This window comes from Pongo pygmaeus, chromosome 5, assembly GCF_028885625.2.
Source record: "Pongo pygmaeus isolate AG05252 chromosome 5, NHGRI_mPonPyg2-v2.0_pri, whole genome shotgun sequence".
Lineage (NCBI taxonomy): Eukaryota > Metazoa > Chordata > Mammalia > Primates > Hominidae > Pongo > Pongo pygmaeus.
In genome coordinates, this window is record NC_072378.2 from 86,685,486 (window position 1) to 86,829,664 (window position 144,179).

A 144,179-nucleotide genomic window follows, 5' to 3' on the forward strand; every position below is an offset into this window, starting at 1 on the left:
AAACAGACTTTAAACCAACAAAGATCAAAAGAGACAAAAAAGGCCATTATATAATGATAAAGGGATCAATTCAACAAGAAGAGCTAACTATCCTAAATATATATGCACCCAATACAGGAGCACCTAGATTCATAAAGCAAGTCCTTAGAGACCTACAAACAGACTTAGACTCCCACACAATAATAATGGGAGACTTTAACACCCCACTGTCAATATTAGACAGATCAACGAGACAGAAGGTTAACAAGGATATCCAGGAATTTAACTCAGCTCTGCACCAAGTGGACCTAACAGACATCTACAGACCTTTTCACCCCAAATCAACAGAATATACATTCTTCTCAGCACTACATCGCACTTATTCCAAAATTGACCACTTAGTTGGAAGTAAAGCACTCTTCAGCAAATGTAAAAGAAAGATATTATAACAAACTGTCTCTCAGACTACAGTGCAATCAAACCAGAACTCAGGATTAAGAAACTCACTCAAAACCGCTCAACTACATGGAACCTGAACAACCTGCTCCTGAATGACTACTGGGTACATAACAAAATGAAGGCAGAAATAAAGATGTTCTTTGAAACCAATGAGAACAAAGACACAACATACGAGAATCTCTGGGACACATTTAAAGCAGTGTGTAGAGGGAAATTTATAGCACTAAATGCTCACAAGAGAAAGCAGGAAAGCTCGAAAATCGACACACTAACATCACAATTAAAAGAACTAGAGAAGCAAGAGAAAACACATTGAAAAGCTAGCAGAAGGCAAGAAATAATGAAGATCAGAGCAGAACTGAAGGAGATAGAGCCACAAAACACCCTTCAAAAAGAATCAATGAATTCAGGAGCTGGTTTTTTGAAAAGATCAACAAAATTGATAGACCGCTAGCAAGACTAATAAAGAAGAAAAGAGGAAGAATCAAATAGACACAATAAAAAATGGTAAAGGGGATATCACCACTGATCCTATAGAAATACAAACTACCATCAGAGAATACTATAAACACCTCTACACAAAAATACTAGAAAATCTAGAGGAAATGGATAAATTCCTGGACACATACACCCTCCCAAGACTAAACCAGGAAGAAGTTGAATCCCTGAATAGACCAATAACAGGCTCTGAAATTGAGGCAATGATTAATAGCCTACCAACCAAAAAAAGTCCAGGACCAGATGGATTCACAGCCAAATTCTACCAGAGGTACAAAGAGGAGCTGGTACCATTCCTTCTGAAACTATTCCCATCAATAGAAAAAGAATGAGGCCAGCATCATCCTGATAGAAATACCCGGCAGAGACATAACAAAAAAAGAGAATTTTAGATGGATATTCCTGATGAATATCAGTGCAAAAATCCTCAATAAAATACTGGCAAACCGAATCCAGCAGCACATCAAAAAGCTTATCCACCACGATCAAGTTGGCTTCATCCCTGGGATGCAGGGCTGATTCAACATACGCAAATCAATAAACATAATCTGTCACATAAACAGAACCAACGACAAAAACAACATGATTATTTCAATAGATGCAGAAAAGGCCTTTGACAAAATTCAACAGCCTTCATGCTAAAAACTCTCAATAAACTAGGTATTGATGGAATGTATCTCAACATAATAAGAGCTATTTATTACAAACCCACTGCCAGTATCATACTGAATGGACAAAAACTGGAAGCATTCCCTTTGAAAACTGGCACAAGACAGGGATGCCCTCTCTCACCACTCCTAGTCAACATAGTGTTGGAAGTTCTCGCTGAGGCAATGAGGCAAGAGAAAGAAATAAAGGGTATTCAATTAGGAAAAGAGGAAATCAGATTGTGTCTGTTTGCAGATGACATGATTGTATATCTAGAAAACCCCATCATCTCAGCCCAAAATCTCCTTCAGCAAAGTCTCAGGATACAAAATTAATCTGCAAAAATCACAAGCATTCTTATACACCAATAACAGACAAACAGAGAGCCAAATCATGATTGAACTCCCATTCACAATTGCTACAAAGAGAATAAAATACCTAGGAATACAACTTACAAGGGATGTGGAGGACCTCTTCAAGGAGAACTACAAACCACTGCTCAATGAAATAAAAGAGGACACAAACAAATGGAAGAACATCCCATGCTCATGGATAGGAAGAATCAATATTGTGAAAATGGCCATACTGCCCAAGGTAATTTATAGATTCAGTGCCATCCCCATCAAGCTACCAATGACTTTCTTCACAGAATTGGAAAAAACTACTTTAAAGTTCATATGGAACCAAAAAAGAGCCTGCATTGCCAAGACAATCCTAAGCAAAAAGAACAAAGCTGGAGGCATCGTGCTACCTGACTTCAAACTATACTACAAAGCTACAGTAACCAAAACAGCATGGTACTTGTACCAAAACAGAGATGTAGACCAATGGAACAGAACAGAGGCCTCAGAAATAACACCACACATCTACAACTATCTGATCTTTGACAAACCTGACAAAAGCAAGAAATGGGGAAATGATTCCCTCTTTAATAAATGGTGCTGGGAAAACTGGCTAGCCATATGTAGAAAGCTGAAACTGGATCCCTTCCTTACACCTTATACAAAAATTAATTCAAGATGGATTAAAGACTTAAATGTTAGACCTAAAACCATAAAAACCCTAGAAGAAAACCTAGGCAAAACCATTCAGGCCATAGGCATGGGCAAGGACTTCATGTCTAAAACACCAAAAGCAATGGCAACAAAAGTCAAAATAGACAAATGGGATCTAATTAAACTAAAGAGCTTCTGCACAGCAAAAGAAACTACCATCAGAGTGAACAGGCAACCTACAGAATGGGAGAAAATTTTTGCAATCTACTCATCTGACAAAGGGCTAATATCCAGCATCTACAAAGAACTTAAACAAGTTTACAAGAAAAAACAAACAACCCCATCAAAAAGTGGGCAAAGGATATGAACAGACACTTCTCAAAAGAAGGCATTTATGCAGCCAACAGACACATGAAAACGTGCTCATCATCACTGGCCATCAGAGAAATGCAAATCAAAACCACAATGAGATACCATCTCACACCAGTCAGAATGGCGATCATTAAAAAGTCAGGAAACAACAGGTGCTGGAGAGGATGTGGAGAAATAGGAACACTTTTACACTGTTGGTGGGACTGTAAACTAGTTCAACCATTGTGGAAGTCAATGTGGTGATTCCTCAGGGACCTAGAACTAGAAATACCATTTGACCCAGCCATCCCATTACTGGGTATATACCCAAAGGATTATAAATCATGGTACTATAAAGACACATGCACATGTATGTTTATTGCACCATTATTCACAATAGGAAAAACTTGGAACCAACCCAAATGTCCTTCAATGATAGACTGGATTAAGAAAATGTGGCACATATACACCATGGAATACTATGCAGCCATATAAAAAGGATGAGTTCATGTCTGTTGCAGGGACATGGATGAAGTTGGTAACCATCATTCTGAGCAAACTATCTCAAGCACAGAAAGCCAAACACCACATGTTCTCACTCATAGGTGGGAATTGAGCAATGAGAACACCTGGACACAGGGCAGGAACATCACACCGGGGCCTGTTGTGGGGTGGAGGGCAGGGGGAGGGATAGCTTTAGGAGAAATACCTAATGTAAATGACAAGTTAATGGGTGCAGCAAACCAACATGGCACATGTATACCTATGTAACAAATCTGCACGTTGTGCACATGCACCCTAGAACTTAAAGTATAATAAAAAAAGAACCATATTATATTACTATAGGCAAAAACAAGGAAAAAATTAATCACTCAATATCTTGAGCAACCAAGACACAAATTCAGGTCTTAAGGGTCTTTGAAGATATACCCCCAAAATAGAAACTTAACAGTTGTACAACACAGTAGTAAATGTTTCACCAGGAAGTTATTTTCCAAAGTAATTGTATAGAAAATGGTCTTATGAAATCAGAGGTAGAAATGATGAGCTTGGGCTTCAATTCATGAAGGCGCTCACTGCAAACTTTCTAGGTATCCTGCGTGGCATATTGCAAAGCCAGATGTATTAACATATAGACCTCTTTAACAGAATGATGTGCTTTGTTTTTATTATGCTTTGCAGGGAGCGTATTTGGAGTAATTGTGAAAGTTCTCAGTGCAAAAAACTTATACACGAAAGTAATGGTGGTCAGTTACCCTTTAAAAAATAGTCTTTTGCTTCCCATATAAATAGCTTAATTATATGAAAGATGCAAAATTCTCCAAAAGGCTGAGTTTGTCATAAAGCTAGTTTTCATAGTTATAGCCTTACAACTTCAAATAAATATGTTCAGAGCAGTTTCTAATAATTCTGTGAGGAGCAACATATACCGATCTTTGGAAGTTAGAAAAAGTTTTGATTTTAATCTTGAAAATTCATTTGAAGCACATTTGGTTCATTTTGAAGTCCTAGTTTTATGCATTTCACAGAAAAGGGAAACACAAATTTCTCATGGCTTCTCTGTTCAGCTTTATACCCCTGCTGTGTGGTGCCAGTCAGTGCTTGGCGAGAAATGATTCTTGCTTTCTAAATGACATACAAATGCTCCAGACAGTTGAGTGCTTATAAGTGTTCTGTTCCTTTCTACACTTGAAATAGTGCAGAGCACCAAAGAAAGAAATCTTACAGTAGAATGAAAATGACAGCAAGATATGGGCATCCTAAAGCAAAAGTAAAAGAAATTGCCTCCTTGCTTCACTACGTATTTTCTGTATAAAATAAGTACCCCATTTTACCTTTTGTCACTAATTTATATGGAGTAAAATACACCCAAAGGCTATTTTATTGGCAGAAATATTTAAAAAGGAAAGAAACATTAGCCCTATCTTCATATTCCTCTATTGACTTAAGTAAATAAGTTATCTAGGCCGGGCATGGTGTCTCATGCCTGTAATCCCAGCACTTTGGGAGGCTAAGGCGGGAGGATCACCTGAGGTCAGGAATTTGAGACCAGCCTGGCCAACATGGCAAAACCCTGTGTCTACTTAAAAAAAAAAAAAAAATACAGAAATTAGCCAGGCGTGGTGGTACATGTCTGTAACCCCAGCTACTCGGGAAGCTGAGGCACAAGAATCGCTTGGACCCAGAAGGTGGAGGTTGCAGTGAGCTGAGATCGTGCCACTGCACTCCAGCCTGGGCAACAGAGTGAAACTGTCTTTCAAAAAAGAAGAAGAAGAAGGAGGAGGAGGAGGAGGAGGAGGAGAAGTAGTTATGCTTTTAAAGATACATTTTAACATCGAAGTTAATAAACAATTTCAAGCACAATATATTTGTGTAATTTTATATTAATGTTAACAGTTGCTTAAAATAGTATCTGATTTTAATTGTGTATACCTTTCAAAAATTAGTAGTAGCAGTGAACAAGTCAAAAGATGCTCAATTTGGTCCAAAATTTGGGAAACATTCATCAAAATGAGATATTATTTTAAAACTATGAAATTATTTTTAAGGTAGATAAATCACAGTTTTATTAAGGATTTCTGGAAAATCAGCTCTCTTAATATAGGTTGGTGCAACATTTTGGAAGGGCAATTTGGCCATCTAACAATTAAAATCACACCTTGCAACTGGGAGAGGTGGCTCACACCTATAAACCCAGCACATTGGGAGGCCAAGGAGGGAAGATCACTCGAGCACAGTTCAGACCAGTCTGTGCAACATAGTGAGATCCTGCATCTACAAAAACATAAACAAAATTAGCCAGTCATGGCGACACACACCTGTAGTCCTAGCTACTCAGGAGGCTGAGGTGGAGGATTGCTTGAGCCTGGCAGATCCAGGCTGTAGTGAGCTATGATCATGACACTGCACTCCAGCCTGGGTGACAGAGCAGGACCTTGTCTCAAAAAAAAAAAAAATTACACACTGCTTTTGATCTAACAACTCCTCTTTAGGGTATTTATTCCATGGATATAATCACATATGTGCACAAGGAAGGTCACTGCATCTGCATCCTTTTTAATAGTTAAAAAAATGGAATTAACCTAATTGCTCATCAATGAAATAATTAAATTATCTTGTGTTATACTGTCGAATACCACACAGCCATTAGAAAGAATACTGACATGAAAAGATTTCTAAATGAACTATTAAGGGAAAAAAGGAAGGCAAAGAACTGCCCAAATAGGAGGTATGAGCTGATTTGTTTCAGAAAGTGAGAAGCTGATGTAACCATAAATGTTTGTATATGAAGAAAAAAATTCTTAAAGGACAAGCAAGAAACTGTTAATATTCCTGAGTGTAGTGAATGGGATAGAACTAGAGGTCAGAAATGGAGGAAAAAAACTTTACTTTTTATTTTATGTCTTCCTTTGCTGCTTGAAATTTTTACCACAAACAGAGACTATGTTTATAATTTAAAAATTAATAGCACCTAATTCTCAATTATAGGGACTATTGAAACCATGGACATTTGAAATTCATAGATGAAAATTTTAACTGGCTCTCTTCCCTCTCCATTTACCCTTACATGTATACAATGAAAAATGCCTTTTGTCATAGCAGATAAATAAAGGAAAAGTGTTGAACTGTCTTCCTTCTATCCCTGCATACCTCTTCTGATACAGCTGTTAATAAGTAATAAAGTTATTATCCTCAGCAAGTAACCTTGCTAGAGAATGCACAAGGAAGGGATTGGAAAATGCACATTTATTGAAAACATACCCACTATGTGCCAGGCATTGAACTAGGGCTTAGGGTCCAAATGATTCACAAAACAAACACTTGGGATAATCAGGATGATCTGAAGAAATTATGACAAGTTACCTCTAATTGTTTTAACGTTCTTTATGCCCATTGCTGGATGGAGCCAGAAGGAAGGTATTCAGGCATTTTTTATAAAATTGGTGAAAGGGACATAAGTTGAAGAAAAGAAAGAGAAGACAGAATTAGACAACCACAGGTCTAGAACTGTATAATCTGAAAGGCCCTGGAGTGTTAGTTAGAAATGCAGGTTTCCAGTGCCCAACCTCAATCTACTGAATAAGACTTTCTAGAGGTGTGACCTGAGAATCTGCATTTAAGTCAAATTGTCTAAGTACTCTTTATAAGACTAAGTTTGAGAAACTCTGCTCTAAGGTTATTTCCACTCTGAAGAATAAGTCCTACCTGGAGATACTCTCCTTATGTTTATTTTCTCCTTAGATTTCTAGGAAGGTCTTAGAGCCCATATTAGGGAGTGAACTAGATGTTAAGGGAAAAACTCAATCTGTGCTTTTTAAAATTTTGCCATCTCTCTTACATTTTGTCACAATACAGATTTTTAAAATCATCTCAAGAGATTCTAAATTTCCAATCCAATTGTTTCCTTAACATAATTATTTTCTCAATAGCTTCATCATGAGTTTTTCCCTTAAGTTTGTGAAAGAGAAAGCTAGAGACCATGTATTTGCAGTTCATCTGTTATACTGTAATAACTGAGCATACATCTTGTCTCTTTTGATTTTACTTGTGTTATAACTTTGATTATAGATAATTTTGTTGATAAATCATAGTCTCCTAAAATATTTGAAAGACTATTATAAATAAGGTCCTAAAGTTCACAAGGCATCTGATCTCTCTGTAGAGTCTAGAATATTTTAGATAATAATGACGATAAGTATAAATCAATATATGACTGCCAAGTATAAACAGAATTGAATCTAGTTCAACGTGCATTTATTGATTACTTATTATACTGCAATTTGCCAAAGAGTATTAGAGGAGGTAAGCTGGTTATAAGATACAGTTCTACCCTCAAAGGGCTTACAGGATGGTGAACAAGGCTCATCTATAGACTAACTTTAATAAAAGGCAAAATGACAGATTTCAAATAAAAATGCAGTAAGCAGTAAATCAAAACAATAGGAGTTTTGGAGAGTGACTATTTGTGAGGCAGGTAACCTAAGGAAAAGCAGAACAAATAAGTCAAACCTACTCTGTTTACAGATGTTGCACCCAGATTTTACTCCACCAGAGCACACCAAGCACAACAGAGAAGGCTTCACAGAGGAGCCTGGTTACAGAGAAATTCATGAGGATGAGGATTTGAGGAGAGGAGCAATGAGTAAGATAATATTTTTGTAAGGCCGTGCGCAGCGGCTCAAGCCTGTAATCCCAGCACTTTGGGAGGCCAAGTCTGGTGGATCGCCTGAGTTCAGGAGTTTGAGGCCAGCCTGGTCAACATGGTGAAACCCCGTCTATACTAAAAATTCAAAAATTAGCCCAGTGTGGTGGCGGGCGCCTGTAGCCCCAGCTACTTGGGAGGCTGAGGCAGTAGAATCGCTTGAACCCGGGAGGCAGAGGTTGCAGTGAGCCGAAATGGAGCCACTGCACTCCAGCCTGGGAGACACAGCGAGATTCCATCTCAAAAAAAAAAAAAAACAATAAAAAAAAGAGAGAATATTTTTGTAAAGATGTGATAATGTGATAGAGGGTAAACACTTGGTGGGAACAACAATTCTGGCCTGATACATGAGTAGAATACTACTCAATACGATATTATTTACATTATTATTGTTGTTGTTATACTGAAGAACATATCTATACGAATTACAGAAACCAGCAAAACTAAGAAGTTGATGTCCTAAAATGGGAAGAGACCTGGGAATTTCCAAGTTTGTCACATCTGCACAGTATTATTTCTTTAAAAAGCCAACTGCCACAAAAGTCGTATTCTCTAATTTTTTTTAATAACCTTGAATTTCTGATGAGGCAAATGAGGCACAGTGATTAAAATTTAGAAATATAGGAAAATAAAGGCACTTTAAAATATTTCTCTCTGATTTTTCGGAGAAATGCTGTGAACCAACTCCAGGATTCGCTATAGAAACAGGCTGGGTGTGGGGGCTCACGCCTGTAATCCCAACACTTTGGGAGGCCGAGGCGGGCTGATCATTTGAGGTCAGTAGTTCGAAACCAGCCTGGTCAACATGGTGAAACCCTATCTCTACTAAAAATACAAAAATTTGCCTGGTGTGGTGGCGGGTGCCTGTAATCCCAGCTACTTGGGAGGCTGAGGCAGAAGAATCGCTTGAGCCCGGGAGACAGAAGTTGCAGTGAGCAGAGATCGCGCCACTGCACTCCAGCCTAGGGAGACAGAGTGAGACTCCGTCTCAAATAAACAAACAAAAAGAACAATGCATACCACATTTATGCTTCCAAGATTTTATTTTGCCTTATTTCACAATTATTTTCATCTTGGTTAAATTAGAAGTTAGGATAATTGAGGCTCTATTAAAAGCATTTTCTTTAAATACTATTCTCCTTATTTGCATTTGGCTTTTCCTCAAATGGAAAGGAAAACGATATCCAAATAGACAATTTTTTAAAATCCCTCCTTATTTAATTAACTGTTCATATAAATATATGAAAATATATATGCTAGCCTTTTTTTTTCTGGGAAAAACTCAAGGGCTACAATTAATCCTCTTAAATGTGAGTCCCATGTTTTCTCTGCTTTTGGCATCACTTCAACATGTGGCACAGCACCTGCCTTAATATTTTTAACATTATTTTGACTCTTTTTGCTGTTCCTCTCGAAGAAAATGTCTTCCTTAGAAAAGTGTGGTGTCTAACCGATCCCAATAGCGCTTTAACCCATGCTCTTTCTCTTTGAATCTGTGGGCACAGCACTGGTTCCCAGACTCTGGGGGTGGGGGTGGGGGGTTTCTACTGGACCAAACCCAGGATAGACTCCGTCCCTCATTTCTGAGATCCAGAGGCTGGCTGACTGTGGCTGGGCTGCCCAGCCCTTTGGAAGAGAGTAGGTTGATGGAGCCTCTTCGAAATCAGGCAGCAGTGCCCGCGCCACGGCCTCTGCAGGACAGACTCCAGCATCCCCGGGGTGGGTTTCCAGAGGCCCCGCGCCCCGCCGCGCCCTGGAAAGGCTCCAGAATCTCTCGGCCTGGAGGCCCCTGGCGGCCTCTGCTCCCAAGCGGGGAGTCGCAGCCAGGCTACAGCTGGCTTGATCCTCAGTGCTGGGTGGAAAAACCGCGGCGGCAAACGCCGGGCCTGCAGCTGCTGGGTGTCGGCGTTGCTGGCTCGCGGGCGGCGGCGGCGGCTCCGCGACAACAGAGGACGCGAGCAACCGGCGCAGCGCCCAGCAGGGCCTTGGCGGGGTGGAGGGGCGCAGGCTGGGTTAGCGGAGCAGAGCGGACCGATCTGGTGCCCTCCGTGGCCCCAGGCCTGCGGACCTTCTCCGTTCTCCGGCCCACGGCGAGAGCAGGGGAAGAGACAGCGCCCCGATAGTGGCGCGCGCTCTCCGCCATCCCCGGGCCTCACGCTTTCACCTCGCGTGCTGGGGCGAGGGCGGGGCTGCGGGGTGTACTGGGTCGGGGGTAGGAAGGACCTGCCAGGCCTTAGCCCTGAGCTATCTGTCATCCGCTAACGCCGCGCTCCCTGCATCCCTGGCTTGGCCCCCAGGCTCTGCGCCGCTTGTCTGTAGCAGACACAACCCAGCTCCCTTACTGTCCTCAGGCCCGGCTATTTCAAGAATTCCAGAAAAAGAGTGCACCGGCGTGTGCGGGCCGGTGCTGCCCGGAAAATCCGTGAAGCAGGCACGCACGGCCCGGATGCAAGCACATCTGTCCCCTCCCCCAAAGGTCTCCCCAGCTTTATTGATCGCGTGGGTGGGGGTAGGGATCTAAATTTGTCTCCCAGATTTTCTCTGAAATAGAGTCTCTTGGGAGTGAAGGTCCATATGATTACACCACGTCCATAGCAGTCGCGTTGTATTCAAAATGGGCATGGGTGCTCGCGGCGCGGATACTGAGTTCCCCAGAGACGCGGAGTCTTTTGCCCCAGGGGCTTATTCTTGTTTTCTCAATGGAACAGGTCTTCGAATTTCCCCAGGAACATCTCAGTAAGTAGGGGTGTGCGTGTTTGTGTGTGTGTCAGTGTGTGTGTAAATGGTTCCTATGAGCTGACAGTTTGGTATTTAAAGAACAAATGGACATAAGCACAGAAGTCATGACATTTCTATGGATAAGATTGAGATTTCTGAGATTTCCAAGACAAGGTTGACCTGTCACGGGATAGTATTTTCAATCCTTCTCATTTAATTAAAAAAAAAAAAAGCCTGCACTTCTGTAGAGATTCGTTGGACATTCTTGTTAGTATCTGAGATTACTTTGATGTTCTAAGTTGAATACAGGCATGCATTTTCATAATAGAACATTTCTCATATCGTATGTATTCCCATTGCAGATCATTTTCCCACAAAACTGTAAGCTTCTTCAAGGCAGGAAGAGCTTTTATTCGCCTCTGACTTGTCCCAAACCAAGTAGTGCCTGCGAATATCAAGTACACAATAAATGAGTGTTAATTACACCACTCACCCCCAATCCTTACATTTCCTGTAGGCTCTAAATATTTCTATGTGTGTGCAAAGGAGAAGAAATGGAGGAATGTGGAGATAGGGTTCACAGATACCAAATAAATGCAAAGACATGGCTATCCATGCTGATGGACATTTACCAGATAGTAATGGTGCTCAGAATCAATTTGCTAATCAAGTCTCCATAGTTTTAGGGTTATGTGCAAGAGGTAGGAATGACCTACATTATCAGGCAATTCTCTTAAAAATCAATATCTGGATATATATGTCTCCCACCCCTCAACCCCCATTTTTTCTTCCTATCTATAGATTAGGTGTGATGTAAACCATTATACTTGAAATGGAAATGAGCTTGCTAACCTGTGATACCTTACCAGTCCTTGGATTTACGGGTACATTTGGCTAATCTCCTATCTCCCTTTTTGCATTTTTTCACTGGAATCCTAAGATAACATAAACTGGTGAAACTTGGTTTGGGTATCTAAAATACTTAACTTGGGAAAGTGAACTGCAAATATTAAAAATCATTAGCTGCCTTAATTGTTGCTTTTTCAACTCAGTGATACTATTATATCCTCTCTTCTCAGCCTTTGAATGTACTTCCCAGTCTCTTCCATGAGTAAACATTTGAAGATTAAACATGTGAAGATTCTACCTTGTTAATATGTAGTATTAACTGATACTGTTTTTCATAAAGGGTTTAACTGTGCCTGGTCACCTTATATAATGCCACTTTAAAAACATCACCATCACTGATGCGTTATAAAACATTTATTCTGGACAACATAGTATGTAGAACACTTTCCATTAATTACTAGAAATCTCTTGAAGAGGACACTGCCCACAATGGGAATTATTTTTATTTTAGATGCTTGTACTAGAAAAATATACTTCACTCAGAGTAAATGAAAAGACTGGGTGCCTCATCAATATCATTGTTTCTAAATTTCTGTAACTATTCAGTTGCAAGAGAGATAGGTCTTTTGTCTAATGCTCTAACGGTAAAAAAAAAAATTAGTTTTATTAAGAACTTTAGGGTTAAGCTCTTGGATTTTTGTAGCACCTCTTCTACTCTTTTGTTCAAGTGCCAAGTATTAATCCCTTTCACCTTGTAAGTAAAATGTGGTTCAGAATGCTACCTCTATTTGTAGCATTAGGGAAAAAAAATGCTGTAGATATTTATAATAATTCTCGACAATATTGTTTTATTTTAGCATCAATTTCCTCTCCTCCGTTATGATTTTTAATGGAGTCCTTATTGGTGGGTTTTTTTTTCCTTGACCTACTTTCTTTTCAATAGCTTTCATATATAGCCTGTTTTCATTGTTGGTGATTTCTGTAGAGTGTAGTAGAGTCTAAATCACGGTGAAACAGAGTAGTTAGTTATCACTTATTCTAGAAATGTTTTCGTGGTTTAAAAGTCATCTGGTCTGTTCATATTCTGACTTCTTTTAAACTATGCTTTTCATGAATTTGCTCCGTTCTCCAGACTGAGGATTGAACCTCATTCTGCTCTGACCCAATTGTTCTTTTCCTTTGTTGCCTCCACCCCCTAGAGAATGTGTTTCCAGGGGACAGGCGTTCTTGGTGCTGAAGAGGAGGAGAGTCAAGTGAGACGAGATCTGGTACCTCACGCACTAGATCCCTCCTCTCCGGCCTGGTGAGAAGTCAGAGACAATTTTGACAGTTCATAGTCCTGCCTTGGCTCTCACGCTTGCGGTCCATGGGCGGGTTTTACCTTCTCTCTCTTCCTCTGCTTCTGGCCTGCTTACAGGCCAACAGCAAATGCAGCCATTGCCCGAGACCACTCAGAACTCTCCCTGTGCCATCCTCTTGGGGAACAGGAGGATATGTCCGTAGAAGACATCGTGGACTGGGGAAAGCAACGCCGGGATCGGGACGCCGGAGAGGGTCGCCCCTCCCTAGGCTTTTTCCCGTCGCGGCGCCCACGTGACCGAAAGCAGGCCTTCACCAGCCCGCCCCTTTCGGCCGCTGCTGCCCACTTCCCGCTCGGGGTAAGTAAACCGCGGTTTTCCGCACCGCCCCAACCCCGCCCTTCTCCTTTCCCCTTGCCTTCACCTCCCTCGGGCTCTCTCGCGGCACTCTCCCCACCCCCATAGCTTCCCCATCGGGCCCTTTGTACGTGCTAGGCGCCGTGCAAGCGCGCCCGGCACGTGACCCCGCCGAACGTGGCATTGTGTTATCACGTGACCCAGGTGCGTACGCGACGGAGCGGGGTGTGAAGATGGCGGACGAAGAGGCCGAGCAGGAGAGGTTGAGTCGCGGCGAAGGCGGCTGCGTTGCGGAGCTGCAGCGCCTGGGCGAGCGGCTCCAGGAGCTGGAGCGACAGCTGCGGGAGAGCCGGGTACCGGCCGTGGAAGCGGCCACCGACTACTGTCAGCAGCTGTGCCAGGTGAGGGCGCCCGGTGGTCCCCTCCCCCTTTCCCCAGCTAGAGGGGGAAGAGGGCGAGCGAGCGCCAGGCGGCCGAGAGGTGGTCGCCGCTTCCTTGGCATCATCGGCGCCTCCGCCCGGGTGGGAGCGGGAGTAGAAGGAAGGCGCCTTTGTGTGGCTGCAGTTGTGGCGGTTGTTGTCGTCTGCAGCTCCTGGCTGGGGGAAGGGAGTTGTGGTCAAGGCGGAAAATCCCCCCTCCCCTTTCCTTCCCTGAACTCGGGACTGCGCGGTCCCCGCGGCTGAGGAAATGTACACGGTGCGGATTGGAGAGAGTAGGAGGAGAATGGAGGCCAGGTTCTCTTCCTCCTCCTCCTCCTCTTATTGTGCACTGGGGATTACCGCGCCTCCCGCCTCTGCGCCTCTGCGCCTCTGCTTCCCACTCCGACGGGCCTCCGCCCCCACTGGTTTGATTCCTTTGCCTTCCCCTGCTTTCATCCGTCCCGCCCCCAGCCCCGGCCCTGTCCTGGCTGTCTCCGGGCCTTTGTTGTTCGAGTTTCGCCTTAGGACTGAAGGGGCCTTTGTTGATGTTCGGAGGAGCAGTCCCCGCCGACCCCTTCTAGTTGAGCTAGACGTTCGGGAGGGGGTGCTTGGCGGAGGTTGTCCCCTCCTGCCCATACTTGCTTGCTTGGTGCACCACTTCTGTGGTAAAGCTTTATCTGCTTAGTGTAGAGGAGCTGTCCCTGTACATCTGTCTCAGGTTGAATGTCCTTTTGGGGCGGCTTTTCCAGAGTCCGTTTCTCATTTGCTTTCCCCCTTCGAGGAGTATGATTTCCACTATCCTTTCTCTCCCGATCACCCCCTAACCCCTGTTTCTTGGAGTCCTTCCTATTTGGCTTCCTGATGAAGTGGGAGAGGACTGAGGTTCATGTGGATCTGTGCTTTGGGTAGTTTCAAATCTTTTCTTTGCTTGCCCAAGGACACTGCTCACCAGTGACTGCATTCTAACCAGAATTTGGAATGTTAATAACACTGTTTGCTAATGATGAAAATCATTTCATCCATGATGAAAATCGGAGAGTTTGGGACTACATTTGGACTTCATTACGAGCCTTACACTTAGGTTTAAAATTTCAAGATAGTGTTGCTGGCTCTGGTGAAGACTTTGATTTGATTGTCTTGAGGACGAAAAAGAAGACAATTTACACAGGTCATATTTAGAGTTAACTTGTGAGTGTATCATTACAGAGAATTCGTTTTGGAAAAATATTGATCTTAACGTAGAACAATGGTTGACCATTTTAGCTGAGTAGATTACATTTTCACTTATTTTTTAGCTTCCAAATATTGAAATATTTCCTTTATTATGTCGGGGATACGTGATCACATACAAAAGAATCTCCGTTGCTGTATGCACTTTATTGTCACAGATTATTTGATGGCTGTTCATAATCTTAAAAACAAAAACTGTGAGATCAAGTGGTGACGTCTAGGAGGGTGTGCAATGTGAAAGCTCCCTACTTAGGTAAATAGGTCTGGTGAGTACCTGTGGCGAAATTAAAGTCTCATTCCTTTGAATTCTAATATTAAAAAATTGTTGAAATTTCTCAGTTTCTCTACCTTGCAGTACCCACTCATTCTTAATTGGTCTTTAAAGATTTATTTTAGAGATAAAAAAATTTCTCTAAGATACCCATAATAGAAAGTATTTCATTTGTAAGTGGAATCAGTTTTTATATAATAATCAGTGAAAACTATTAAAGTCTAGCTTTGCTGAAAGACATTTTCCCCTAATAGTGTCCACTGATAGTTTTAAGGCTAATTACTGTAAATTCTTTTTTGTCAGCAGTATTTATAAGCAGGATTAATAATTCTGGGAAAATAGAATCTCATGCAAGCTGGACTCCCCCCCACCTTTTTTGTCAGTGTGTGACGTAAAGTTATCACTTAAAGATTTTTTTAATTTATTTATTTTTGAGAGACGGAGTCTTGCTCTGTCACCCGGGCTGGAGTGCAGTGGTGCGATTCAGCTCACTGCAACCTGCATCTCCGGGGTTCAAGCGATTTTCCTGCCTCAGCTTCCCAAGTAGCTGGGACTACAGGCGTGCGCCACCAAGCCCAGCTAATTTTTGTGTTTTTAGTAGAGATGAGGTTTGGGGTTTCACTGTATATTGGCCAGGGTGCTCTCGAACTGCTGACCTCAAGTGATCCACCCACCTCTGTTTCCCAAAGTGCTGGGATTACAGGTGTGAGCCACCGCGCCCCGCCAGACTTGAGTTTTATAATGAGTGAAACAGCATTTTAAAAATCAGAATGAAAGTAATTTCCTATATCAGTTTCATTAAGTGATTAGTCTTACCACATAAATTGTTATTGATGCTACTGACAAAAAAACATCAAACACTAATGAAACAAATGCTGGATTTGTGGATTTCAAAAATTATAAAATATTTCATACACGTAAGCTCAGAATAATTTAAATACACTTAAAACTAATCTCCATTTGAAAGGATACGGAGTGTGTCTGATTTCCTCTGGAACATTTTCTGGGGTGGGGTTTTTTGTTTTGTTTCTCAGGTAAACTATTTATGTTAGTGATCTTGTCAAGTGGAGGTAACTTGAAAACAATTGTTTATTTATGTTAATTTACAGGGGTGGAGGTGGCTCACACCTGTAATCCCAGCAGTTTGGAAGGCCGAGTTGGGTGGATCGCTTGAGCCTGGGCAACATGGCGTGGCCCCTTCTCTACAAAAAATACAAAAAACAAAACAAAACAAAAAAATTAGCCAGGCGCTGTGGCGAGTGCCTGTAGTCCCAGCTACTTAGGAGGCTGAGGTGGGAGGATCATTTGAATCCGGGAGGCAGAGGTTGCAGTGAGCAGAGATGGTGCACTGTGCACACTCCAGCCCGGGTGACAGAGAAAGATCCTGTCTCAAAAAAAATAAAGAATAAAAATAAAATTGTATCTTAGCAATTATTACCTAGCATTTTGATACGAAGTTGAGTGAAGCAATGGTTAACAATTATAGAATTTATTGGCGCAATCTAAATATAGTACCAGAGATACTAGGAGCTAGAAATTATGTTTTAGTTTATAACCTTGAGATTATTATTTAACTTTTTCTATTTAAGCTTTTCCTGTAAAACTGGGATAGTCATACCCTTCAAGAAGGCAAAGATGAATAGACGTTTGTCAAAGTTAATGGGCTTCAGAATTCATATTCTGTCAGTGTTGATGCTCAGTGCTTGTGTAACCCTTAGTTTTGCATTTACTTTAAAAAATGAATTAGTTTACATTCTATGTAATTTTTATGAGCAAAAGTTCAGTTTCTGGAGAATGTGGTGAAACCCACAGAAATAGGAGTTGCTTATGATCCCTAGTTTATAGATTTTTATTTTTGAGTGAGGTAGAAGATTAATAGATTTTTTTAATTCTGAGTAGCAGAATAGAAACGAAAGGCATTAAGTGTTTTTCTTATTAACAGTGTTGTTTTGCTCATTCTGGAAATAAGCCACCCGCGCCCCCTTTGCTTATTTAAATGAGAATTTGCTTAAAGCTTAAGTGGGAGGAGGGAAGAGTAAGTAGAGGATGGGCATAGTAGAGCGCCTGTCATAAATTTTAAATTTTTTAATATATTTTATTTTATTTTTGAGAGATGGGGTCTTGCTACATTGCCCAGGTATGATCATAGCACACTACAACCTCAAAAACTCTTAGGCTCAAGTGATCCTCCTGTCTCAGCTTTCTTTTTTTTTTTTAAGATGGAGTTTAACTCTGTCACCCAGGCTGGTGTGCAATGGCGCAATCTGGGCTCACCACAACCTCTGCCTCTCGGGTTCAAGCAATTCTCCTGCCTCAGCCTCCCGAGTAGCTGGGATTACAGGCATGTGCCACCATGCCCGGCTAATTCTGTATTTTTACTAGAGACAGGGTTTTTCCTTGTTGGTCAGGCTGGTTCCGCCCCCTTCGGCCTCCCAAAGTGCTGGGATTACAGGCGTGAGCCACCACGCCCGGCCCTGTCTCAGCCTTCTAAGTAGCTGAGACCTCAGGCATACACCACCATGCCCAGCTCTTAAATTTCCTTGTATCTTTTCAAAGTTAGCTTTAATATGGGCAATATAACCAACTCATTTTCTTAAAATTGACTTAGAATAAGTATATAGAATAACCAGAAGTAATTTCTTGCATTTACTTGTTTTAGGATTATTACCGTATTTATTATACAAAAATTGGTTATAATTGGAACCTTTTAGACTAGTTAATTTTATTAGACTGGGCCAGTAGTCACTCATTCAACATTTCTATTGAACATCTACTGTATACAGGCTAGGCAAGGATGATCATGGTCCGTGGCTTCAAAGAGTTTATAGTCTCTGGAGGAAGGTAGACAGATAATCGTAGTAAACTGTGATTTATATATTTTATCACTGAGATGAGTACAGTAAAGAGGGAGGTTATTTGGGAGTTTTAAAAGAAGCATTCCAACAGAGGAGTTGTTCTAAAGAGATTTTAAAATAATAGGTCGTTGGAAAAATTGGCCATTGTAATAGTTGATTTGTTGGAGTATGATATTTGCTGACAGCACTATATACTGGACTGGCTGACTGGTTGATTGTAACTGTTATTGACCATTGATCAGTAGTGATCTGGTGGCTGACAGTTGTTTTAAAGGGTTGAATTACAGTCGTGTGTGTATGTGTATACATACGTACATGTGTTTGTATATATATGTATGTATATATATGTGTGTGTGTGTGTGTATATATATATGCAAGGACCTAGGTTTAGATGTTACAGAGGATATAAGATACAGGAGACGCTAATAAAAAAAAAAATACGTGTTTGTGTGTGTATATACATATATACGATGTGTGTGTATATACATACATGTATACGGTGTGTGTGTGTATATATACATATATATGATGTGTGTGTGTATATATATATAATTTTCTTAGTTCATATAAGCAGTGCTTCTCAACTGGGCATAGTACTTTCCCTACCTCCAGTTCTCTCTTCAAGGGTACTTAGAAATATGTGGGATCAGGTTTTTGGATGTTACTATGAGTAGGGATGTGGTACTGGCATTTAGTGCCCATGACCTTGAATGCTAAATTTTCTGAAGTGATCAGGACCGTCCCAACAAATGAAAGCGTGATTCCTCTAAGTACCCTTTTCAGAAACATTGAACAGAAAGAAAAATAGTATATTTAGAAGATTTTTTTTTTTTTTAGTCTTTATACTCTTTTCATATTGAGATAGTTAAGCTCCAGAAATATACTTTATTTGGAACAGGTCCAGGTAAATGATATCCAACAATATTTAAGTATAATTTATACTGACCATGAGAGGTCAAGAAACTTTCTACTTTCTTAGCAGAAATTACAAGCAATTACGTAAACAGTTAGTAAAACAACTTTTACTAGGTTAAAGAGGGTAGCAAATTCAGCATAATTCTCCTGATTAAAGAAAAAATTTGCCATTTTGATATAATAAATTCTGTACTTTTAAGAAAGCATTTATATGCAAGGACCTAGGTTTAGATGTTATAGGAGATAAAAGATACGGGCAACTAGTGGGATATAAATTAGTAAGATAATATTTAAATATCACTTCAAAATGACAGCTGAAAAGATGTCAAAAGGCAGTGTATTAACTAACAAATTTGTTTTGCTTTATTTTTATTTTTTTGAGACAGGGTCTCCACTCTGTCACCCAGGCGGAAGTGCAGTGACACAGTCACAGCTCACTGCATCCTTGACCAGCTGGGCTTAAGCGATCCTCTTGCCCCAGCCTACTGAGTAGCTGGGACCACAGGTGCACATCAACATGCCTAACTTTAAAATTTTTTGTGGAGACAAGATCTCCCTACATTGCCCAGGTTGGTCTCAAACTCCTGCGCTAAAGCAGTCCTCCCACCTTGGTCTCCCAAAGTGTTGGGACTATAGGCGTGAGCCACTGCACCCAGCCTGGTTTTGCTTTTTTGTTGTTTGTTTTGTTTTGTTTTAAATTGAAAATGTACTAATTGAAATGATTTTTTAAAATTCACCCTCAGAAAGGGCATACAATGAAAACTTGATCTTTTTCCCATTCTAGAGTTCCAGTCTCATTTCCACAAAGACAGATCCCCTAATGGTTTCCAGAACTAGTTTGCTCTTTTTAAGAAAATAAAGATAACTACACTGCATCTTGCTTTCCCTCCCCCCCAAAAGCATCTCCTAGCTCATTCCATAGCTGCTCATGTAAGTTTTTGGCTTTCCGTTTTATGGTATGTAGTAATTCTAGTCTATGGCTGGGTCTAATAAATCAGTTCATTATCAGTGGATATTTAGGAGAGTAAGTTAATTTTATGTATAGCAACTTAAAGAGTTCAAAGTAGGTAGTAAGCACTTCAGGCTGGGGTAGCAGGGAAGGCTTTACTGAGGAGGTACTATTTGAGCTAGTCTTCATTATGTTTATTAGCCATTATTGGTGCCTGATTGGTATAAGAAATAAAAACCAAATTAAAACTGTTAGAGCTACAGAATGTTTAGATTACATATTTAGGACATTTCTTTGTATATTTTATGTCTCATCAGTTTGATACAAGTTGATTCTTTTGTTTATATACATGTTACATTATAACTGCAAGATCTTTGAAACTAAGCGTTTTCCTTAAAAATTAGACTTTCTTTTTGACTATTAGAGGCTATCTTAATTTGTAGGACACTTCAAATTAGAAGAAAAGATAGCTTGCTTGTTAATTAGTGATAATTACTTTAGGTATTGAGGGAGCAATAAGTCATTTAAACTTTTAGAAGTTTAGATAGTGCTCATGGGAAATAATTTTTTAAATGTTCATAATTAGTATGATTGCATGTTAGAGATAATAAATTCTACTTTGCAGAGTATGCGTATATCAATTTTAGCAAAACTAAGCTTTGCTTGCTCCCTTCTTATCCTTTTTGGTCCTAAATTAAAATGAGGGAAGAGAAGATTTATTCTGCAGCTGTACTTCATAACATTTACTAACCTGCCAAACAGGATTTTCATAGGTTTTTAACTATAAAACTGCTGCTATACTTATTTTCTTGAGATTCTGTCAAAGATGAGAGGTTACATTATTTTTCCCAACTCCTACAGATAAATTCAGTTTATAAAATTAACCGGGCAATGTGAGTATCCTCTTCTAGTTGGAAAATGGAAAGTTTGCTTTCATTAACATGTTTGTCAGCATACATACACTGCAACTTTTAACAATGTATTATTTTGCAGGAGAGCCTCCTGATTCATTGTTTTTCTTTTGGCATTGGCAGTTGCACAATGTATCTCAAAAGAAAAATGTTCCTTTTCCCTCTTGACTTACATTAAAAAAAGAAAGACTAAAGGTCTCTAAATATATATGTTCAGCTAAGAAGATTTGTTAAAATTCGGTTACATACATAGGGCTGGGCGTGGTGGCTCATTCCTGTAATCCTAGCACTTTGGGAGGCCGAGGCGGGCGGATCATGAAGTCAGGAGAGCAAGACCATCCTGGCTAACATGGTGAAACTCCATCTCTACTAAAAATACAAAAAATTAGCCGGATGTGGTGGCGGGCGCCTGTTGTCCCAGCTACTCAGGAGGCTGAGGCAGGAGAATGGTGTGAACCCGGGAGGCGGAGCTTGCAGTGAGCCAAGATGGCGCCACTGCACTCCAGCCTGGGTGACAGATCGAGACTCCACCTCAAAAAAAAACCCCCCCAAAAAACATATACATTTTAGTTACATATATCTTTTGATTTATTCTAATCAGGTGTTTAAATTGTTCTTACGTGGGAACACTAAGGTAGCTATGGAGAATTATGGAGTGGACCTCTACCCGTAAAGAGCTTACAAAATCTATAGCATGTATCAATTGTTAAGTGACAGTATTAGATAGTAAGGCATCTAGCGGTGTAGTAAGTGTGGATTAAGAGAAGTAGAGCATCTTGAAATTATTTTAGCTGAAAATTGAGCAGGAAAGGAAAAGAGTATTTACATTGGATCTTGAAGGATTTTGGATAACCAAAGAGAAGTGGGAGGGATGAGAATAAAAGCTCAGATAAATGGGCCAACTATTCAAACTGGCATTTTTGGAGAAAAATGCCAAGTGATAGGATTGAAAGGATAGATTAAAACCAGACTAAGACTTTAGGTTGCCAAGCCAAGAAGTTTTGATTAATCTTGTAAGCGTAGATTTATGGTTACATGGCCTAAAGACTCATCCTTCTGAGTTTGAGGCATTGAAATAAAAGTTAAATTCAGAATGTTAACAACCCTTGTTTCCCCCACTTTGCCCCCCCAAGTATCCTGTATCAGTTATTGTCATGTTACAAACTATCCAAAAACTTAGTGCCTTTAAAAGAACAGCCATTTTTATTACTGTTCACAAGTCAGTGGGTCTGCTGAGTGGTTCTGCAGTCAGCTCTCAGGTTTTCTGGGGCTGAATAATCCCAGATGGTTTCGTTCATATGTCTGGTGGTTGTCAGACAGGCTGGTCTAAAGGCTTCACTTGGGCTGGCCCATTTCTCTATTCTTAGCCTTCTCTAGTAAGGTAGCCTGGATTTCTTTACGTGGCATCAAGAGAGTAAGTTCTTTTCCACACATGCTTTACTTTGTATGCCCCTCCTGGTGTCATATTTATAATGATGTCCCGTTAGCTACTGCCAATTAAGTGGTCAAACTCAGCCGCCTTGTGGGAAGGGGACCACACATGATATGGGTACAGGGAGATGTGATTCTTTAGGGACCATTTCTATAACACTCTACCACATGTCCCTTTTCCCTTTATTCCCTACTGTAGTGTGAGGCACTTTTATAGGACACATTTAATTTTTTTCCTTTCAATAGCACTGCCTCTGCTTTCTTTTTTGTCACTCATCTTCTCTAACCACATCTGACTGTCCCTTCGATTGGCAAAAGTCATTCCCATTCCTGCTTTCTGATCTCAATCTCTAAATAGAAGAGAGGCATCCCCGCCCCATCACTGAGACTTTAGAAGATTTGTGGAATGACCTCTTTTTTTTTTTTGATAATGGAGTCTCGCTCTGTCGCCCAGGCTGGAGTGCAGTGGGGTGAATCTCGACTCACTGCAACCTCTGCCTCCCAGTTCAAGCGATTCTTCTGTCTCCGCCTCCTAAGTAGGTGGGACTACAGGCATGTGCCACCACGCCCGTCTAATTTTTTTTTTTTTTTTTTTTTGTAAGAGATGGGGTTTCACCATGTTGGCCAGGCTGGTCTCGAACTCCTGACCTCTTGATCTGTCCGCCTCGGCCTCCCAAAGTGCTGGGATTACAGGCGTGAACCACCTCACCTGGCCAGAATGACCTCTTTATTTACCGTGGTTCTTTACCTTGATATTAAACCTGGTCTGAATTTGTTGTGTTACATTATCTCTACCTTGTATAGTCTAATAATGGCATCCTAGTTCTTGTCCCAATGAACTTGCTTTTAACATTCCTTTCAGTTTTTGAAATTCCCCAAAGTCCTGCTTTTGTCTTTCTCAGTGGCAGTCTACCTCTTGTAACAGTGTTTCTCAAATTTCAGTTTGCGGAAATCAAAGAGAGTAAGTCTATAGATCTCAATTAGAGTTACAAGTTATTAACCTCAGCTTATCCAGGTGGAGCATTCCAAATCTGAAATGGTAAACACTTCTGGTCCCAAGCATTTTCAGATAAGGGATACTCAACCTGGAGTAAGATATAACTTTATTTTACTTCACCGTTTAGTTGTCACTGAAACAAAATGACCACAAAACAATACTTATCTTTACTATGTGTGACACATTCAGTTTTTCACTTATTTTAAAATGTTGCTCTTGATTTTATAATCCACCAATAGGTCGTAACCCACAGTTTGAAAAATACTATTTTAGAGGGTCACGGGGATTCAATTCAGTAGTAAGTAAAAAAGTAGGCAGTTCCTATGTTTAAGCTAGTCTTTTAGTCTAGTTGGTCCAGAACATTCCTTTATTTAGGAGAAGCATCAAAATTAAAATACAGTTTCACATTTCTTTTTTTTTTTTTTTGACATAGAGTTTCACTCTTGTCTCCCAGGCTGGAGTGCAATGGCGTGATCACAGCTCACTACAACCTCCGCCTCCAGGTTTAAGCGATTCTCCCGCCTCAGCTTCTCGAGTAGCTGCGACTACAGGCAGGCACCACCATGCCCGGCTAGTTTTTGTATTTTTAGTAGAGACTAGGTTTCACCATGTTGGCCAGGCTGGTCTCAAACTCCTGACCTCAGGTAATCTGCCTGCCTTGGCCTCCCAAACTGTTGGGATTACAGGCAGGAGCCCTGTCACCTGGACTGTTTTACATTTCTTAAAGTGAATGCTAGAAACCCAACATATTATGTTCACAGAACCCGATTTGAGAAATACTGATGCATAGGAAAAAGTCTACATTTAAGCGTGAACCCAGTGCTCTCCCTCCTTCATTGTTTACTTTTTTCAGCATTACTTTTTATTATTCTACAGGAACTTCTGCTCCATTTAAATTTATTAATTTTCTCACAAGCATATCTGTTCATTTTACTGCCTTTGTGACTGCCTAAATAACTTTGCAATGTTACAATAGTGGAAAGCCAGATGGCTTTGAGTTCAACTATGAGCTCCCCCACAATCTGGGAGAAATATCTTAGCTCTGTAAGTCATGCTTTCTTTGAAAAAATAAGGCTGAGGTAAGGGATGATAAACACCTACCCATAGAGGGTAGTAAGAGACACTGGTGAAGGCTCCCAGCACAGTGTCTGGCACAAGGAAGACATCATAAACAAGTAGTTTTTAAGTCATTCTCAACTCTACTTGTACCTTAAGGCCCAGCATGATCACGTATTTTCCAAGTATACCCTTCGCTGGTCTGCACTTGCTGTGAGAGTTACTTTTGACTTCTGTCATTGACTATGTTATGTTGCTTGTATAGCATGGATTTTTCAGTATAATTTAACTTTATTTTCAATGTTTGAAAATTTTTTCAAGCTTTGTCAATTTTGGTTAGGAAAGTATACATGAGTCATAAATATGTATGCATTTGTTGCCTTTTGTTTCTATATTGCATGCTCTATGTCCTCAGATTTTGGATTCCTTCATGATACATATAATGCTTTGATATAGTAAGTTCTCCATAAGTATTTCTTTGAGATTTTTTCTCAGAGCTTTACTTGTCCTCAAATATTAACACTTTTGAGTTTTGATTTGCCCAAGGTCCCAGAGTTAGGATATGGTTAGAATCCAGGGTCAAATTAAGTATATTTTGCTGCCTGTGTCTTCCGTGTTCTATTGTTAAAGAGTTACTTGACTCTTTTCCTGAAATAGGTTATACTGTTTTATTGTAGTAGTGTTGGAAAACTATTTTAATGGTAAAAATACTACCATTTATTTCCTTAAACTAGGAAATGAACTGCAGGAAAAATCATTTATTCCATTAGCAGTTACTTGGTGCTTGATTTGTGGCAGACACTGTACTATTGGTATAGGAAAAATTTGCTGTCACTTCAGCGAAAAACTTGCAAAAGTTAAACTTCTAAAGGCAATCCTGAAATCTTTTTTCCCTCAGTACATTTTGTTTTCAGTTAAAGTAAAGCTGACTCTTGAATCTTCTGTTTTAGGCCAGGCGCAGTGGCTCATGCCTGTAATCTCACCACTTTGGGAGGATGAGATAGGTGGATCACCTGATGTCAGGAGTTTGAGACCCGCCTGACCAACACGGTGAAACCCCATCTGTACTAAAAATACAAAAATTAGCTGGGCTTGGTGGCACATGCCTGTAATCCCAGCTACTTGGGAGGCTGAGCCAGGAGAATCACTTGAACTAGGGAGGCGGAGGTTGCGGTGAGCCAAGATCATGCCATTGCATTCCTGCCTGGTCAACAAGAATGAAACGAAACGCTGTCTTAAAAACAAAAAACAAAACTTCTGTTTTAATGACAACCTTGCTGTTTGTACATTTAGTTTTCCTGTAATACTTTTGAAATTATGAGATTGAGGAGAGCTATGTTTGTCAGATATATTTTGCTGCTCTTTATGTGGTTGAGAAAGTAATTTGAACTAAGATTGTGTAGGAATTCTTGGCTGATTCAGAAAATGCCACCTAACTGGCATTCAAAATTAAAGCAAATATGATTATCCAGAGTGTAGTCCTTTCTTTACCTATAAAGGCAGAACCAAAAAGACTCTTAGTGAATCTTCTGCATTGTCTTTGGCTGAAGGCACCCATCCTCACTCAGACTGTCATTTTCCAAAATCAGTAATGTTGTTTTACTTACAAGTTAGGAAATTCAGTTACCTAATTTCCATAATTTGCAAATGGGCGGAACCTTGGAGTTAGAGGCAAGACCAACCAGATTGAAGAGAAAGGGAATCAGTGTTCAGAACAGGCACTGTTAAATGCTTTACTAACGATGAATTGTTTAATCTGAAGACCTATGAGATCATAGGATTCAAGAACCATTTAGTTTGTTTTAGAGTCCAAGTTAATTCAAATTGCCTTGTAGGACCTCATCATTACTACTATGTAATACTTGCTCCGTATGACCCAGTGTCATCAAAAAATGTTAAATTTTATTAAGTGATTTTTTAGGAAGACTGAGGCATATGGTTAAATGGCTAAAACTAAGCAGTGCTTTAAAAAATAAAATTTCAAATACCTGGAAAATGTCTTCATGTGGAACATTTGGCATCCTTATTGATGCCTGATATATAGGAGGTGATGTTATATATTAGCTTCATAATAGTTTTTTTTGAGGTCGAATTTTGCTCTTGTCAGGCTGGAGTGCAGTGACATGATCTTAGCTCACTCTGACAACCTCTGCCTCCTGGGTTCAAGTGATTCTCCTGCCTCAGTCTCCTGAGTAACTGGGATTACAGGCACGCACCACCGTGCCTGGCTAATTTTTCTATTTTTAGTGGAGACGGGGTTTCACCATGTTCGCCAGGCCGATCCTGAACTCCTAACCTCAGGTGATCCGCCCACCTCAGCCTCCCAAATTGCTGGGATTACAAGTGTGAGCCACCGTGCCTGGCCAATAACAGGTTTTATATTTAGAAAGAGGTAATTAAATTTAAAAATAGTATGAGCATCCCTCGGTATTTGTAGAGAATTGGCTCCAGGACCCCCCTTAGATTCCAAAATCCCCAGATGTTCAAGTCCCTTAAATGAAATGACATAGTATTTGCATATAACCTAACACATCCTCCCAAATACTTTCTCTGTAGATGCTATGTAAATAGTTGTTAAATGGTTTTGGTTTTTTATTTGTATTTTTATTGTTGTGTTGTTACTTTTTTGTTGCTTTTTTTTTTTTAATTTTTATTTTTTTGAGACAGAGTCTTGCTCTGTTGCCCAGGCTGCAGTGCAGTGGCACTATCTCGGCTCACTGCAGCCTCCGCCTCCCGGGTTCAAGCGATTCTCATGACTCAGCCTTCCGAGCAGCTGCAATTACAGGTGCGCCACCATGCCCAGCTAATTTTTGTATTTTTAGTGAAGACGGGGTTTCACCACGTTGGCCAGGCTAGTATCGAACTCCTGACCTGAAGTGATCTGCTCGCCTCAGCCTCCAAAAGTGCTGGGATTACAGGTGTGAGGCACTGCGCCCAGCCTGCTTTTTTTTTTTCAATGTATTTTCCATCGAGGTTTGTTGAATCTATGGGTATGGAACCCATGGATACTGAAGGCCCCCTGTAATTAACAATTGGCTTGGTTCCTCATTGCAGACAGTGTTATACAGATAATCAGAAAGCTATTATATCAACTATTTGATATAAATAATCTAAATTAAGTCTAGCACTAATTTTGAGTTACCAAAGTTAATTGAAGTAGTTATTTGTGATATTGAGAAAATTATTTCCAGTAAATAGGAATGATTATGCTACTTTTAAAAGATGAGCCATTAGCATTTAGTTGTTTTTTTTGTTTTGTTTTGTTTTGAGACAGGGTCTCACTGTCACCCAGGCTGGAATGCAGTGACGCCGTCAGAGCTCACTTCAGCGCCCACCTCCCGGGCTCAAGCGATCCTCCCACCTCAGCCTCTTGGATAGCTGGGACTACAGATGTGCGCTACTATGCCCAGCTAATTTTTGGTAATTTTGGTGGAGACAGGGTTTTGCCATGTTGCCCAGACTGGTCTTGATCTCCTGGGTTCAAGCAATTCGCCCATCTCAGACTTCCAGAGTGCTGGGATTACAGGCGTGAGCCACCGTGCCCAGCCTAGAATTTGTATATACTCAAAATAGTTTACATTTTGCATTTTTCTATATGAACATATGCATGTATTGCTGATCTTTCCCTACTTTTTGCAAATATGATAGATTTCACTATATATAAAACTTAAAACATTATACGTTAACTCAAAAGCATTGTCAATTTATGTTCTGAAATAATGCAAATTTTTATTTTTTTAAAAACAAAACTTCTACAAGATTATTAGGAGACTAAAACATAAAAGCCTGATAAGTAGTTTGAATCTGGTGATTTATTCCATGACTTAACCTATTCATATTTGTATAATCTTATTTTAAACCTTGGCTTGGGATTTTTTTTAATTGCCTCCCTAAAGTAGGATAGTGCACATTGCATAAAATGACATTGTCAATAAAATTTATATCCTCAAATTGACCATGAAGTTCATCAGCATGAAGATATTTTGTAGAAAGCATTTCTGAATGCATGTATCATAAAACTGCTTCTTTAGTAATTAAGATTTAACCCTAGTAAGTGAAGTTGAATATGTTGACAATAAATTGATCAGTACATCCAGTATTGTGACTTGCTTATGAAATATTTTTGAAAAGATTACCTGATACTGCAAATTCTGCCTAAGGAGAAATTATTTTCAACACCAAAAGACCTTTGAGGATTTACCTATAATTGAATGAAAATATTTGTGGTGTGGGTTTTTTACTCCATGAAAACCATCCTTTATAGATCTTGTTTTATTTGACCAAAGAAACTAACATCCTAGATTTTGTCTTTCATATATAGTTTGCTTGACACAGCCCATTAGATACTGTGAATTAAAATCTTGGGATTCTAAGGATGTTGGTTTTTTCACATATTGTTTATTGTGACCTTGGCATGCCACTTGTAGCTTTTCTTTGTTTCTTTATCCTTGAAATGGGGACCTTTTGTGGTGGTTATTAGAATTGATGAAAGCCATAATTATTTTAAATGATCGTTGTAATATAAAGTAACATTTTCATTTATACTTAGACTACTTTGGAAATACTTTGGATGTTTTATGTATGATATGACCTAGCATAATTTTAAAACATTAATAATTCCACTGTTTTCAAGTTACCCATGATTATCACTTTTAAAAATAACATTAAATTACTGATTAATTTGTTTGAAGCCTACCTTTTAAAGAAAGTAGGATTAGATTTTATAATAATTTATAAAAGATCCTTTTGCATGTGTGTGGTGGAGGGTTTGGAGTTAGTTGATGGGAGTGAATGTGCCAGGAGATTAGTGGCTTTATAGTTGAAACCTTTCCTTTGTCAGAAATTTTAAACTAGAATTTGAGAGGCTGGGGATGAGAGAGAAGCTGGGATTATATAGTAACTAAAAGAACAGATTTTGAACTATGATTTGAATTCCAACTCTGGCACTTCCTGAAGGACTTCAGGGTTGTGGTTTTTTGGTTTTTTTGTTTGTTTTTTTAATCTCTGTTCTTACATATAGACTAGAGGTAATAATATCTGCTTAAAGCTGTTGTGATTAAGGCATAATGTTTGCTGAGTACTTTGCTTATTATGGTGCTAGAATTAGAGTAATTGTTAGCTATTAATACATATAAGAGGAGTAGATCCTAAATGTTCCCTCATAAAATAACATTAGTTTTAAAAAATTCTTTAACCCACTATACCAAAAATGTTGTAATTTCACCAACATAAAAATTGACATAGTTTACAGTCTTTTTTTGTACATCTTCAAAGTCTGGTATGTATTTTATACTGATGGCATATGTCAGCTTGGACTAGTTAACATTTCAAGGGCTGTATACTCCACATGAATCTCAATTGTAATGAAATATACTGGTTTGCACCCTTTCATTGTCTGGCACATCTACTTGTAAACCAGTGTGAATGTCTGCCACTCTCCAACCTCTATATCCTATCATCTAGATTTAAATCAAGATATACCACTAGCGGAACATGCTTATTATTGAACATTAAACTATGAGATTAGCACTATGTCTGATACTAGTTAAATGGCAACAAAAATGCCTGACATGGAGAGTTCAATTCAACCATTTATCTGTTTGCAAATACTAACAAAGGTAACTGTGAATGGGCAATCTCTTTTTCTTCATAGCACTTAGCACAATTACTAATTTTCTATAGTCTCTTATACTGTGTACTCTTTCCCCTATGATACCCTATAAGGGAAGGAACTGCATCCACCTTGTTTGCTACATTTTCTCAGTGAAAGCAGTGAACAGCTGTTTTTCTCTTTAGAACAATTTATGATAGCCTACCCCAATCATTAAAAAGTAATCAGGAAATTTCCCAGTAGTCAGAATCACATTTATCTTGCTTTCATCCGACTACTCCTCCAAGACACACCAGAATCAGAATGGTTGAGGCACAAATGGACAAGTAACAAGAGAACAGCTCTTTTCATCAACCTCTTAGACTTAAAGAAAAAAGAAAACAATACATATGCACCTAGTGGGAAAGAATAGTGAGTGTTGTTCCCCGGGAGTCAGTGAGTGGCATGGTTCATTAGCACCCTGGAGACTAATTAAGCATTCTTTAGAATGTTTAACCATTCTAAGTTAAACAATAGAAGTACTATAGTAGTCATGATAAAGGAAAACCTAATACCAATAAATGCCCTGAGTTTTTCAAAATGCAAAATAAAATAGGACCAGACATGGTGGCTCATACCTGTAATCCCAGCACTTTGGGAGGCCAAGGCAGGTGGCTTACTTGAGCCCAGGTGTTTGAGAACAGCCTGGGCAACATGGCAAAACTTCATCTCTATAAAAAATACAAAATATTAGCTGGGCGTGGTGGTGCACACCTGTAGTCCCAGCTACTCAGGAGGCTGAAATGAGAGGATCACCTGAGCCTGGGAAGTCGAGGTTGCAGTGATCCAAGATTGCACCACTGCAATCTGGGCGACAGAATGAGACTCTGACTCAAAAAAAAAATTTTTTTTTTTAAATTAAAAAATAAAATGGCATGTAATGATTAAAGGTGAAATCTGTTTCAAATAAAAAACCTATACTTAACTCATTTTTTAATGATATAATATTGTATTATAATGTCTTTTTGATAGTCTTAAGATTACAGGAATAACTTTATGTAGTATAAAACCTGGAAAGATGGAAGAGTTGAGAGTGACAGCAGCTCTTACTTTTTTATTCTGTATACAGTAAAATGGCACTTTAATAATATTGGAATTCTCCAGATTAATTTATTGTCAGTTTTGTAATTTTGGCACAAAAAAAATCCAACTCCTTATCAAGCGTTCCCTGTTTTGTAAACTGCTGATGTACACTAGCATTCCATATCGTTCAAAACATTTATTCATCCATTGTGTATAAGTCAATCTTTTAAAAACTGAATCATATTTAAAACTCCCTAAGGAAGATTACTTTTTTATTTTCTGTTTAGGCGAGCATTCCAAAAGTGGGGTAAATTTAGCTTCTTCACTGTGTTTCTTCCTTTTCTTTCTTCTTTTTATGGTCACTTTGATAACCGCTGGAGTCACTGCTTTGGAAAACAAGGTCCTACTCCTGATGCTTTTTCTTTTTCTCCTCCTTTGGCTCATCTTCCCAGAGGCTATTCACATTAGTAATAATCTTTTAGTCTAACTCTTCCTTTGGGGTGACATCTGCAAAATTTGCTAGCTTGTGGTACCATCATCCACTTCATTCATCTCTGGGTCTTTCTGGTTTCTCTTTTTCTTCTTTGGAAGTTTTTCAAAAGCTTCTTCAGTGCTGGTTTATCAGAAACTTCAGAGCTCTTGGATTGTAAACTAGTGATTGTTTTCCCTAAATGCAGAATATTTCAGTAGCATCTTAATCTAGATGAAACACTTCATATTCTGGTTCATCACCCACATTTATCTCCACAGCCTGCCACTGCTCAGCTGACATCTCAGGTTTGGGGGTGGAGGTATTAAAATATTTTTGTACAAAATAGCCAGTCTGACTAGAAGACACTTTGTTAACTGTACTATAACCTTTTACCCTGGTTCAGGGCAGAAAATAACAAAATCTGCTTCAATGTTAAGATTAATGTGTTCTTGATCATCATAAATATCTCCCAGTTCACCACAACTTTCATGTTATATGCGATGGGAACACCTAAAAGGCTCTCAGAATAGTGCAGGAGCTTCACATTGAGCTTCTCTGCAATGCCAGTGTATTTCCTGTTAAGGTAGCAGAGTGATGTGCTTTTGGCTGGGCCACCAGGCAAGAATTCACCAACACCCAAGCAGCAGGATAGGTTGGCAGCTCTAGGAAAGGAAGGACATGTTCAGCCTGCGGCACCTCTGAACAACCTGCAGCCGTGTGGCTTGTCCGAGAACATTAATCTTAGTGTTAATAAAATACTGTTCAGTTTCTTGTCATCTAGATAGTGGTTTTACAGTTAAAAAAATAGAATAGGGAAATTCCCTTTTCTCCCCAGTCTTACCTGATACCTTGATGTACAAAATAAAAATAAAATAAAAAAGTTACTGCTGCAGAACAGTTTGACAAGTAGTGCTCTAGAATATAACAGCACTGTTGGCAGGGGTCGTGAGGGGAGTTAAAGTGTAGTTCTCTTCTGACAGTGTTTTCTTCCTAAACTGGTGTTTTTTCCTCATATTTCCTCTTTCTACTGCTTGCTTCTCTGTACTAAGATAGTGAATGTTCTTGTCCTAGAGACATAATAAAGCCGTTCCTGAAGAGTTTCATACCTTTGATTTAATTTTTAAAGACTTATGCTGTTTATTCTTGTCTTACGTACTAAGGCACATTAAACTCATTTTTTTGGTACCTAAGATTTTAAATATATTTCTCTGGAATCATGGCACTGATGTGTATATAGTATGAATAGGGGAATTATACTTTATCAGAGGAACAATAATATCAAACAGTGAAATTTATACAAATATACTCAGTGCTAATGTTTCTAAAAATTTATTGAGAAGACCGAGGTTATCTTACACATTTCCCCAAGTCATCTTCTCAGATTTTCTCCGGACTTTTCATTTCCTTCCTGGGAAACCTAAGGAAGAAGTGGCTGTTCCCTTTCCAAAGTGCATCTTTTCGTATGTGTACTTGATCCCCACCACTTCAGAGCACCATCCCACTTTTTTGAGTCTTCATCACTTTTCATCACTTCTGTCTTTTAGCCTATAGACGTATACATGTCTTTCTCATCTTTTTGCTTCACTGGTCATCTCTCTTCAGATTTTGCCCCTTCCTCTGACTTCTTCTCTCCTTATGTGAAACTTCTCCTTCCTAAAAAAGGTTTTCCTTAATTCTTTTTTTTCCCCTCATCGTTTTGCCAGACTTCTTGGAAAGGTATTGTTTTTATTGCCTTCATTACTTTTTCATTGCAGTTTGGATTCAACTCCTCACCATACAAAAGAAAATGTTCTCTTTTTGTGAGGTGGGGTCTCACTCTTACCCAGGAGTGCAGTGGTGCAGTCATGGCTACCTGCAGCCTTGAATTCCTGGGCTCAAGTGATTCTCCTGCCTCAGCCCCCTGAGTAGCTAGGATTACAGGCCCACACCACCATGCCTGGCTAATTTTTAAGAACTTTTTTGTAGAGACAGTGTCTCACTATGTTGCCCAGGCTGGTCTTGAACTCCTGGCCTCAGGCAATCCTCCTGCCTTGGCTTCCCAGAGTGCTAGGAGTACAGATGTGAACCACCACCCTTGACCAAGAAAATGTTATTTTAATGGTCACCTGGCTTGGCATATCTGTAGTACTTGTAGACCTGCATAGCAACCCAGCAGTTCAAAGACTGTTTCATGTGCCTATACGTTGTTTTAAAGAAAATTTGTTAGCATTTAAAAAATCATAAACTTCCATATTGAAATGAGAGTTTGGGGCTTTTGGAAAATCAGAAGATCTGGCAATATTGAACTAATGCCTGGCTCTGGACTGAAATGGCTTCCTGGCCAACCCCTCTTGGCTGTTTAAAATGTTTGTGACCCCACCTAGACTTACCTTCAATTTATTTACACTAGGCTTCTGGTTCTACGTTTGTGACTGTTTATTGTCTTTACTCCTTTCACCTTCTGGAAGGTAAATGGTAGATATTATTAATATATTAAAGAGGACTAGATCCAAAAGTTTATAGTATATGTGTGGTGGGGGGGCTTTCCCTCATAGGGAAGAAAAAGTATTAGCTTTTTCCCACCTGTCACTAGGTTCGTGGCTGAGTCACCTTTAACAGAATACAGATTAACAAGAGAAAATAACACAAATTTATTTAGTAAAAGTTTTACATGACATGGAAGTTTTCAGAAATGAATCCCCAAAGATACAGGGAAACCTGTGTATTTCAGTGCTTAGATTTGATGAAGAATAGACAGTGGTGGGGAAATATGATTGGACAAAGCAGGTAGGATCTAATGGTAATAAACTGGAGGGGAGCTTAACAAGGCCTGTTTGTGCAGATTCTTAATATTCCTGTGTTTTCAGAGATAAGGACATTTCCTTTCCTCAGGGAATAGCAAGGGCACCTCTGGAATGAGGGTCTTATGACCTACTTTAGAGGAAGGTCAGAAAATTGTTTTATGGCCTGTTTCAGGGGAGAAGGGTGGGAGGAGGTCAGAAACCTTCCTGCTTCTGCTACTTTCTCAAATACCAGGGTACCATATTTTGGGGTAGCGTTTACTGAACCCTATCACCCTGAATGTTTTCTTCCTTTCATTCTTCACTAGCAACACTCAAGCATTTTTCCCAACTCATCATTATGTCTGAGGCAGGACTTTCTCCTCAGAAAGTGGTTCCTGATGACCTGGTTGATAATCCATGCTTTACATACTCATCTTCAGCAGTCATCCACTCTGACATTATCTCCCGTCACTCACTCTGGATAGGATTTCCAGGTGTCCATTATTTTTATAGACTTTTAGCCCTTGGCTTCCATTTTCAGTCACCTGTGGAACTCTTCCTCGTGGATGTTCAGTAAGTACTTCTAATTACATATGTCTAAAATGGAACTCATCCACTTTTCCCTCCATCCTCCCACCAATAAGAAAGCCTGTTGCTATTCTAATGCACTGCCTCCCCCCGCCCACACCCCCCCCACACACACTTAAGTTTTTAATCCTTGGCCAGGCAAGGTGGCTCACGCCTGTAATCCCAGCACTTTGGGAGGCCGAGGCAGGCAGATCATCTGAGGTCAGGAGTTCAAAACCAGCCTGGCCAACATGGTGAAACCCCGTCTTTACCAAAAATACAGAATTAGCTGGGGGTGGTGGCACATGCCTGTAATCCCAGCTACTCAGGATGCTGAGGTGGGAGAATCGCTTGAACCTGGGAGGCGGAGTTTGCAGTGAGCCGAGATCACACCACTGTACTCCAGCCTGGGTGACAAGTGAAACTCCATCTCAAAAAAAAAAAAAAGTATTTTGAATCCTTCAGTCATTTTTAGCTCCTCCTCTCATTTCCACAGACCAGTTACCAAGTTTTGTCAGTTTTATTCCTCTACTATTTCCTGTATCCTTTGCTGCGTAAATTTGATATGTCATTGCTGGCTACATAGTTTTCTTGCCATAGGAAAATTTAACAAATATTTGTTTTTTCACGAAGGTACTTTTCTGTCCTCCATTCACTTCTTTTTAAATCTGTCTTGTATACTGTCACTAAGATTATTAGTTATCCTTCCAAAGCACAGATACTATATTTGTTCCTTAAAGACTTGAAAAGACTATGTGATGTTGAAGAATTCAAATTCTGGATTGGACACCGTGAGTTAAAATCCCAACTTCACCACCTACTAGTTGTGGGCTCATTTTCTTAATTTCTTTAATGAGGATAATAGTCATATCTACTTCATAGGTTTGTAAGGATTAAATGAGGCATCAGTACAGTGCACATCACATTAACAAGCACCATGTAAAATACTATTGTTCCATGAAAACTAAAATTCAAGCTCATTAACCTTACATTCAGGAATCTTTCACGCTTCCAGTGTCCCATCCTGACTGATTGGCACCATATCTCTTATTTTTTTGTAGTCTTAGGGCTTTGTAGTCTGTTCTTATACTACAGCTTATGTAACCTCCCTCACTTCTGTGCATTTGCCTTAGCTTTCTCCTTTAGTGTTCTCTTTTTTTTATTGACTTGGTTTCACCACATCTCTTTGCTTTAGTCTATGGTAAGGCTATTCAAATTCTACATTCTTCATTAGGCCTTCCTATGCTACTAAAGGGATTTAATTATGTATTCCTCATTCTTTTTATTGAACTGTGTATGTTTTTCGTAGTTTCTTTGTATTATGATTGTGTTTCTTTCTTCTACCTCCCAAGTTGGTGTTCTTAAAAAGAGGGACCATGCCTAGTTTGCTGAATTGTAAGTAATTAAATCTTGTTGAATGGTTTTCTCCTTGAATAGGTGATTTCAGTTTTTGGAAGAAAGGTGAATTTTGTGCCTTTAAGAAGCTGTTCTTTACTGAAATTATGTTACTTTTGACTATTCTTATTTCATCTCATTTCTGAATTGGATGTCTATGTTCAGGGCAAGGATTCAGTTTGATCAAACAGTTCTTATAAAGCAAATGTGAGTGTATAATAAGTAGTAGTACTCTTAATAGCTTACATTTATTAAAGTTGTGTGCCAGGAACTGTTACGTTTGTGTGTTGTGTATGTCTGCCTGTGTGTATAAGAGAGAGGGAAATAATTTATTTAGTCCTCAGCACCTCTCTGAAATAGGTGGTTACTATCCCTGTTTATTTATGAGACCACTAAGGCACAGAGATGTAAAATAACGACCTAGTCAAGTAACTAGGAATTTTTAACAACACAAGAAAAGCAGAACCCAAACTAAGTAAAACATTTTATTTCTTTTTTTAGGGACAGTGTGTAGGTGTGATTGTTGAAGTTTGCTTTAGGGTACTAAAGGAGTTTGTGAAAGAAAACTTTAATCTTTTGAAACTAAGTTTCAGGAAAGCAGAATGTAAGCATTTTACCCTTGTGGAGTCTGAGTAATACCTTTATTTAAGAATGTGCTAATTAGGATTCTTTGTTCTATAGTAGTGGGAATTTCATTAGTTTTGAATTTAAGTGATGTATAGGCCCTTTAAAGGTGAACAATACATATTTATGAACTATAGTGATAGCAATTTGTTGAAGACATTGTTTCCCAATCTTTAAATATTAATACAAGATTAATTATTTGTTTTATTGGATTAAACAAAAACAAGTCTGTATTTGTGATATATGTGGCTTCTTTTTTTTTTTTGGGAGATGGAGTGTCTCACTCTGTTGCCCGGGCTGGAGTGCACCGGCATGATCTCGGCTCACTGCAACCTCCACCTCCCAGGTTCAAGATATTTTCCTGCCACAGCTTCCTGAGTAGCTGGGATTACAGGTGTGCGCCATCATGCCCAGCTAATTTTTGTATTTTTAGTGGAGACAGGGTTTCACCATGTTGGCCAGGAGGGTCTCGAACTGCCAGCCTCAGGTGATCCGCCCACATCAGCCTCCCAAAGTGCTGGGATTACAGGAATGAGCCACTGTGCCTGGCCAATGTGGACTCTATATGGTATAAAGGAGTATGTAAAATCTGTGGAGAGAAGTAGGGCTATTTTCTACAGCAGTGGTCTTTAAATTTTTTAATTAGGTACCTTACCAGCAAACATTTGAATAGGAAACCTCAATATAAGTATGTCTAATTATAAATCATACATATAAATATATATACAATTTTGGCTTATATAGTTTTTCAAGTCTGTTTATGATATAATTTTATGTTTTAGAACAATTTAATAGAATTTTTTTCCTGCTGTACTTCAGTGTACATCCTCTGTTTGGAAACCACTAGTTTATAGTGCTATGAGTAATGAAGTTTTCTAAGAATACATGATTAAATAACTGCCTGATTTATTTGCCCTATTTCCTCCATGTACAGAGACATTACAGCAACAGCCCAGTCAGATTTTTTTCATGCTATCTTTTAGTCATATTTAATTTACTGTGTATTTCTAGTTTATTGCTTCTGCCATGTTTTATTCTTTATGAAGATCCCCGAGTATTGAGTGTGCCAGTTATCAGATTCTCTCCCAGCTCTAAATTACCTCTTCATTACTTGATCTGCAGTATTGAAGCCTAACCCTTTAGGCCAGGGGTGTCCAATGTCTTGGCTTCCCTGGGCCACATTGAAAGAATTGTCTTGGGCCACACATAACATACACTAACAATAGCTGATGAGCTGAATCGCAAAACAAAACAAAAAAAACAGAACAAAACAAAAACCTCATAATGTTTTAAGAAAGTTTTACGAATTTGCATTGGCCCGCATTCAAAGCCATCCTGGGCCACATGTTGAACAAGCTTGCCTTCGGCATTTCTTCTTTGTATGATGTTAGTTTTGTTGAGTAGAGAGTGGTGGAAGGACAGTGCACAAGGGCAGGCTTATGGTTTTGTTTCTTCTTACTGTGAATGCACGGCTGCCAGTAGTGTGGCTGTGGATATCGGGGGGTCCTCTGCCCCAGGTATGTGCCAAGAGCAGACAGACCCTTGTCTAGCTCACAGCCCCAGTCTCAGCTTAGTGACCTCCTCTCTGTAGTTTTCCCAGCATGAGGCTGCACACCCCAGACCTCATGCCTGCCTTCTGGAGAGCCAGCTGCCAATATTCCAACTTCCCCTGCATGTCTACTTACACTCAGGAGGGCTTTCCTTGTGCAGGCCCTGCTGGTAATCAGATTCTCAATGTCCCAACTGACTGTGTGTGCTCAACCTCGAGCCCCTTAAGCCCCAGCAACCACACAGGGAGAACTACTTTGCCATCCAGTGGGCTGCAGCCATACTTCCAATAAGGCCTGAACCCTAGTTCTGGGGAGGGGACCCTCTTCTAAGTTTGTTCCTTCCTTGGATACCCTCACTCAGCCCTTGAGTACTTGAGTATTCTTCAGAGTTTTCATTACACATTGATAGTTATTTTCCTATTATAATTAATAATTGTAATTGAGAGTTCCCTGATTCCCCTTGCAGGACGTGTGTGACAGAGGTGTGGCTCACCTGCTTGGTCGCCCCGCAGCTCAAACCCCTAGGGCGAGCATGCAGACAGGTAGGTGCAGAGACCAGGATGAAAACTTTGGGCTCTTGGCCCCATGATAGTGTCTAGGGGTGAGTGCCTGCAACCCCACTGTTACAAAGCTCTTTCTTTCAGCTTTGCCGTCTGCAGATGGCTTTGAGTGTTAATCAGCTCGATGGACCCTCTGCCTTATTGCAAGGAAGAGGGCCAGTGTGACAGCCTTCCGTATCCCAAGCTGTTCCCCAGCATCCCGGATCACACGCAGGCTCGAAGGATGAGTGGAAGATTTTACTGAATGGTGGAGGTGGCTCTCAGTGAGATAGATGGGGAGCCAGAAGGTGGAGGGGTGGGGGATATAATCTTCCCCTGGAGTTCAGCTGTTCTCAGTCAAACTCCTCTCAATATTCAGGTGCCTCTTTCCTCCTCTGCCATGCCACCCTGCTGCTCTCTGCCGCTCTCCACCGCTCCTCTTGACATTCAGCAGTTTGTGTGTGTGCCCACTAAGGTCTTGGGTTAAATGGGGGCAAGATGGGGGAAGTGGTGGGCCAAAGGCAACTTTTTGGGTGCAAAAACAGGAATGGCTGTCCTCTTTTAGGGCCACTGGTCTTCAGACTTGAGGGTGGGGCATTTGCCGGGGACCCGCCCTCTTCTACCCAGTATTTTCTGTCTCCTGTTCATATGTATATGAAACTTTGCCTGTTCAAGTTAGGGTGTGGTTCTTTTTGTTTTTTTGTTTTGTTTTTTTTTTTTGTTTTGTTTTTTTTGAGATGAAATCCCACTCTGTAGCCTAGGCTGGAGTGCAGTGGCACTGTCTCGACTCACTGCAACCTCCACCTCCTGGGTTCAAGTGATTCTCCTGCCTCAGCCTCCTAAGTGGCTGGGATTACAGGCACGCACCACCACACCCAGCTAATTTTTTTTTATTTTTAGTAGAGACGGGGTTTCGCCATGTTGGCCCGGCTGGTCTCAAACTCCTGACCTCAGGTGATCCGCCCATCTCGGCCTCCCAAAGTGCTGAGATTACAGGCACCCGGCGGTTCTCATTTTTTTGATTGGATCCTATCAGATGCAATGGGCTGAAGTGAGTTAAATTACATATTATCCTTGTGCTTGAAAACTGAAGATTAGTACCAGTGCTTCCTCCTCACCCACTCATATACAGGGCATATTTGGGTCACTGCTAGTCCATGGTAACTAGCTTTGTTATTAAAAAATATCATGGTTGTAAATGCAGTTATTCACTCTAGTGGAATATTACTGTGCAGGAGTAGCCCTTCAAAGTCATTGATCCCAAAAATGGTTGAGCTGAGAGAATGGAATAATTGTGTAAGTGTGTTTCCATAGTTAAAAGTCTATTATATTTTAATTTAAACAAGAAACATCAAATGAGAACTTTTCAATTCTATTACTTTATTATCATGCTTGGTAGCTTAAAAAATTTCCACCTGGTTATTTCCTTTTGAGTAAATTAGCAAATGGCAGTCATGTAAATTATCTTTTAAAAATTTCCACAAGTAGGAGGCTGGGGTAAAAGAAAAGCACTCCTACACTTTCAGAGGATGTGGGGTTGGTGAGGCAGAGAGACGGAAGATGAGCTATTGTGACTAATTTATTAGTGCTAACTTGTTACTAATAGATGGTTTATTTGTAGACATCTAAATATGATTGTGTTCATTTTCACATTTGACTTTTCCTTTGAAGTTATATGTGTAAAATAGTTGGTGATGATATGTTTCTAGAAATTGAAGGAGGAAAGAATAAAAGCAAATTAACAATCATATTATTGATTCCATAGCAACGTGTTAAATTTGCTATATCCAGTAGCCTTTACATTAGTATAGAAGTAATGAGCCTGCATTTTGTATTAACTAAATTATATTATTTTTAATAAATTAGTAAAACAGCAGGACACCAGAATCTTTTTGAGAGATTTTCTACTTCCTGGTCCTACTGCTTTAACTTCACTGTTTGTGACAACTTTGTGTAGAGAGAGATTATTGAAGATAAAACTGATGGCCCTGGCTCTGTAGGTGATCTTCCCAATGAAACACTCATGGAGATAGTATTTTACATAAATTTTTAAAAGCAGTGATGACTTCTGTGTAGGAGTCAGTTTTTTTAAACTTAGATTATAAATGACTGTGTATACAGTGAGAGTTGCTGAAAAAGAAAAAATGCTTGCAATAAAGTTACAAATAGTCATTTTCCCCCTGCAATTGAAAGAATGATGCTTCATTCAAGTCTTTGACGCCTTAGATTCAGTAAGGGTGTTAAGTACTAGAGGAAGTTTATAATTACAAAGAGCTGCATCTAATAATCTTAAAGGCAAATAGAATGCTTTGCAACAGACAGTAACAGGTAATAAAATAATTTAAAATATATATTGCTATCAAATACTTTTTTTTTCTTACAGGCTGGCCCCTGCAGGAAAATATAACATGAAATTCAAGCATATTGTATCTAAGAAGTTACTGTTTAAAAAAATAAAATGGTCCCTTCAGTTGGGGTTGAATCATAATTCTAAAAGACACAATCCTGAACACCATAATCCCAAATGTTGAAATCCTGAAAGATCAAAATCCCTAATGTCTAAAATCCCGAAGGATTGAAATTCCATTAATTCTGGAAAAAATAATTTTTACAAACTTTTTAAAAGATGTTTATTTACATTTTTAAAAGGAGATTTGAGAATCATAAAATACCACAGAACATAAACCACTTTACACCATAAAATAGGCAGTAATAACATACATATTTTTGCAAGCATAAATAGATATACTAAGGATAGTCACATGGGTATAACAGTGATGAGCAGGTAAGCCATATTCATAAAGAAATAGGTCACAAAGTGAAATGTGTAAATACATATCACTATGGTTGGTAATTGTATACACGCAGTATTATAACTGTAGTCATCTAAAATACCATGATGAACAACTAAGTCTTTTGATGAGGTCAGCCAAAAACTGTAATGATTCACCACCACATATGCAGTTGCCCAAAGAGCCAAGATCTCAAGAGATTTTGTCTTTCACAAATACAGATGTAAAAAAAGGACATCTCTATTTATTGAGGAAATTTCAACGTTTTCACATATACACACAGTGCTTACACACAAAGTCAGTGTTGTGATAATACACTTTTGTAGAGTCACATTTACTAAAATGCATATAACGAATTAGAACTCTCTAAACCTTTATACAATTTATACCTCCAGAATTGGAAATGATGTGAAGATGAAAGATAGCATAGCTAATTGGCACAATGTGTGAAGGGGCAGAAGTAATACATGATTGAATAATTTGGCATGGGAGATTTTGCCTACTTTTTGCCTGCATTTTCACTTCTGTGAAATTTTGGAGAGTGGTGTACTCTACACATTTTGTAAGTATATGTTGTCTATTTGGAAGTCTGGTTATTGTTTGGCCATTGCAATTAAGTATTTTTCTGCTTTCACATCACCAGTAATAATTAGCTTTTAAACTTCTGTCTTTCACCATTAAGGAGCTTAGTGCGCTCAACTTACCATAGACTTTTTTTTTTTTTTGAAGGGACAATTCCATAGATGTCTTCCATTGTGTTGTAAGGAATACAATAAGAAGGAATGATTGGCTTCTCCAAAACTAGGTCTGTATTAGGGTTCTCCAGAGAGAGAACCAATAGGATATGTATATAGATAGAAGAGATTTATTAGGAGAATTCACGTAAGAGATTCTAGTGGTTGAGGAATTCCACAACAGGCCACCTGCAAGCCAGAGACTCTGGGGTTGCAGTAGCAAAGCTCAGTCTAGTTCCTAAGGCCTCAGCCAAGGAAGCTGGTGGTGTAACTCTCAGTGGGAGATTGAAAGCTTCAAGGACCCTGAGGGGCTGCTTAGTTTAAGTCCTGGAGTACAAAGGCCGGTGAGCCTGAAGTTCTCATATCCAAGGAAGGAGAAGAAAAGTCTTGTCCTAACTCTCAGAGACCAATCCATTTTCTGTATTTGCTCTCTTGGCTTCTGGCCAATTGATGGTGCTCACCCACAGTGAGGTAAGATCTTCCCTACCTAGTCCACTCAGACTCACACACTAATGTCCTCTGAAAACATCCTCCCAGACACACCCAAAATAGTGCTTTAACAGGTTTTTAGGTATTCCTTAATCCAGTCGACACCTAAAATTAAGTCCATAAGTCTACCGTTTGACCACGTACCCATACGCATTTCCTTAAACTATACTTAAGTTTCCAAATAAAGACATTAACAAAGGAATAGTTCCACCTAACACGATGCAACTCATATGATGCAAATATCATGTATACAACCCAAAAATGCGCTAAACCTTTCCCCAGAATTCGACTTTCAGGATTTTGACATTTCAAGATTTTAATCTTTCAGAATTGTGATTTTCAGGATTTTAGACTTCTGGGATTTTGATATTTTGGATTTCAACATTTAGGATTGTGTGTTTTGGGATTATGATGAGCACTGCTTTCGTTACCGGTGTCACAATTTAATTAATACAGTAATTTAATTCTGTTGGTGTACCATTTATATTCTAGAATATTCTAGAACTTGAAGCATACTTTCTTTGAGAGGAGGTCTTGCCCTGTAACCCAGGTTGGAGTGCAGTGGCACAATCTCACTCACTGCAACCTCCGCCTCCCAGGCTCAAGTGATTCCTCCCACCTCAGCTGGGACTACAGGTGCTTGCCATCACATCCAACTAATTTCTTGTATTTTTGGTAGAGACGGGGTTTCACCATGTTGCCCAGGCTAGTCTTGAACACCTGAGCTCAAGCGATCTACCCACTTCAGCTTCCCAAGGTGCTGGGATTACAGGCATGAGCCACCATGCCCAGCCCTCTGTATTTTTCTTAACTTTTTATTTTTTATTTTTTTAAACATTTGCTAATTTATTATAAAGGATTTTACAAAGTATTGACAGGAAGAGATGTATAGGACAAGATATGGGGGAAAGGAGCTCAGGGACCTTCCACGCCCTGCCTGGGTACACCTCCCTCCAGAAACCTCATGCACGTTCGGCTATCCAGAAATTCTTGAACCCAGTCCTTTTGGATTTTTATGGAAGTTTCATTACCTAGGCATGATTGATTACATAATTGGCCATTGGTGATCAACTTAGTCTTCAGCCCCTCTCCGCTCTCCAAAGGTTGGGGGGGGCGGGTGGGGATAAAATTCTCAACCCTGTAGTCATGCTTTGGCCTTTCTGACGTCCAGCCCCTGTCCTGAAGTTATTTATGGGCTGCCAGCCATCAGTCAACTCATTAATATACAAGGAAGCCTTCAGGCATATTTTTCTAGGTTATTAATGGAGGTTAAATTCCCAGACTAGTTACAAAAAGTATTTTTTAAATTCACAGTAAAACTGTAATGTTACTTTATATTCTAGGAACAGGATACTGTGCAGGAAAGACCACTGTCAAATTCAGAGTTTTGTTTTGGGAATGCCTTACCACTTCATTTTCATTCCCTCTTCCTTCTCCAGTCCTCTTTCTCAGGTAGCTGATGTTCTCATATTTCTGTGAGTACACTTTGCATCTTCACTCAGACCTATTCCTTCAATATAGGAGAGCTCAGTTAGCTGCTAAAGAAAATAGTATGAACTAACTTATGATACTGTATGGATGTGCCTTAAGTAAATAAGATTTCAGGTAGATAATAAATATGGGGAAATGGCCAGGTGCAGTGGCTCATGCCTGCAATCCCAGCATTTTGGAAGACTGAGGTGAGAGGATCACTTGAGCCCAGGAGATTGAGGCTGCAGTGAGCCGTGATCATGCCACAGCACTACAGCCTGGGCGATAGAACAAGACCTGGTCTCAAAAAACAGGCAGGGAAGTACAGGTGATTTGGAGGAAGGATAATTTGGAGTGGAAGGATCTCCAAAGAGGCAAGCCTCCCAGTTGCTGCTGTGTCCAGTCTTTTGTTATAGGTGTTCCTGTATTCCAGAACTTAAAGTTTCTGTGAACGCGTGAACTGAAAATTTTTCCTCCAACTACTCACATTACATTAGCAGCAAGCGTTCACGGGATAAATGAGGAGGGTAAGACTAGAGCCTTTGGTGTGTATGATTTTCTCAGTTCAAGACTATAGTTGTATATCATTCTAGTCTTTTTTAGTTATTAATATTATATGAGCTAGTAAATTAATTTTTTCCTCACTTCAGTGACATTGCGTTTAATTTCTAATCTTAAGACAAATAGTAATCCAAAGTTTTAGAAAAAAGAAATTCCTGCAGTAACTAGAAAAAGTTGTCAGTCTCTGATTTAAATATATATTAAGTACTATTAATTATGGGTCCAGGTCAATCATGATAAATATCAGTAAAGTTTAAAAGATAATCTTGTTCAGTAACTCACTTCACTAAATCTCTGTACTCAGGATAAATATCAGTAAAGTTTAAAAGAAAATCTTGTTCAGTACCTCACTTTACTAAATCTTAATGCTTGAAAACGTACATATTTACAGCCAGATCTTAAACTGGAGAGTGGTTGAATGAACCCACTCTGTGGTCAAATGTTTGATATTTGGCCAGGTACAGTGGCTCACACCTACAATCCTAGCACTTTGGGAGGCCGAGGTGGGCGGATCACCTGAGGTCAGGAGTTCGAGACCAGCCTGGCCAACATGGTGAAACCCATCTCTACTAAAAATACAAAAATTAGCCAGGTATGGTGGTGCATGCCTGTAGTCCCAGTTACTCAGGAGGCTGAGGTGGGAGGATCACTTGAACCCAGGTGGCGGAGGTTGCAGTGAGCCAAGATTGCACCATTGCACTCTACCCTGGGCAACAGAGTGGGACTCTGCCTTAAAAAAAAAAAAAAAAAGTTTGGTATTTGCTGTTGACTTAATGTAGTTTGATGCTCCTAGATTAAAAGCTGTGTTTACTACTTAGCTGTTTCCCTATATGAGTAGTTGCAACATTAAATGCCTGTAGACCCCAGACATGTAAATTAATGACTTGGATAGAGAAAGGACAGTGGGGAACGAGAGAGCTCTTACCCTAATTCACCAGCTGCTACCTATCTGCTTATTACTGCCATATGGGAATGCTGGCCGGTGTTTGCTGAGTCTTTTGATTTTTCAGTGAGAGCTAGGTCCAGTTGCTTGTGTATAGTGTCTCAATTTTGAAATATTGGCAATTAATTCAAAATATCTGTGGGAAAAGACCCCAAAAGACTGTATGAGCCAAACAAAATATGCCTGGGGAATTTATTCTTAGGTATTTTGCGCATTCTGTAGTTTGCCAGGTGTACATGAAAAACAACTCTCTGGTAGTGAGTTTTGATTCTTTAATTCTACGGTGGTCTCTGTGCTTTCATCATTATTCACGTACCTGGAAATTGTACAGTTCTGAATGCATTTGGAAACGGGTGTACAAATGGTCGGCATGGCTAGGGAAGGGAAACAACTCAGGCTGTTTTGATACCTTGAGCAAAGAGAAATCGCTAAGGTAAAGATACCCAACTGACAGATAATGTAGAAATCCCTTACTGTCTTTCTGGCCTTATATTTCTATTATAGGCCTGTATGCTTTGTTTAATTTATCCTGAGATCTCAGATTTTTAACCAGTATTCTAAGCTTCCAGAACTATATAAACATGGTATATATTCAAGAGTGATTTTATGAGTATTTCAGTGGAAGGATAGAGGAGAGCAAATCAGATAACACTAACTTGTAACCATGTTAACTTGAAAATTACATGATTATTTAAAGTTCTTACAAAATGCTTATGTTAAAATTAGTTTTTAGAATGTCAGTTTTCTTGTTTAATTTTCTGCATTGTATTAATATATAGCCAGCCGTAGTAATTTTTTTTATTAAACAGTTAAATTCACTGTTGTTTTGACTATTTTTACTTGAAAAACAACAGTGGATTAAACTGTTTAATACAAAATTACTATGGCTGGCTATATATTAATCTAAACAAGACTTTTTTAATACAATGCAGATAAATTATTATAGGTTTGAAAATGAACATAATAATGAAGGCTTTTAAAAAGTCTTTTTCAGGCCGGGCACTGTAGCTCTTGCCTGTAATCCCAGCACTTTGGGAGGCCGAAGCAGGCCGATCACCTAAGGTCAGGAATTAGGGACCAGCCTGGACAACATGGCAAAACCCTGTCTCTACTAAAAATACAAAAATTAGCTGGGTATGGTGGCGGGCGCCTGTAATTGCAGCTACTGGAGAGGCTGAGGCATGAGAATCGTTTGAACCTGAGGTTGCAGTGAGTTGAGATCGCACCACTGCACTTCAGCCTGGGCGACGGAGTGAAACTCCAACTCAAAAATAAATAAATAAAAATAAATAAATAAATAAAATAAAAAATAAGTCTTTTTCAAAATAAATTTTTATTAGTTTTAAATTTGTAGAAGCATAGGGAAGATAGTATAGTGAGTTCACATATAGCCACAGTTTCCCATTAGTCAGATCTTATATTCACATAGTATGTGTCACAATTAATGATCCAAAATTCATATATTATTATTATTATTATTATTAACTAAGTCCATACTTGATTCAGATCTCCTTAGGTTTTTCTTAATTAATTTTTTTCTGTTCCAGAATCCCATCTAGGATACACATTACATTTGTAATACCTCCTTAGGCTCCTCTGAGCATGATTATTTTCCAAACTTTTCTTTTAGGAGTAATGGCCATGTAATGTAGTATGTAGAATATATGAATTTGTCTAATATTTTTCTCATTATTAGACTGGGATTATGTTTTTTTTACAGGGTGGGGGGAAGAAGACCACAGAGATAAAGTGCCATCATCAAAGATGTATATTCTCAACATGACTTAGCACAGTTGATGTTAACTTACCTGGCTGGTTTAATACTGTTTGTCAGATTCTACACTGTAAAGTTATTCTTCACCCTTCCATACTGTACTTGGAAGGAAGGAAGCCACTATTTGTAGCCCACACTTAAGAGGTTAGGCTGTCTCCTTGAGGGCAGAATCTAGATAAACTATTTGGGATTCTTCTACATGGGAAATTTTTCTTCTCCCACATTATATTTATTCAGTGATTTATTTATGTCAGTATAGACTCATGGATATTTATTTTATACTTTGGTTAATAATCCACCACCACTTTATTTTGTTGCTCAAATTATTCCAACTTTGCCCACAGGAACTCTTTCACTTGTATGTCCCTTTGATATATTCCCTAACTTTTGTGTGTGTATGCGTGTATGCATATGTGTGTATTAGAGGGATATTCTAGTCTTTGGATTGAGAAGAAAATTTGTAAGATGTAAGTTTCATATACAACCTTCCATTTTTATATCCTTGCTAACCATAATACCACATAATAACTAACAAAATTTATTATGTTTATGCTTTACTGCTAGCTTTCTTCATTCAGGTACTTTCAGAAGCATTAATGAACATTGTCTTAGAAGTGAACATTGTTAAGAAAGATCCTAGGAGATTTTTAAGTTATTAGAGCAGTGAAGATTATGTATGCTTGCTTACAGGGAAATTTATCAGGAAATGGAGTTGTTAGGCCAGTGAATATGTATTTTCATTTTTTATTTTATATTTTTTTTTATTTATTTATTTTTGAGACGGAGTCTTGCTCTGTCGCCCAGGCTGGAGTGCAGTGGCACAATCTTGGCTCACTGCAACCTCTGCCTTCTGGGTTCAAGTGATTCTCCTGCCTCAGCCTCTTGAGTAGCTGGAACTATAGGTGCGTGCCACCACACCCAGCTAATTTTTGTATTTTTAGTAGAGATGAGATTTCATCATGTTGGCCAGGCTGGTCTGGAACTCCTGACCTCATGTGATTTGCCCACCTCAGCCTCCCAGGATATGTATTTTCAAGAAGACGGGAGAAAAATTTCTTCAAAGGAACATTTAAATAGTTAATAAACATCTTTGAAGCTATCTCTCTGGTACATAGTATTAATAGTCTTTTTGCATTTTTTCTTTACTGTTTCTTCTTAAGTTATAAAAGTAACATTCTTCTTTAAAAATAAAGCAATACAAATATCTTCCTTAAATTGTTCCACTCTTCAGAGGTAGCTGTTTACAAAACTGAGTGTACTAGACATTTTCCTATGCATTCATACAAATATAATTCATTTGTACTTGTATGTTTATATTTAAATAGTGAGATCATATAATACATAATATTCTGTACCATACTTTTTTTTTTAACCTAATGATAAATCTTGGTCATGATTCCATATCAGTGTATTCAAAGCTACTACATCCTTAAATATAATGTTTCATAGTATGGACATTCCATAATGTGTTAAACCAGAAGTGTTCAATGTTTTGGCTTCCCAGTCCCACACTAGAAGAAGAATTGTCTTGGGCCTCACATAAAATCCTCTAACCCTAATGATAGCTGATGAGCTTAAAAAGAAAAAATCACAAAAAACTCATAATTTTAAGAAAGTTTACAAATTTCTGTTGGGCCACATTCAGAGTCATCCTAGGCCACGGGTTGGACAAGCTTTTATTAAACAGTCTTCTATTAGTGACACTTAGATTGTTAACAATGTTTTGGTTAGAGTTTGTGTCAAGATACCCTTATATTAATATCGTGTCTTTACATGTATGTGGCAATACTTGGTTAGAATTGTTTTCTGGAACCAGAATTTTTGGTTCAGAGAGTATGCCTATGTAAAATTTTGCATTCCAAAATTGACCTCCAAAAGTGCAGTGATAAACATTCTACAACACTTGTTTTTGAAGCTTTATAATTTATAATTACAATCATGTCTCCTTGTTGCTTTCATTTTATTTATTTATTTTGAGACAGAGTCTTGCTCTGTCGCCCAGGCTGGAGTGCAGTGGCGCAATCTCGACTCACTGCAACATCCACTTCCCGGGTTCAAGCGATTCTGGCTCAGCCTCCCAAGTAGCTGGGGTTGCAGGAGTGCCCACCACACCCAGCTAATTTTTTTATTTTAGTAGAGACAGAGTTTCACCGTGTTGGCCAGGCTGGTCTCGACCTCCTGACCTCAGATGATCCACCCCCCTTGGCCTCCCAAAGTGCTGGGATTACAGGTGGGAGCCACCATGCCTGGCACTTTTAATCTTTATGTGCCAGATACTGGGGAGGTTTGAGAATTTGTTTCTCATAAACATTTGCTTTGTGATGGGGAAGCCTTTCTAAGGGTAACACAAACTTAGAAATGATTAAAGATTCACTGACAGATTTGACTACAAAAACATTTATAACGTCTTTATAGTGGGAACCACAAAAGGCAAACAACAGACCAGGGAAGAAAATGCTTTTAACATAGAACTTTGTTTTTATGGTTTACAGATTAATTTATCAGAGAATGAGTTGCAGTTTCTCACTGGAACTTTTGCTGTATGTAAGAAGGTCCAATAAAATATCTCAACAGTCTTTCTGGAGCTACTGTAACAATTCTGTTATTTTAAAAAGTGAATATAAATCTAGATGCACTTTTTAGGGTGAGGGTGGTTTTTTTTTTTAACCCTAGTGAAAATAACTTTTTTGGTAAGTTTCTTAGAATTCCATCATTGATAAGTCAGTTATTGTGCTTCCATGCATGTTGTACATTCCAATATACTCTGTAATTTTTCACAAAAAGGACGATTTTACGTTTTTTATCATGGACACTTCCACATACCCAGACCCCTCTAGGAAACCCTTATTCACTTAGGTTTGTGCCCTTCCATAATTTTTGAAAGCTCCTGTAATTCTGTACACACACGTAGATACATCCACACATATAGACAATGCCTTTGTCAGTTCTGATTTTTCAAAAATGGAATTATATACTTCATTGCATTTAATTATTAAATAAAGACTCGTGAATGTTTCCATGAGAATCTTAGAGTAACTGTATCACAGTTTATTCATTAATTCTCTACTGATGAACGTTTACTTTTTTGTGAGATCTTGACCATCAGGAACAGTATTGCATTGCACGTCCCTTTATTTTAAGTTCACATATACTGGTACTTTTATTTCAGTGGGCTGGATTTCCAGGGATCTTAATGGATAAGGAATAGATTTGACCAGGAATGAGTTCAATTACTGTTATATGAAGACTCTTGAAGCAAAAAACATTAAATATGAGGAAGTTATTTTCTAAAGACAGGGTTTTTCATTCCTGTTGCCCCAGCTGGAGTGCAATGGCAACTCGGCTCACTGCAGCCTCCACCTTTGGGCTCAAGCAGTTCTCCTGCCCTAGCCTCCAAGTATCTGGGATGAGGGTAATTTTAAGCACAGGTTGAGCTTCCCTAATCTAAGAACCCTAAATTAGAAATGCTCCAAAATCTTAAAGTTTTTGAACACCGACATCGTGCCACAAGGGGAAAACGTACCTGAGCTTATGTAACAGGTCACACAGCTGGGTATGGTGGTATTCCTGCAATCCTAGTACTTTGGGAGGCGGAGGCAGACAGATCGCTTGAGCTCAGGAGTTTGAGACCAGCCTGGGGAATATGACGAAAAACATTTCTATCAAAAATTCAAAAATTAGCCAGGCGGTGGCACACCTGTAGTTCCAGCTACTCGGGAGGCTGAGATGGGAGGATTGCTTGAGCCTGAGAGGTTGAGGCTGGAGTGAGCCAAGATCGCACCACTGCACTCCAGCCTGGGTGACAAAGTGAGAGACCTTCCAAAAAACAAAAGAAAAATGCAGGCGCAACACAGTTTATTCAGTGTCCCCAAGGGAAAAAACAACCTGCGCCCTTCAAATGTGATGTATCTTTTCTGCACGTGCATACTCAGATTCCCACACAAGCACGCCCTCCGAGGGTAATAAGACAGCTCAGTGTGCACAACCTTTGTTTCATGCACAAAGTTATTTAAAAACATACGTAAAATTACCTTCGGGCTAAGTGTAGAGTTTACATGAAACATAAATGAATTTCATGTTTAGACTTGGGTCTCATACCAAAGATATCTCATTAATGTGTATGCAGATATTCCAGAATTTGAAAAAATCTGAAACACTTCTGATCCCAGGCATTTTGGATAAAGGATACTCAGCCTGTACTAATTTATCTTAACGAAATCTAGGAACTAAGATGAGGAGAGATAGAGGAGGGAGATAAAACATCTTAAAGGTCTAATAGAGGAAGAGGAAAAACAAGAACAGAGGAAATAAACTAAACCTAGAACCTAAAGGTCTCATCCTTTAGGTGGATAACTAGGGAGAATTGGAGCACGGGAAATTCAGTGTGGAAACTTTTTCATGTCGTATGTCTAGAAAAGGCACAGCTATCAGAATGAATTTAGAACTTCTAAATAAGTGTGGAAAACAGAATAAAAACAAACTTGGTAGCACAAATAGGGAAAAGGAAGGGGGAGATTAAATGATAAATATGGAAGGAATAAAATTAAATGTGAATAATTTGAGTTCACTCTTAGACATAAAAATGCTCTTTACAAGGACTTTTTAATTTAAAGAGTGAAAAATGAAATTTAATATTTATATAAAATTAGAAAAAAGAAAAAAGTTCAAATTAATGAAGCAGAAATAAATAGAATTAAAAATAAATGAATTCTTTGAAAAAGAGTAAATTTATAAGTAAGTTTAACTGTTGCACATCTGACCAAGTGAAAAAAGAGAGAGCAGAAGTAGGCAAAATCAGGAATAAGGAGACAACCATGGATCTAGGGGGGAGGAAGTAAGTTTTCTGCTCTGTAGCACCAAATTTGAAAACAAGAAGAAATGGTGGCTTTCCATTTAAAATACAAACTACTGAAATTGAATCAAGAAAAGTCAATGGATACAAGTTCTATTGTTAAAACTATTATAGGCCATAAATAAAAGCTTCCAAATTTATTTTACAAAGTACTTTAATATCAAAACCTAACAAATAATGTTTAAAAAGAAAACTGTAGGCCAGTTTCACATATGACAGAATATATATGCAAAAGTTTAAATAAAATATTAGGAAATAGAATCCAGCAATATATGCGAAAAATCCTTATAACAAAACAGATGGTATTGCAGGAATTCAGTGCTGGTTCTGTACCTCAAAATGTCTATATACTATATTAAATTGAAAAGCTCATTTGAAAAAAAAAAAACCTGTATTCAGTAGATGCTACAAATGGCCTTCGATAAAATCACCATTCCCAATAAAAACTCTGTAAAATGGGAATAGAGGGAAATTATCTAAATGTAATAGGGACTACGTTTTAGAAAGTAATAGGACATAATTTTAAATGATAAAATCACGAAAATCTCCATTGTAAACAGGTTACAGATAGGCATCCCTGTTAGTACTATTTTTATTTAACATAGTGTTAATAGTTTAAGACAAAGTAAAATGTTGAAGAATAGATTAAAATAACTGTGCAAAAGATAGTAAAAGGAGGACTTGCCTTTTCGCATTTTAGATTATAGCAATATGTAAACATTTAAGGAATAGAAAAGTATATTAGTAGAACAAGTAGAAAGTGAAAAAATTCTGGTACAAATTGGGAAGTTGGTATATAACAACATAGTGTTCAGTTCAATGGGAAAAGTTTAATAAGAGGATTTGGTATCAACTGGCTGTCCAAAGATAAAAATGGACCGTCACATCACATACAAAATTATTTTTTAGATAAAGAATTAAATACAGGCACTCCTTAATTTGCGTGGTGCACCTTGAGGTGTTGCAGAAATGATGAGAGCTGAAACTGCAAAGCACTTTTAATACTTTATCAGTTGGAAATTTTATAGTTTTCCTGTGACCGTTAAAGTTTTCATTAAACTATTAAAAACACCCATGACTGGTCATGAATGATTGGGAAATGGAAAAGAATTAATACACTACAAATACAAAAAATAGAAAATATTTAAAATTATCTGAAAATCTGAAACATTAGAAAAATTGAGAACTAGGCGGGGCGTGGTGGCTCATGCCTGTAATTTCAGCCTTTTGGGAGGCTGAGGCAGGTGGATCACCTGAGGTCAGGAGTTCGAGACCAGCCTGGCAAACATGGGGAAACCCCGTCTCTACTAAAAATACAAAAATTACCGGGCATGGTGGCACATGCCTGTAATCCTTGCTAACCAGGAGGCTGAGGCAGGAGAATCGCTTGAACCCGGGAGGCGGAGGTTGCAGTGAGCCGAGATAGTACCACTGCACTCCAGCCTGGGCAGCAGAGTGAGACTCCATCTCAAAAAAAAAAAAAAAGAAAAAAAAATTGAGAATTAGGATGTTCTATTTGTAAAAAGCTTATCAAGAATACTTTCAATGATGCTTGCCTTCTAATTGTATAACTTAAGATATGGAACAAGCATCTCTTCTGTGCCTTGCCAAATTGTCATTTTCTTTTCTAAATTTGTATTAGTTTTCAACATTTTATATAGTACTTTGCATTTCCAAAGTCACGAAATATTTCAGAGACTTCCTTTAATGTGATGTTTTTTTCCTCTGGGATATCTTCATCTTTTGGTCATAACCAGTTTCCAATTCCACTTTCAGCATTGCCACTTTTTGTTTCCTTGCTGCACTTTCACTTTTGTTGGTCAGTCCCCTCTTTTGACTGTTTACTTTTGTAAAATGTCAAGTCAGTGTATCACTGGGAGACGGGAAGGCAACACAGTTACACACTTTGCTGTTCATGCATATACTGAGTAACAAACAGGTGCCCAGTAACCAGTTGCTGTCAAATTTTGGGAAAAGTTATGTGATTGCTTACTGATCATGATGCACATCTCTTATTTACTTAGTGATTTGTGGACCAAACATCCAGAAGCTATGCACTTACTCAAAGTTGATATACTGTGGTAACTAAGAGTTGAACCAGGTTGTTGGGGACTGTTATTTATACTGTGATGACTGGTACCTGTGTATTTCAGAACTGTGCAAAAGCAAAGACTGCTTGTGTGTTCATGACACACACACAAAATCTTGAAAAATAATCTGAGAGACTGCGTATTTAGTCCTTCCTAATGAAGACTTTCTAGTCTTTATATTATTCCCAGAAAGTATAAAAAGATGGACATATTTCATAATATAAAAATGAATTTTTATGGTAAAAATAACAAAGCCAACAGGGAAAACAATAGATCCAGAAAATTATTTCTAAAACTGGTGATGAACAAAAGGTGAATTTCTGTAATATATTAAATTCTTGCAGTGTGACAAAAAAAGAGACCATCAGTGTGATAGAGCAACAGACAAAACAAATCCAAATGTCCAACAAATGAGAAAGGAGGTCAGATTCATTATTAGTTAAATAAGTGCAAATTAGAGAAACTGTAGAATTTAATAGGCTGTATGTGACTTCTCGCTAGAGGTAATATAGAGAAAGGCACTCTCAAACTTTGGTGGACATGAGAAAACAACCTTTTGGGAAAGCAATGTGGCCAGTAAAATAAACCTGGCCAGTAAATGTGTTAGTAAAACAGCATATCTGTTTCCTTTATTCTAGCAGTTGCTCTTCTGGAAATCCATCCCATAGCAGAAAATTTAGTATTTCATTTAATTGCAGTAGGTTAGGTAGTACCATAAATGTTTTTGAAACCTGAGTACAGTTTGAGAATATCAGATTTTTAACTTTTTTTTTTTTTTTTTTTTAAAGCATTAAGTAAGGCTGGGCACAGTGGCTCACACCTGTAATCCCAGCACTTTGGGAGGCCAAGGCGGGTGGATTACCTGAGGTCAGGAGTTTGAGACCAGCCTGGCCAACAGGGTGAAACTCCGTCTCTACTAAAAATAAAAAAAAATTAGCTGAGCCTGGTGGCGGATGCCTGTAATCCTAGCTACTCCGGAGGCTGAGGCAGGAAAATTGCTTGAACCCCAGAGGCAGAGGTCATGCCACTGCACTCCAGCCTGAGCAACAGAGTGAGACTCTGTTTCAGAAAAAAAAAAAAAAAAAAAAAAGCATTCATTAGAGCCTGAGTTAGTTTCAGTTTTTTATCTAAGAAGTATCTATTTTAGTTGAAAGAAGTACATTCATTTCTAGCTTTCAACAGTAGGTGTTTTCAGTCTTTGATTCTGGGTTATGAGGTTGCTACAGTTAAAGGGATTTTCAGATCATTTCTATTTTAAGAATATTTATGTATCATAAGAACAGGTCTCTCTGAAATGTAGTTAATTTTTCCTGAAAATAAAAGTAATATGATTTGAATCATTGCTGTTTTAAGCAATGTTTAATAGATATTGATTGGTATTTTCTTTCTCATCAGTTTCGAATTGATTCTATAAATTTGATAAGTTGGAAAGAAAATTCAGATAGCTAGAGATCTGTGTAACAAATGACACCAATTAGCTTAAAATTTAAATCCTGACATAACCAAGTCACCATTGCATGTTTATTTTTATTATTTATTTATTTACTTTTTGAGATGGAGTCTCGATCTGTCACCCAGGCTGGAGTGCAGTGGCGCGATCTCGGCTCACTGCAACCTCCGCCTCCCGGGTTCACACCATTCTCCTGTGTTAGTCTCCCTAGTAGCTGGAGCTACAGGCGTCTGCCACGACACCTGGCTAATATTTTGCTTTTTTAGTAGAGACGGGGTTTCACTGTGTTAGCCAGGATGGTCTTGATCTCCCGACCTCGTGATCCGCCTGCCTCGGCCTCCCAAAGTGCTGGAATTACAGGCGTGAGGAACCACACCCGGCCCATTGTATGTTTATGTGTTCCATGTTAGTCATTTTAGAAAATATTAACATTAGAACTACTTTGTAGTTGGGAAATGGATGGGACTTAAAATAGGTTTTATAAGATACGAAGTACTTAAATATATTAGACTTGGGGAAGTTATTCTCTGTGAACTTTGCAATCTTTATCTGAAACTGTTTGAGCCAGATGTGAATCAGAATTCAGAAATGTTGTTCGTTCAAAAAAGAATATGGTGCATATATCGTATTACACAATAACTTCAAAGGGTCCTTTGGTTGCGGCTCATAAACACAGCAAAATACATGAATATTCTCACTAATGGAATAAAAGCTATCAAATATTTCATTCCTTTGTATTGTTGAAAAATATTCAGCCATATGGATTTATTACATTTTGCTTATCCATTCAAACCATTGATGGACATTTGGCTTGTTCCTAGTTTTAGGCTGTTATAAATAGTGTTGCTGTGAACAGTCACATATTTTTCTTTTGGCCAACAAGCTTATCTTCGTTTTGGGTGGATTGCTAGGAGTTGAATTGCTGGTTTGAATAGTAAATTTATGTTTAACTTTTTAAGAAACTGACTATCCAAAGTGACTGTGCCATTTTACATTCTCCTTAGCAGTGCATGAGAGTTACAGTTTCTCTGTATACTCACAACACTTGGTATTGTCTTTTTAAAATTATAGCCATTCTGGTGGATGTGGTTTCTCATAGTTAAATTCATATTTCCCTAATGGCTAATAATATTGAACATCTTTTCATGTGCATTTTCAGCCATTTATCTTCTTCGGTGAACTGTCCATTTAAATCTTTTGCCCATTTAAAAAAACCAGGTTGTCTTTTTATTAGAGTTGTAGTAGTTCTTTATGTATGCTGGATATGAGCCCTTTGTTAGATATATCATTTATAAACATTTTTTTCTCAGCCTATGGCTTGGCTTTTCATTTTTTAATGGAGTCGAAGTGCAGAAGTTTTTTATTTTGATGAATTGAAGTCCAGTTTATGAACTTTATAAAAATAGATCATGTTTGGTGTTCTAAGAACTCTTCAAGAAGTTTCATAGGTTTAGCTCTTCATTTAAGTATGGTCCATTTTGGGTTTTGTGTATGATGTAAGGTAACCATTTCATTTCATTTTTATGCATGTAGGTATTCAGTTGTCTCAGTACCATTTCCTGCACTGAGAATGGATCACATGCCCTCTGGTTCAGCCTATATTAACATTTGTTTCTAGGAAAATGTTTTTAATTTCTTTTTCATCAAAAAGTCACTTATACAATGAGTATAAATGACTAAGGGAAAACCTATTTCTGTTGAATTTTATTTCTATTCAGAGCAGTTACTAGAGAATATAGAAATTAAAGGAATCAATCACCTTTAAAGCTGGGTTTCCTACCATTGTATTTCATGTTCTGAAGTAAGGATGTGTTGTGTGTGCCAATTGGCCCATGATAGACGTACACAGTAGACTGTGGCACCCTTTCTGCCTTATCCCCAGCAAGTTGAGATTGAGGCTCATGCTATAATTATTTATGGCAGCTAGACTCTGCTTCTTTGAATCTAATTATGTACATCCTGGGCTTGTAGGTCTCTGAAGTTACTAGGGGTTACATTCTGTATAAGGGGGTTTACTCTTAAGGATTTTGGACCTCCCACATGATATTTAGCTATATGTTGGGCTAAAGTCTTCACTTCAGATTTGAGCCATGTATTTACCTTCATTATGACTGCTTGACTATGGGAGTCACAATGTAAAGGTACAGATCAACCAGACATACTATGTTAGTGTTTTTGGAAAGTAAGTTCAAAGCCAGAAATACTGTGGAGACTAAGCTGAAGTCGGAATTGTCCTTTTCAGAGTGTTTTATACGGAGAAACAGTTACATAGCATTATGAGAACTAATTCAGTGGATGAAACCTAAAAACATTCCCTTTCTATGTTATGTACTAGACGTTTAAAAAAAAATCTCTACTCCCATTAAAGTCAGGTTTCTTAGGAATTAGGTTAGCATCAAACATGCTCGTGTTTTTCCAAGATTGAAACCCTTTGTGCCAAGGCATCAATGTGGTTGCTTCTGTAAGCCTAGTTTATAGCAAAGAATATACAAGAATAGAGAAATTATGGGCCACACCATGTCAGGCTAGGGAATAGGGAAGTTTTGGGGTTATGATTGGTTCGTGCCATCAGAATGCTACAAAGAGAGTAAGCCCTGGAGCCAGAAGTTTTAGAATTCTCAGAAAGTCTGGAGATTGTGTTATAGCATCCTTATTGGAGATTATTTAGGGATTCAAAGCTACCAGAAACTTAGTTTTGTGAATGGTTATTTTCACATCCTAGCATTGAGTATATATGGGAATGTGAATCATGTTAAATTCATAATTTATTTTCTTTGAAAATGCTAAACTGCTACTGAAATAACTACTGCACTGGGCCGTTTGCCAGGGATGGTAGACTGAGATATGGGGAAACAAGTGTCTCAACCAGAACAATGTGGAAGTAAGATTATTGGATTTCATCACAAGTAAGAGATTCTCCTGAATTCTCACAATTTGGGAGAGAGATGATATAAAGGCAACATACTCAGAAGTAAAAATGGTGGTGGACAAGCTCAACCCTGAGATTCCGAGGTAGACTTATATTTATATTATGAATTTTGTATTATGCATATGGCACTATGTATTATTTGTGAATATGAGATACAAAATGTCTTCCCAGTTTGTAGCCTTTTATTTGATTTTCTATGGGGTTTTGTTGAACAGAAGTTTTTAATTCTATTGTATCTGCAGTTATTATTATCTTCCATTATGGTGTGTATTTTCTGTCTTAAGAAAACCTTCTTTGCCCTAAGGTCTTAAGATGTTCTCCTATGTTTTCATCCTAAAGTTTGTTGTTGTTGTTTTATTTTTTTCCTTGTAACGGAGTTTCGCTCTTGTTGCCCAGGCTGGAGTGCAATGGCATGATCTCAGCTCACTGCAACCTCCGCCTCCCGGGTTCAAGTGATTCTCCTGCCTCAGCTTCCTGAGTAGCTGGGATTACAGGCATGCACCACCACACCCAGCTAGCTTTTGTATTTTAGTAGAGACAAGGTTTCTGCATGGTGGTCAGGCTGGTCTTGAACTCCCGACCTCAAGTGATCCGCCCACCTCAGCCTCCCAAAGTGCTGGGGTTACAGGCATGAGCCACCACACCCGGCCTCATCCTAAAGTTTTAAAGTATTGCTTTTTACATTCAGTTACTTGTCCATATAGGATATAGTTTTGTTGTATGCTTGGAATAGTTATAATTTTTCTTTCCTGTTTAAATGGTTGTTTCAGATTATTTATGGAATAGTCTGTACTTTCCTCACTGGTTTCTGATGGGACTTTTTTATATACCATGCTCCCACATATATGTAATTCTGTTTTAAAGCTCTTTCATTTCTGTTATCTATGTGTATAACAAAATCACACTGTCTTAATTTCTATAGCTTTGGGATAAGTCTTGCTATCTGATTAGGGCAGATAATCTTCCAGATTCAAAAACCTGGCTCTTCAAAATTGATTTGGCCTTTTGTATGATTTTTAGAATCAACGTGTCAAGTTCTGTAAATAATCCTATGGAGAATTTCATTGGCATTGCTTTGACTTTTTAAATTTGGCTCGTATTGTCATCTTCAACTTGTCTTCCACTATCTATGTATGTGGCATTTCCATTTATGCACCCTTCCTTTTATTCTTTAAATAAAGTTTTATACTTTTTTTTGAAAAGATCTTATAAATACTTTGTTAGATTCATTCCTAGGTACTTCACGAGTTTTGTTATTGTGAATGTTATCTTTTTAAAAATTATAGTTTCTAATTGCTTTTTAAAAAAATAGAATTGCAGTTGATTTTGTGTATGGATCTTATATCTAGCTACTATACTGAATTCTCTTGAAGTTCTTACGTGTGCATTGTCTGCAATGGTGGCATTTTTATTTTATCTTTCTGGTTCTTACTGCTTTTATTTCTTTTTCAGATTGTGCTGATTAGCCCTACAGTTTTGAATAGAAGCAGTGATAGGCATTTTCATTTTTGTTTTCTGACTTTAAAGGGAAATGCTTCTAACATTTCATATTCCCAGAATGTAGTTTGCTATGGGTTTTTCTGGATACCCTCCATCACATTAAAGAGCTTTCTTTGATGGCCAGTGATGGTGAGCATTTTTTCATGTGTTTTTTGGCTGCATAAATGTCTTCTTTTGAGAAGTGTCTGTTCATGTCCTTCGCCCACTTTTTGATGGGGTTGTTTGTTTTTTTCTTGTAAATTTGTTGGAGTTCATTGTAGATTCTGGATATTAGCCCTTTGTCAGATGAGTAGGTTGCGAAAATTTTCTCCCATTTTGTAGGTTGCCTGTTCACTCTGATGATAGTTTCCTTTGCTGTGCAGAAGCTCTTTAGTTTAATTAGATCCCATTTGTCAATTTTGGCTTTTGTTGCCATTGCTTTTGGTGTTTTAGACATGAAGTCCTTGCCCATGCCTATGTCCTGAATGATAATGCCTAGGTTTTCTTCTAGGGTTTTTATGGTTTTAGGTCTAACATTTAAGTCTTTAATGCATCTTGAATTGATTTTTGTATAAGGTGTAAGGAAGGGATCCAGTTTCAGCTTTCTACATATGGCTAGCCAGTTTTCCCAGCACCATTTATTAAATAGGGAATCCTTTTCCCATTTCTTGTTTTTGTCAGGTTTGTCAAAGATCCGTGATGTTCCCCTTCCTGTGTCCGTGTGTTCTCATTGTTCAATTCCCACCTATGAGTGAGAATATGCGGTGTTTGGTTTTTTGTTCTTGCGATAGTTTACAGAGAATGGTGATTTCCAATTTCATCCATGTCCCTACAAAGGACATGAACTCATCATTTTTTATGGCTGCATAGTATTCCATGGTGTATATGTGCCACATTTTCTTAATCCAGTCATTGTTGGACATTTTGGTTGGTTCCAAGTCTTTGCTATTGTGAATAATGCTGCAATAAACATACGTGTGCATGTGTCTTTATAGCAGCATGATTTATAGTCCTTTGGGTATATACCCAGTAATGGGATGGCTGGGTCAAATGGAATTTCTAGTTCTAGATCCCTGAGGAATCGCCACACTGACTTCCACAAGGATTGAACTAGTTTACAGTACCACCAACAGTGTAAAAGTGTTCCTATTTCTCCACATCCTCTCCAGCACCTGTTGTTTCCTGACTTTTTAATGATTGCCATTCTAACTGGTGTGAGATGGTATTTCATTGTGGTTTTGATTTGCATTTCTCTGATGGCCAGTGATGTGGGGGGGTGGGGGGGATAGCATTGGGAGATATACCTAATGCTAGGTGACGAGTTGGTGGGTGCAGCGCACCAGCATGGCACATGTATACATATGTAACTTACCTGCACGTTGCGCACATGTACCATAGAGCCTAAAGTATAATAATAATAATAATAATAATAATAATAATAATAAATAAAGAGCTTTCTTTCTGTTCCTTGTCGTAAAGAGATACTGATTCTTCTTTACCTCAAGTTGCATTTTGATTACAATAGTTCCCCCTCCCCCCGCCCCATCCATGGTTTTGTTTTCTGTGGTTTTAGTTACCCTGGTACAAAAGTATTACATACAGTAAGTGGGGAGAGAAAGAGACCACATTCACATAACTTTCATTAATACAGAATATTGTTAATTGTTCTATTTTATTATTTGTGTTAATCTCTTACTGTGCCTAATTTACAAATTAAACTTTATCTTAGGTATGTGTATATATAGGGATAAAATAGTATATGTAGAGTTCACTACTATCCAGGGTTTCAGGCATCCACTGGGAGTCTTGGAATTTATCCCCCATGAATAAATAGGGGACTACTGCATATCTTTTTAATGGTTTTGAGGTAATCATATAATTTCCCCCCTTAAAATCTGTTATTAGAGTGAATTACATTAATATATTTTCCTTTTTTTTTTTTTTAAAGTGAGACAGGGTTCACTGTGTTGGCCAGGCTGGAGTGCAGTGGCATGATCGTGGCTCACTGCAACCTTGACCTCCAAGGTTAAGGTGATCCTCCCACCTCAGCACCCCAGAATAGCTGTGACTACAGGCACATGTCACCATACCTGGCTAACTTTTTGTATTTTTATTAGAGACAGGGTTTTGCCGTGTTGTCCATGCTGATCTTGGACTTCTGAGCTTAAGTGATCTGCCCGCCTCAGCCTACCAAAGTACTGGGATTACAAGTGTGAGCCACTGTGCTTAGCGATTTTCCTAACTTTAAATTATCCTCACGTTTCTAGGATAACACCTACTAGGCCCAAAATACATTTAAAATGTGTATTGCAACGCTTCCTCTTCCCTTCCTGAATAATTCAGTCCTGAAGCCATTATGTGGGTCAAAGCAAGGTATGTATCTGCAATGGGGGGTGGGGTGCTGCAGTGGCCCAGAGTGGAATGTCAAAGCCCAGATTGAATAGTAGTGTCATGATGGGGGAAGGCATCAGAGCCCACTCAAGATAAGGAGGGCACCATAGGGAGGTGGCTGGGGTGGCTGTGTGTGGGGATTTAGGGCCCAGGTGAGATGAGTTAGGCATCCATGGGTGGGGAAGGAGCTACCTGGTATGGGGAGTCAGAGCCAGAGCAGGGTGAGCAGGCATATGGGCAGCCTGGCATAGTATGTGAGAGCCTAAGCAGAACAGGAAGGGACGACTACCTAGAGAGGCGCCTAGTTCCAGCAGGCCGAGTCAAAGCCTAAGCAGAGTAAGGAGGGCAGACACTACTTTAATCAAGGGATCAAAATGAATATCATCCATAATGTGCACCACCTGATAGGATATAGTGAGAAGAAATGACCATTACTTCTGTGCCATTCTCACTAAAAATGCATAACATAAATCTAATAAAAAGAAAATACTAAAGCCAAATTGAGGGACATTCTACAAAATAGGTGGCCTATAATAATCTCCAATGATGCCAGGGTCCTGAAAGAGTCTTTCAAGTGTTACTTAGGATTTAAGGAGACTGAAGGGACATGACAAACGCAAACTGTACTACTACTGTATCTTTTTCTATAAAACGTCATTGGGATAATTTGGCATATGTGAATAATGTCTGCAGATTAAATAATAGTAATGTATCAGTGTTTATTGCCTGATTCTGGTGGTCATACTGTGGTTATGTGGGAGAATGTACTTGTTTGTAGGAAATACATACTCTTTGAAGGTAATGAGGCATTAGGTTGGCCACTAACTACCAAATAGCTTAGGAAAAAAATGTCTTTGTACTGTATCTCCAACTTTTCTGTAACTTTGTGATTGTTTCAAAATATATATTTTTTTAATTTAAAGTTTATTGTAGGATTTGGTTGGTAACATTTAGGATTTTTTTTTTTTTTTTTTTTTTTTTTTTTTTTTTTTGATACTAAGTCTCGCTCTTATCGCCCAGGCTGGAGTGCAATGGCACGATCTTGCCTCACTGCAACCTCTGCCTCCTGGGTTCAAGCGATTCTTCTGCCTCAGCCTCCCGAATAGCTGGGATTACAGGCGCCTTCCACCACACCCAGCTAATTTTTGTATTTTTACTAGAGACGGGGTTTCACCATGTTGGCCAGGCTGGTCTCGAACACCTGACCTCAGGCAATCTGCCTGCCTCAGCCTCCCAAAGTGCTGGGATTACAGGCGTGAACCACTATGCCTGGCCACATTTAGGATTTTAAATCGCTGTGTATGTCTGAGATTGGCCTGTGATTCTTCCTTTCTCATACCGTATGTACCCAGTTTTAATCTCATGTTTATAGTAGCCTCAAACAATGAATTAGTGACTTTTCCCACTCCTTTCATCCAAAACCTTCTGTAATAAAGAGATTATCTGTTTCCTAAAGAATTGTTTGCTGGGGTTTTTCCCCGCTCCCCACTGGCCCCAGACATGATATCTCTCTCTGTCTTCAGGCTGTAGTGCAGTGGCAAGATCATAGCTCACTGCAACCTCAACTCCTGGGCTCGAGCGATCCTCCAGCTTTAGCCTCCCAAGTAGCTGAGACTACAGGCATGTGCCACTACACCTGGCTAATTTTTTAAATTATTGGTAGAGATGAGGTCTTACTATGTTGCTCTGGCTGGTCTCGAACCCCTGGCCTCAAATTATCCTCCCACCTTGGCTTTCCCAAGTGCTGGTATTACAGACATGAGCCACCATGCCCAGCCTGCTTGCTGGACTTTTCTATAAAAATTGTATGATAATTATTTTTTTTTTCTTAACCTGGATTCAGTTTCTTAATAGGTAAAGGACTATTTTTTTCTATTTCTTTGTGAGACCATTTTAAAATGTTAGAACATTTTAATAATATTCTAACCATTCTCATTTTATTCAGATTTTTAAGTTATTTTCAGATAAGATGATTCTTACTCAATAATCTTATTTCAAATAAGATTATTCAATATATTTTGATTTTAAAACATCTTTATTGCTCTTGTAGTTATGGTTCCTTTCTCATTTCCAATACTGTTGATTTGTGCCTTCTCTTTTTCTTGACCAGCTTTGCCACATGACTAGGTTTAGTTTTGTTGACCCTCTCTATGTGTTTTCTTATTTTTTTAAACATCCTCACCACAATCTGTGTCTTTATTTTCTATGTCATTTATTTCTCATCTTAGTTTTATTACTTTTACGTTTTTATACTCTGAGTTTATCCTGTTCTTTGTCCAATTTAAGTTGGCTACTTAGTTATTTTTGCCAAATTTTGCATAATAAACCACAAAAACCTTAGTAGCATTTAATGTAAGCATTATCGCTCACTCATCTGAGGTCTGGCCAAGTATCTGTTGATCTTGAAACATATCTGATAGATATGTTTCAGATTGGCTGTTACCTGATACAGGTTGGACTCAACTGGAGCAACAGGATGACATCTACCTCTCATTACCCTGCTGGGAACAGCAGGCTAATCTGGACGTATCTTCTCATTGTGAGGGCAGAAGCATAAGAGAAAACAAGATGCTTAAACTTACAGCTGTCCTACTATCACTTCTGCCCCATTCTCTTGGTCAGAACAGGTCACATGGGTTAGGAAAATATTTTCTACCATTATGATAAGTACTCCAAAGTCATGTGACAAAGGACAGGGAAACAAGGAGAGGTGAGGAATTCAATCTACCACACTTCCCACCCTCAGTACGTTGCTTTTCCAAGCTCTTCATAACAGAAAAGTTAAAATAGTACCATGAATACCCACATAGCTTTCACCGAGATTCCCCCTTCATTCACATTTTGCCATATTCGCTTTGTCTCACATTTTATTTTATTTTCTGAATCCTTTAAGAGTTAGCCAGTATTATGACATTGCCCCCCTTATATACTTTAAGCTTTTGTCTCCTAAGGCCAAATACATTTTTCTGTATACTCACAACACAATCATCACACTCAGGAAATGTAATATTGACACACCACTATTATCTAATTACAATATATATTTAAATTTCTCCATTTGTCCCAATAATATTTTCTTTGGCTATTCTTTATTTTCTGTTTTTAAATGCAGCCAGTTTTGTTTTATTACAATATATGAATTCCTAACAATCACTTTGTCATGCAAAATTGCACATTAAAGATCACAGGGCTTATCGAAAAAGTATACTTAAGAGACACAGCATGCAGAAACGTCATCACACACGCAGAACCTTATTGAAACAGTAGCGCAGTTTTATACCTGTTAAGTAGTTAAGAAATACATAGGTAGTTTACCTTGAAAAAGATCTGAAGTTTCTTTGCAGAAGTGGGCACCAGAACGAAAGTGGGTGTCGAAAGGGATGTAGTTTGTGAGTTAATGTGAATTAGCAGGAGGAGAGTTCTCTGAAATTGGATAGAAAGTTGTAACACCACTTGTGAATGGGTATCACTATAACACGCATGGTGAACTAAGGTAGCTGGTACATGTTTGATTTGCGTGCGCATGTGCATTTTGCATATTCTAACAGCTCAGTTCATCTGAGTACAGTTGTCTGCTTTCACCTAATGTTTCCCACCAAAAAATAGTACATAAGCAAATGAGAAATTCTTGTTTTGCTAATGTTGTGTCAGAACAAATGTGTATATGTGTATTTTTTTAAGCTGTAACAGAAGTGACAGTATAAACATTTGCATCTAAAACTGTCCCTCTTAAGATTGCTTTAGCTGCATCCTACGAATTTTGATAGGTTGTGTTTTTGCTGTAATTCAAGTTTAAGTATTCTCTGATTTCTATTATGGTTTCTTTTACCCCTGACTGAGAAGTACAGTTTAAAATTTCAAGTTTGTAGTTTCCTTTGTTAGGGTATTCTTTTGTTAAGTGTTTAACTTTATTGCGTTTTATTCAAAGAATGTGGAAAAATGTGAAAAAAGATATAAAAAATGTGAAATATATTCTTTATTTCATGTGACTGTCTATGTGGCCTAGTTTGTGTTCAGTTTTTGTAACTGTTTTACTTGTGTTTGTGAAGAATCTGCATTTTCTAATTGGTGAGTCCAGTTTCTCCAGACGTAAATTATTGTATTTTTTCTTAGCGTAATTTTCTGTGTGTTTATCACCAATTCAATCCAAATTCTCCCTCAATTGTTTAAATCTCCTCTAAGCTTATTCAAGCACATTAGATTATCTATCAATTTCATCTTGAAGAAATTTATCCAAAATCCATCTAATATGCTGTAATTATTTTCCAGGCCCATTGCACAACTGTCTTCTTGGAATCTTACTTCATTCGTCTCTCTCATGTTAGAGCTCCCTTTTTTCTGTGTATCATTCTGACTCCTTTCCTGGTTTATTTTTCATTTTGGTGAAATTCTTTCTTCAGTAACATCCTGAAAAAATGTGCCTAGAAGGTAAAAAATTTTAGACCACATATGTCCAAAAATGACTTTTCTATTTTAATAGTTACAATCGTTGGATATAAATAGTTTCGCCATAGCTTTTAATGCAGTGCTTCATTTTCTTTTTGCTCCAGTGTTGCTGTTGAGAAGTCTGCTGCCTCCTCCCTCACCAATCTTATTTTGATCCTCTCTTTGTTTTTGAGCTCTAAAATTTTATGAGAATGTACTTTGGTACAGTTCTATTTTCAGTAATTGTGCTGGGCATTCAGTGGGTCTTTTCATTCCTAAAATTCATGTTCTTAGGTTCTAGAAAATTAATTTGAATTAAATATTTTCTTTATTCCCCTCAATTTCTCTATTCTGACTTCCTGGAACTCCTGTTATTAATTATGGGACCTCTAGCATTATTCTTTAAATTTTAAAATCTTTTTTCTCCTATCCATAATTTTTATTAGTCTTTTTTTCCATAACTATTTCTTATAACATGGTGTTTTTGTTCGTAGATGTAATATGTTTTCTCACATATCAAAGAATATCAGTGATAGTTTCTTGAAATTTTACTTTCTCCTTGCATGGTTTCTCTTTATTCAAAGTTGCTTTTTTTTTCCCCCTTGTTTTGATTTCTCTCAACATTAGAAGCTTTTTAAAAATGTCAACTGGTCTTTAAATACCATATTTAAGGGTACACTGCTAAAAAGGTGGTTGAGAGCTCCAAGTTCATGTATGACATTTGTTGTGATTTTCACAAATAAGGGGGTCTAGTTTGTTTCAGTCCCTGATGAAGGCATGGTGTCAGAATATTGGGTCTTTTCTTTTTGATTTCCCAGAAAAAGACTCAGCTAGGGACCTGGAAGTTCAGGCAGTGAGTTGGAAAAAAGGGGCTTGCTGTCTATAGGGAGTATGTAAAGTTGACTTATTGCCCTGAAAAACAAGCTACTTTTCCTTGACTGTGTCCAAACACCTCTTTTTAAACTTCTATACTGAGGAAGAGTGGCAGTACCTCGCTTGGGTTTTCTAGCTGTGGAGAATGAGGAGGAAATCAGGGAGGCTTAACTCCTAAAATAGACTTTTCAACCAGTTATCTCATTTTTAGCCCCACTTTCACCCCCCATTTTCAGAGGCATCTGGTGCTCACAGTTCCTGAGCCCTTTGGTGATTATGCAGAGTTAGTGGGTTTTGTTTGTTTGTTTGTTTTTGTTGTTTTTACCTAAAGCCTATTTAGGAGTCACTTTTCTTGGACTGTCAATCTTACATATGCTTTCCAGCTTTTAAGATTTTATTTCTTTTTGTTCCATTCCCATGTTCCTATTCTTATGGATTTATGCCACTTTAAAAAAAATTACTGTAGTTTCAGTGAGGTTTGGGGAGAGGAGAGTAAGGTGCAAAATGAATGTGTCCAGTCTACCATTTCTACACAAAAGCTTAAAATACATTTTAATAACTTAGAAATTTTAAAGAGTATTTCACATTCATCAAAGGCTCCTCAGGGGGTTTAAAAGGTCAAAACTGTAAGACATTATTTGCCACCTTTCAGTCGTGTACAGTGGAGTTTTCCAAAATTTACATGATGTGTGGTATTGCAGCAAATTAAGTGCATAAACTGATATGAGAAACCTGCTCTTTTCTCTTGTCAGGCATTGAAGAGATTTGAAAAATGTAAAACAATGCCTCTCTTTTCACTTTTTTCAGAAAATGCATTTTTATTAAAAATATCTTATTTATGGTAATGTGATGGGTTTATTGTTATTTTAAACTTGTTTATAAGTAAGTAAAAGTCTCAGTTTTCGTTTTGAATATGGTGAATGTCAGTAGTTGTAACTCACATAAACAACGCTTTGGGATCCTCAGTAATTTTTAAGAGAGTAAAGAGTCATGAGATCAAAATGTTTGATAACTTCTGTTCTAGAGAACCCTAGATGTAAATTGGAAGTGGAACATGAATGTAATAATATAACCATAACCAACACACCACTAGGCTTATCTTTACATAGGACAATAATGTAATTTAATCCCCATGTTTATTAAATGTAACACCCCCCGTGGTTTTATTTCTCTTTTATTTTCCCTCCTAGTAATCCTTAAGGCAACTAAAGGAAGCTATCAGAAGTTAATCTATACTCTTTCTCCCTAAAGCATATATGTTCTAGACTCTGCTGTTTTAAATAATGAGAAATAAACTTAAGAGCCAAATTGTTAAAGTGTGCATTTTTGTTCTCAAGAGAGTAAAAATTGGCTCTTAAAGAAAAAAGTTTTTTTTTTAATTGTTTGTTACATGTAAACAGATACATAGTTTAATTTGTGGTATCAAAATTTCATTGAGGATGATGAACAATTAGGAAAAAAAGTCAAAAGTCTCCTTAAGAGGGGACAATAATGAAAAACACTGCGAGAAACACTGTGTTAGAGATCCTTTAACCTCTTACCTATTTCTTCTATCCTAGGCTTGCCCCAGAACACACACTATAGAGCAGATGCAGTAGCCACAAATAACTTTGTGGGGATCTAGTAGCTCCCTTAAAGAATGAGGTGAGGCAGGCCGAGGCGGGCGGATCACGAGGTCAAGAGATCAAGACCATCCTGGCTGACAAGGTGAAACCCCGTCTCTACTAAAAATACAAAAATTAGCCAGGCGTGGTGGTGGGCGCCTGTAGTCCCAACTACACGGGAGGCTGAGGCAGGAGAATGGCGTGAACCCGGGAGGCGGAGCTTGCTGTGAGCCGAGATCATGCCGCTGCATTCCAGCCTGGGGAACAGAGCAAGACTCTGTCTCAAAAACAAACAAACAAACAAAGAATGAGGTGAGGCATGTAGCAACCACAGAGCCTGTGTCTGATCTCAGTGGGAGATCTTGGGTCATCACTCAGCCCTAGCTAGTTGCCATGCTGGGATGTGGGCCCAAAGTTGCCAATTTTTTTTGTTATAAAAGAAAAGCCAGAAACCCAAGTTTTTATGTAAAATATATGACTTCTAAATATTAGGAACTAATTCAAATATTTTTTGAACAATGTGCACATCAAAACATCCATGAGCCACTAGTTTATGAACGCACACATATACTCACTAGTGTAGTCCCTTCTGGTATGGTGGAGTGTGTCTTTAATATATGACTCCTTTCAGCATCCTCAACTCTGAATCATCTTGCTCCTCTTTGAATAACTTCAGTTGGTGGGCCACCACCTGTCTCAGGAGGCCAACTTGTTCTGTTTTTGGTTTACTCTAATGGTTTGGTAGTTTTGTCTTATAGGAAACAGGAAAGTGTCTCTTTTAAACTTCAACCTAGTGGTCCTGGTATGACCTGTGAGACACACAGAATAAAATTAACTCCACTCTTATGTGACAAGCCTCTAGATTTGTGAATTTGGCCAATTTAATGTAAAATTTAATCCAAATTTTGAAAATTGGATTTATAAGTCAATTTTTATTTCTCCAGAAATGTATCACATAGTAGTTAAGAATGAACACTCTGAAGTCAGACTATGAGGATTTGAATCCCTTCTCTGCCTTTTCCTAGCTCTGTGATCTTATGGCTTGTTATTTCATTACTTCTGGTTTGTTAATTTTTAATATAAGCATATTACTATAATTTACCTAATTACTGAATAGGTAGTACATGTAAAGCTCTTAGAACAATGCCTAGCACATGGTAAATATTCAGTAAATATTATTTAGTATCCAGATTAAGCATCCCTAGTTCCATCAGTCATTCATCAAAAAACAGTTTTAAATTTTCTTACCATATTTTTCTTACAGGTTACTCATTAATGGAAGCAATATGGTGCGTTGCAGGAAGACGTTTAGGTTTCGTTCCTTGTCTTTTCCCCTCTGTGCCATCTCCCCCCAACTCATCTTCAAACCAGATTACAGTGACTTTTATCTTTGTCTGTTCATATGTGTATAAATATATATGTGTATAGACATTCATTCATTCTTGAAGGGGTGTGGGAACAAAAACCATTGGTTTAATGGGGAAAAAAGTGTAGGACTTTGGTCAGATGCCAGTCGCAAGTACCAGGTCCCCAAGTCTGTCCAACTTGGCTACAACATTAGGGGTTCTCACAACCCTCTCCTCAGGGTCAGTAATTTGCTAGAATAACTCACAGAACTCAGGAAAATGCTATACTTACTATTACAAGGTATTATAAAGGATACAAATGAACAGCCAGATGAAGAAGTACCTAGGGTGAGATCTGAAAGGATTCTAAGCACCAGAGCCTGTCTCTGTGGAGTTGGGATGTGCCACCTTCCCAGCACATGGATGTGTTTTCCAACTCAGAAGCTCTTAGACTACTGTTGTTTAGGAGGTCTTGTGGAGTACATAGGCATGATTGATCAAATCATTGGCCATTGGCGATTGGGTTCAATCTCTGTGCCCCTTTACCTCCTGCAAGACTGGGGGGTGGGGCTACAAGTTCCATCTCTCTAATCATGGCATGGTCTTTGTAGTGACCAGTCCCTATTTTATTGCTATCTAGAAGCTCCTCAGCCTAATGTTATCTCATTAACATGAAAAAGACACTTATGTAGATTTCAAGGGTTTCAGGAGCTCTGTGCTAGGAACCTAGGACAAAGACCAGTTATTTTTATTATACCATACTTGTATGCCTGCCAGTGGCACAGTCTGAATTCAAAGACTGATCATGAATCTTAACATCCCTTTTGATTGAATGGTTGCATCATTGAATTCCAAATTTTCTTGTATAGTCTTTCCTAGTTCATGTTGGTTCAACCAGGAACTAATCCCAGGTTTTAATTGCTCTAATCAAAATCACCATGCAAGAGAATGTTTTCATTTCTAGCAGTCCATAGTTCTCTGTCATTGTCCTCTGAATGATCTAGCTGGTCAAAAGATTGGAGAGTATAACCATTTCAGATCCATAAGAAATATAAGTTCTTCTTTATTTGAGGGCTATTTAGAAGAAAGTTAAGAATTCTCCTGTGTAGGGGTCAAAAGAAAACTTCCCCTTCATCCTCTGAAGGTTCACTGAAAATCAACTGACAAACAGCAGATTAATAGGAGAAATGGCCTACAAATTTATTAATGAAAGGGAGGTAGGGAAATGTGGATGATTTTAGAGGAGGGTTGTAAATTATTTTTAGGGGAATTCAATGGACTTGAACATACAGTGGCCTGGGACAAAGTCTGTTGAGCCTGCTAAGCATTCAGTGGTTTGTGACAAAAGTCTGGCTAGATGTGTTGACAGACTTCTGTCTTCCTGCCCTATGAGTTCGGTTAATGAAAACTCAGGGAGGGGACTGTTAGAAATGCTTATTCCCGGTGCCACAAAGAAACAGCACTCAAATATAAATTTAATTTTCACAGGCAATTTTTACTTTCTGCAGAAAGGGTGCTCCTTGCAGATGGAACAATGGTGGGACCACACCTGGACAGGGGAGGTCTTGTTCCTGACACAGGTAGCCCCTACTGCTGTGTCGTTCCCATATTGGCTAGGGTTGGCCCGCACAGTCTAAGCTAATTCCAACTGGCTATTTTAAAAAGAGCAGGGTGTATGAGCCAGAATGGTAGGGTGAGTAGTTTGGCGGGAAGGATGGTTAGAAACAGGTAACTAAAGGTGACTTAGGTCAGAGTAGGTGACCAGGGGTGACTCAGGTAAAGCAGGTGACCGGGATGAGTCAGGATGGACCAGGTGACCAGGGAACAGATGTGAACTACTGATTAGGACTGGCGGGAAAGTTGTTTACTGAAACTTAGAAGCAAGGGGGTGAAGAGAACCAGGAAGTTAAACTTTAAAATGGAGAATCAAAGAATAAGAGAGCTGAACATACTGACATACTGATTCTTAGAAGAGAAACTTGGGGTTCACTATATTTAACAGGATCAAAGGTAATTTTCTTCTTCTTTGGTGGGCCTGGACTTTAGACAGATAAGGAAACTTCACAGAACAACTTCATACTGTATTTTGGGAGAAAGAGGATCAAGAGATGGGAAGAAACAGGAGAAGGTCAGAGAGACTCTGAGGCTTCTTCTTCAGCATGTCAAAGGGCCACAGTTTGGGGTATCAGTTTCTGAGCCCCAACACCTGCAAAAGTGAGTCTCTGGATTGGGATTATATGTATAATAGTGACATGATTAGGCAAATAAAAGGCTTTAATTTCTGTGTTTACATCGAAGCTGAATCATCTTGGGTATAATGTAGGCAGCTTCATCTCATGTTCCATGTTGACCAGCTACAATGTCATTTGTTCATCATTACATTTAACAATGCCAAGAGGGTACAGAAACATGGATTCCCCTCTTTCCCAGCATCTCTATCCCTGCTTGGAACTTCAAAGATCAGGAATAGCTTTACCTTTGGGTTTCATGTGGATTGAGCTAGGGAACTTATCTCTGGTTGTTTTTATCCTCACGTAGAATCTATTTTGTACCATGAAGGTTTGGGATATAATGGGATTGTGAGGTGAGGTGAAAGGGTGGATGAGAGCAAATTTGTTTCAGGGTTCATCTGGGAAAGATTGCGGTGTTTTTTCCTGGATATCTGAGAAACAAGTTTTTCCACTTCAACTTTACTGAGAAATTTTGCTGTGGAGTTGGTTTTGGACCTAGTTGAGTATCCCCCGACACCCCATCCTACATCCTGCACTGTGGCCGCAGGTTTTGTGTCCTTTCTGTCTCTAACAATCAGTATTTGCCCTCACTTCTTAGGGGGAAAGGAAAGGAAAGGATTAGTTGAGAGCCAAGATCTGTGAATATATGGCTACTCAGTAGGTGAGTAGTTATTTTGTTGCCCTTTAGTTTACCAGCTTACTTTTTCTATTGCTTTCGTCTAATCACTTACTAATTCTGTTAGTTGGAAGTTAGTAGAGAGGACAAGGTAGTAAATGCTTTGGTAGTAGAATACAATCCCCCCACCCCTTCCCTCCCTCCAGTTTTTAAAAGTGCTTCTGTATGCCAGAGGATACAAGCCCTCAGGAAATTTTTTTTTCCTTCAATACCCTGTTTTCTAGGAAAAGACACCTGAATTTTCCTATGTTTGATTAAATGAGTCTTAAACCCTGAAGTGTGGAGAGGACCAATTGTGGCAGTCTTCTGTGTTATAAAAACATTTAATTAGAATCTCTCTTCATTTAGCATAACTATATAGAACCTTTTAGGTAAGAGTCTTAACATGTATGTTTCTGTATAACTTATCTTTCCATTATCTCCCATCTCTTATTCAGTAAGATAAATAGCATCTTTTAAAGTAATTCTGATGAGGTAAATTTAAAATATTTACTTAATTGAAAGATGAGAAATATTTTTAATTAAAAAACTATTACAAAAATTACTTAACCTTATAATAATTTTTTAATATCTTTAATGTTGATTTTTATATGTTGAAAGTCTTTGGATGACTTTTTAATTGCTAGTGCTTGTCAAAAAATTATTAATTTGTATGTACTGTTTTTTTTTATGGACTGAAAAAGGACATGTCTTTGCTGACCATACGTGATTCATTTTGTTGTTCAATATTGAATTTTCTGCTGCTTCTACGAGAAATAGAAAACAGATATTATTTCAAATTCTTCACTGCATGCCTGCTCAAGTATTACTTGCCCAGGTGTCTTTTTAAAATAACTTTTAAAACTTACTAGGGAATAGAGGAGGTAACTCTTGCACTATTTAAAACTAGCCTTGATGAAATGATGCTGTTGCTGGATGAATTAATACTAATCTTTTCTCCTACAGAGAGCTGCCAAAAATAAGACTATGACTTTATTTCATTTAATATTTTAATCAATGTAAACTACTTTTTGTTTTTATAAATAAAAATTTGTATTTTTCAAAATTTTTCAGGAAAAAACAGCTGATGAGTCAATGTATATTTTGATTTACATTTTGAATACTTTTTATTATTCCTTCCAAAACAGACACTCCTAGAATATGCAGAGAAATGGAAAACTTCAGAAGATCCTTTACCTTTATTGGAGGTATACACAGTGGCTATCCAAAGTTATGTTAAAGCCCGACCTTATCTTACCTCTGAATGTGAAAATGTAGCCTTGGTTCTGGAACGCTTGGCATTGTGAGTAGACCTTTGAGTAAATAAACTAGATTTAGCTTTAAAAATACACACACACACACATGCACACACACATTAAATCTCAAGTCTTATAGTTTAATTTTAAATAGATTAGTTATGGGGAGTCTGCTTATGATACTAGAATTACTGGTTTTATAATTTCCTTTGAATTTTAATAATTATTCCTCTCCTTACCAACTTTTTGTTTTTTAGAAGCTGTGTTGAACTTTTACTGTGTCTGCCTGTTGAGTTATCAGATAAACAGTGGGAACAATTTCAGACACTGGTGCAGGTGAGAATCTTTATCTTTAGATTTAATACAGGTATATCTTAAGTCAGTTTTCCTTACTCTTAAAAAATTTATTCAGTTAAGCTTTAAGACATCTCAATAATGACAGACATTAATTACTGATCTTATTGACACTAGTGTCTTACATATAGTAGATCTCAACAAATGTTTGCTAAATGTATATATACGTTTAGATAGATTGAATAATCTTTATGATCAGATAATTGGGACTTTGTAAGAGCAGCAAGGGAACACAAAAGAAAGTGCCCTCATTTGGATTTAGAAACAGTTAAACTGGTTTCTGAAAATCTTCAATGTGCTTTATAAGAATTTCACATATATCATTTAATCCTCATGAAAATTTGTGTGGATAGGTATATTTTCCCCATTTTAAAGGTGAGGAAACTGAGGCTCATACTCCAAAATAATTATATGCCCAAACTTGTCTAGCTAATATCACATAGTAGTTATTCGAACTAAGATTCTTTGTTCCAAAGCCCATGCCTTTTCTTCTGTCTGAAAACACATGCTTTGTCTATTTTATTTAGTGTTGTTATTCTGCTTATATGAGGTACTACACAATTTAGCAGTTAGTTGTCTTGAAGTTTTTTCAAGAATGTTAAATTTTGTTTCAAGCACTAGAGCTGGATGTATTATGGCTTCAACTAAATTTTGATTAATTGATTAGTTAAAAAGAATGCTCCTGCCAGCTAGTTTCAAAGCTATAGTTCTTTCTCTCCATTTCTCTATCCAGAGTTCTTAAAATATCTTTAGGCCTTAAGATTTTCTGTAAGAAATATATTAAAGAGGTATAGCCTTAAATTTTAGAAGCATGTAAAATAAGCTGTAGTTAGGCAGAGAAATAAACTTTCCTGTTTTAATATTAAACATTAAAATCTACATCAAGTGCAACAGGCCCTTGAAGCTGGAATTCGTATCTTATTTAACATTGTAGGATTCTGCATAATGTCTTACACATAACAGATGCTTAATAACTGTTTGTTGAAATGAAAGTGTCTTGTCCTGTTTGTCACATTGCAACTAATTTTTTGATCATGCATATTCTACTTCAGATATCCGTAACTTGTATCTTAGGTTTTTTTTCCAAAAAGTATTTTTAGGTAAATTATTTTAAAACTTCCTATTGCTTGCCATTCAGATACACCCTACCACAGAATTAATATGCATAACCAGAATTCCAAATGCTACTGATTTTGTTTGCCAACGTAAGATAAAATGTTACACTTTCCTTTTTGAAACAAAAGGACTAGTTAATACCTTTTTAGATGGATTATGAAGGAAGTAACTCTTTACATCCCTCTACATTCAGTTACTTAAAGAAAACTTAGTAAAGCACCTGAACTTTGTTGGAATGGGAATATTTGGATGGCTTTGAGGATTAGACTTTTTGTTTGAACATAGCATGCAGCTTTAAGAGTTTCTCCAACACTTTGCTCCCATTTCTGAGCTTCCTCAAGGTTAGTTTATGCCTGTTTAATAGCATTTATTTTCCCTGTGTTTTAACTATTTAAACATTTCTTTACCCCACTAGAGGATAAGCCCCATAAAGTCAGGGACTAGTTGCTCTTCTGTAGAACTTTGTTCGTAGAAATTCTCAATAAACAGTTTCTGAATTGAATAAAAACTGTTGGTCTTTTGTGGACTGAAGACTATGCCCATTTCATGAACACTTGGAAACAACTTGCAGGCAAGGTTCATCATCAGCTTTAATGTGAAATTGCCAGAACTATACAATGAATAAATGAAAAAATCATGCATTTAGTTATTTTCTTTTCGTAATTCCCTTTTATTGGAATATGCATAAGTTGTCACTTAGTTCGTTATGAAATCTTTTTATTAATGGTAGATTCGGGGGAAAACTTTTTTAAACACAGAGGATATAAAATGTGTAAGGTCTTTTATGCATATGGACATTCTGATTGCTTCCTTGAGGAATAACTTTACTCCTGGCTTAGATTTTGGGGAAGAAAAAATACAGACTTACTTCTGTAAATACATTATATTTATTTAAGATTTGTAAATGATTTATTTCTTATCCTTGAAATTCATCTTTAAATATTAGAAGTAAAGGAACTGAGTACTTTGTAATGTGATGTGAAATTTTTAAGATGAAAGTCTTTTCAGAAGTTTAGTATTATATTTAAAGCCTGATAAGCTTGCTTTTAAAAATCTGTTGTAATGCTTTGGATGTTTATTTAATATTTATAGGTAGCTCATGAAAAGCTGATGGAGAATGGCAGCTGTGAATTGCATTTTTTAGCTACTCTAGCTCAAGAGACTGGGGTGTGGAAAAACCCGGTACTGTGCACTATTCTTTCCCAGGAACCATTGGATAAGGATAAAGGTAAATTTTCAAGAGAGAGAGAAAAAAAGCATAATTAGACTAGAAAAAATAAGTGTTAAAGTTGTTTTGATATAATTTATCTCAAGATATTCCAAAGAAGGACCATTTAATTAAATATCTTCTGAGGTGCGCTTGAGGCCCTGTGCCTTTATTTTATTTTGGGGAAGATGAATTTATATGATTATAGAATCGTAGATTAACAGGTAAACTAGAATTTTTTCCCAACATCTTTTTAACAGAGGAATTCCTTCTGTAACTTCTGACAGGTGGCAATCCAGTTTATATTTGATAATGTATTTGATAGTTGGGAGAAACAGAAATAGGATGCTGAAATGCTCTTCCTCAAAATAAAATAAGAAGTCAGTGCTAGAACTCTTTAAGTCTTTTGTCTCTAAGATTAAAATGCTTTCTCAGTTTATTGTTCAGTCTTATTGTATCCCCTGCGTTTTTCTTATATGAGCTCAGCCTGGTATCCTATTGAAAGTAGATGGCTAAATTACTTATATGTATAACACTTAATGTTTTTTAGAGTTTAAAATTTATATAGACCCCGAAGAAAAGTACAGTTGTCTTCTAGATACTTTTCTTGAGATTATTTAGGAAAATGTGCCCAAATATCACCCTAACCTTTCCCAAGGTATTTAACTGAAGAAGTAAATTTTTAAAAAAAATTGTAATATATCTAATGGAAAAGCATGTATTTACCACTGTAAGCTTCTTCCGTCGTTTATTGCTGCTTTTCTTGTTGATCAGTGGCAAATTCTAGGAAATTTTGCTATATGATAGCAAGTTTTGAAGGCCATGAGAAGGGAGTGTTAAGTCTATTGCTTGTGAGCTCTTCTGGTACTTTGATATTTACCCAAAGCCTTCCCAGCCAATCTTCAAACTTCTCTTTAGGTTGGTTATTCCTACTTGATTTCTGTCTTCACCATTTTCTCCATGCTTTCTTGATCATTCTAGCAGTGTACTTGTTTCTTAGTTTTCACAAGAGGTTTATTTTTAGTATCCTCTACCTTCATGGATATCCAACAATTAGCTACAGTGTTCTCGAGACCTTGGAAGGAGATCCTTTCATTACTTAAAATAATAATAGTTATTTATTTATTTATTTACTTATTTATTGAGACAGAGTCTTGCTCTGTGGCCCAGGCTAGAGTGCAGTGGTGCGATCATGGCTCACCGCAGCCTCACTTCCAGACTCAAGTGATCCTCTCAGCCTCCTGAGTAGCTGGGACTGCAGACACATGCCACCACACTCAGCTAATTTTTGTATTTTTATTTTTTGTAGAGACAGAGTCTCCCTGTGTTACCCAGGCTGGTCTCGAACTCCTGGGCTCAAGCCATCCTCCCACCTCAGCCTTTCACAGTGTTAGGATTACAGGCGTGACTGACCACACCCAGCCTAACAATAAATTTAAAAGTTGAGAATCTTAGATTTTTTTTTTTGCCTTGCCATATTAACTTTATTCCCCATAGATTAATACCAGTATGCTTTACTTCTAGCACCAAATTATACTTTCTGATCTTCTCAGCTTTTAGAAATATTAGATGTGATATATTAGTAATAATATCAAATTACAAGTTCCTCACAGTTTGGAAAGTGCTTTTATATGCATGGTTTTATTTAACCATCACAGTGAATACTTTGAAAAAGATAGGATCCTTATTGTCCCTATTTTTCAGATGAGAAAATAGAGGCTCAGAAAGATGAGTATTTTTTTCATACCACATTACCAGTGATGAGAGGCAGAGCCAGAAATTAAAAATCAGACCTCAGCCTCTCCCTATTATGCCCTGTTGCATCTAGTCTAATAAAATAGAGTTGCACCTACTCTAAATAAAGGAGTAACTCCTTTTCCCATTGTCAGTTTCTGAACAGCATTTTGCCAAATTCACATATTATGCTAAAGCAGGAAAAAGGAACCTTTATCCTAACAGAGATTTCAACTTTATTTGAAAAGATAATGTGCTGCTTTACTTGTTTGAATGTACCTAACATTGTATCTGTTAACCAATGTCTCTACCCATCTCTGTGCTGCTTTATTTCTTGACCTTCATCTGTCATAGCCACTGGAATAATTAGGACTATGCAGCCAGGAGGAGTTTTCTGCAAATTAGATGGATTGTAGGTAGCCAAACTAATAACAATACAGCTCATGAAACAACCGGAGAGATGTTACATGATTGAGAGATTTGCAGCCATAATCTAGCCTGCAGCAAGTTTGAAGAGAAGAATAAGAGCCCAGAAAATGAGTATACCTCTATAGGTTATACTCATTCGTTTGTTTATAGTGAAGCCTTTGAAGTTTTGATGTAGTATTTGAACAGTGAATAATCTGATTAATTCTGAGTTATTTTAGTTTATTTTTTTCAATTGACTGATTTTGGACCTACTAGAGCCCAGCTCAACCGAGAAATACTCTTTGATTTGGGAGAGTAAGGGTGGACAGGACTCAAAGATACTGGTTTCACTTCAACATTTGAGTATCCTAGAGTGAGGTAGCTCTAATAACTAAACCAATACAAGTCAAGTACATGGTTTTGAATATCAAAGGAACTTTAGGCATACTTAAATATTACTTATGCCTCTCTTTAGTCATAATCTTTGGATTGGAAAGGTACTTAATATTCAATTATTTGTTACTCAGTTTTAATTCCCCTCTAAAACATCACTGATAAATTAGCTTTTGCACAAACACTTCTAGAGTATGGTACTTATGTAGTTCAGTCTATTCTTAGCCTGTGATTAGAAAATCTTCATTGTGAAAATTGTGAAAACTAATTTTTGGAGTTTCCATCTTTTGGACCTGGTGCTGCCTCTAAAGCCATAGTAAAGTATAAATCTCTCTTTCATTTGGTAGCAATTGAGATTTTTAAAGATTGCCATCATGTCTACACTTGGTCTTCTTTTCTTTTCTTTAATTTTTAATTTTTGTGGATATATAGCAGGTGTATATATTTATGGAAGTCTTCTTTTGTAGACTAAAAACCTTGATGTGGCGTGATTATAAATCTACAATCGTGATTCCTCTTTTTTGAGTGCATTTTATGTTTTTGTAGTTCTCTTAAATATGTAAATCTCAGCACTTCATCTGTACTGTAAATATGATCTGGCCAGTTTTGAGGTCAGAGATATCCTCTTTCTCTTCATGCTAACAATTTATACTTAAGTTAGTGTAATGTAAGATGACATTACGTTTTTGGGCAGCCATGTAATTCTCACAACTCAATGAGGTTACTAAAATCGTTTAAAATTTTTAAAAAATAAATGCTAACTTTTAATGATGTCTTCTCAATCTACGTTTGTATACTTTTTCTTTTGGTGTACAAGTGTATTACCTTTTTCTTCCTGTGTAATTTTACCATATTAGATCCATTCTGTCTCCCCAACTTGTCAAGATTCTTTTTAATTCTGATTTTGTTATTCAAGGATTTTGTCCTTCCCCATTTCCTCTCATTTTGCAGACTTCATTTTCATATACCATATTGGCATCCAGGTTCTTCATCATAACCATAAAAAGATCATGTCCAGAAATCAAGCTTCTGGGATACTTAAAAAAATCTTTCTGCTTGCCTTTAGTTCTTACATCCATATCTGTTGATTATTATTGTTTTATCAAATATACCTATTTTCCCATAATGCTGGCCCATGGTTCTCCTTTTCTGTCTAAAGGATTTGGTGAAAGACCATAACAAGTGTTTGTGGCTGTGAAAAACTGGCTGTGACAGTTTTTCAGACTTTCCTTGTTTTTGACAAATGTTTGGCTAAAGTTCTTTTACGTAAGATTATTCAATACTGAGGTTAGTCTGATCTAATTTATTTTTTACATAAAATTTTTTATTTTAGAATAGTTTTAAATTTATAGAAAAATTGTGAAGAGTTTCCATATACCCTGCACCCAGTTTTCACTCTCATTAATATCTTACATTAGTTTGGTACATTTGTCACAATTAATAAATTAATATTTATACTTTGTTATTAATTAATCCATACTTTATTCACATTTCCTTAGTTTTTACCTAATGTCCTTTTTCTATTCCAGGATTCCATCCAGGATACCACATTACATTTAGTCGTCATGTCTCCTTAGGCTCCTCTTGGCTGTGACAGTTTTTCAGACTTTCCTTGTTTTTGATGACCTTGACAGTTTTGAGGAGTACTGGTCAGGTATTTTGTAGAGTGTCCCTCAATTGAGATTTGTCTGATGTTGTTCTCATGATTAGACTGGGGTTATGGGTTTTGAGGAGGAAGACCAGAAAGGTAAAGTACCATTGCCATCACATTATATAAAGGGTATCTATTGTCAACATGACTTATCACTGTTTTGAGGTTTTTTGGGGTTTTTTTTGTTTGTTTGTTTTTTGAGAAAGGGTCTCACTCCATCACTCAGGCTGGAGTGCAGTGGCACAATCCCAGCTCACTGCAACCTCCAACTCCTGGGTTCAAGCGATTCTCCCACCTCGGCCTCCCGAGTAGCTGGGACCGCAGGCATGTGCCACCATGCCTGGCTAAACTTCTTTGTATGTTTTGGTAGAGATGGGGTTTTACCTTGTTGGCCAAGCTGGTCTTGAGTCCCTGACCTCAAGTGATCCACCTGCCTCGGCCTCCCAAAATACTGGGATTACAGGCATGAGCCACTACACCCAGCCGACTTATCACTGTTGGTGTGAACCTAGACCACCTAGCTGTGGCAGCATGTGTCAGGTTTCTCCACTGTGAAGTTACTCTTTTCTCTCTTTCCATGCTACATTCTTTAGAATGAAATTACTGTGTGCAGCCCATACTTGAAGTGGGAAGTTATGCTCCACCTCCTTGAGGAAGCAGTATCTACATGTTATCTGGAATTCTACACAGGAGATTTGTCTCCTCCCTATTTATTTTTTCCATCAGTCATTTATATTAGTATGGCCTTATATATATTTATTTTATACTTTGGTCATAATCTGATACTACTTTATTTTGTTGCTCAGTTTCTTCCAGCTTTGGCATGAGAGCTCTTTCCTTTGACTCTTGTGTCCCTCATCAATGGGTTTTGTTTTTTGTGTGATTACTTCCTTGCTTTCTGGCACCGTAATATGCTCCAGGCTCATCTGGCGTATTTCCTGCCTGAGTCCTGGAATCAACCATTTCTCTAGGGAGGACTTGCCCCTTTTATTGGAGAATGGTATTAGAAACCAAGATCTATATTAAACTAAATATGAATTCTTACTGATGTCTCCAAGTCTAATTCATTAACACAAAGATCATTGTAGCCTCCTTCCCTTGCTTGTCTGTGACCTCCCACTTCAACAAAATGTCATATAATTGGAATCATACAGTATGTAGCCTTTCAGACTAGCTTCTTCCACCACTGGCCATCCATTTACTTAATCCTAGTATACCCCTATAGGAAAAAACTTTATTAATTACAGTACAGTGCTTTTGTACAGTTCTTTTTTACTTTATTCTTACATTCTCCACTCATTTCCAAAGTTACTTAGGTCAGCACCTTATTTCTCCATTCCTTTCAGTGAGGTTCTTTTCATACATTTGTAATATAGTTATTTTGTTGTATTCTGTATTCCATCTTGGGCTTCCTGAACCTCCTAAATAACTTTTTTTCAATTTGCATACCTTAAGATTCCCTCTTTTGTGTTGTTTAGTTTTATAGATTTTGACAAATGAAAATAGTGTCGTGTGTCCACCATTACAGTAATATACATAGTAGTTTCACTCCCTAAAAAAAATAAAAAAAAAAACTGTGTTTCACCTATCCAGCCTTCTCCCAAACACCTGACAACTACTGATCTATCTGCCATCTCTATAGTTTTGCCTTTTTCAGAATGTCATGTAATTAAAGCTTTTCATTCAAGCTTCTTTCACATAGCATTGTATATTTAACATTCATCCAGGGCTTTACATGTCTGTTAAACCAATGAGCTATTAGCTCATTCCTTTTTATCACTAAATAATATTCCATTATATGGCTGTACCACAGTATCCATTCACCTGTTAAAGGTGAATGGCTAAACAAACTGTGGTACAGCCATGTAATGGATGCTAGTTTTTGATGTATGTGCTGCCAGTTTTTGGTGATTTGAGTAAAGCCGTTATAAACATTTGCATGCAGGTTTTTGTGTGGATGTCAGTTTTCAGATCAGTTGGGTGAAAATACGTAGGAGTATGGTGGCTATGTCATATGGTAAGACTGTTTAGCTTTGAAAAAAAAACTGTCTTCTAAAGTGCCTGTACCATTTTGTATTCTCATCAGCAATGAATAATTCCTTTTGCCCCATACCCTTACCAGCAATTGGTATTGTCTGTTTTTGGAATTTTAGCCATTCTAATAGGCATGTAGTGATATCACATTGTTATTTTAATTTGCATTTCTGTAATGACAAATGATTCTGAACATCTTTTCATATGCATATTTGCCATCTGTATATCTTGGGTGAGGCATCTGTTCAGATCTCTTGCCTATTTCTTAATTGGGTTGTTTGTTTTCTTATTGTTGAGTTTTAACAGTTCTTTGTATATTTTGGGTACAAGTTCTTTTTCAGATATGTGTTTTGCAAATCTTTTCTTTCCCTCTTGTGAAAGAATCCTCTTGTGGCTTGTCCTTTCTCTTAAGAGCAACTTACAGAGCAGAAGTTTTACATTTTCATGAAGTCCAACTTCCCAGTTTTTTCTTCCATGGATCATGCTTTTGGTATTTTATCTAAAATCTCATCGCCAAATCCAAAGCCATATAGATTTTTCTATGGTCTTTTCTAGAAATTTTATAGTTTCGCATTTTACATATGGGTATATGATCCATTTTGAGATGAATTTCTGTGAAAAGTGTAACTTATGTTTAGTGAATTCATCTTGGCTCTTACTCGTCTCACTTCTTTTTCTGAACAATCACAACCCATCTTTTTTAATATAATTAATTTTTAAACTTATTCAGGATTACATCTGTTGCCGTTTCTACAATTTTGCAAGAAGTACCATCAGCCCTGTTTCGAAAATTACATTTTGCCATCTGTTTTCACTTATTCTATGGTTTGTTCTACTCTTAAATCTTAAGCTTATCAAAGAAGTTAGAGTAGTAAGAGTAGAAGAAATATACTTTTCTCTGCTATCATAAATAGTACATAATCAAACCCAAGTAGCAGACTTTCCCAAGAAGGTCTCACCATGCTCGGTTTTATTGTTCTCAGCATTTTTGGTGAGTTAGGTGTCATCTTGGGTTTTACTTTTATTAACATTTTGCATAGGTTGTTAGCACCAGGTGTCTGACACTCAATGGTGCATCCTTGGTCTTAAACCTGTTTTTCCTTCTTTTTATGTATTATTTTAAAATCTAAGCTCTAAGACAACTCCCTATTATAGTCACACTGAATTTTTTAGGCACTTTCCCTCTACTTCTATATTGGGTTAATTTGCAATTGCATAAATTGCATTTTTGTCAGCTTGCCAGTCCTTTCTTGCATCTTCAGCACTGCAGTTCTCTTTTTTCCCCCCAGAACTCTTTTGTTTTCAAAGGAAATTTCTAAAGCTTAAGATTTTCCATGGTACTTATAAATCATTCATGGTTTTGTGGGAAATAAGCCCTTATTTTAGTAATAAACTTTGCATTTTAAAGTGAAAATGGAAAAATTGCTCTTAGTTTGCTAGATATTAGCATACCTAAGATGCAATAATATTTTAGCGGGAGAGGCGATGGGAGGAGAGAGCTAGCGATAACTAATGTTGCCCAGGTAAATAGGGTGAGGTCAGATCTGATTACATGCAGATTATACCCTACTATTTTATAATTAAATATAAGTATTTAATTATATGACCCAAAGTTTTCAGTTTTACTAAAAAGGATTTTTAAACGCACTCTTTGGTTTCTTAAACCTCCTAGACAAGGACATTATTTTTTAGTGTGTGTATATATATATACACTTTTTTTTTTTTTTCTGAGACGGAGTCTTCCTCTGTCGCCCAAGCTGGAGTGCAGTGTGTGATCTTGCCTCACTGCAACCTCCGCCTCCTGGGTTCAAGCAATTCTCCTCCCTTAGCCTCCCAAGTAGCGAGGACTACAGGCATGCGCCACCATGCCCAGCTAATTTTTTATATTTTTAGTGGAGACGGGGTTTCACTATGTTGGCCAGGCTGGTCTCAAACTCCTGACCTCAGGTGATCCACCTGCCTTGGCCTCCCAGAGTGCTAGGATTACAAACGTATGCCACCATGCCTGGCCTTAATGGGTATATTTTATAATGTTACATGGAAAAATCTGTCAGAATTTAGTTAAATCTAATCATAATTAAATCTTATTTTATGCAAAAATTGTAGCATACTAAGTTCATCTATGATATGAAATACTTTCTAATCTTTGAAAGTTAATTATATTTCCTGAAAATGTAACATCTTTCTTCAGGAAAGGGTAAGAGGTGGGGTCAAGGTTGATTATCCCTAATTGGTCATTTGGGAGTTACCATGAGCAGTAGTCTCAATCCTGGCTATAATTAGAATTACCTGGAGAGGTTTTAGATAGACCAGTGCCAGGGCCCTACCTCATATCAATTAAATTAGACTCTCTGAGCAACCAATATTCTAGAACTTGAAGCATTGTGTTTTATTAAATGTCTTAATTTGGATTTTTTTTTGACCAACAATGCTGAATTGTGTTTTTTTAATATATTTTTAATTGTGGTAAAAAAAAAACACACACAAGATAAAATGTACCGTCTTAACTATTTTTAAGTTTGGTAATGTCAAATACATTCACATTGTTGTAAACATATTTCAGAACTTTTCCATCTTGAACCCCAGGGTGAAAACTATACCCATTAAACAACAACTCCCCTTTTCCCTTACCCCTCAGCCCCTGTAACCACTACCCTACTTTTTGTTTCTATAATTCTGAGTACTTTAGATACCTTATATAAACAGTATCATACCATATTTTTCTTTTTATGACTGACTTATTTCACTTAGCATAATGTCCTCAAGATTCATCCGTGTGGTAGCATGTGAAAGGATTTCCTTCCTTTTTAATGCTGAATAATATTCCATTGTATGTTTATACCACATTTTGTTTATTCATTTATCTGTCATAGTTGGACATTTGGATTGTTTCCACCTCTTGGTAATTGTGAGTAGTGCTACTATAAACATGGGCATACAAACGCTTCTTCAAGACCCTGCTTTCAGTTCTTCTGGGTATAACCAGAAGTGGGATAGCTGGATCGTATGGTAGCTATATTTTAAATTTTTTGAGGAACTTCTGTACTGTTTTCCATAGAGGGTACATCATTTTACAGTCCTAACAGTATTGTACGAAGGTTCCAGTTAATCCACATCCTCACCAACACTTGTTTTCTGTTTTTTTCGTAGTAGTCATCCTACTGGGTATGAGGTGATATCTCATTGTGGTTTGCATTTGCAGTTCTCTGATGATTTGTGATGTTTCATATGCTTGTTGGCCATTCGTATGTTATCTTTTGAGAAATATCTATTCAAGTTATTAGTCCATATTTTAATTGGATTTTTTTGTTGTTGTTGAGTTAAAGGAGCTCTTTATATATTCTTGATATTAATCCCTTATCAGACATATGATTTGCAAATATTTTCTCTCATTCCTTTTCACTCTGGTGAAAAGGTTGCCTTTTTAACTCTGGTGAAAAGGTTGCCTTTTTACTCTGTTGATTGTGTCCTTTGCACAAAAGTTTTTAAGTGTGATGTAGTTTTATTTTTGCTTTTGTTGCCTATGACACGTTTGGTGTCATAGCCCAGAAATCATTGCCAGTCCATTGTCATAAAGCTTTTCTGTATGGTTTCTTCTAGGAGTTCTGTAATTTTGGATTTTTCATCTAAGTCTTTAATCCGTTTTGAGTTAATGTTTGTATATGGTGCAGGAATAGGGTCCAGCTAAATTCTTTTGCATCTAGGTATCTAATTTTTCCAGCACCATTTGTTGAAGAGACTGTTCTTTCCCCATTGAGTCACCTTGGCACCCTTGTCAAAGATCATTTGACCATATATGATAGGGTTTATTTCTGGACTCTTTTCTATTGCATTGGTCCACATGTCTGTCTTTATGCCACTATCATCAGTGTTTGATTACTTGAGCTCTGTAATACATCTTGAGTCAGGAAGTGTGAGACCTTCAACTTTGTTGTTCTTTGTCAGTTATTTTGGCTTAAAGATTCTATATGAATTTTAGGATGCATTTTTCTATTTCTGCAAAAAAAAAAATGCCATTGAGATTTTCATAGAGATTGTGTTAAGTCTATAGATTGCTTTGCCTAATATGGATATCTTAATAATATTAAGTCATCATCCATGAACACAAGATACCTTTCCAATTATTTATGCATTTCATTTCTTTTAACAATGTTTTATAATCTTTAGTCTACAGGTCTTTCGCCTCCTCCTTGGTTAGCTTTATTCTTATTTTATTGTTTTTGTTGCAATTGTAAATGGAATTATTTTCTTAATTTCCTTTTTGAACTGTTCATTGTTAGTGTATAGATGCAACTGATATTTATGTGTAGATTTTTATATCTTGCAACTTTACCAAATTTGTTTATTAGTTGCAGTAGTTTTTAAATGGGATCTTTAGGGCTTTCTACATACAAGATCATGTCATCTGCTAACAGACGATTTTACTTCTTTTCGATCTCGATGTCTTTTATTTTTCTTGCCTAATTGCTGAATTGTTTCTTTCTTTCTTTCTTTCTTTTCTTTTTTGAGACGGAGTTTTTGCTCTTGTTGCCCAAGCTGGAGTGCAATGGCACAATCTCGGCTCACTGCAACCTCCGCCTCCCGGGTTCAAGCAATTCTCCTGCCTCAGCCTCCTGAGTAGCTGGGATTACAGGCATGCGCCTCCACGCCCGGCTAATTTTGTATTTTTAGTAGAGACACGGTTTCTCCATGTTGGTGAGGCTGGTCTCGAACTCTCGACCTCAGGTGATCCACCTGCCTTGGCCTCCCAAAGTGCTGGGATTACAGGTGTGAGCCACCGCGTCTGGCCTAATTGCTGAATTATTTCTAAGAGAGAATACAAATTAAGTATTTTTAAAAAGGATAAGTGATCCTTGCTTTGAAAGCAGGGGAAAGCCACTAGAAGGTTTTAAACAGGGAAGACAATCAAGTGTGTGCTTTAAAGTAATACCAGAAGCACCCTGGATTCTAGTGAAGTGATGGAGGTGGTAAGAGTAGATGGAGAAGACTAGCAGATTGCTAGGAAATAGTCTGATTAGTGATTTGGGCTGGGCTGGGTTGGGTTGGGTTGGGGGAGCAATGTGGAAGTGGAGATGAAGAAGAGTTAATGGAATTGAGTATTTAGGCATTGGAAGTGACACAACTAGGTGATAGATTGATGTCTGGGTGAAAAGGAGGTAGGAGAGAGCATTTTTAAGGCAGACTCCTAGGTTTCTACCTTCAGCACAACTGAATAGATGGAAATGTGGAGATGACACATAATGTGGTGTAGAGATTTTGTATGCTGAGTTTGAGATGCTTTTGAAACAGCTTCTCAAAGATGCTGCAAAGGAAATCATGTGCAAATCTGGGCATGAGAATAAGAACCCAGTAAATGAGTTGACCCCACTTTAGGGGGAATCTAGGACCTGGTGTAACCTGTGGTACATAGTACACAATTAATTCTTGTGTAATTATTTATCACAGAAAGTCAACTCATATTTTGTATTTAATTATCTTTAATGTAGGAATTAGTAGTTTCCTTTTAATATTATGAAAGTGACATGGCCAGGCGTGGGGGCTCATGCCTGTAATCCCAGCACTTTGGGAGGCTGAGGCGGGCGGATCATGAGGTCAGGATATCAAGACCATCCTGGCGAACACAGTGAAACCCCGTCTCTACTAAAAGTACAAAAAAATTAGCCGGGCGTGGTGGCGGGTGCCTGTAGTCTCAGCTACTCGGGAGGCTGAGGCAGGAGAATGGCATGAACCCGGGAGGCAGAGCTTGCAGTGAGCCGAGATATCGCCACTGCACTCCAACCTGGGTGACAGAGAGAGACTCCGTCTCAAAAAAAAAAGTGACATAGGAAGAAGACTTTTTTACATTTTTAATCAAATTGGCTAAATATCATTTATTTATATTGCCATGTGAAGTAGTGTTATCTATGTCACATAGCTCTCTTGATAGATCCAAATATAGTAAAGCCTGCTTTTCTGTTGAAGTCTGTGAATATAGAGAAAACATAAAAAGGTGACACATGAGTTAAATTATAAATATTTTATACTTTGTGGGATGCTAGTGGGAAAAGCAGGCTAGGGAGTGAAATTTGATATATCTAAGCTACTCAAAGATAAGTCTGAGAAGCATGAAAACAGTCTTTGTTGCAATATTGTAACATTATAAGGAAAAACATCTTGGATTGCAGAGAAATAGAGAAAAATGCAGAGAAGTGGGAAAAAAAAGTAGTGAAGAAGTAGAGGAAGAGAAGTGAGCTTTCAATAGGACTTGAGTGTAATCCAGTTTTGATCCATTTGAATCATGAACTTCAGAATATATAATTGTCTTCCTTTAAAGGCTAATGCTACTTCACAGGTTTTTACTGCTGTAAGGTGCCATTCCAATGAGAAGTAGACCCAGTAGTCGAATAGAAAAAAAAAAAAATTATTTTTCTTATCTCACACTGTATAAAGCTAGAAGGCAGAAGATTCATTCTACTCCTAGCTATGTCATTAACTGGCTTTATGTCCCTAGGAAGTCACTTGCCTTCTCTGAGCCTCAGTTTACTCATCTGCCAAATGATGGAACAGACAAAATGATCTATAAATTTCCTTCTACTCAAATATTCTGTGTATTTTTGAAATCCATTTTGCCCTAAGTGTGGCAGTGGTTTCCCATCATTAGGATACAAACAAAAGCCTATGGCTTTGAAATTTGCAATATTAATATTTTCTACATTGATTTAATGCAGAAATTACACAATTTGTCGTTCTAACTTAAATGCTGCTATTTGAGAATGTAGGGCCTATTTGAGATTGGGACCATCAGTTTTGTGAAATACTTCCCACCTTTAAGTTATTTCTTCACCATGATCTTTTAGAGTCTGTTGATTATGACTTTTTTGTGAGAATATTTGCAATAATTCCCAGACTTTGTATCTCTAGAGTTTCCTTTGGAGAAAATTGTTGAATTAGGAAACTAAAGCTCTTTATAGCCGGAATAACTTTATTATAACTTTGTTTTTTAATCTCATATTTAAAATCTTTTGCTTTGGCAGTGAACTAAACTGTAACTGCAATATAATTGTCCTAATAGGATAATGCAATATTAGAAAAGTAATGCCCTTTATCTCATAAAGACATGTAGTCAGAGGCACCAGAAACATATGCTTTATTTATCTGTGCTTACCCTTTATGCCTTTTGATTTAGGGTAATGTAAAGAATAGAGGGTAGCAGGTGAGAAGGTCTAGACTTCAAGAAAAGGATTAGATTTGAGATCTTGTGTTCTATTGCTTATATGTTTATGGTTTTAATACTGACGAGCCATGATCATAGCATTTTATAGAAGAATCTTTTCTATAGTGGAGTACAGTTAGATCTAAAAATGAAAGTACTAGAGGGAAACAAAGGATATTACAAGAAGTAAAGAACATCTCTCATTTTCTGTATTCTAACCTGCAAATTACTTACCAGACGTATCTTTCAGTCTGTTAACAAGCAGAGAAGATACTGTGTTTTATTCATGGAGCATTTTAAATGTTATTACTAAAAGCCTTCCCAAGGTTTCAGGCTAGCCATTGTCAAATAAATTTTTAAACATGATTTCTATTCTGGTAAAGAACACTTAGGGAAAAATTTAAATTTGCACTTGTTAAAACTTAAATTCTCCTTCATAAATACAAAAAATAAAAATATTAATTCTTATTTGTAGATGACCAAACAAGCACTAGGGGATAGTCAGAGGTTTGAACAAAGTAGAAATGTTTTATGCATAAGTGACTGTTTTGAGTTTATTCATTGATGTTTTAAAAATAACGACATAAAACCCACAGAAGTTTTATCCTTTGGCAAACTTTTCTCCCATCTTATTTATTTTTCTGTAGATATTTTGATTCATTGTAAAACATCTATTTTTAAAAGTTAGATTTCAGCTTTGTAAAATGAAAAATATACCATCAATATTGAACAAAATATTAGTTGAATCTCTTCTTCTGGAATGTCCCAATAGCTTTTTGTGGTTACTCATCATGTAAGGTTGTAATGCCCTAGCATTACAGATTTTAGGGATGCTAACTGCTGGTGTTGAAGAATAACTGCTATAGGAAAAAAATTTAGTGTAATTTTAATAACATTGACTATTAGCATTTAACACAGAAATATTTTCATCATCAACAAGTTTATTCAGCTCATTCTAAATGGTCCCTTATGTAAGGGCCAAAAGTACTTAACTTTTAAAAGTTAGCAATATAATCTCTTCTTGCTTATAAGGTCAAGTCTTTTGTGATAGCCTTACTAGCAATAATAGAAAATTGAAAAAAAGCATTTTAGTTCCCGTGTTTAAAAAATATTTCTTATAAGTGTTTGTATTGCAAATGAATTATTACCAAATGTTAATAATCTATTATGTCTTGTTTTTTAAAGTGAATGAATTTTTAGCTTTTGAGGGTCCCATCTTGTTGGATATGAGAATTAAACATCTAATCAAAACAAATCAGTTAAGTCAAGCAACTGCTCTAGCAAAGCTGTGTTCTGACCATCCAGAGATTGGCACAAAAGGTAGTTTTAAGCAAACTTACCTTGTCTGTCTTTGTACATCATCACCAAATGAAAAGTTAATCGAAGAGGTGAGTATGTTTTCTTTCATTAGTAATTATTTTTTAAGTTGAGAAATTAATTTTTAATTAGAATGTCTTTGATTTCCTTTTCTCTCAGATAGTGAAGAGATCATTGTCAGTCTTACATTTTTGGTATGTTCTTGAGTGGTGGCAACTTGATTCTAAGTAGCTTTTAGAATTATATGTAAACTGATTGCACCTAGTTCCTGTTTTAAATAATATACATCTTTTAAATGCTTTGGCTAAATTGTGGGAAAGATAGTGGTGGCTTAACAGTTTAGTAAAATATCTGTATTTGTCAGCTTTGGGACTTCAATCTTGTCTGACTTCAAGATACTTGCACATCTTTTAAACTGGCTAATTTAAGTAACTTTATAGAATTTTTCTGACTTATCTCTGGAAATACTTTGAGATAAGTCGTATAAATTCTATATAGAATATATATATGCATATCTATACTATATATCATTTTGAGTACGTATTTATTTGCCTTTTTAATGTAAAACATTTTCTCTCTGAGACATTGTGTTTTCACTTCTAGTTTGGTATAAAGCATAGTATTCACATATTTGTATAGTTTATGACTACAAAATTCTGAGAATGGAATCATGATCCAAATGGGAATTTTGCAATTTTGCATTTTGAGGGACTTACAATTTCAAAAGGAAGTTGGAAACAGGGTAGGAGAATTAGAAGGTGTTGATCAAGAAACAGGGTGTGTATATTTAAAGAATTTAGATAAAACTATAGTAGATTGGCTGGGTGCTGTGGCTCATGCCTGTAATCCCAGCACTTTGGGAGGCCAAGGAGGGTGGATCACGAGGTCAGGAGTTTGAGACCAGCCTGGCCAACATAGTGAAACACCCCTCTCTACTAAAAATACCAAAGATTAGCTGGCCATGGTGGCAGGCACCTGTAATCCCAGCTACTTGGTAGGCTGAGGCAGGAGAATCGCTTGAACCTTGGAGATGGGGGTTGCAGTGAGCCGAGATCATGCCGCTGCACTCCAGCCTGGGTGACAGTGTGAGACTCTGTCACAAAAAAAAAAAGTTGTTTTTTTTTTAAAGAAAACCTATAGTAGGTTGATCAGTGTTCGGAGGGCACTGAATGTGTACAGGTGTCTTATATCTCTAATATACATATCCTTTGACTCCAGAGCAATAGAGAGGAAAACAAAGGGATTGTAGGTGAAACATAAGGATATGTTAAGGGAAAATTTGAGATACAAGACAGAGAAGTAAACTAATAGAGCATGCGTGATCTTCTTAGAGAGGTATTGTCATCAGTCTCAAAGCAGAATAGCCTCATACAGAAAGCTCAGTGCCACATGAGGTTTGTAATGATGATTGTGTGATTTTTTTTTTCCTTGAGAATAGACAAGTAGGAAGGCAAGTGGTAGGCTTGGACCAAGGGATTAGAAATAAACCTGTTGGGTTTCTTATGTGAGGATATTGAGGATACTGGGAAGAGTAATGTCAGACAGTTTGTAGGCTAGATGGAGTAGAACATGGTCTGTAGCCTAGGATACTATATCACTATTAGTTTGGACTTCAACTGGTCTATACATTTTTTTCTTTATTATTTATTTTATTACAGGTAATTGGCCTCTTAATTGCTGTTATATATGAGAGCAAAATAGAAGACTGACATTTTCTTATTCAAAATAACTAGATAAGTTAATTTGCAGATATTTAAAATTTATTGAAATCACCTTTTTCATGTGTTGTAACATTTAAAAAAAAATCATTAGTTATTGTGCTGCTGCATCTCAGATATTTTTCAGTGCCACGAAAACTTTTATTATCAGTTCAGTCCCTGCCCTTAAGGTTCATCTGTCCTCCCTTCCCCTTCCACAGATCTGTATTAAGTGAATGATTTTTTCTGTATAAGCATTGGGGGGGATTAGAGGGAGGTGGGATTTAAAGGTGAATAAGGCATAGGCCCTTCACTAAAGAGGCATATCTCCTATTAGGAAACTGACTATCTAAGCATAGAGTTGTTGGGTTAGCTTTGAAGTTGAAGACTGTGAATCTGTGTCTCAAGTAAAAATCCAGTAAAAAAAAAAATCTGTATTTCTAGCTCTCTGAATAATCCAGTCTTGCAATACTGAGCCTAAGTTCCTTCTTGGTTTAATTATCCAGAGTTGAGTAACAGCAGTCCAGCCTACTCTGGGAGATGATCAGGAAAATTCTCTGTGAAGACCCTGGGTACTTCTAATGTCATATGGAACTATTTCCCTCCCCCCACTTCTCATGTTAAGCAGGTAGAATTAAGACTTTTCATGTTCATAAGCAGGGTTCACTAAGGTCTATATACTCTATCCCAGGAAAAAAACTAGATCATATAGTGCAGAATAGGACAGATAGATGTTAAGTCTACACATACATAGCACTACACATATATAGTAACATTACTTTGTTAAAAGTCCCTTGTTACAAAGTAACAATATTACTTTGTTAAAAGTCCTTTTTGCTTAGAGGTTGATTGCTGTTTAATGTTTCTGTTATAAACACATTAGAAACTTATTCATTGTTCCATATGAGATGAGTTAAGATTTATTGTCCCCAACCCAGAGACATTGCCCCCTTTAGAAGAGGTGTGCACCGTGTGCTCTCTCACTTGCCCACCCTTCTCTTTGTCCACTTCATTAATGTACGTTACTTGCCTGGTTCTTACAAGTATTTGAGGTTTGGTTTTGTTTACGTGTTCCTTAGAGGATAGTGGGAATAGACTTTGTTAGGAGTCAGCAATGGCCTGGATTGGTGGTGATCTTTCTGAGGAAATCTTTGTCCAAGTGAGGCAAGGGATTGACTGTTTCCCAGGACCCTTTCAGTGTGATAGAAATAGCAGCTAGTTGATACCCCATAGGTTGTTTTCTTAAAAAAAAAAAGAAATAGCAGCTAGCCTTGGTAGATGGCAGAGGAATGGGTCTGGGAGAGATGAGTGTTTATCTGGCCTTTCTGGAAGGAATGAACTTTGGTCTGGATTCTTGGTATAGTAGTAAAAAATAAAGTTAGCTGTGTCTAGTTTAGATCCAATATTTCTATTTTTTATCATTAAATATAGAAGTTTAAAAACTAAAACTTTCTATCTTGGATCTCTGTAGCTATCTCATTTCCCTATTTAACACTCCACTAGGTAATTATTATTAAGATTAAAATTTGATATATAATCTTTCTGACATTCTTCTATGCACATACATGCATTTTTAATACTTAAAATTGCATACACCCTCCCTGGTTGCCAGTCCCTGGTTGCCAGTCCCTTTTCCCTCTATTATTGTGGACATGTTTCCATATCATTTTATATAGATCAACCTTATTCTTTCTCATGGCTACATAATTCCATAGTATGGATTTGCAATATCTTTAACCAGATTGGTGGACACTTACTTATATTGTTGCTTTTTACATACATCTGTGTATCCTTGTGGGGAGTATACTGGTAGGGTAAATTTCTGGAAGTGAAATTGCTGGATCAAAGAATCAACACATTTTAAATTGATAGGTTCAAACTATCCTCCAGAAAAGATTATGGCAATTTATGTTTCCAAAAACAATATGTGAAATATCTTCTTAGAGATTATTAGTCTTAAATATTTGCTAGCCCAAGAGTTAATTTTGATTAACTCTTGATTTTATATTTTCTTAGTTATGACAAGTTTAACATTTATTTTCTATATGGAAAGCAATATTATTTTGATAACCAAATCAATTATTTTTTAAACTGTTTGTTTGTTTGTTTTTTGGAGACACAGTAAGCTTGCTCTGTTGCCCAGGCTGGAGTGCAGTGTGTGATCTCAGCTCATGGCAACCTCTGCCTCCGGGGTTCGATTAATTTTGCCTCAGCCTTCCAAGTAGCTGGGACTACAGGTGCACGCCGCCATGCCTGGCTAATTTTTTGTATTTTAGTAGAGACAGGGTTTTACTGTGTTGCTAAGGCTGGTCTCAAACTCCTGAGCTCAGGCAATCCTCCTGCCTTGGCCTCCCAAAGTGCTAGGATTACACACGTGAGCCACCCCACCCAACTGAAACTGTTTTTGAAATGTGATTACAGCCAATACTTTTTAAAAGTATACTTCGTAAATTCATATAAAATATTGATAGTGTTCTATATTTTTTGAATAGTTGGCATAAAGAGCCATTTTAAAACATACAAATTATTATTTACATCTTTGAAATAATTGTTATGCTTTACAAAGGGACTTTATTCAGCATAATGTATCTTTAGCAAACAGATCCTTCTAATTGGTTTTAAATATTTTATTAAGAGTTCTAAATTTTCTGGTATTTAAATTTTTGCTCATTTGTCAGAGCAATAGAGAATAGTCCCTATATAGGTAATATACTGGTAATCTCTGAATTTTGCTTCTTTGGATTTTTAAATCTTGTTCATTGGTGGCTATGTTTCAGTTTTCATGATTTTAATTAGTAATTTACTACTTTGTATATGACTTCCTTATTCCTACATTCTATTTAATGTCATATTTTTTCAAGACAGCCATCTAGTGGCAAATAAGAGAAATGAAGGATCCCAAGTACACCGTAAAAATTGTTTCATTAGTATGCCTATGAAAAATGAAGTTTGCTGTGTTACTGAATATAGCAGATGTTTCAGTTGGTATGTTGCATGTATATGAAAAAATACACATAGGCAATCACAAATTTATATTTTTAAATATTAAGAGTAAGCTGGGCGGGTGCAGTGGCTCACACCTTAATCCCAGCACTTTGGGACACCGAAGTGGGTGTATCACCTGAGGTCAGGAGTTTGAGACCAGCCTGGGCAACATGGTGAAACCCCGTCTCTACTAAAATAAAAAAATTAGCCAGTCGTAGTGGCACTAGCCTGTAATCCCAGCTACTCAGGAGGCTGAGGCATGAGAATCACTTCAACCTGGGAGGTGGAGGTTGCAGTGAGTCGAGATCGCACCATTGCACTCCAGCCTGGGTGATTGAGCTAGTCTCCATCTCAAAAAAAAAAAAGTAAGCTAATGATAGTAATAACATTGGGGAAGTAAATTTCTTGCCTTATACATAATAGATAAATGTGGTACCATATGAGCACTCAGCAAGAGTGGCTTAGGTTTTAGTTTTTATTTGATTTTTTTTTTTTTAATTTTTTATTTTTTCTTGAGACAGAGTTTTGCTCTTTTTGCCCAGCCTGGAGTGCAGTGGCACCATCTCAGCTCGCTGCAACCTCCACTTCCCAGGTTCAAGCAATTCTCCTGCCTCAGCCTTCCAAGTAGCTGGGATTACAGGCACCTGCTACCATGCCTGGCTAATTTTGTATTTTTAGTAGGGACAAGGTTTCACTATGTTGGTCAGGCTGGTCTCGAACTCCTGACCTCAAGTGATCCACCCCCTTGGCCTCCCAAAGTGCTGGCATTTCAGGTGTGAGCCACCGGGCCCAGCCTACGAGTGGCTTAGGTTTTAGAAGAACAACAAAAATGATAAGATTAAAAATAAATGAGACTTTCAAGAAATACGGATTTTTATTAAACCTGAACAAGTAAAAATCCGTATTTAGCAGCATACGAATATATGGCCTTAGTATGCCTGTGCAGGTGGAATTCTGGAAAGAGCACAGACTGTGAAGCTGAACTTAGGTTGACATCTTGACTTTGCCACTAAGTGCATAACTTTGAGCAAGGAACTTAACTCTTAGGTATTCTTGCTTTAAAAGAAGTATTAGCATTGGCTGAGCACAGTGGCTCATGCCTGTAATCCCAGCACTTTGGGAGGCCGAGGCGGGTGGATCACAAGGTCAGGAGATCGAGACCATCCTGGTTAACACGGTGAAACCCCATCTCTACTAAAAATACAAAACATTAGCCGGGTGTGGTGGCATGCCCCTGTAGTCTCAGCTACTCGGGAGGCTGAGGCAGGAGAGTCGCTTGAACCTGGGAGGCGGAGGTTGCAGTGAGCTGAGATTGCACCACTGCACCCCAGCCTGAGCAACAGAGCAAGACTCCGTCTCATAAATAAATAAATAAATAAAATAAAGTAGTGGCATCTACCAGGCAAGCTGTTTGTCTGCAAGCAATGCAGTTTGTCTGCATGAGTGTGACAGGGTAATTGTTTAACGTAATTTTGAATAAAATATATTGTGATGAAGTGGAAAGAGCTTGGATTTTTTTTTTTTTTTTTTTTTTTTTGAGACCGAGTCCTGCTCTGTCACCCAGGCTGGAATGCAGTGGTGTGATTTTGTCTCACTGCTGCCACCTCTCAGATTTAAGCGGTTTTCCCACCTCAGCCTCCCGAGTAGCTGGGACTACAGGCATGCATCACCATGTCCAGCTAGTTTTTGTACGTTTTAGTAGAGATGGGATTTCACCATGTTGGCCAGGCTGGTCTTGAACTCTTGACCTCAGGTGATCCACCCACCTTGGCCTTCCAAAGTGTTTGGATTACAGGCGTGAGCCACTGTGTCCAGCCAGAGCTTGGATCTTTGATGTCATCCAGACATGATTGGATTTGTGGTTTAACCACTTAACTAGCACATTCATTATACCGATGGTCCCCCAATTTATGATGGTTCAGCTTACTATTTTTCAGCTCTACAATGATGCGAAAGTGATACACATTCAGTAAGTTTCTGGACGTATGATGGGGTTACATCTAGATAAACTTACTTTGAATTGAAAATATTTTAAGTCAAAAATGCACTTTCAACTTATTTTCAACTTAGGATGGGCATATTGGGATGTAGCCCCATCATAAGTCACAGACCATCTGTATATAAAATGTTAGTGATAATACCTACCTAGTGGGAAAGTTATGATTAATAATATACATAAAATGTCTGACAGTGTGTTTAACATATTGTAGATATTTTTAAATCTTTACTTTATAAATATATATCTTTCAGTCTTTTTTTATTTTCTTAAATCAAGTTGTTTATAAAGATTTGTTGAAAAAGAGGCAGACAGAGGAGTAGTGGAAACAACACTGTACCAGGTAGTACAAGACTAGATTTCAGTCTTAACTCTTCCACTAACTTCATAATTCCTTTAGGTAGTCATTTATGTTGAACACACGATTTTTTTTTCTTGTCTTAGTGTTTTCTAAGAAGGCCCAATTTAATGTGTAAAATAGAACCTGTGAATCTATTGCCCCACAGCGTTTATCCTCATTATCAAAGATTGACCTCAGGATTACCCGCATTCCACATTGACATACTTGTTGAATCCTAAACACATTATATTTTACACATGCACATTTTGCTTACTCAATATTTTATGAAAGAGAGAAAATCAACTAGGAGAGGCATAGTCTCCTCTGTAGTATGTGAGCGCTAATGGTCTGTTTTGTCTTCAGTTCTTTTTGCCATCTGTCAGTTGTGCCATATTGGAATTAATCTTTCTATTCTGTGGAACACTGGTAATTTGTGATTGTATGCTGTTTGTCAGATCCCTTGTCTTATAGCAGATGCTTGTAGCAATCACAGGTAAAGTCTGTTCGTTTTAAAATATAGTACATCATTGTAATGAGGTATAAATTTTAATTTTTTTAAAAAAATTATAGATGTAAGTGCATCATTAAATGAAGCAAGTTGCCTTCGTCTAGGTTATACGTACACATGCATGACTGTTGGCAAGCTTTGAGATGGAGTAAATTTATATGAAAAGAAAAATAGTGGAGATTTATAGAAAATTGAGGTGAGCTTATTTTAAAAGTGGTATAGTTACATAAAATGCTTCATACTATATTTTTCCCTCATGAATACATATGTAGTTTATTAGTCTATACCCAGTGTACCTCTCTGTGTGTCTCTGTTGATTCTAATGCTTGTTTAAATCAGTGGATAAAAGGGGAAAAAATAAAAGTATTGCATTTTTTTTTCATGATCAGATCTGATTTAATGGGTAGAGAGTGCTTATAGTTATCAGTTACATATAAATGCTTGTAAATTCTTAAATAGTTGGTTCTTCGGTGTTTCTTAATATTCTCAGAATTACTATATAAATTTCTACTGGCTATAAAGAAAGGTGTTTCTGTTTTTTTTTTTTTTTTTAACTGCAGACAGTCTTTGTCCCAGTAATGACAAATTATAACTGACTTGATAGTGTATGAATTAATGGTAGGTATTTTATTCATAAAAACTCTCTGTAAATATTTAATGAAAAACTAAAGGTATATTGCTCTATATCCTAATATAAAACCATTTTGTGGCATATTTCTATTGGCTTTTTCTTTAGATTTCAGAAGTTGATTGCAAAGATGCACTGGAAATGATCTGTAACTTAGAATCTGAGGGTGATGAAAAAAGCGCTCTTGTCTTATGTACTGCATTTTTGTCACGTCAGCTCCAGCAAGGAGATATGTACTGCGCTTGGTGAGTTGATTTTTTTTTTTTTTAAAGAAATATTTGTTAAATAAGAATGCAAAATAGGCTGTGAGAATTCATATAACTTAGGAACATAATTTAAAATCTTTTTAAGACAAAAGGCTTATATTTAGATATTACATGCTGTGCAAACTTACTATCAAGTAGTTGTTACAACTCAAAACTTTGTGTATTAAAGGCCACACAATTCCTTAGCATGCATACCAGTAATTATCTTTGGTCAGGAAATTTTTAAGTGATAGAAAGTGAAAGAAAGACTTGTTTTGTCTAATGCCACCATAACATTTTTTTAGATATGTAAGCAATACATTTCTTTTTATGGTACATTTTCATTTGGGCATAGCTTGTTATATGTAATCCTTTGGGAGGCTACAGGAAACAGAGATGTTGGTTTCAGTTAACGTAAAAACTGAAGATCAGCTGCCTTAAATTAGCTTTAGCTAACACTGACAATTTATCTGGTCTGTCAACAACACTATTAGTCTTCAGTGTTGTGTTGATATTATGGGAACACATAAGAAAATTTGGTTTATAAAATTCCAACATTTAAGAATATTTACCAAATGACAGCGTACAAATGAATAATAGAACAGGCAAGGTAAATCAATGGTTGTGTAATCAATAAAGATTGAAGGTTATAAAGGATTTCTGAGCATTGAGCCTCGTTATGAAGGAAAAATAGTATATGCTGTACAGAGAGGCTTGGTGTGAAAGGTAGAAAGATTCTGAAGGGAGAATAAATAAGAAGTATTTATCCAGGACAAGTGTAATAGGTTTTCTAGTTATACTAGCATGAAAATCAGTGATGACTAAGAAATTAATGTGTTGTGTTGGTTTTTACAAAGGCATCAAAAGCTGAGTTTCATATGCTAAGCAAAAGCAGTCCATTATAAGCCCTTGAAGGGCAACATAGAAGTTTATGTTGAAGAAACACTGTTTAAGATAAGCAGTTGTGAGTTGATTGACGACTCAGTAGTGAGGGCAGAGTTGGGCAAAGAAGTAGTAGTACAGAGTTCAGACAGAAAATCAACTGGAAAGCCAGTAAATCAACTGGGAAATTACTGTGGCACAGATTGGTTTCTTCTGGGTTTTTTGTCATCATTGGTTGTTATATTCATCTAATAATAACAACCTTATTGTCAATTTTAAATTTGTTAGAAGATAAAAGAGAAATGCTGTTTAAAAATCATGTCATTGATTTTTTTATATATATATAATATATATACACACACACATATATACGTACACACACATATCTTGAGCTTTCTTATTACATAAAGTTCACATGTGGCTCAAAGTTATCATCTGTAAAACTTGTTTAAATGTTAAATGCTGGCCGGGCACAGTGGCTCATGCCTGTAATCCCAGTACTGTGGGAGGCCGAGGTGGGCAGATCACCTGAGGTCAGGAGTTTGAGACCAGCCTGGCCAACATGGTGAAACCCCATCTCTACTAAAAATACAAAAATTAGCCAGGCATGGCAGTGCGCGCCTGTAATCCCAGCTACTCAGGAGGCTGAGGCACAAGAATTGCTTGAACCCGGGAGGCAAGGTTGCAGTGAGCCGAGATTGCGTCACTGCACTTCAGCCTGGGTGACAGTGAGACTGTCTCAGAAAAAAAAAAAAGGTTAGATGCTTTCCTAGTAAAAGGTAGTGCTTCTCTGGGACTGAAAAATATTAATTAATAAAATGATAAATCATATTCTGATTTTACTTGGTATTTAGAAAATTGGGATCTGTTTTCTTGCATTTTAACTTAAGCATGCATATAGGATTGGAATATAAAACCAGTTTTAATTTCAAATGTAGTGACTGGACTGATGTGGTCCATGATTATTACCTTACTGCTCCAACTTTTCTTATTATAACTTTTTTTTTTAAGGGAACTTACTCTCTTTTGGAGTAAATTACAACAAAGAGTAGAACCATCTATACAAGTGTACCTTGAGAGGTGTCGTCAACTTTCTTTGTTAACGAAAACAGTGTATCACATTTTCTTCCTGATTAAAGTTATTAATTCAGAGGTAAGAATAATCAGAATATTTTTAAGGTTAAAATGTATACATTATCATTAATAAAAGACTATAACTTTTATGATTTTGTCACCCTTTTCAGTGATTTTTAAATTTTTTCAGTTAGTCCTTTGAACATTTTCATGTTAGTCCTTTAAGATATTTGATACAGAAAAACTTAAAAATGCAGTTGAGATCCAGGGACTTGTTCTTACTTAGCCAGAAGAAAAGTAATGTGTAATACTTAAATTATATCATTCTTCTGTTTTGGTTTTAGGGGTTATACTACTTTGATAATTTGGCTATAGAAATTTTAAAGTAGGCTGGGCGCGGTGGCTCATGCTTGTAATCCCAGCACTTTGGGAGGCCAAGGCAGGTGGATCACAAGGTCAGGAGTTCGAGACCAACCCGGCCAATATAGTGAAACCCTGTCTCTACTGAAAATACAAAAATTAGCCAGGTGTGGTGGCGTGCGCCTGTAATCCCAGCTACTCAGGAGGCTGAGGCAGTAGAATTGCTTGAACCCGGGAGGCAGAGGTTGCAGTGAGTTGAGATCGCGCCACTGCACTCGAGCCTGGGCAACAGAGCGAGACTGCATCTCAAACAAACAAATTTAAAAAGTATAAAGAAAAATATATAGTGCTAGTTTCCTCTGCTAGCAGAAGGGAAGATTACATTATCTAAAATTTTACAAACAGCCACAAATATGTGATAAAATAAAACAAACATCTCTTTTAGTGTATACCAGGTGAGATTGCAGGAATATTTGGGCTCAAAAGGTAAAGCCTAAAAATGGGAACAGAAAGCTTGAACTGATGCTTAGCCTCACCTAACCTGGAGATTGGGATATGTTGCTTCTTGCAGTAACTAAGTAGTTGGAAGTTTGATATCTACACAGGGACAGGAGATAGCTATACGGATATAAGATCCTGGGCCGGGCCAGGCTGCTCACATCCATAGTCCCAGTATTTTGGGAAGCCAAGGTGGGCGGATGACTTGAGGTCAGAAGTTTGAGATCAGACTGGCCAACATGATGAAACCCCATCTCTACTAAAGTAAGTACAAAAATTAGCCAGAATTGGTGGCGCCTGCCTGTAGTCCCTGCTGAAGTGGGAGGATGGCTTGAACCTGAGAGGCAGCGATTACAGTGAGCCGAGATTGCACCACTGCACTCCAGCGTGGGTGACAAGCAAGATCCTGTCTCAAAAACAAAAAGCAGGCTGGATGGACATGGTGGCTCACGCCTGTAATCCCAGCATTTTGGGAGGCCAAAGTGGGTGGATCACATAAGCCCAGAAGTTCAAGGCCAGCCTGGCCAACATGGCAAAACCATGCTCTACTAAAAATAAAGAAAATTAGCTGGGCATGGTGGCAGGTGCCTGTAGTCCCAGCTACTCTGGAAGCTGAGACCCAGGAATCGCTTGAGCCCGGGAGGTGGAGGTTACAGTGAGCCAAGATTATACCACTGCACTCCAGCCTGGGAGACAGAGCGAGACTTGGTCTTAAAAAAAAAAAAAAAAAAAAAGAAAAGATCTTGGGCCAGCTCTACTTGTCTACTTGGGTAGGTAGATCTGAAACAACCACCCCCTCACCACCGCCCCCCGCCCCCTGCAATACACACACATACACATGCTCACGCGTGTGCATGCATGCATGCATGCACAATCACTACACGAAGCTGGAACCTGTAAAGTACTGTAATTTTATTGAAAAGGTAGACTAGAAAAATAATACTGTCTAACACAGATGGATGGTAGGGAATTTTAGGTATGTCCAATTGGACTCTGGGTCAGAGGAGGAAAACCTTTAGGAAGTTATAACTACACGTCTACCCTCATACAGATTTGGGAGCCACATTTACCCTAGCTGTGTAGTTCAGAAATCCCTATGCCAAGTAAGTTAATGTTTAAGAAGGTGAGGATGAATACCTAAGATTCCTGCAGAAGAAAATGCAGAACTGCTTTAGGAGGGACATATTGTCAACACATGGGTCTCATAAAGCCCTGCTTAACATGAGTTCACCATTAAGATTTATAAACATACAAAACTATCTGACCTGAGTGATTTTCAGCAAAGGAATAATAGGATTACTTGCCTAATACTTTAAATAATATAATTATGGAAAAATCTAGGAAGTATATGTATTTAAACACTTAAAATAAGGAATTAAAGTATGAGGAAGACAGTATCAAAATGACCAAGCAGATCGTAAAAAGAGTCAAAAGAACGTTTGGAAATAAACATACATAGTTATCGAAATGAAAATTTTAGCAGCTGGATTATACAGATTAGACAACTGAAGAGGGAGTTGATGAACAGAGGTTGCATATGTGCTTCCATTTATTTTTTACTATTAAGTATTAATAAATCAGAACTCAAGTTTCATAAAGTTACTGATTTTCTTATAGTAACCTTTGTAGAAATGCAGTTGGTTTCCATTTAAATGTACACAGAAAACACGTTCCAAAGGTGGTACCATTGTGTAGAATCTAAAAACTGAGAATGCAGCATGATAACAAGAAGTATTTTTAAGTGAATTTTTTATTTTTTATTTGTATTTTTTAATTGTTTTTGAAAGGAAAAACCAAAAGATACTTCCCTATCCCTCTTTATAAGTATCTTTTAAAATCTGTCATTGGTCAGTAAGCCTTAGATGTATCTTCATTTTTCTCTCCTAAAAATAATTTATCTTCATTTTCAGGAGGAAAGAATATGAATGAATCCTGCTTTCCAGTTTTTCCTCTGTCAACCTTGTTAACTTGTCCTGATTTTTAATTTATATATTGTGGTGCTGCAGTTAAAAAATAAAGTAGCTGGGTGTGGGAGTGCATGCCTGAGTCCCAGGCTAGTTGGGAAGCTGAGGCTAGAGGATCACTTGAGCCCCAGATTTCAAGACCAGCCTGGGCAACACAGCAAGACCCTGTCTCCAAAACAAACAAAAACCTGAAAGGGGCCAATAATAAATTTCCTATGAAACTACTATGCAGTTTTAAATCATAGGTTGCGCCACTAACTTAAAGAGCAGCATGACAGAGTAGAGTAGAAAGAACTTGGAACTAGAATCCAAACTGGGTATAAATCTTGACTTGGAATTGACCTTAATCACTGTAGGTTTCATTACTAAATCAGATGAATTGAGCTTAGGTAAAAGTGACCATCCTTCTTCAGTCTTACTCACTACTCATAAAGAGACCATGGTGGGCCAGAGGATGGGGTGCAAAATACTGGACAAGAGCTGCATTGTCCATTATGGTAGTCACATTTTAGTTGCTGAGTAGCTCCATGTTGCTAGTGGCAATCCTATTGGACAGCACAGATATAGAACATTCCCGTTATCACTAATAGTTCTGTTGGGTAACACTATTCCAGAGAGTTTCGGTTCAGAATTAGAGTATATAAGAAAGCAATTAAAAGTATGAATAGCTTTGGAAGTTGGCAATGGCAGCAGCCTTCTTCTCTGTTGTTGCTTTTGTTGGTTTGTTGGTTTTTGAGAGAGTCTTCCTCTGTCATCCAGACTGGAGTGCACTGCTGCAATCACAGCTCACTGCAGCCTCAACTTCCCAGGCTTGAGCAATGCTCTCACCTCAGCCCCCTAAGTAGCTGGGACTACAGGTGTGTACCATCACACTTGGCTACTTTTTTTATTTTTTGTAGAGATGGGGTCTCACTGTATTGCCCAGATTAATCTCCAACTCCTGGGCTCAAGCAATTCTCCATGCCTTGGCCTTCCAAAGTGGTGGGATTACAGGTATGAGCCACCACACATGACCTTCGCAGCAGCCTTCTTGACGGGGATAGTATGCACCATGGTAATTGCTCTGTCCAAAAACTTGCTTCTTGTTGCATGAAATTTTTTTCCCTTTTTTTTTCTACTTTCTGAAATCTGATCAAGCAGAGGTTTTATCTTAAAACTAGAATCATAGATTATTATTATTTTAGGACTGAAGAGACCTTAAAGTTAAGCTATAGTGATTAGATTCTGGTGTAATAACTCTCTTCATTTTCCATATAGAGGTTAACCTCGATGTAGTGATTTGAATTAACTGGTAACCCTTTTTTTTCTTTTTCATATGGAGTCTCCCTCTGTTGCCCAGGCTGCAGTGCAGTGGTGCAATCTTGGCTCATTACAACCTCCATCTTCTAGGTACAAGCGATTCTCCTGCCTCAGCCTCTCAAGTAGCCAGGATTACAGGCGGACGCTGCCATGCCCAGCTAATTTTTGTATTTTTAGTAGAGACAGGGTTTTACCATGTTTGCCAGGCTGTTCTCGAACTCCTGACCTCAGGTGATCTGCCTGCCTCAGCCTCCCAAAGTGCTAGGATTATAGGCGTGAGCCACTGTACCCAGCCAATTGGTAACCCTTAAAAAAAAAAAAAAAAAAAAACTCCAGGAATTGAACACTATCAACCAGCTACTCATATGTTAATTTAAAATACAGTTGGCCCTCCATATTCATAGGTTCCACATCAGTGGATTCAACCACCTACTGATTGAAAATATTCAGGGGCCAGGTGTGATGGCTCACCTGTAATCCCAGCACTTTGGAAGGCTTAAACCCGGGAATTTGAGCCAGCCTGGGTAAAAGAGTGAAACCTGATCTCTACCAAAAAAAAAAAAAAATAGCCAAACATAGTGGTGTGTGCCTGTCATCCCAGCTACTCAGGAGGCTGAGATGGGAGGATCACTTGAGCCTGGGAGGCAGAAATTGCAGTGAGCCAAGATCATGCCACTGAGCCAGGTTCACTCCACTGCACTTCAGCCTGGGTGACAAAGTGAGACCCTGTCTCAAAAAAGAAAAGGAAAAAAGAATTTATAGAGTTCCAAAAAGCAAAACTTGAATTTGCCACAAGCGTACTATATTGAATCTATGCAAATGAAGTAATATGTAGCCATTGTCTTAGGTACTATAAGTAATACAGAGATGAATTAAATTATGTGAGAGGATGTCTGTAGTTTGTATGCAAATACTATGCCATTTTATATAAGGGACTTGAGCATTGTGGATTTTGGTATCCACAGGAATCCTGGAACCAGTGCCCCCAGATTCTGAAGGACAACTGTAATTAATGTCTTAAATCGTAATTGAGATCTGCAAAGGAATTGGAGCACATAGCTTGGGATCTTTTTATTTATATAGTATACTCTTCCCTAGACTCCTTGAGGTTTAAGAGTTGAAAAATACATCCCTGCCTTTAAGGCTTTTGTAGTCTGTTGATGGAAACTCAAAACCAGTAGCAATATTATATGGGTCTATCTACTAGAGTGGAATCTTGAATATCTGGTGAGGGTACATTGCTTAGTGCAGTGCCTGGTATAAAGTAGGTGCTGAATGAATAAAAGAAGTGGGCCATAATAACCCACTTGTCTATTTTCGTTACTCAATTAGTAATGGCTAAAGAGGGAGGAGAGAGTGTTCCTAGTCACAGAAAAAAAACACATAAAGTAGTATCAAGACAAATGAGAGAATGGAATATTTGGGGAACTACAGGTAGCTCAGTTGTTTGAGTAGAGGGAAAGATAAAGAGGAAACTAGAACAGATGAGGCAGTGGTCAGACTGTGAAGTCCTTTTCGTATTCCACACTAAGATTTATATTTTATTCTGAAATACATGGTAATTATTTAAAGAGTTTTAAAACAGGGTAAAGCATGATGTTATGAGTGGGTAGGGAAGGACTGAATGGGAGGTTACATGGGAAACTAAAAGCAACATGCAAGCCTTGGGTGGCTTTAGGTCAAGGATACTAGGCAGCCAGAGGAAAAGAACAGAAAAGGCAATGGGAAGAGGGTACAAAAGACAAACCTTTCCGTTTTCCAGAACTTGCCTGGTGCTGTTCTTTTCCTGGAAAGGGATTGAGTTTCTGTTCCTCCTCTGAATTAATGTCACTTAGCTTTCTGTTCCTGTGACTCATCAATTTAAGCTTGTGCTATTAATATTTATGATTAACTATTATGAATTAAATAGATTTTTATGGGCAAATCACTTAATTACATTGTCTTTATAGAAAATTGTTGTGAATTCAAATTCAACTTTTAAAACTTACCTGCTGTATAGCCCGTTTATGATTTGAATATTGCCTGTTCACTTATTTTCAAGTACACACATGAAAGGTCAGAAGAAAAAATATTGTAAAACATAGTTTCTTTTGTTTCATTGGCATTAATGTAAAGGTTTCAGGTTTAATTATAACATGAAAATGTTTTTAAAACAAATTTATTGAGACTCCTCACCCTTAATGAATCAAAATGAACCTTTGAATTTAGTTGCAGACTGGATTAGAATAGAATGTCAGTGGAATTCCCCTTTTAAATAATTTTAGATGTGTCTTGTGAGCAATAAGTAGAATTCTTTAGTCAGCTTTTGTCATTCCTGGAGAAAAGGCTCAACATTCATATGATATAAAATAGTTATGTTCTGCAAGACAGATACCCTTCATCCAGAAATCCTTCATTCTCTGAATCCTTTTTATTGTTTGTTTTTGTTTTTGTTTTTGTTTTTGTTTTTGAGACGTAGTTTCGCTCTTGTTGCCCAGGCTGAAGTACAGTGGCGCAGTCTTGGCTCACTGCAACCTCTGCCCCCCACGTTCAAATGATTCTCCTGCCTTAGCCTCCTCAGTAGCTGGGATTACAGGTGCCCGCCACCACACCTGGCTAATTTTTTGTATTTTTGGTAGAGACTGGGTTTCATCATGTTGGCCAGGCTGGTCTCAAACTTCTGACCTCACATGAGCCACCTGCCTCAGCCTCCCAAAGTGCAGGGATTAACAGGCGTGAGCCACCACGCCGGGCCTCTCTGAATCCTTTTTTAAAATTTCTCCATCTCCTGAATTTCTGAATAATCACACCGCTTCTCAGAACTTTCACCAGTAAGAACTTGTACCAATTTTTCTGACATTATTATATGTGCCTTCAGTATTACTTTTGATCATCTTTATGGTTTACTTGGCGCTTAATTCCTCCCAGACTTCTTTGTGTCTTTCTATGTGTAGTATGCAGCTTCACAGACCACAGGTGATTTTTTTCTTTCTTGCATATCGTAATAGATGAGTGGCCTAATTGTTCACCATTAGCAGCCCCTTAAGGCATGTAACAGAGATGCAGATGTTTTACTGTACAAGTTTTAAGGCACAGATCTATCTAGGAATAGTATAACATATACAAGTTTATATGAAATCTAGAGACACCCATATGTCCCACTTCCTTCCCAGTTTTCATCTTCCCTGTCATTTTTTATTTTTTTATTATTCTTTTTAAGAGACAGGGTCTTGCTCTGTTGCCCAGGCTGGAGTGCAGTGTGCAATCCTAGCTTACTGCAGCCTCGAATTCCCAATTTCAAGCAATCCTCCTGCCTCAGCTTTCTTTGTAGCTAGGATTACAGGCACATGCCACCATGCCTAGCTAATTTTTTTTTTTTTTGATAGAGATGAGGTCTTTCTGTATTGCCTAGGCTGGTGTCAAACTCTTGGCCTCAATCAGTCCCTCCCACCTTGCCTTCCCAAAGCACTGGGATTACACACATAAACCATGAGCCACCATGCCCAGCCTTTTTTTTTTTTTTTGGAGACAGGGTCTCACTTTGTCATCCTGGCTGGATTGCAGTGGTGCGATCTCTGCTCACTGCAGCCTCAGCCTTCCAGGTTCAAGCGATCCTCCTTCCTCAGCCCTACAGGTAGCTGGGACTACAGCTGCATACCACCACACCTGGCTAATTTTTGTACTTTTTGTAGAGATGGGGGTTTCCCCTATGTTGCCCAGGTTGGTCTCAAACTCCTGAGATCAAGTGATCCGATCCTCCTGCCTCGGCCTTCCAAAGTGCTTGGATTATAAGCATGAGCCACTGCACCCAGCCTAACCTATCATTTTAAAAATAGGTCTCTTCATGCTATTCTTTCTATTCATTTTCTTTTTGGTCATTGTGCTCTTGCTGTTTCTAAAATCAAGACCAATTCAGTATCCCAGGCTCCTTTTCCTTTTTAGTAAAAATACGAAAATACTTTTGCCCTACAAGTTTAAGCTTCTGTTTTAGTAAAATATTTTCTTCTTAACTTAATGAAAATAGAGGCCCTATCAGTTCTCTCTACTTATTTTCTTTGTTGCCTTTTGATCTTGTATCGTACATATTTTATTCCAGTGAATGTGGCCACATCCTGTGGCTATCTTATTTCTCATTTATCATTGCTCCCTTCTGGTTTTTTAAAACCCATTTTTATCTCTTTACTCCATGTGTCTTTCAAATGACTCTTACCTTTGTTATTGCTATCTAATAATAATAGTTCAAGATGCTAATTCAAAAGAAAAAGTTTGTTGGGCTATGTCTACCCCTACTCCTAATTCTTAAGCTGGTCCAGCCATGAGGTAGGTAATTTGACATTTAGTTTTATGATAGCACTAGAATCTCCACTATTAGGGATTAGTACCTTATTTTATAGAAGCAAACTATTTCTTTCAGTACTGATAAGTTTGGAAATATGGGGATGTTCTCAGTTTTATAATTAGATTAGGAGGGTTTTGTTTCAGTTAGATTGCTTATGCAAACAGGAAATAAGAGTTAAAATAAGGATGACATTTATTGATCATTTACTATGTGCCAGACATTATACTAAACTATAACACATATTTAATCTCCTTTAATACAGCAATTTAATGAAGTTTAAGTGCTGTTTTGACCTCTGTTTTATAAGTGGGATATGAAAGGTCAAAAAAGTTAAATAACTTCCAAGTTTGCCTAGCCATTAAATAATTTCATACCAAAGTCTTAGCTTCTAATACTTCTGCATTTTCTCCCATTCTATGCAGTTCATTTTACATACACATATACCAGACTAAGCTGCAGTGCTTTAGAAGGGGAATCCTTTCATAAATTGCTATTGCAAGATTTGAGAAAAACAAATCTCAATCTTAACTAAATTCTGAAATAAATTAGTGTTGATTAGTGTAGACTAAATTAACATTTCCTATTTGCTTTTTCACAGACTGAAGGGGCTGGACTTGCTACCTGTATAGAACTGTGTGTAAAAGCTCTTCGCTTGGAGTCTACAGAAAATACTGAAGTGAAAATATCTATTTGCAAGACCATTTCATGTTTGTTGCCTGATGATCTGGAAGTTAAACGTGCTTGTCAACTGAGTGAATTTCTTATTGAGCCTACAGTAGATGCGTATTATGCTGTGGAAATGTTGTATAATCAGCCAGACCAGAAATATGATGAAGAGAATCTTCCAATACCAAATTCTTTACGCTGTGAGCTGTTACTTGTATTGAAAACTCAATGGCCCTTTGATCCAGAATTCTGGGATTGGAAAACCTTGAAACGACAATGTCTTGCATTAATGGGAGAAGAAGCATCCATTGTGTCTTCAATAGATGAACTAAATGACAGTGAAGTATATGAAAAAGTGGTAGACTACCAAGAAGAGAGTAAAGAAACTTCTATGAATGGGCTTTCTGGTGGAGTTGGTGCTAATTCTGGCCTTCTTAAAGACATTGGTGATGAAAAGCAGAAGAAGAGAGAGATAAAACAGTTAAGAGAGAGGGGATTTATATCTGCTCGGTTTAGGAATTGGCAAGCCTACATGCAGTATTGTGTGTTGTGTGACAAAGAATTCCTTGGTCACAGAATAGTACGACATGCTCAGAAACATTACAAAGATGGAATTTATAGTTGCCCAATATGTGCAAAGAACTTTAATTCTAAAGAAACTTTTGTCCCTCATGTCACACTGCATGTTAAACAATCTAGTAAAGAGAGACTAGCAGCTATGAAACCATTAAGAAGATTGGGAAGGCCTCCAAAGATCACAACTACCAATGAAAATCAGAAGACTAATACTGTGGCTAAACAGGAGCAGCGACCTATAAAAAAGAACAGTCTCTATTCAACAGATTTTATAGTGTTTAATGACAATGATGGTTCAGATGATGAGAATGATGACAAAGATAAATCCTATGAGCCAGAAGTGATTCCAGTCCAGAAACCAGTACCTGTTAATGAATTTAATTGCCCTGTAACTTTTTGTAAAAAGGGCTTTAAGTACTTTAAAAATCTAATTGCTCATGTGAAGGGGCATAAAGATAATGAAGATGCCAAGCGCTTTCTTGAAATGCAGAGCAAAAAAGTTATTTGCCAGTACTGTAGGCGGCATTTTGTGAGTGTTACTCATCTCAATGATCACTTACAGATGCACTGTGGCAGTAAACCATATATCTGTATACAGATGAAATGTAAAGCTGGTTTTAATAGTTACGCCGAGCTTTTAACCCACCGAAAGGAGCATCAAGTCTTTAGAGCAAAATGTATGTTTCCTAAATGTGGAAGAATTTTTTCGGAAGCTTATTTACTATATGATCATGAAGCACAACATTATAATACGTACACTTGCAAGTTCACAGGTTGTGGTAAAGTTTATCGTTCTCAGGGTGAGCTGGAAAAGCATCTGGATGATCACAGTACTCCTCCTGAAAAAGTGCTGCCTCCTGAAGCCCAACTTAATTCATCCGGAGATTCCATTCAGCCTTCTGAAGTGAATCAGAACACAGCAGAGAATATTGAGAAAGAAAGATCTATGCTTCCTTCAGAAAATAACATTGAAAACAGCTTACTAGCAGATAGAAGTGATGCTTGGGATAAAAGCAAAGCAGAATCAGCTGTGACCAAACAAGACCAGATTTCTGCCTCTGAGCTCGGGCAAGCTAATGGACCATTGTCAAATGGTTTGGAAAACCCTGCAACTACTCCTCTACTTCAATCCAGTGAAGTAGCTGTGTCCATTAAGGTGTCTCTCAATCAGGGGATTGAGGATAACTTTGGAAAGCAAGAAAACGCAACTGTGGAAGGCAGTGGTGAAGCACTGGTCACAGACTTACATACGCCAGTTGAAGATACTTGTAATGATTTGTGTCATCCAGGTTTCCAGGAGAGAAAAGAACAAGATTGCTTTAATGATGCCCATGTTACTCAGAATTCTTTAGTAAATTCAGAAACTCTCAAAATAGGTGACCTTACCCCACAAAACTTAGAAAGACAAGTGAACAACTTGATGACCTTTTCTGTGCAAAATCAGGCAGGATTTCAAAACAGTTTACCAACTTCCAAATTTGAATGTGGAAATAATGTTAAAACATCATCCAGTCTTTATAATTTACCTCTTAAGACGTTAGAAAGTATTGCATTTGTTCCGCCGCAGTCCGACCTAAGTAATTCATTAGGAACTCCATCAGTGCCTCCAAAAGCTCCAGTTCAGAAATTCAGCTGCCAGGTCGAGGGATGTACTCGAACCTATAATTCTTCACAGAGTATTGGGAAACACATGAAGACAGCACACCCTGACCAATATGCTGCATTTAAAATGCAGCGCAAAAGTAAAAAAGGTCAGAAAGCTAACAACTTAAATACACCAAATAATGGAAAGTTTGTTTATTTTTTGCCATCACCAGTGAACAGCTCAAATCCATTTTTTGCATCACAGACCAAAGCCAATGGGAATCCTGCTTGTTCGGCCCAGTTGCAGCATGTCTCGCCTCCCATTTTTCCAGCTCATTTAGCAAGTGTGTCAGCTCCATTGTTGTCCTCAATGGAAAGTGTCATAAATCCAAATATAACTTCTCAGGATAAAAATGAACAAGGTGGTATGTTATGTTCCCAAATGGAAAATTTACCTAGTACTGCCTTGCCAGCACAAATGGAAGATCTAACCAAAACAGTTCTGCCTTTGAATATTGACAGTGGCTCAGATCCTTTCCTTCCTTTACCTGCAGAAAGTAGTTCAATGTCTCTCTTCCCTTCACCAGCAGATAGTGGGACTAATTCTGTTTTTTCTCAGCTGGAAAATAATACAAATCATTATTCCTCACAGATTGAAGGAAACACTAATTCCTCCTTTCTAAAGGGGGGTAATGGTGAAAATGCAGTTTTTCCTTCACAAGTGAATGTTGCAAATAACTTCACAAGCACCAATGCCCAACAGTCTGCACCTGAAAAAGTTAAAAAAGACCGTGGGCGGGGCCCAAATGGGAAGGAAAGAAAACCTAAGCACAACAAAAGGGCTAAATGGCCTGCAATTATCAGAGATGGGAAATTTATCTGTAGCAGGTGTTACAGGGCTTTTACTAATCCCAGATCACTGGGTGGGCACTTATCCAAGCGATCTTACTGTAAACCACTGGATGGAGCCGAAATTGCTCAAGAACTTCTACAGAGTAATGGACAGCCTTCTCTTCTTGCCAGCATGATTCTCTCCACAAATGCAGTAAATTTGCAGCAGTCACAACAATCTACCTTCAATCCAGAAGCATGTTTTAAAGATCCATCATTTCTACAGCTTCTTGCTGCTGAAAATCGCTCGCCAACATTTTTACCAAATACATTTCCTCGACCTGGTGTGACTAACTTTAATACCAGTGTCAGTCAAGAAGGTAGTGAAATTATTAAACAGGCTTTGGAAACTGCTGGCATTCCCAGTACATTTGAGGGTGCCGAAATGCTTTCTCATGTTTCAACAGGTTGTGTCTCTGATGCATCACAAGTAAATGCAACAGTGATGCCAAATCCAACTGTGCCACCCCTGTTGCAGACTGTATGCCATCCAAACACCTTGCTGACCAACCAGAATAGGACGTCAAACTCCAAAACTTCCTCCATTGAGGAATGTAGCAGCTTGCCTGTTTTCCCAACGAATGACTTACTACTGAAGACTGTTGAAAATGGTTTGTGCTCTAGTTCATTTCCTAATTCTGGTGGGCCATCACAAAATTTTACCAGTAACAGTTCTCGTGTTTCTGTTATAAGTGGTCCTCAGAACACAAGATCCAGTCATTTAAATAAAAAGGGAAACAGTGCTTCTAAGAGAAGAAAGAAAGTTGCTCCTCCACTAATTGCACCTAATGCTTCCCAAAACTTGGTAACAAGTGACTTAACAACAATGGGATTCATAGCAAAGAGTGTTGAAATCCCAACTACTAACCTTCATTCAAATGTAATTCCAAGTTGTGAACCTCAGAGTTTGGTGGAAAATCTAACACAGAAATTAAATAATGTTAACAATCAGTTATTTATGACTGATGTAAAAGAAAATTTCAAAACCAGTCTTGAGTCCCATACAGTGTTAGCCCCTTTAACATTAAAAACTGAAAATGGTGATTCCCAAATGATGGCTTTGAATTCATGCACAACTTCAATAAATTCTGATTTGCAGATTTCTGAAGACAATGTTATACAAAACTTTGAAAAGACTCTTGAAATTATTAAAACTGCTATGAATTCTCAAATACTTGAGGTAAAAAGTGGATCTCAGGGTGCTGGTGAAACATCACAAAATGCTCAGATAAATTATAACATTCAGCTTCCTTCAGTAAACACTGTGCAAAATAACAAATTACCCGATTCTTCTCAGTTTTCCTCCTTTATAAGTGTCATGCCAACAAAAAGTAACATTCCTCAGTCTGAAATATCACATAAGGAGGATCAAATACAGGAAATTTTAGAAGGCTTACAGAAATTAAAATTAGAAAATGACCTATCCACTCCAGCATCCCAGTGTGTACTGATAAATACATCAGTGACACTGACTCCCACGCCTGTTAAATCAACTGCAGATATCACAGTTATTCAGCCAGTTTCTGAAATGATAAACATTCAATTTAATGACAAAGTTAATAAACCCTTTGTGTGCCAAAACCAAGGCTGTAACTACAGTGCTATGACAAAGGATGCACTATTTAAGCACTATGGTAAAATTCATCAATACACTCCAGAAATGATTCTTGAAATTAAGAAGAATCAGTTGAAATTTGCTCCCTTTAAATGTGTAGTACCTACATGTACAAAAACATTTACAAGAAATTCTAACCTCCGGGCACACTGTCAGTTGGTGCATCATTTTACAACTGAAGAAATGGTAAAGTTAAAAATTAAAAGGCCTTATGGAAGAAAATCTCAGAGTGAAAATGTGCTGGCCTCACGAAGTACACAAGTGAAAAAACAGCTAGCTATGACAGAGGAAAATAAAAAGGAATCTCAGCCTGCTTTAGAATTGAGAGCAGAGACCCAAAATACCCACAGTAATGTAGCAGTGATCCCAGAAAAACAACTTGTAGAAAAAAAAAGTCCTGACAAAACAGAAAGTTCTTTACAAGTGATTACAGTTACTTCAGAACAATGTAATACAAATGCACTTACAAACACACAAACCAAAGGACGGAAGATTAGGAGGCATAAAAAAGAAAAGGAGGAGAAAAAACGAAAGAAGCCAGTTTCCCAATCCCTTGAGTTTCCAACAAGATACAGTCCTTACAGACCTTATCGATGTGTTCACCAGGGATGCTTTGCTGCCTTTACGATACAGCAAAACTTGATTCTCCATTACCAGGCTGTACACAAATCAGATCTACCTGCATTTTCAGCAGAGGTTGAAGAGGAAAGTGAAGCTGGTAAAGAAAGTGAAGAAACTGAAACTAAACAAACTTTGAAAGAATTTCGATGTCAGGTAAGTGACTGTTCTCGAATTTTCCAAGCAATTACTGGCCTAATACAACACTACATGAAACTTCATGAAATGACTCCTGAAGAAATTGAAAGTATGACTGCTTCAGTGGATGTTGGGAAATTTCCATGTGACCAGTTAGAGTGTAAATCTTCATTTACTACATATTTGAACTATGTTGTTCATCTAGAGGCAGACCACGGAATTGGACTAAGGGCAAGTAAAACAGAAGAAGATGGTGTATACAAATGTGATTGTGAAGGCTGTGACCGTATATATGCAACCCGGTCGAATCTCCTCCGACACATTTTTAATAAGCATAATGACAAACATAAGGCTCATTTGATTCGTCCAAGAAGATTAACACCAGGCCAGGAAAATATGTCAAGCAAGGCAAACCAAGAAAAATCAAAGTCTAAACATCGGGGGACAAAACACAGCAGATGTGGAAAGGAAGGAATAAAAATGCCCAAGACCAAACGAAAGAAAAAAAATAATTTAGAAAACAAGAATGCAAAGATTGTGCAGATTGAAGAAAATAAGCCTTATTCTCTGAAACGTGGGAAGCATGTATATTCTATAAAGGCTAGAAATGATGCCCTGTCTGAGTGTACAAGCAGATTTGTAACCCAGTATCCATGTATGATAAAGGGATGTACTTCGGTTGTTACAAGTGAAAGCAATATAATTAGACATTATAAGTGCCATAAATTATCTAAGGCATTTACATCACAACATCGAAATCTTCTTATTGTATTCAAACGGTGTTGCAACTCACAAGTAAAGGAAACGTCTGAGCAAGAAGGTGCTAAGAATGATGTGAAAGATTCTGACACGTGTGTATCAGAGAGCAATGATAATTCAAGAACTACAGCTACAGTTTCACAAAAGGAAGTTGAAAAAAATGAAAAAGATGAAATGGATGAACTAACAGAATTGTTTATTACAAAATTAATAAATGAAGATAGCACAAGTGTAGAGACCCAAGCTAATACTTCTTCAAATGTAAGTAATGATTTTCAGGAAGATAACCCCTGCCAGTCAGAAAGACAAAAAGCAAGTAATTTGAAGAGAGTTAATAAAGAAAAAAATGTCTCACAAAATAAAAAAAGGAAAGTTGAAAAAGCTGAACCAGCATCAGCGGCTGAGTTAAGCAGCGTGCGTAAAGAAGAAGAAACTGCTGTTGCCATTCAAACCACTGAGGAGCATCCTGCATCTTTTGACTGGAGCTCTTTTAAGCCAATGGGATTTGAAGTATCATTTCTGAAGTTTCTTGAGGAGTCTGCAGTGAAGCAGAAGAAAAATACTGACAAAGACCATCCAAATACTGGAAACAAAAAAGGGTCCCATTCAAATTCAAGAAAAAATATTGATAAGACTGCTGTGACTAGTGGAAATCATGTATGTCCTTGTAAAGAAAGCGAAACGTTTGTACAGTTTGCCAATCCATCACAGCTTCAGTGCAGTGATAATGTAAAAATTGTTTTAGACAAGAATCTTAAAGATTGCACTGAGCTTGTCTTAAAGCAACTTCAGGAAATGAAACCTACCGTCAGTCTGAAAAAACTTGAAGTACATTCAAATGATCCAGATATGTCTGTTATGAAGGATGTCAGTATAGGTAAAGCCACAGGCAGAGGTCAGTACTGATAATTAATGTATAAATACATCATTTACCATTTTATTTTAAATAGGAAGCCATCAAGCATGCTAGAATTGTGAAACTTTCATTATATTTTTTTGTTGTTGACATGAATTAACCTGGCCAAAAACAAAAAAGAAAAAAAAAACATGACATTTGTCATGTAAAACTTTTTTTTATCCCTATGGGACTTGAGGAACAGAATCAGTACTTCAGTTATTGTAAATAGTGAGCTAAACCTCAAATTTCTATCACCCAGTTGCCCTTTTCATGAACTAAACAATTATCTGTGTGATTGGTATGTTTCACCAGGTCACTGCTCATGTATAACAGTACTCTTTATTTGTAGATACCTTTTTTGTATATATTTATTATTGTAAATCATGTGCTGCCACCAGCAGTCTGTAAGTCTAAACTATTAAATGACACATTTATATTTGGAATTTTAATTTTTAACTAAGCGATCAAGTTTTTTAAATTGTTCTTTTATTGTTTTAAATTAAGAACTTTTTGAACTAAAACCAGAAACTCTGCCATAGTTCATTGATTTTTACATGAAACATTTATTTACAAGATGATATCAAGATTACTTTTCACAAAATAGGCACATTATATCAACACTTTGCTCTGCTTTGTAAATTTGCCATCCAGGATTTTGGGGTGGTATTCATGTGAAATTAAAGCAGATTCTCTAGCAGTTTCCTATAGCTACAGTTTTTTTTTCATTGCTTCTAATTGGATATAGTTACTATGAGTCCATGAAATACAATGGAAATGTGAATAAAGAGTTTACTACATTGAAGATTTTAAACATTTGGTATTAAAAAAAAATCCTTTGTGAATGTGATAGAAAACTAGTAGTGTGGAGCAGTGTAAATATTTGAGGTGGTGATTTGTGAAGTAGCCCAGTATTGCCTTAAATAAAATCACATTTCATTTCTTGTTTTATACATGTGATCTTATAAAGATTTTTTGTTTTGTTTTGTTTTCCATTTTCTGAGATTTATAGATTGGTGTATAGCTTTAAACTGTATAAAGTTTTGTGGAAAGATTTTTTTAAACATTTTTATAAATCTTAAAATTGATATCATCAAAGTGAGCCCATCTTGTGTTTATAAAATACAAGAGTCCTTAACATTTATAATTACATAGATAAAACACTTTCTATAAGGAAGTTGGATGTTTTGATTTTACCGTTTATAGATGTTAGATTGTACAGATTTGTCTGTATTTCTCACCATATCTAATGATACTTTTTTCATTAGATTGGTCTTCAAGAACAGTATTAGTTATAATTATTTTGGTTATTCAGTATATAGTTAGCTCTTACAGTTTAGCTTTATTCACCATATTTATACTGTGGATTCACAGCCAGAGGTAGAGGTTATTCCAGGAGCATTGATGACCTTCATTTGAAGTCCAACTAAAATCAATAGTAGAAACATAAGAAAACGTCCTTGCAATATTTACTTTTGTTTCTGTTTGCCATAAATAGTAACATTGGTTTTTTTATTTTGTGTTTGTTATAAAACAGTTGCATTCACAATATTATTGGCCTGAGATATTGATGATATTGTGATGGTATGAAAATGTGTACATTCCCTGTGCAACATCAGATTTGCAGGAAAAATGAAGCACTTACTGAAATCGCTGGTACTCTGAATAAATAAGCATGGTCAAGGAGTGAACTATTTTCTTTTGGAAATTTCTTTTTAATTTTTATTAAAGTATCATTTTATTTTTAGGGCCTTTTGGGTTTTATTGAATAGTTCATTTCACCTCTTTAAGACTTACTACCAATAAGCATAAAACCTGACACGTTAAAATCCCTGCCCTTTGGTGAGCCCACTGTTATTTATTAAAATAAAAGTTATTTTATGGGTGATTAATACATGGGTTTTCTTTTTCCTAAATTAACAATAATTTAAATAACTGAGTAATTTTAATATTAAATTTTTGTTAACAACTGAATGTTTCCATACAGTTTTCTTAGAAATTGACCTAGTTCTTAAAGGTGGGCACTTGGCAAAACTGCCCTATATAGCACAGTAGCAAGTAGATTTATTTCTGATCATTGTAACTATGAGCCACTGTTAAGTGAAAATGCCAATATATTGGGGCTTTTCTTTTGCTCATTAGCTTAAGAAAATTTATAACTAGACATTTCTAATTATTCTACATGTCATGGGGAAGAGTTTGCCAATATTTAACGAAATTTTTATGTTCCAGGTAATGTATGCTAAAGGTAATTATGAGAGTGGGCTTTTTAGCATGAAACAAAAAAAAATCAAACTATGGTAAAAAGATATGAATTTATAGAACAGCATGTTGGTAAATTTTGATATGGAATGTAATGTCTAAGTATTAAAAAATCATAAAATATATTTTTTTCATGGTATACTTTTCCCCAGCCTATTGTCTTGAGATGTCTTCTACAGCCTAAATTTGCTAAAGTTTCATCATTAAAAAGTAGGAGTTTTTCCTCTTCTGAACCCGCAAAGTTTGCATATTACAGGTCAGAATTGTATTATTCAAAGTACATCATCTTAAGTGAAATGTAACAGTTTTTGAAATTTTCAACAGTGTTAAATTTAACATAGGTACATTATTATTTTAAAAGGCTAGACAGATTTTTAAGGCAAATTTTTATCAAGTGAGCAGTCACAGTTGCTATAGATAATAAGATTGAAAGTACAATAATACTATACCTAGAGACATCAGAAAGAATGTCCTATTTTTCTGGAAAAGGAGGTAGGTAGTTGGGAAAGTCTTGTAGAAAATATGAGTTTTGAAAGATGAATGAATGCTCATTGGTTCAGGGGGACAAGGGAATTCCAGACTTGGAGATAGAGCGTAATTGCGGTATTGCCAGTGGGCCACTTGGAAAGATAGGAAGTTGAATAAGGTGAAGCTGAAGAAGCAGATGGGTGGTGGGATCAGGAATGTTCTTGTATGCTGTATTAAGTCTTTATTTTGGTTTTTGAAAATTGTTATTGGATGCATGTACATTGAACAATTTAATCAGTATCAGTTTTAGAAAGATAATTGTCATGGTATAGTGGATAAATTGAGTAAGTTGGAGATTAATTAGGGGGACCTAAAATAGTCCAGGCAAAAAATGATGGGAGCCAGAAGAAAGGCTAACGAAGTTGGGAAAGAGACTAATGGATAAGAGAGATACTAAAAAGTAATGTCTAAGGCAGCCTGTTTCAGCATGTTCATTGTAGTGAGATACTAGGCAGGTGGAAGGTGATTGCTGTGATGAAATAAGTTTTCTAAATTGTGTGCTGTAGTTCTCTCTCTCTTTCTCTTTTTTTTCTTTCTTTTTTTGGAGACAGAGTCTCACTCTGTTGCCCAGGCTGGAGTGCAGTGTTGCACGATCTCGGCTTACTGCAACTTCTGCCTCCCAAGTTCAAGTGATTCTCCAGCCTCAGCCTCCCCAGTAGCTGGGACTGCAGATGCATGCCACCACACCCAGCTAATTTTGTAGTTTTGGCACAATCTCAGCTCAGTGCAACTTCCACCTCCCAGGTTCAAGTGATTCTCCTACCTCAGCCACCCAAGTAGGTGCACACCACCACACCTGGCTGATTTTATATTTTTAGTAGAGACGGTTTCACCATGTTGGCCAGGCTGGTCTTGAACTCCTGACCTCAAGTGATCCACCCGCCTCCACCTCCCAAAGTGCAGGTATTACAAGCATGAGCCACCACACCCAGCCTCTCTTAAAGAATTTAATGCATGTTTGCATATTAAAGACAAAAGTTCTACTGTAAATATGTAAAAAGTTGGAATTTTCCAGGCTTAATTGACCCTGAGAACATTTTTCTTCTTTTAATGTTAATACTTAGTTATATCCCACTGAACTAGCATTCTAGAGAACACACTTTGGGAAATGCTGATCTCAAATGGCATTTATTCAACCAGGACTGATAATCAACATGTGTACACCAATTCAGTTGTATCAGCTGTTTGCAAATGGTGATTATTCTGATTGATCAATTTATATATCCCAATGAGTTGATTCCTTTGCTGTGTTGGTTGTTAATGTTTTGAATATTACGCAGTATTCAAGTAATACTCTTTGAATTTCAAGTAATTGTGATTAAACGTTGATTAAAATCCAGTCATACTTGCCAGAAGCCCCTGCCTTTAAACATTGTTATCCTACTTCCCATTTCCCACTCTTCTCATTTCATTGAACGCATAGTAACCTTCCTTCCCCACTTCAAAGCCTATATGGAATGCGTATTTCTCTTATTTCTATGGCTGACTCCATATCCCGTCAGTTCACAGCTTAAATGTCACCTCATCGGAAAGACACCCAGATCATAAAGTTTCACATGCCCATTCTTTACAACAGTTTTTTTAAAAATATTTATTTTTAATCTATATCTTCCAACACTACCAGTCAATGAAGAAAATGATAATACCTGTGTTCAATGACTTTGCCACAATCAAACCCCATATCACTTCCAAATCTTGAATTCAATTTATTTTTCTAGCCACAAACTTGTAGCTCACCTGCTCAAGATATCTCTGCTAAAAAATACTTCTACCTTATTACTACCACTTGCTGACTATTCATCAGCTTACTCCTGTCCTCAGCTTGTTCAGCTTAGAAACTAGATCCCATTGTTATACGCACTCCTTTGCAAATATCCTCAGACCATACACCTCTCCCTCTGTCATGATCCGGAAAAATCCTCAAACCGTCTGTCTACTCTTGAGCAGTGGAATGGAAGAAAATTATTCCAGGAGATAGGTTGGTAATCCCAAAACTTAAGTTGACTCAACACTACCTGGCAGTTTTCTGTAGTTTTCTGGTAACTTGCTTTCTCAAGCTTAAATGACATACATCCCTCGTTTCATGATCTTTTAACCACATTTTGCTGAGGAAAAAGAAAAACGACATGAACCTTTTCAACTTTTCACCACCAAATCAATAAACCTGCTTGTATTTGCACTGTATTCTACTTAGTAAAAACCAATTCCTCTTCTGGATTCCATCCCCCCACCGCCCATCTCCTTAAGAACTTCCTGTTGCTCTCTTGTTTCATCAATATTTCTTTTACTTGATCCTTTCCAACAGTTTATGAATAGACTCTAGTAGCTACTATTCTTGAAAAAATAGGGGTTTGACACTTTATTTCATCCAACTATAACCCTATTTATTTGGTCCCAGTTACAGCCAGTGTGACTTGTCTGCTCATATATGTTCTGTTTCCTCACTTCTGACTTAACTGCCACTTTCTGTGTTCCCACAACTCTCCTAAAATTGTTTCTTGTTAGGATCACCACTGTGTTCCATGCTGCCGTATGTATTGTTTATTTTTCTGCCCCCACTCACTGCCTTAGGAGCATGCAGAAAGGTTGATGACTCCTTGAAATATTCTCTTGGTTTTCTCCTTACCTATTCTGGCTGCTCCATTTCTGATTCCATCCCTAGCTCCATTTTGAGAACCTGACCTCTGGGTCACTATTTCTCTCTACACTCTCTTTGCATGATTCTGTGGAGTTCAGTATCTGATCAATGTATCTATCCTACCCATATTTATACCTCTGGAGATCAGAGTTTTCATAGTTCTCTGCTTGTATATTCAACTGCCTACTTCATAGTTAAGTATATCATGTCCAAACCTTTATGTCCTTCGCCCTACTTTCAATCTGCTCCTCTCCCGATATCTCTATCTTGATAAGTGAAGTCACTACCTGGTTTTCTGAAGTTAGGCTTTTAGATGTCATCGTACCAATTCGTGTTTTTTCCCTTTGTTTAGTCACAATTGTCATTTTTACCTTCTGATTTTTTTTTTTTTCTTTTTTTGGAGACGGAGTCTTGCTCTGTCACCAGGCTGGAGTGCAGTGGTGTGATCTTGACCCACTGCAACCTCCACCTCCCGGGTTCAAGCAATTCTCCCGTCTCAGCCTCCTGTGTAGCTGGTACTACAGGCGCACACCACCACACCCAGCTAATTTTTGTACTTTTTAGTAGAGATGGGGTTTCACCATTTTGGCCAGAATGGTCTTGATCTCCTGACCTCGTGATCCGCCCGCCTTGGCCTCCCAAAATGCTGGGATTACAGGCATGAGCCACCGCACCCAGCCGTCATTTCTACCTTCTAAGTAGGAAGGAACCTTTCTTGTCATCATAACTCTAATCCAAATCACCATCATACTTTGCCTAAATTATTATAACAGCCTCCCTATTGGCTTGCTTCCAGAATATTCCCCACCAAGCAGATAGATTGGTATTTTTTTTTTCAAGTAATTTCAAAGGGAGGAAAACTCAAGATTTTCCCACTGCACTTTGAATAAAATATGTTTATTTTTTACTAAGTTCTATAAAGAAATAATACAGGGTATTCTCAGGATATATAATAGGGTGAGAATATGATATATACTCTGGTGAGGGAAAGCAATAAAGGCTTACCTATAAAAGTAAAAATTAGCTGGGCACGGTGGCTCATGCTTGTAATCTCAGCACTTTGAGAGGCCAAGGCAGGCAGATGGCCTGAGGTCAGGAGTTCAAGACCAGTCTGGCCGATGTGGTGAAACCCCGTCTACTAAAAATGCAAAAATTAGCTGGACGTGGTGGCAGGCACCTGTAATCGCAGCTACTTGGGAGGCTGAGGTAGGAGAATTGCTTGAACCCAGGAGACGGAGGTTGCAGTGAGCTGAGATCACACCACTGCACTCCAGCCTGGCCGACAGAGTGAGACTTCATCTCAAAAAAAAAAGTAAAACTTAGGGGAGGGAAGGCAGTGAAAACTCAGGCTAAGGGAAAAGCATATGTAAAAAGCTCTGATAAGAATAGCTTTTGGGGAAATGATAGAAAGTTGCTAAGGATAAATTTAAAGTGAAGAAAGATAAGCAAGAGCCAGATCACTTAAGTGTCTTAGGAAGACCTAATTGTTTGTATTGGACTTTATCATAAGTAATGAGTTCACATTTGGTTTTTAAGCAGAGGAATGAGATCTCTTACACTTGGAGTTTTAAAAGTTTACTCTGGAGGGGAAGCATTCCAATGGGGAATTCATTGGACTGGTTAGGAATCCTGTCCAAGTCATCCAGGAAAGAAGATACTGGCTTGGAGTAGGTTGGTGCTGGCAGAGAGGGAGAAAAGTTGATGGACTTGAGAGATCTAAAGTATTGGACAGGACTTGACCATTAAGGATTATGGGAAAGGAGGGAGAGGAAAGAAATGTGAGGTTTTTGGTTTAAATAAATGGTTGAAGACATACTATTTCTTCATGAAGCTAAGATGAAGAGGAGCAGTTTTATGAATGGATGGTTGCTTAGGGAAAGAGAATATAGAAAAGGGCTGAATCCAGAAGAACTCTAGTACTTAGAAGCAGATTAATAGCAAAATAGGAGAATCATGGCAACAGTAGGATGTACGTATTTGAAGGAGGCATGTATAGCTCTGTTACGTTCTGCCAACGTAAGAATTTAAAGTGTCCTTTGGATTTAGTGGTAAGAAAATAATCAGTGACCTTTGCAATTACTTAGTCTTAGTGGAAGCCAGAAGAAGGTTGAGGATTATAGAAAGCAAGTTTAAACACCTATTTTTGGAAAGCTTGTGAAAGGGAGGGAAAGATGGACTGGTGGCTGAAAAATGTCATGGAATTTCATCAAAGTTCTTAAAATGATGGACAAAATAGAATATATTGAAGTGCCAATGAAAGGATTTGGTAGAGGTTACGATGTGAGGAATAGCATATCTTATAAAATTCATAAGTTTCTGTCTTTAGTGTTTGTGAATGTTGATGCTGTTTACCAAGATAACATAGTAGGAATTGGATTGGAGGAAAGGATAATGTGGAGTGTGAGATTCCTGTAGGTCATCCATGCAGAGATGTATAGTGATCAGTTTTTTTTTTTTAAATTTAAGTTCAGAGGTACATGTGCAGGTTCGTTACATAGGTAAACTTATGGGAGTTTGTTGTACAGATTATTTAATAATCACCCAAATGTTAAACCTAGTACCCATTAGTTATTACTGATCCCCTCTCTCCTCCTACCTTCCCCTTCAATAGGCCACAATGTCTGTTGTTCCCCCTCCGTGCCCATGTGTTCTCATAACTTAGCTCCTGCTTATAAGTGAGAACACGCAGTGTTTGGTTTTCTGTTCCTGTATTAATTTGCTAAGGCTAATGGCCTCCAGCTCCATCTGTGTTCCTGCAAAGGACATGATCTCATTCTTTTTATGGCTGCATAATATTCCATGGTATGTATGTACCACATATTCTTTATCCAGTCTGCCATTGATGGGCATTTAGGTTGATTCCATGTCTTCGCTATTGTGAATAGTGCTGCAGTGAACATACATTTTTTTGACTTTTTATAGCCATTCTGACTGGTGTGAGATGGTATTGCATTGTGGTTTTGATTTTCATTTCTCTAATGGTCAGTGATAATGAACTTTTTTTCGTATGTTTGTTGGCTGCATGTATGTCTTTTGAAAACAGTTCGTATCCTTTGCCCACTTTTTTGAGGGTTTTTTTTTTCTTGTAAATTTGCTTAAGTTCCTTATAAATGCTGGACATTAGACCTTTGTCAGATGCAAAGTTTGCAAAAATTTTCTCCCCTTTTGTAGGTTGTCCGTTTACCCTGTTGATAGTTTCTTTTGCAGTGCAGAAGCTCTTTAGTTTAATTAGATCCCATTTGTCAATTTTTGCTTTTGTTGCAATTGCTTTTGGAGTCTTTATTGTGAAATCTTTGCCCATGCCTATGTCCTGAGTGATACTAAGGTGCCTTCCCAGAGTTTTTTTAGTTTTGGGTTTAACATTTAAGTCTTTAATCCATCTTGAGTTAAGGAAGGGGTCCCATTTTGATCTGCATGTGACCATCCACTTATCCCAGCACCATTTATTGAATGGTGTCCTTCCTCCATTGCTTGTTTTTGTCAGCTTTGTCAAAGATCAGATAGTGTTAGGTGTGTGCCCTTATTTTTGGGCTCTCTATTCTATTCCATTGGTCTATGTGCCTGTTTTTGTGCCAGTACCATGCTGTTTTTGTTACTGTATCCCTATTGTCTAGTTTGAAGTTGGATAGCACGATGCCTCCAACTTTGTTTTTTTTGCTTAGGGTTGCCATGGCTATTTGGGCTCTTTTTTGTTTCCATATGAATTTTAAAATAGTTTTTTCAAGTACTGCGAAGAAAGTCATTGGTAGTTTAATAGGGATCGTATTCAATCTGTAAATTGCTTTGGGCAGTATGGCCCTTTCAACGATGTTGATTCTTCTTATCCGTGAGCATGGACTATTTTTCCATTTGTGTCATCTCTGATTTTTTTCTTTTTTTTCTTTTTTTTTTTTTGAGATGAAGTTTCGCTCTTGTTGCCCAGGCTGGAGTGCAATGGCACAATCTCAGCTCACCGCAACCTCCGCCTCCCGGGTTCAAGGGATTCTCCTGCCTCAGCCTCCCGAGTAGCTGGGATTACAGGCATGCACCACCACGCCTGGCTAATGTTGTATTTTTAGTAGTGACGGGGTTTCTCCATGTTGGTCAGACTGGTCTCGAACTCCCAACCTCAGGTGATCTGCCCACCTTGGCCTCCCGAAGTGCTGGGATTACGGGTGTGAACCACCACGCCCAGCCCAATCATCTCTTTGGGCAGTCATTTCTTTGGGCAGTGTTTTGTAGTTCTCTTTGTAGCGATCTTTCACCTCCCTGGTTAGCTATATTCATAGGTACTGTATTATTTTTGTGGCAGTTGTGAATGGGATTGTGTCCTGATTTGGCTTTCGGCTTGACTGTTGTTGATGTATAGTAATGCTAGTGACTTTTCTACATTGTTTTGTATACTGAGAGTATGCTGAAGTTGTTTATCAGCTTAAGGAGCTTTTAGGCCCGGACTATGGAGTTTTCTAGATACAGGATCATGTCTGCAAACAGGAATAGTTTGACTTCCTCTCTTCCTGTTTCGATGCCCTTTATTTCTTTCTCTTGCCTGATTGCTCTGGCTAGGACTTCTAATACTGTGTTGAACAGGAGTGGTGAGAGAGGAGATCCTTCTCTTCTGCCAGTTTTCAAGTGGAATGCTTCCAGCCTTTGACCATTGAGTATGATGTTGGCTGTGGGTTTATCATAGATGGATCTTACTATTTTGAGGTATGTTCCTCCAGTGCCTAGTTTATTGAGAGTTTTTAACATGAAAGCAGTGTTGAATTTTATCAAAAGCGTTTTCTGCATCTGTTGATAATCATGTGGTTTTTGCCTTTAGTTCTGTTTATGTGATCAATCACATTTTTGGTTTTCATATGTTGAACCAACCTTGCATCCCATGGCTAAACCTAATTAGTGATCAGTACTTTACGTGAGACTCTGAAACTACAGTTCTGGATTTTAAATTTCTTGAGGGAAAGTGGTCTGTCTTATCTCCAAAGCATTTAGCTCAGGATCTGGGGTATAGTTAGCATTTATTGCATTTTATTGGAACTGAAGGAAGAAGCAAAATCAGTCTTTAGATCTAATGTACAAGTCTGAGAGTTAGCCATTTTTAACCTTAGTTTGAGGAAAGAAAGGACAGCATGCCCAGAAAGCCCATGGAAAAAGATAGCCAAGGCGAAAATCTTGAGGCACACCAACATATAGTAGGCAGAAGAGACCAGCAAAGATGAGTTGGGAAGGAAGGGTCAGGTGAGAACTAGGAAAGGGAGTGAGTGTACAGAGCATTATGGAAGCCAGAAGAGGGAGAATGATGAAGTGTCAATGGTCATGCCAAATGCCATTGAGAGATCAATTAAGAGTAAGATAAAGACTACTAGAATTAACTGTTGGTGGTCATTGATCGTTAGAGAAGTTTTAAAGAATCCCAAATACTGTTTATTTTCTAGTTTAATTGAATGAGCTAAGGAAGTGAAAGCAGGTAGTTGTTACTTAGGTAGGTAGGTAAGTCGTGGATGGAACCTTGTCCCAAGAACACAGGTTGGGAGTATTAGCATTACAAAGTAGGAAGGATACCTCTTAGACCAAGTCTGTTAAGTGGAAATGTTGAGCTCCTTGTCAGGAAGGAAGGAAACAACATTACCACTCAACAGCAAGCCTTAGGAAAGTAGAAAATGAAGTTTTGAATGGTGAAAATTTGAAACAAAAGATAGGAGGAAGAGCTGAGTAGGGGATATGAAAGGATTACCAATCAGCTAATATATGCTGTGTCTCACATTCAACGCCCAGCTGATTTAGGAAAGCATATTTTAGTAGTGCCCTCTGCATGATTACATGGTATACCTGATAGTGTTCCTCAGTTGGATGGAAGAAGGAGGTGGTTGCGTAGTCCTGGTAGAAGTAATATGTTGATGAATTGAGTCTGGATAGGGAAGGAAACAGCCAAGAGGACACATGAAAAGGGAGTGGTCAAGGAACTAGAGGTCTTAATGGTGACAAAGCGGGTATAGTGGGAATAAGGCTAAAAATTAGGTATGGAAGACTGGGACATTGAAATTTATGATTTTAGGAGTAATACAGCTCACAGTGTCTGGAAATGGCCATACAATTAGATTCCTGAATTTGATGTAGATTAACTTTGGTCCATTTTATTGGATGGACTGTACGCAGAAGATGCCCTTAGTAGAAACCAGTGTGAGAAGTGCTGAAGTCCTAAATTTGCTTCAGCAGGGCCAGGCCTGATGGATCATCCCTGTAATTCCAGTGACTTGGGAGGCTGAGGTGGGAGAATCGCTTGAGCCCAGGGGTTCAAGGCTGCAGTGGATTATGATCCCAGGGTAGGTGGCAGAATGAGACCGTGTCTCAAAAATAAATAAAATAAAAAATAATTGATAAGGAGTGTACCTACAGGCAGGCTGTGTGGTACACGTAAGGAGTTTGGGAAAGCAGCTTCTTGAGAGTATTGTCTTGGGAGATCCAGGTTCAGTTAAGATGAAATTGTCGTATATAAGTTTGCAGCAGTAAAGAACAAGAGTTCTAGAGAGAATAGAGGGAACCCTAGGGAACATAATTAACAATATTGGCAGGCATACTTGGAGGAAGTCAGAGAAGAAGAATTGGAATAGTAGGAATGGGAGGATAGGTAATAGGAAGACTTTGGGGTTTAGTGGCCAAAAGAAAAGATAAACTTTATAATTCTTCAAGTCCAAGGAATCTGGTCTGTCTGGCCTGCCTAGGCCCTGTGCATCGGATCTGCTAGTGATAGTTAACGTTTATTGACTGCTACTATTTGCTAGGCACTGCACTAAGAACTTTTCTTGTATTTCTGCTTATTCTTACACTAACTCTAAGAGTTAAGTGCTGTTATCCCTATTTTAAGATGGGGAAATTGAGTAATATGAGGAAAGGCTACAGGTCTTACCTAAGGATTACACAGATAGTATGTGGCAGAGCTGAGAGTTGAAACCAGGCAAACAGTCCAGAGCTTAGCCAAATTAGATAATAGGTTGCTTAGTATTTTTAGCTGGAAGGTTCCATAAAAATTATCCTAGTATCAGAAAAGAATTTTCTCTAGGTGATTACGAAGCAGTGTTACGAGCTGATTAGTAAGTGATTTTCGTTTTTTAAGACCCACAGTATATATATCATATATATAATATATATATCATATAATATATATTCTATATAATATATATATCATATAATAGAAATTTACTTACTTGAAAATTTCAAAACCATCCTTAATAATTTTTTTTACTAATATATATGTGTGCATGTATATATATATGTATACCTACCTATTCACCTTTGCTTATGGTTTAATTATCATTGGTTCCAAAGGAAAAAAAAGAATAAACTTCTGGAGCCATGGAGGAGGTGGCTGTGTTGATGAAGGTAGGGAGCACAGAACAAAGGGGCTGTCTACCAGAGATCTGCACTGCAGTGTGTACTCTTAAACCAGAGAAGCCAAGAGAGGAATGGAAATGAGAAGCAATTGTGCAGGAATTTAATGGATTCTGACTAGAGTAGAATTCTCTAGTCAGTGTGTATTGGGAGGGTTATAATAGAAACTTGTAGTCAGAGGTTTTGTTTGGTACCAAGTTCTTTTTGTTCCCCAAAATAGCTATGAACATGGCAAAAGAATGTTCACTGTGCAAGCTGCACTTATACTGTCTTTAGTGCTACCACCCATAGGTCTCCTGGATCCTCCTGTTCCCCTGGGTAAGTTGGAGAAAAGAAGTGGACACGATGATAATGGCCCTCATGTCCCTAGGTCCCTCTGTAGCAGTGAGGTGTTCAAGAAGCCACTGGGCTTTTGAGGACACAAGTGTGTTTCAAACTATTCAGGAGCAGATCACACCAGGCAATTCTTCACTGGAAACAGATGTCTGTGAGTCATCCTCTCGAGGAATGCCCCCTTCTTGCCAAGTCAGATTTGCTTCTTTTATATGGAGGCTTTAAGATGTTTTCTTTTTTTGTTTCTTGTTTTGAGACAAAGTCTTGCTCTGTCACCCAGGCTGGAGTGCAGTGGCGCTATCTCGGCTCACTGCAAACTCCACCTCCCAGGTTCACGCCATTCTGCCTCAGCCTCCTGAGTAGCTGGGACTACAGGTGCCTGCCACCATGCCCGGCTAATTTTTTGTATTTTTAATAGAGACGTGGTTTCACGTGTTAGCCAGGATGGTCTCGATCTGACCTCGTGATCAGCCCACCTCGGCCTCCCAAAGTGTTGGGATTACAGGCGTGAGCCACTTCACCCGGCCGCCTTTAAGATGTTAACCAACTCCTTGACACTTAAGATTTGGATGGGAGAAGGATATACAGAGAATCAATCTTGTTTATGTTTTTTCAGTACACTTTTACATTATCCAAATACTTAAGTCATTCTTGGCAATCCTTGTTTGCTACTTCCAACCCTGTTAAAACTGATCAGCTCATTAGATTTACTTATTTGAAGATTTTAAAACCTCAGCTGCAGCATTACAAAATTTTCTCTCAAGCATGTATACTCTCAAAGGAGAATTTCTAATCAAGTATGGCAGTTGGGTGTTCATTTGTGCAGTTTAAAATTTGATCCTCACAACCACCCCTGCCCCATAAGAAGAGGAAAATTAGCAACCCCATTTTATAAAGACAGTGGCATGGGAAAATTTGAAGACTTTTAACAGAAAACCTATAAAATAGGTTTCTGGCCCTTAGTTCAGAATGTTCTCCATTGTCCTGGTTGATGACTGTATTGCCATTTATTTCAAGGCAGAAGAATGAAGCTTGAGATTGTCAGAAATATATAGGGAAAGTTTTTAGGTTTTCATTGTAAATACAGGAAGTAGTGCAATACACTTCTCATTTCAGTAAATAAGGCAAAATTAGAAGTTATGTCATACATTGATGTCTTCAGTTTAAAAAGTCTATCACTATAAAATGAGAAACTGAAGTAATTCTAGTTTATTTCAACAAAATCTTGAGACCTGTATGAAAGGCAACATCTGCTCTGCCAGAAGTGAAAAGACCAGAAACCTAGAATGCTCTGTGTGATCATGATGTGCCCTTAGCAGCACAGAATAGAGGCTGGTTGGTTCTGTGTAATCCTTGAGCTTTAGCTGTGTGTTGTTCGGACTGCCTTTCTCTAAGCTGATATCCCTGACGTTGAGAGAAAAACTGAATTTTGATTTTAAAACTATAATCTGGAACCCAGCATTCCTGTGGCCTAGCTACATTTTTTTTTCTTTTTCTTTTTACTGACCAAGCTATAACCTCTAGGCAGCTTTCCTCAGAAATACAACATTGAAGCAAAGGGCAGACATGCTCTCTTAGAGTTTTCAAGTCTCATACACAGAATTGGGCCCTCAGTTACAAAGTGCCGAGCTCAAAGATCCTGGAAGAGAAGCTTGGGAAGCCCAAGGCTGAGGACTGGCTGTAGATAGAACAATAGGTAATATTTAATAAACAATCATGTGTCAGCAACTGTTCTGAGCTCTTTGTATGGCAATTCATTTCTCATAACTAAGAAAGGAATTGGCTACCACTGGAGGTAACTCAGTCTTATTTGTGTTATCACCACCTGACTATTCCAAGGGACCAGTGTGTGCTTGCTGAGTCAGGTTAACAATCCTAGATACTGCTTGAAGGAAAATTTATATAGTAGTCAATAGCGTGTGTGTGTGTGTGTATATGTACACGCTATATACACACACCTTCAACAAAGCAAACATTGTGGTAGATTTTATAATCCTGTCAGGGTAGTGAGAAAGACCATGTCACCATTTGGCAAAATTTACATTCAAATCGTGTTACTACCTTGCTTTCTCTTCTTTATCAGAGGCCATGTTCATATTGGCTTCATCAAAAAAGTTACATACACTCCTTTTCAGCAAACGTGTATGCATAATCAATAAATATTCTGATGTTCTTTGAGCACTTTTCTCAGAATATTTTTTAATTAGGTGATTTGCTTCACTTGTAGCTGGAGTTGGTCTGGAGTGAAATTGGAAGTACAGTAACTTACATGGCTGCATATGAAGTAAGTTTAAAAGTGGAGGTGTGTGATGAGTCTATAAAGCTTATCAGTTTCATAGGCTAACTTAACATACGTGTTGCTCAGTTACTGAATTGCACAGGATTAAGAGGCCACAAGATGGCAAACTAACACTAGAAAGGAGTATGTACAGTTAAGGTCTGAAAATTGAACCAGAAATTACCTTCCCATTATTTTTTATTTATATTTTAAAGGGGACATGGGCTAATATGTGGTAGTCATTTGTATTTTGGGGTACTTATAAGTTAAACAGTTATTAAAGTACAGTTTTTCTTTTTATTGGGAGATGACTATGACACTTTAGCTATTGGTCCATTTTAGGATTAATAGACCAGCCTTCATAATGGAAAAAGGCTAAAGCCATCATGCTTTGATTGTACATATTTAGTTATCTAATAAGCTTTAAAGAAAAGTAACAGTTGGTCATTACGTGGATATGCCAGTATTCCAAAGATCTTTGAAAAAATGTTTTACAGGAAATTTCTGGAAGACTGAATTTGGAGTTTTAAAAAAGCTGAATTCTTGCTCAGTCACTTCAGGTAACTGGGCAAGTCACTGTATCATTCTAGGTTGTAGTCTGATTTGTAAGTATTTTAAAGATTTCTTCCAATTCCAGAATATTGTGATTTTTTTACTTCATACAACACAGTTGTGCTGAAAAATTCAGAAATATGTTCATTGTTTTTGAGCAATTACTGTGGGTTAACTCCTGAAGGTAAAATGATGAAGGACATAGTTCTTGCCTGCATTCAAAATGCTCACCATTTAGAGGGGGGATACAAATGTGTAAGCAAATAACATAGAGATAAGTGATATGATAAAGCCATGTATTGTTAATTACAACACCTAACATTTTAAAATAATCTCTACATGCCGTGCTTTGCATGATTCATGTAATCTGTACAGTGGCCCTGTGAGATATGTATTATCATTTATCCCCATTTTACATCACATTTTGCTCTCTGACAGAAATATTTGATCCAAGCCTTACAATTTCTCAAGGTGGAGAAAAGAATTAAATCACACAAAATATTAAGTACCTCACAGGTAGTAACTATAATGCCATGATTTTAAAGAAGATAAATCATATAACCAGTTCTTTGGGACTACCTAAATTGTCTATTGTAATGAGCTGTCCTGTCATACGTGAAATTTGTTTCTTAAAGATGATTCTGTTCATCAGAGATCTTTCTGTGGACTCAGGTTTAGATACAGCCAATACAAAGTCTTATTTTGCCATTGTCCAATATTTAGTTACTAGAACCATAGGATCTTGAAGAGTTTAAAGGAAATTTGGAGGTCATCTAGCTATACCTTCTATATAATCCAGAAATATTATTGAACATCTTACTCAATGTTAGGGAATCTCACCACTTTATTGGGCAACCATTTCATTGAGGCAGTTCAAATTAATAAAACTTTCCAATTATTATGTAAAAAAAAAATCTTTTTCTCTTATTTTCAGCCATTGGTCCTGGTTCTGCAACTTTGAAACACAAAATAAATTGTCTTTGAAGCATTGGGAAAATAATTCACTGTAGTCTGGACACAAACCTTTGTTAATACAGGTATAAATGAACTCAAAAAAGTCTCATACTACACTTTGCTCATGTTAAGGTGGTGGACAGCTAAAATTCCAAAGAATTTATGCATGAACTAATATCATCTTGGTCTCATACTAAAATCTTAAATCTTGGTGCAGAATGATTGCTTGTTCCATTTCACCTGACTTAAATTCTGAACAAAATTATTCCCTGCTGAGATTTTTTACATTTCAATTTTAAATGTTTCAATTTAATTTTTTAAATGTTTCAATTTTTAAATGTTTCAAACACTAGGTATTTCTTTTGTCTTCAGTTGATATAGGCATGCCTTCTGTGTCTTCATCCTAGTCACTAATGTGAATGTACTCTGGAACTGTTTGGAGCAGTAAGTAAAAGAAATTAACGAGTCAGTGATTTATATCATGTAGGAGTTAAGTTGCCTCTCACATAACAACAAGAAGCAGACAGTAGGAAAATAGGCAGTTCGAGCTGATAAGGCAATTTCATAGTGGCATCAGTGTCCCAGAAGCCTGCCTATCTTCTTCAGAAGGTCTCACATCCATCTTCAGAGTCACCTCATGGCAGAAAGATGTTCCCGGCAACATTAAGCTATGATGTTTCAGGCAGAAAGGGGTGGGGGCGGGAAAAAGATGCGTGCAAACTAGGTCAGCACACTTTTTAAGCAACTTTCCCCAAAGCACCTTGTTGCTTTGACAAGAAGATTGTCACACAGCTACCTCTACATGCAGAGGAGACTTTAAAATATACCTTTTTAGCTGGGCACGTTGACATCCCCAACAAAATCTGGGTTAAGTGGAGAGAGAGGAGGAACACAACGTTTTTTTTCAAGAAACGTTGAGCTCCTAAGTGCTGGGACCTAACCTGTGGGGATATAGGGATATAAAGAGATGAATAAGACAAAGTCCTTGACCATAATCACAGTCATTAATTTTAATATCAAATTAATGTAATTAGGAACAATCTTCTCTAAGAGGATTGGCTTATCAGGTTTGCTTATCTTCCACAGAAAGTCAAATCTCAAGTTACTGCACTTTCCTTTGAGATAAATACGAATGAAAACTCTTGGCTAACCTAGTGATTAATACCTCTTTTAATCACAGGGGATTACTGATCATCTATTTAGTTAACATTTTTATACCAAGAATGTGGTAGTTGTATTGCTTAATATTTGTCTGCTCTGGCCCTAATCCACAGCACAGAGTTTAATAGTGACTTTTTACAAAAGAAGAGGAATCAAGTCCACTTTTTCAATGTCCTATTTTTGATTCATCCCCAATTCTACACAACAGCCATTCTCTCTCTTTACTCTGATAGGAGGCATTAATATCTGAAGGTTTTTTAAAGATAAAGTATAAACAGAAATTACATATTTCCTCTGAACATTTTTCCTTTTTAATAGAAAAAAATTAAAAATTCTTTGTAGCTGGAGCAGGATTTGATACTTCACCTTTAAATAGATGGGAATATTGACCTATGTCAGTAACATCCAGAACTCATTTTACTTTGCTTTCAAACAATATTTGGGAACATTATAGTATTTTTAAAAGATAAGCATCTCAGAAAGTTGTTTATTAGACTGTCTGACACTGTGGAAACAAGATGGGTCTGCAGAAAATTCTCAGAGCTCCTCACAGTCACCAATATCTTTTACAGCCAAAGGAAGATTTGCTTTGTGAAAAAAGGCCCAATTTATATTAGAGAAAGCACTTCTGGCAGGTCTTTCCTAGAACACCTTCCTTGGGCTTTTGTCATAAAAATTCAATTGAATTCTGACATGTTTTGCTTCTACGTGCTCCACCACTGCTTCTTTCTTTCCTCATTAGTTTTTTTGTTTTGTTTAATACAGGGTCTTGTCCAGGCGTGGTGGATCAGGCCTGTAATGCCAGCACTTTGGGAGGCTGCTGGGAGGCTGAGGTGGGTGGATCACCTGAGGTCAGGAGTTCAAGACCAGCCTGGCCAACATGGCAAACCCCGTCTCTACTAAAAATACAAAAATTAGCCGGGTATGTTGGTGGGCACCTATAATCCTAGCTACTTGGGAGGCTGAGGCAGGGGAATTGCTTGAACCTGGGAGACGGAGGTTGCAGTGAGCCAAGATCATGCCACTGCACTTCACTCTGGGGGACAGAGCAAGACTACGTTTCAAAAAAAAAAAAAAGACAGGGTCTTGCTCTGTCACCCTGGCTGGATGCAGTGGCGCGATCATAGCCCACCTCAAGTTTGAATTCCTAAGCTCAAGGGATCCTCCTGCCTTGGCCTCCCAAAGTTCTGGAAATACAGGCATGAGCCACTGCACTTGCCCTCTTATCAGTCTTTTAAAGAGCTATGAAGTGCTCCTCACTTTTGTGCTCTGTGCAGTGTTAAATATACAAACAAAATAAACTAGGAATAAATTGACATCAGTATTTAAGAAAAGTGTTACATGTATGTGATGGGATATGAGCTAGAATAAGGAGAGGCAGGGCACTATAGGCTTTTAAATTATTAAAATTTTGTATTATACAGGAAAGAAAGTTATGAAGAAGGTGGCTTTATTGGGACTCTCAGTTACAAGACACAGAAATCCAACTTGAACCAGCTTAAGCAAAAAGTAATTTATCTTTCATGTAACTAACCACAGAAAGGTTAGGGGTAGAGCCAGGCTTAGGGACAATGGGATTGAGGAGTTCAAACATCCTCAAGTCTTTGCCTTTTTCCCTCTCCTCTCTCATCTTCACAGTCTTTTTTCTAGATTGGCTTCATTCCATTGGGAAGACTGGAACCACAGCCACTTAGAGCTCTGGGCATTCTTTTGTACAAGTGCTTGAAAACATTTCCTGCCAGCTCTAATGAGAACTCCTGTGGCCAGGAACAAGGTCTGTAACTAGAAAGAGTATGGGACAAGTGCAGAGCAGTCAGAATAATCACTGCAAGCTGGGAGTGGCTTAAATGAAATTAGGGAGACCTCTGTTTAGTGATCTGGGAAGATCTGTGGTTGATTGTTCAGTCTGCCTGTACTAGTTGCATGTCCCTGAAGAAAAGTGACTGCTTCTTCCTCATCTCCAAGGTTCCTGTCTGCTCTATGGACACCAGAAGCTTTCGGAGTGGAACAGTTGAGGTGGGCCAGTGAGACCAGGACACAGATTTAAGATACTTCACCCTCCATGAGCCTTAACAGAAGTGGACATTTTCTTGAGCAGGAATTATGCATTAAATCTTGGGATGTACATAGCACAGTGTCTTGCTCCCAGGTGCTCAATAAATATTAATTTACCAACAAGAGAAAGAATATGGTAAAAATTAACTGCCAATTTCTCTCAATCAAATACTTTGGGTTCTCACTGACCCTAAGAAAGCCATCAGAATGTTCTCATAGGAAACTCACTTTGTAAATTAAGGTACTACCAGCAAGATTCAAGGAACGAAAATCACTCACCTTCCTATTTAAACATCTTCAATGCCATTGCCCTTGCTCACATTACCTTTGAGTTTCTTTTCTATACAAAGTGGAAATGCAAAGAATATATGGCCAAGCAGTTGGACTTTTTTGCTTAGGCAGAACTTGCCGTAACTGATATGAAGAGGATGAGCTCCCCCAAAACATTTTTGGCATCAAACTCATCCTCAGACTGACAAAGTCCCTTGTTTCCATTCCAGTTCTGCATTCTGAAACCCTGTTTTCTAGATTCTGTGCTGTGATCAGGGTCTCAAAAACCTTAAATTTCTTTTAACCACCTATTATTGTCACACATACACACACAAAATTCATGATTACCTGCATTCTTGCAGGCTAGATGTTTTCATATTCAATGATAAAGTACATGTTTGTAAGCTCAAGTCCAGCAGTGATCTGTGATATAAATTGAAGAAACGGGTAAACCACAAATTTCACCTCTCTCTCTGTTGTCTAGAGCACAGTTTTTAAGATAGAAATAATGACCACTGCTGCTGACATAGTCTGTAGACCACATAATGACCCAAATAACCTTCATTGCGCATGACTTGTAATGAGATTACATTCTGAAGAGGGCAAGGCATGGAAGACATAATTGGTTTTTAGTTAAAATTACATTTTTATGCCCTGATTTTCTGTTAAATTCTCAAGGGAGAAGAATAATTTCTTAGCTATCTTTACTAAGCAGTGTTGCAAATCCTGTTCTAAAGTTGTCAGAACATGTTTTATTTCACATAGTAATCATACCCACTGCAGTCTAGCAAAGATACCAATGACAGCCAAAGAGCATTGTGAAATACCCTTATTTTTATTCTGAAGAAATGTACATATGTTAGAGTATTAAATCCAAAGAGAACATATCTGTGAATTTCTAGAAAAATATAGAAAAGTAAAGAAAGTTCTAGTCTTCAAAACAAGTGATAAACTTTTAAAACATTTTTGCACCACTGTAACAACATAGTACACATTTTACTATCTGTCCTAGAGGGAGATATACTAGTAAATTATAGGCGAACTATGACTTACAGTATAGTACATAGTGAATTCCTGATTATGAAAGGTTCAACAATATGAATATTTGCAAAGTATTTCAATGTTCTTTTGGTTAAATAGAGGTCTTAAGTAATTATCAAGTGGGCACATTCTTTTTCTGTGGCCTCCACTTCCTATCAATGTGTTGCCTTCTGGGGGACCTGCCTTCCTTTCTGACTCTAAAGTGACCCTTTCGGATGTCTGCTGGTTCAGGCTTAAGTGGGATACCTCCCAGTAATATTTTTACCTGATTTGGAGACTACTGAAATGATAGCTTTCCTCCCTCTCCTCTAGTCCACTTATATCCAAGGATCCCTGAATCGGCAAGAGACCTGGGCTCTGTGGCCTTTTCCCTAGGGGGGATCTTCCTGTTGAATGTTCCTCTGTGTGTCCCCAGCTGGCTGCTATCCTATCCCACAGTTTTTCCCTACAGAGATGGAGTAGGACAGGGAGTGGGGCCTTGGCTGCCATTTTGGAAAGATTGCCCGTTCCTTCATTTCAGCTCGGAGGCCATCACATTTGCCTAAAGTGTGTCACTTTTTATATTTTCCAGTTCATTGTATACCAATTGTAATGAGATAGAAAAAACAGAAAACTGACACAGGGTTTCTTTTTTTTTTTCCTGAAAAATCTAAGCTCTTAAAAGAATCCTGTTAGATTTCTTCAGACTAATTTGCAATTACCTATTCTAAAACAACTAATGTTATCCACATACTGGAGAACCCTACAACAAAACAATGAGACCTCTGTCTAGAGCTCATAACTGAAAGCATATTGACAATGTAAAAAAATTCCTCCCAAATGATACTAAGGCTGACGTGCTTTGTCTTCCAACTCAGCTTAGGCCTTGCTGAGGAGGGATGCAGGTTTTCTTTGTTTAACCCTCTTGTGTGTCACAAAGTAGCTTTGCTTCAGGTAGAGGGAGTGTGTTTATGGCCAAGTGTGAATGATGATTCTGGAGTAGGGGAGGGGTCCCTCTCCTACCACATTCAACATATCTGAGGCTGTGGCACTCACACACTGAGTACTTGAGTTTTTTTTAATATTTTTGGAGACAGCACTTAATAAAGCACTTGAGAACCAAAAAACTCAGTTCAACGAAATTCAACACAATACACAAGCATGAGGTGATGACCAAGAAGAAGATGAAGATCGTCTTCTCAGTGGGTTTGGAGATGAAGCAGTCCACAGTGTTGGGACAAGGCTTCAAATCACACTTTATAAGGTAGGGAACACTAAAGCCATCATATAGCTTATAAAATAAAACAAGGAAGCCAATTTCAAAACCAGTTTTAACAATGAGGCTGATAAGTGTACCATAGGCCCCCATCCGTTGTACCTGGGCTGACATAGAGTTTCTTTCTGTGCCTTTTCTCTCTACCCTCATGATAGGCTACATGTAAAACCACCAGAAGCGAAGGTGTGGAGACCATGATCAGTTGTAAGGCCCAAAGTCTGAGTTGGGAAATGGGGAAGAAGTCATCAAAACACACATTTTCGCAACCGGGCTGTCTACTGTTGCACTCAAACTCTTTCTGCTCGTCTTTCCCCATGTGCTCTGCTGCCACCATGTAGACGAGCAAGCGGAAGACAAACACGACAGCCAGCCAAATCCGTCCAATCCCAGTGGAGTATTTATTTACTCCACTCGAGATCTCTGAGGAACATCCAACTCATGACTTAGGCTCAAAAGAAGGCAAGATTCTGCAAAATAAGACAATTTCATCAGGACTCATTTATTTCTATTCTACAGATCATTTCTACTATTTGAGGGATTATGTAAGATAAATTACAATTTCTGCATTATAACAACTATGGTGGTTTAGGGCTCTCTAAGAATCCCGAAGGATATGCTGTCTTACATATAAGAAGATGATACAACTGGTCCATGGACATAATTAATCCCATGTCCACTTTAATTTGAGATTTGGTTGGTCATCTACCCTGCCGCCCACTACCCCATTTTCAAACAGTTCTGTGGTTGGCAAAATCTTTCTAGTTTATTGCTTCCCTCTAAAGATGGATGGGTCATGTTACTGATATGAAGAGAATTAGATATGACTATCAAGGTGATCCTGGTATCTTGAGATGTCCTTCACATGCCAGATTCTTGACGCTGTAGTCTCTACCCACTTTCTCTAATTCGTTAATGCCCTGCCCAATCCTTAAGGTTTATTACCTGCCGCTACTTCTTCTTGGTTCCCATATCCCATATCAGCAACTCAGCTTGCCACTAATTTGATAATGAAACGTGAAGCTCTCCAATACAAACTTCCTTAAACTCTGCTCCCTCACCCTCCAGACTGACATATTCATACCCAATTTACCTTCTTTACCCAGTTTGGAAGGAGAGTCTCCCTCTTCTTACCCCAAAATAATCATTCACACTATATCCCATTCTTGATCTATCAGTTTTCTGTGTTTTGTATTCTGTGGTCTTCAATCTCCCCTGTCTCCTTTCTCTCAGTATACAAATATGCTTAAGTGTTGTCCATTTTTAGTGGGGGAGAGGGAGAATCTTCATAGCTTATCTTGTTGACTGTCTTCCTTTATTCCTCATTTCTACTTCCTCAAATGTTATTTACTCCTCAACTCATTGAGTCTAGTTTTCTGCTCATCATTGTACTTAACGTTTATGCTAAAGTTAGCACTGTCATGCAACTGCCAAATCTTCTGGACACTTGGATTTTATGTAATTTTCCTGTGACATTTGACACTGTTGCCTGTGCTTGCATTCCTGAAACTTCTTCAGACTTGAGTTCTATACCACTCTACCCTCTCTTCTTGTTTCACTCCTCCTGATTCTTTCATCTTCGTTTTTGTTGTCCACCTCTTAAGAATTCTGTCCTTTGCTCTTTTCTTACTCTTTATGCTCTCCCTAGAAAATCTCACTCATCCCCATGGATTCAACTTCTGCTTTCACCTTCCTGACTCTCCCTAAACCTACATAGCTCTCTGCCTCATGATGATCATCTAAATGTCCCACAAGAATTCTGAACTTGATACATCTACAACTGAATTTATTCTTTTCCTTGCCCTTCGATTTCATTCTTATTGAATGGCATCACCAACACCCAAGCGCCTGTCAGAAATCTCATATTCATCCTAGACTCCTCTCTCATGACCCTTTTTTAATTGCCCACAAAGTTCTTCAGATTCCTCCTAAATGCATCTCAAATCCATCTCCAGGTCACTGCTGAAATCTCTGTCACTCCTACAACTCTCACTAGGTTCTATTTCCAGTCTCATCATCTCCCCCCCCCCCCCAGTACATCCATGATGCTATTTAATTCTCTTAAACTTCGCATCTCTTGCTCTTTTCTCAATAAAAGCTAATAAGAATCTGAAGAGCCTTCTTTTGCATTTCAGTGACATTTTCTTTCTGGCACTGACTGCTTCCATCTTATCATTGAACTCCGTGGGATGGGCCTGATTCATTGTTTGTTGGGTCCATGATCAGAACT

At 37.8% G+C, this 144,179-nt stretch overlaps 2 protein-coding genes and 1 pseudogene across 8 annotated transcripts; 1 reads left to right on the forward strand and 2 right to left on the reverse strand.

The window, feature by feature from the left end:
* The first annotated feature begins 9,888 nt into the window (after window positions 1–9,888).
* Window positions 9,889–121,009, forward strand: ZNF292 (zinc finger protein 292). 7 transcript variants are annotated; one of them, XM_063666391.1, is made up of 10 exons: window positions 9,889–10,869; window positions 13,188–13,358; window positions 13,560–13,756; window positions 75,208–75,362; window positions 75,573–75,651; window positions 77,878–78,013; window positions 92,590–92,792; window positions 100,984–101,120; window positions 103,014–103,155; window positions 112,114–121,009. In XM_063666391.1, exons 3-10 carry the CDS (start codon window positions 13,589–13,591, stop codon window positions 119,266–119,268), a joined length of 8,175 nt encoding a protein of 2,724 aa, XP_063522461.1. In that variant the 5' UTR covers window positions 9,889–10,869; window positions 13,188–13,358; window positions 13,560–13,588; the 3' UTR covers window positions 119,269–121,009. The 7 variants fall into 7 exon arrangements, with proteins under 7 accessions (XP_063522461.1, XP_063522463.1, XP_063522462.1 ...); XM_063666393.1 differs by lacking the exon at window positions 9,889–10,869 and adding an exon at window positions 12,956–13,003; XM_063666394.1 differs by lacking the exons at window positions 9,889–10,869; window positions 13,188–13,358 and adding an exon at window positions 62,802–62,907 and having other exon boundaries at window positions 13,623–13,756.
* LOC129038228 (DNA-directed RNA polymerase I subunit RPA43-like) lies at window positions 31,327–46,332 on the reverse strand (annotated as a pseudogene).
* Window positions 121,010–141,592: 20,583 nt separating the features above from the next.
* GJB7 (gap junction protein beta 7) lies at window positions 141,593–142,392 on the reverse strand. Its single transcript, XM_054492602.2, is given in 3 exon segments — window positions 141,593–142,028; window positions 142,030–142,365; window positions 142,367–142,392. Coding segments are annotated over 3 exon segments (798 nt in total).
* Window positions 142,393–144,179: the final 1,787 nt, after the last annotated feature.

Excerpts from the sequence above, each read along its gene's own strand:
- ZNF292 (XM_063666391.1), top strand. The coding sequence starts at position 13,589 with ATGGCGGACGAAGAGGCCGAGCAGGAGAGGTTGAGTCGCGGCGAAGGC. Across the intron at positions 13,757-75,207 it reads ACTGTCAGCAGCTGTGCCAG|ACACTCCTAGAATATGCAGA; the intron begins GTGAGGGCGCCC and ends CTTCCAAAACAG. Across the intron at positions 75,363-75,572 it reads GTTCTGGAACGCTTGGCATT|AAGCTGTGTTGAACTTTTAC; the intron begins GTGAGTAGACCT and ends TTTGTTTTTTAG.